The sequence below is a fragment of the Taudactylus pleione genome, unplaced genomic scaffold, assembly GCF_031769625.1.
Source record: "Taudactylus pleione unplaced genomic scaffold, aTauple2 ptg001017l, whole genome shotgun sequence".
Lineage (NCBI taxonomy): Eukaryota > Metazoa > Chordata > Amphibia > Anura > Myobatrachidae > Taudactylus > Taudactylus pleione.
Genome location: NW_028285418.1, coordinates 54,834 through 199,012, shown reverse-complemented (window position 1 = coordinate 199,012; position 144,179 = coordinate 54,834). Strand labels below are relative to the sequence as shown.

Sequence of the window (144,179 nt, the reverse complement as noted above, 5' to 3'; positions counted from 1 at the left end):
AAAAAAGATGCATTTTGGGCCAGGATCCAGCGCCGCACATACGTGGCTCCAGAAGAGCTGGAAGAGGTGTGTAATGTAGTAGATTACGTTCATGGATGAGAATGTGAAGGACCACACTGGGAGTAATGTTACCTACACACTATACAATTATTGGGGCGATTTGTCAATAATCAGGTGATCGGCCTGATTTATGTTATAGTGTGTATGAACGATTATTTTAGCGTTTTACAGATAAAATGGTTAGAAAACATCCAGAAACGCATTTCTTCCATTATCCGATCTGTCGGTCAAGAAGGAAAATCTCAGCCTCAATTTCCCGATATTATCACCATTGATAATTATGTAATGATGACTAAACCCCTATGTCCCTGAAAAGTTGAATTATAATTTATTTTTTTATGTTTTTAACTAGGTGATGAGAGGGGACGATCACTGGGCGTGGAAAAGGGAAAGAAATATCCACCTAGGAGGGGCCATAAGGCACTATCTGCTCCGGAACACCATACCTGCCCGCCAAATGGCAGCTGAGGTCCCCAGGAATACTGTCACAGGACCACCTCCTGTGAGAGCAGAGGGAAGCCCAGCTGCCAGCGTCCGCCTTGCCGAGGTGCCACAGAGGAGGTGGAGTGGAGGCTGCCGCTGCGCATAAAGGACCACACTGGCGAGAAGAGGCGGATTTAGACATCATGGGGCCCTAAGTAAGACACCAATTTGGGGCCCCACTTCCTCCAACAATCCGTCTGACAAAGGATTCGGTGTGGTCTGAAACGCGTTTAAACCTGGTTTATTATTAAACCTCCCATCGTCTGAGGATTGACCCGCGTGTGAATCAGTGACAATAAAACATACTCAATTGAAATAAAGACACAGAGACTTGTATTTGGCAGAATTTGTTAGATATTTTATTTAAATATCAGATAATGAAATTAGTTACTAAAATTAATTAAATTAATTTAAATATGGTGGCAAAGAAAGAACGGCTAACAACAGCCCAAGCCTAACACTATAAACACTCTAACCACAACACAATACGCTCAAAGACAATTGCTGGTACCGCTCGTCATCGTAGGTGGCAGGGACAGAGTCCATAGCTGCACCCACACCACCATTCCCTATTATCAGCTGCGGGACTGTAAGATGGGGACTGACGTGCTCCTGTGTTACCACCATTCCCTATTATCAGCTGCGGGACTGTAAGATGGGGACTGACGTGCTCCTGTGTTACCACCATTCCCTATTATCAGCTGCAGGACTGTAAGGTGGGGACTGACGTGCTCCTGTGTTACCGCCTTTCCCTATTATCAGCTGCGGGACTGTAAGATGGGGACTGACATGCTCCTGTGTTACCGCCATTCCCTATTATCAGCTGCGGGACTGTAAGATGGGGACTTACGTGCTCCTGTGTTACCACTAAGGAGTATTTTATACTGTACAAAACGTCTTTATAGTGTAAGTGCATTGTGTGATAAATGTGATTATTATGTCTCTGCACTGTGGCTTGTTCCTGTCCTTGTGTCCTCCGATCATTGTCACTGGTCACATGTATGGGGGACACATTTCTTGTTACAGAGAAGATACCAGAAGGACACCGTATATCTATGGGATGATCGCCCTATGGGACTCTCTGTTTCTTCCTGATAATAAAAGAAGAAAACTACTATACACAGGAATTAATGGGACTTTGCAAAACTCATTTTGGTGACTGATTTTATTCTTATTTGTTTACTGGGCTCAGTCACCTAAGTGTGTGCAATATTCACTAGGTAGTAATTATACATGTATAAATAGGGAGCGCTGGCTAATGGCATATTTCTCTTCTTTGGTTATTGTGTCACTTGGGGTAGTGGATGAATTCTCCTTTTATGCAATATTTACCTGCATGCTCTATTTTTAATAGTGCTCTATTTATAGCACTTTATTACTATTATTATATGCTATGCAGTAACAGGGAGGAGAGAAGAAATATAATATATATAATCCAGTCCCACAAGTACACACAGCCCCAGGGTGCACCAGATGTAATTGTGCAACTGATCACTGAGATCACCCCAACTTCTCCCATCCTCACCTGATGAGACTTGTACCGCTGCTGCCCTTGCTGGTTACATCTCGCTTCCCCATTGCCGTACGTGTCTGCTCTCGATGACAGCCTTTGTCAAGAAATATATTTGGTCAGACTGGCACTGATGTGACAACGATTCATAGGAGCTTTCAGGGACGGGAGTTGGACAGTACACATGTGCCAACATGGTATGACCACACCCACAATGTGATATAACCAAATTAAGATTCATTACAGGTACTTCCACAGACTCAAACTGCTTTAAATGTGGTCAACCTGATGCGGATCTAATGCATTGTATGTGGCACTGTGCGGAGGTACAGAGGTTCTGGTCTTTAGTACACACATATATATCTACCACACTGGGAATTGCTTTTGAATTAACACCTGAGTGGGCTATGTGGGATATTGTACCATCATCTGGGTCATCCTGTCCCCCTAGAGGTGCGCGTTTACTACTAGCAAAGATTGCAGCAGCTGCAAAAAAAAACATATTATCCCAATGGATTTCCACTGACACTTTAACGCTTAATCTTTTACAACCTAGAATTACGTACCTATTTAATATGGATTGGCTAGAATTATCCCTTAATAAAGACAAGGAGGCAGAGAAATTCTTTAATATCTGGCTTCCATATGTTCATACATTAACACCTCAGGTTAAACACACTCCGTGCCGCAGTCCAACTCACAGCTTGGTATAATGAAGAAGTCTTATCCTCAGGTGGACCATCATTTTAAATCCTGTAAAGATACGTTCCTCGTGGATAGATTGTACCATACATTACCGTTGTATTCCTACTGATGTCTTGTAATTTTTTGACCAACATGCTATGTTGTTGATTGCAGTTTTACAATAAAAATATGTTTAAAAAAAAAAAAATGACAGTTGGGAGCTGATTGGCTGGAGCAAGATTTATCATACACAACAAGTTTTATCTCTCCTTTTGAGTGATAAACCTGGTTGATAAATAAGGCCCTTTATCTTTCCATAATATAGCAGACAATGTAATCACAGAGATCCGGGTCACTACTACTAATACACTTCTTTGGAACATATTATAATTGTGCCTATAGCAGAATTTGTAGATAGTATTCACTTATAACCCCCTTTCATCCCACATACCAATTGGGAAAATCACTGGGAATGCATTTGGACCCATTGCTCTACTCCTTTAGCATTGCCTGGGCCTCTCACCTCTGGGCCCCATATCCATTTGCTGATGTGTCAGGGGCCTAAGACAGGCTAACTGCAAGTTTTCTCATTAGACCTAAACACAGGAAAACTGGTATGCATATGACAAAATCTTCCACCACAATTACTGCCTCATGTCACATATATTAATTGCTGACAGGTTACTGAGATAGATGTGATATGTAATTGTAAATATTACTATTCATTTATGTAATGCAGCATTTTAGCTTCAGTGGCCCATTAAGTCATGTTGTATCCATGACAACAGCACTAAAACATTAATCTTCAAAGGTTGTCATTGTGACATCACTTGTGATTGTTCAACCTGGCTAAGAGCTCTGGAGTCTTATGACATAACAGCCAGACCACTGAAGAGCATCAGACTTTAGCTTCATTTATTTCTTTATTGATTTATTTAGTTATATATTTAGTTTATTATTCATATATTTCATTTATTTTATTATATTTTACTTAGAATTAGGTATAGGCAGTAGGAGAAGTTTTTTTATATTTATATTTTATTATATTTTATATTTATTTATATATATTTCATTTATTATATTATACTTAGAATTAGATATAGGCAGTAGGATAAGTTTTTTTTCTATTTATATTTATTTATATATATATTTCATTTATTATATTGTACTTAGAATTAGGCAGTAGGATAGGATTTATTTATATTTTATTATATTTTCATATTTATATTTAATTTATATTATTATTTTCTACTTAAATTAGTTAGTGTTAGTTAGTATTTTATTATATTTTATATATTTATTTAATTTTTAGGTAGATTTTAGTTTTATTTAGTTTAATTAGGACTCCAGTCCTAATTAGGACTCTTCAGTCTTTGCTGGTTGTGAGTGACAAGCAGAGTTATGGACAGTGGGTAAGTAAGATAAGCGAGTCACTACAATAGTAAGCTATAGGGTGAGTAGTAATGGGGGTCACACTGGTAAGGGGCTAAAAATAGTGTATAGGTGACTGCACATAGTAGAGTCAGATATTATGCAGACATACAATACCACTGATTTCTGCAGGCCATTATAGAGGGTACAGATTTGTAACTAAGGGTCTGTTTACTAAGCCTTGGGTGGAGATTAAGTATATGAAGATAAAGTACTAACCAACTAGCTCCTAACTGTCATTTTTCAAAAACAGTCTGTGACATGGCAGTTAGGAGCTGATTGCTGGTACTTTATCTCCGTCCACTATATCCATCCAAGGCTTAGTAAATACATGCCTAACTTTGTTATAGTTTTAGATCCAATATTCTTTTTGCAAAAATTAAATATAACAAAATGTACTTAGTCAAGGAGCCGATATCACCTTCAAAATGATTCCACATGCAAATCGTCATTTTCTGGGACAAAGTATATAAATAACATTAAAGCACATTTACAGAGGAATGACCTGATCTGTGGGTGGCTGCAGAGTTTCTTTCCACCTGCAAAACTATTTGGATTACTATTGGCACTTAGGAGAGGCCACTAATTGGGGATTGCTGTTATACTCTCAGTAGGATGACATTATAACCTCACATTATAACTGTTATCACTATGAGCATATTAGCCAGAACTACAATCCTGCAGAAGTAGCTGCACCCCCATTTTATGATGGCATTTCCCAAAAGCGTTATGTTACCCTCCTGTGCTGGGCGCACACAAAATACAGCAAACAATGAATTGCAGAGGAGCATTTAAGAATGCTAAATAGTATCCATTATCTTTTATTTGAAAATACTGTAAATGTTCATTATTATGATATATAATAGAGAAAACTTTCTAATCACAGGACGCCAGCCGAGTTACATCCTGCTAAGAGGAGGAGAGTAGACAGCAGCCAAGATTCCCTGTCTACTTTCCTCGGACAGAAGGAGAGAGAGGCTTTCTATGAATTGCTGGGTAAGGCTTATTCTCTTCTTATTTATTATCACTTACACATAATGTCTCAGGGTGCACTTCACTATTGATGCTTAATAATCAGTATTTACTGAGAGACTCTACTTAGAAGAACCAATAGTTTGTAGAATCCACTCTTCCCATTTTCTGGTGATGGATGAATTTTACCAACTATTGGTTCTTCCAAGTGGAGTTTATCAGTGATTACTGGGCCTGATACAGGGAAGGACAGATGTGCAGAGCGGGACACAAGCGGCTGTGCTCATCCCTCCATCTCTGATACATGTGTCAGGCACCTCCGGGCTGCATCTGTGATCCAAGCACAATGGGTGCAAAGCATTCAGCAAACCCCTATAAAGCATGGTGGCAGAGTAAGCTCCTCCCAGCACAATGGGTACAAAGCATTTAGCAAACCCCTATAAAGCATGGTGGCAGAGTAAGCTCCTCCCAGCACAATGGGTACAAAGCATTCAGCAAACCCCTATAAAGCATGGTGGCAGAGTAAGCTCATCCCAGCACAACGGGTACAAAGCATTCAGCAAATCCCTATAAAGCATGGTGGCAGAGTAAGCTCATCCCAGCACAATGGGTACAAAGCATTCAGCAAACCCCTATAAAGCATGGTGGCAGAGTAAGCTCCTCCCAGCACAATGGGTACAAAGCATTCAGCAAACCCCTATAAGCATGGTGGCAGAGTAAGCTCCTCCCAGCACAAGAAGATTTTAACTATAACAAGACAAAATGCACTTGCAAAGTTTTGTTTATATGCTACATTACTTTATGTAATACATGTATAGCATAATGAATACTGTTATATGGGTAGCTATGTAGAAAGGCAGTTACCTATCAACCAATGAAATTCTGTCATTTTCCCCACTATATCCTGCAACATTATTACATTTCATGCTTTTCATTTCAGAATTACCTACAATCCAGCGTTTTCTCAGGAGGGATAAGAAAATGAGGATGTCTGACAAGGTATTTCCTTATTATTATTAGCCAGTACTTCTCTCACTATACAGCACTTTATAGGGGATTCCAACTTCATATGTTTTAGTGTTTGCTGCATCTCTCATTATGGAAGTTCCCCATGTCGCTCCCAGTAATGTACTTCCCAACATATACCAATGACTGTCTCTTCTGACATAAGGATCATTGTGTGTAAGGTTATCACAGAGGCATGATAAGAGATGAGGGGCTCTCATAGTAAGACACCCCCCATACCAGTGCTGGCTGTGGTTGTGCCCATGTAGTGCCCCTCCCCATACTTGCTCCCAGCTGTACGGCCATCTTTCCAGCAATGTATCTGGCACAGTGACCGAGTCTTTGCTATCTGTTGTGGAGTCTCCATCTTTCCCAATATCTTGCCAGAAAGATATGATGACCTGTGCCCATTATAGAACCACCACCGATTTATCTGCATCGTACTCATATACTTACTTACCTACACTTCATTTGAAAGTCGTGAGCGTTAATAAATGCGGAGTTTTATAAAAATGCCCCATATTATGAATTGGTGAGGGCACTATTGTGTGACATATTATGAATTGGTGAGGGCACTATTGTGTGGCATGTTATAAATTGGTGAGGGTACTATTGTGTGACATATTATGAATTGGTGAGGGCACTATTGTGTGGCATATTATGAATTGGTGGGGGCACTATTGTGTGGCATATTATTAATTACTGAATAGAATTATAAAAGGGTATATATAATAAGCAGTGGTTCTATGTACATATTTAAATGCATCTCAATAACTATGTTTCAGATTTAGCAATGCATCATGCCCAAAATGTTGCCCTTCAAAATTATAATGTGCCCTCCTCGGTGGTCAGCACCCTGCCAAACAAATCCAACAGTGGACACTACTAGACCACATTTAGATCCTCCAAAACTACGCTCCCAAATCCCATAACCATGTTACCAATTTTATTCCCAACAGAGGACAATAGTACTGCTGGTGTATGTGTATACACACATTTCTCCATCTAATAATTAGGGGTGTGCACCGGGCACTTTTCGTGTTTTGTGTTTTGGTTTTGGATCTGGATCTTTCTTCGTGTTTTGGATCTGGATTGGTTTTGCCAAAACCACCCTTCCATGTTTTGGGTTCTGGGTTTTGTGTTTTGGATCTGGATTTTTTCTTAAAAAATAAAAAAAACCCGCTAAAATCACATAAATGGGCCTTTTTTTGTTCCTACGCTATTAATAACCCCAATAACATTAATTTCCACTCATTTCCACTCTATTCTGAACACCTCACACCTCACAATATTGTTTTTAGGCCAAAAGGTTGTACCGAGGAAGCTGGATGACTATGCTAAGCGACACAAGGGGGCGGCACAAACACGTGGCCCATCTAGGAGTGGCACTGCAGTGGCAGACAGGAAGCCAATCAGCGTTATGGTGCCCATTTGCATGTAGCACGAACCCGGGAGATCCGTGCTACATGCATCTGTGTGATTGGCACAGAGCAATGACAGGTCCGTGAGACCCGTCTGTGCTGCTGTGGTAAAAAAAAAAAAAAAAACCTGTGTAAAAAAAGAAAAAAATGGCGTGCACCCCCCCAAAAAAGAGCAACCAGCCCCGGGCATTAGTAACCCAGTGCTGGGTGTGCTTAAATACAGGGGACAAACGACGTAGGGGTCCCCTGTACTTAAGCACAACCAGCACCGGGCTAGTCAGAACCAGCGCTGGTTGCCAAAATACGGGGGACAAACGACGTAGGGGTCCCCTGTATTCTGCGCAACCAGCTCTGGGCTCTGATCCGGTCCTGGTTCTGGAAATATAGGGGACAAAAAATGAGTAGGGTTCCCCTGTATGTTCCAGAACCAGCACTGGACTTTTTCTAGCGGGGGGCTGATGCCACAGCCAGGGGAGCCCTTTCACCGGGCCCCCCAGCCGCAGCATCAACCCTGACCGCTAGTCAGCCCAGGCCGGGGATCCCTGGAGAGCTGGGGACCCCCCCAATAAAGGGGTCACCCTCTCCAGGGCACCCCAGGCCCAGGCTGATAGCCCGGGGCTATCCCCGCCACCCCTGGTGGCGGTGGGTGGCGGGTTGATTGTGTGGTGTGGTGTAAATAAAGAATATCAAACATTGTCTTTACAAGTAGAACTGCAAGTCCCAGCTAGCCTGCCCCGCATGCTGGTACTTGGAGAACCACAAGTACCAGCATGCAGGGCATTAAGGGCCCACTAGTACCTGTAGTTCACCTGTAAAAAAAATGTTTAAAAAAACACAGGACACACACACCGTGACAGTATAAGTTTATTAAACATACACACACACACACACACATGTACACATACTCACCTATGTAACCCTGTAGCATCGGTCCACTTGTCCGGTAAAGTATCCCTAGGGGACCTGTGAAAAAAAACATACTCACCATCTCCTATGCGAGGTTCTGTCCTCTTCGTTCCAAAGTAGGCATCCCCGGACTTGGCAAAAAAAAAAAACGAAAACGCGATCCACGAACTTAGTACCGTTCTATAGAACGGTACTTCCCGAATGAGAGCTTAGCGGCGGGGTATCACCATGGAAACCCCGCTGCTAAGCGTTCATTGGCTGAGAGAGGCCATCTCCCGTCTCTCAGCCAATGAACGGCTCCCTCCATTGTAGTCAATGGTGGGAACCGCAGGGTAAACTTTAATAACCTTGCGGCTCCCAGCATTGACTACAATGGAGGGAGCCGTTCATTGGCTGAGAGAGACGGGAGATGACCTCTCTCAGCCAATGAACGCTTAGCAGCGGGGTTTCCATGGTGATACCCCGCCGCTAAGCTCTCATTCGGGAAGTACCGTTCTATAGAACGGTACTAAGTTCGTGGATCGCGTTTTCGTTTTTTTTTTTTTGCCAAGTCCGGGGATGCCTACTTTGGAACGAAGAGGACAGAACCTCGCATAGGAGATGGTGAGTATGTTTTTTTTCACAGGTCCCCTATGGATACTTTACCGGACAAGTGGACCGATGCTACAGGGTTACATAGGTGAGTATGTGTACATGTGTGTGTGTGTGTGTGTATGTATGTTTAATAAACTTATACTGTCACGGTGTGTGTGTCCTGTGTTTTTTTTAAACATTTTTTTACAGGTGAACTACAGGTACTAGTGGGCCCTTAATGCCCTGCATGCTGGTACTTGTGGTTCTCCAAGTACCAGCATGCGGGGCAGGCTTGCTGGGACTTGCAGTTCTACTTGTAAAGACAATGTTTGATATTCTTTATTTACACCACACCACACAATCAACCCGTCACCCACCGCCACCAGGGGTGGCGGGGATAGCCCCGGGCTATCAGCCTGGGCCTGGGGTGCCCTGGAGAGGGTGACCCCTTTATTGGGGGGGTCCCCAGCTCTCCAGGGATCCCCGGCCTGGGCTGACTAGCGGTCAGGGCTGATGCTGCGGCTGGGGGGCCCGGTGAAAGGGCTCCCCTGGCTGTGGCATCAGCCCCCCGCTAGAAAAAGTCCAGTGCTGGTTCTGGAACATACAGGGGAACCCTACTCATTTTTTTCCCCTGTATTTCCAGAACCAGGACCGGATCAGAGCCCAGAGCTGGTTGCGCAGAATACGGGGGACCCCTACGTCGTTTGTCCCCCGTATTTTGGCAACCAGCTCTGGTTCTGACTAGCCCGGTGCTGGTTGTGTTTAAGTACAGGGGACCCCTATGTCGTTTGTCCCCTGTATTTAAGCACACCCAGCACTGGGTCACTAATGCCCGGGGCTGGTTGCTCTTTTTTTGGGGGGGAGGACGCCATTTTTTTCTCTTTTTACACAGGTTTTTTTTTTTTTTTATTTACCACAGCAGCACAGACGGGTCTCACGGACCCGTTAGTGCTCTGTGTCAATGACACAGATGCAAGTAGCACGGATCTCCTGGTCCGTGCGTGCATCTGTGTCATTGAAATACACAGCAGCACAGACGGGTCTCACTGACCCATCTGTGCTCTGTGTCACTGTCAATCACACAGATGCATGTAGCACGGATCTCACGAGTCCGTGCTACATGCAAATGAGCACCATAATGCTGATTGGCTGAGAGCCGTGACAGACGGCTCTGTCAGCCAATCAGCACTTTGCCCATTAAAGGCAAAGGCATTTTTTTTTAAATGGCCGCTCGAGGCAAAACCTCGAGATCCGACAGCAGATCTCGAGGTTTTGCCTCGGGAGAGGGATCCGGGGCAGACAGGGAGATCCGAGCTTGGGCTCGGATCGCCCCGGATCCCCGAAGTTCGGGTGGGTTCGGTTCTCAGGGAACCGAACCCGCTCATCCCTACTAATAATGTATCTGGTATTTCTGTTCTAGTACTTACTGGCGATGGCTCTCATCTATTTCATGAGGGCTGGTCTCACTGAGGATGAGTACACCATCAGCAACTTTTACTGCGCACTGTAAGTATTTTACCTCATTGATTTAATCAGATGAGACCAGAATGCAAAATGTTCCAGAAGAACTAACTAACCAAGTCAGGGATTATTTACTCATCTAAATATAATTTACTGTACTTCCAGACAATAAAGTTTCCTTTGTTCAAACTAAACATCCCAAATTATACCGTAGCTATCAGTGTAACATCAGGACACAGCAATGTACTGGCCAGTCTAGTCTTTTATCACTGATTATTGAGACAATATAAGTGTACGTATCACAGTGTTTCAACAGTGATTTAAAACCATGGAAGGTGAGCACCAATACTTAGCTGCCATGGAGAAAACAATCCAGAGCTGTAAAAGTTAGTTATCACTCTAGAGACCTCCGTTATCCTCTAAGTATGTACATGGCCAGGACATCAGTATACCTGACAGTGTAATATAATAATACAACATTATCCCCCAAAATACTATTTATTTCTGGGGGAGGAACGATATGCCCATTCTTTTAAAAAGATGAAGGTGATTCTTTCTGTTACTGCCATCCTGAGATGGCGCTAACAAAATAGGAATCGTTTTGGATAGTTGATAAATGATACAATAGCTGGAGCGGAAATTATCTATGGAAATCTCATTAGTAAATTGTGTTCAGTAAAGAGAGGCCCTTTACACCATTATGGCCAGAGAAGGGCTGTACCCTTCCATACCACGGTCTATCCATAGCCTTGTACTTGGCATACAAGGAGCTGTGGAAAACATGGCAGGTCCTCTGTAATACTGGTAATTTAGACATGTTTGCAGATGTGATGCTTATTATTACTGTGTTCTTCTGTTTCTATAGCTTTCTGGCCAATCAAATGGAAGAAGATGAACTGTTCTATATAAGAATGTACGATGACATTTCTTGGGTGTATCCATTATGGTTCTTCCGGAAGAAAAAAGATGCATTTTGGGCCAGGATCCAGCGCCGCACATACGTGGCTCCAGAAGAGCTGGAAGAGGTGTGTAATGTAGTAGATTACGTTCATGGATGAGAATGTGAAGGACCACACTGGGAGTAATGTTACCTACACACTATACAATTATTGGGGCGATTTGTCAATAATCAGGTGATCGGCCTGATTTATGTTATAGTGTGTATGAACGATTATTTTAGCGTTTTACATATAAAATGGTTAGAAAACATCCAGAAACGCATTTCTTCCATTATCCGATCTGTCGGTCAAGAAGGAAAATCTCAGCCTCAATTTCCCGATATTATCACCATTGATAATTATGTAATGATGACTAAACCCCTATGTCCCTGAAAAGTTGAATTATAATTTATTTTTTTATGTTTTTAACTAGGTGATGAGAGGGGACGATCACTGGGCGTGGAAAAGGGAAAGAAATATCCACCTAGGAGGGGCCATAAGGCACTATCTGCTCCGGAACACCATACCTGCCCGCCAAATGGCAGCTGAGGTCCCCAGGAATACTGTCACAGGACCACCTCCTGTGAGAGCAGAGGGAAGCCCAGCTGCCAGCGTCCGCCTTGCCGAGGTGCCACAGAGGAGGTGGAGTGGAGGCTGCCGCTGCGCATAAAGGACCACACTGGCGAGAAGAGGCGGATTTAGACATCATGGGGCCCTAAGTAAGACACCGATTTGGGGCCCCACTTCCTCCAACAATCCGTCTGACAAAGGATTCGGTGTGGTCTGAAACGCGTTTAAACCTGGTTTATTATTAAACCTCCCATCGTCTGAGGATTGACCCGCGTGTGAATCAGTGACAATAAAACATACTCAATTGAAATAAAGACACAGAGACTTGTATTTGGCAGAATTTGTTAGATAATTTATTTAAATATCAGATAATGAAATTAGTTACTAAAATTAATTAAATTAATTTAAATATGGTGGCAAAGAAAGAACGGCTAACAACAGCCCAAGCCTAACACTATAAACACTCTAACCACAACACAATACGCTCAAAGACAATTGCTGGTACCGCTCGTCATCGTAGGTGGCAGGGACAGAGTCCATAGCTGCACCCACACCACCATTCCCTATTATCAGCTGCGGGACTGTAAGATGGGGACTGACGTGCTCCTGTGTTACCACCATTCCCTATTATCAGCTGCGGGACTGTAAGATGGGGACTGACGTGCTCCTGTGTTACCACCATTCCCTATTATCAGCTGCAGGACTGTAAGGTGGGGACTGACGTGCTCCTGTGTTACCGCCTTTCCCTATTATCAGCTGCGGGACTGTAAGATGGGGACTGACGTGCTCCTGTGTTACCGCCATTCCCTATTATCAGCTGCGGGACTGTAAGATGGGGACTGACGTGCTCCTGTGTTACCACTAAGGAGTATTTTATACTGTACAAAACGTCTTTATAGTGTAAGTGCATTGTGTGATAAATGTGATTATTATGTCTCTGCACTGTGGCTTGTTCCTGTCCTTGTGTCCTCCGATCATTGTCACTGGTCACATGTATGGGGGACACATTTCTTGTTACAGAGAAGATACCAGAAGGACACCGTATATCTATGGGATGATCGCCCTATGGGACTCTCTGTTTCTTCCTGATAATAAAAGAAGAAAACTACTATACACAGGAATTAATGGGACTTTGCAAAACTCATTTTGGTGACTGATTTTATTCTTATTTGTTTACTGGGCTCAGTCACCTAAGTGTGTGCAATATTCACTAGGTAGTAATTATACATGTATAAATAGGGAGCGCTGGCTAATGGCATATTTCTCTTCTTTGGTTATTGTGTCACTTGGGGTAGTGGATGAATTCTCCTTTTATGCAATATTTACCTGCATGCTCTATTTTTAATAGTGCTCTATTTATAGCACTTTATTACTATTATTATATGCTATGCAGTAACAGGGAGGAGAGAAGAAATATAATATATATAATCCAGTCCCACAAGTACACACAGTCCCAGGGTGCACTGGATGTAATTGTGCAACTGATCACTGAGATCACCCCAACTTCTCCCATCCTCACCTGATGAGACTTGTACCGCTGCTGCCCTTGCTGGTTACATCTCGCTTCCCCATTGCCGTACGTGTCTGCTCTCGATGACAGTCTTTGTCAAGAAATATATTTGGTCAGACTGGCACTGATGTGACAACGATTCATAGGAGCTTTCAGGGACGGGAGTTGGACAGTACACACGTGCCAACATGGTATGACCACACCCACAATGTGATATAACCAAATTAAGATTCATTACAGGTACTTCCACAGACTCAAACTGCTTTAAATGTGGTCAACCTGATGCGGATCTAATGCATTGTATGTGGCACTGTGCGGAGGTACAGAGGTTCTGGTCTTTAGTACACACATATATATCTACCACACTGGGAATTGCTTTTGAATTAACACCTGAGTGGGCTATGTGGGATATTGTACCATCATCTGGGTCATCCTGTCCCCCTAGAGGTGCGCGTTTACTACTAGCAAAGATTGCAGCAGCTGCAAAAAAAAACATATTATCCCAATGGATTTCCACTGACACTTAAACGCTTAATCTTTTACAACCTAGAATTACGTACCTATTTAATATGGATTGGCTAGAATTATCCCTTAATAAAGACAAGGAGGCAGAGAAATTCTTTAATATCTGGCTTCCATATGTTCATACATTAACACCTCAGGTTAAAGACACGATCCGTGCCGCAGTCCAACTCACAGCTTGGTATAATGAAGAAGTCTTATCCTCAGGTGGACCATCATTTTAAATCCTGTAAAGACACGTTCCTCGTGGATAGATTGTACCATACATTACCGTTGTATTCCTACTGATGTCTTGTAATTTTTTGACCAACATGCTATGTTGTTGATTGCAGTTTTACAATAAAAATATGTTTAAAAAAAAAAAAAATGACAGTTGGGAGCTGATTGGCTGGAGCAAGATTTATCATACGCAACAAGTTTTATCTCTCCTTTTGAGTGATAAACCTGGTTGATAAATAAGGCCCTTTATCTTTCCATAATATAGCAGACAATGTAATCACAGAGATCCGGGTCACTACTACTAATACACTTCTTTGGAACATATTATAATTGTGCCTATAGCAGAATTTGTAGATAGTATTCACTTATAACCCCCTTTCTTCCCACATACCAATTGGGAAAATCACTGGGAATGCATTTGGACCCATTGCTCTACTCCTTTAGCATTGCCTGGGCCTCTCACCTCTGGGCCCCATATCCATTTGCTGATGTGTCAGGGGCCTAAGACAGGCTAACTGCAAGTTTTCTCATTAGACCTAAACACAGGAAAACTGGTATGCATATGACAAAATCTTCCACCACAATTACTGCCTCATGTCACATATATTAATTGGTGACAGGTTACTGAGATAGATGTGATATGTAATTGTAAATATTACTATTCATTTATGTAATGCAGCATTTTAGCTTCAGTGGCCCATTAAGTCATGTTGTATCCATGACAACAGCACTAAAACATTAATCATCAAAGGTTGTCATTGTGACATCACTTGTGATTGTTCAACTTGGCTAAGAGCTCTGGAGTCTTATGACATAACAGCCAGACCACTGAAGAGCATCAGACTTTAGCTTCATTTATTTCTTTATTGATTTATTTAGTTATATATTTAGTTTATTATTCATATATTTCATTTATTTTATTATATTTTACTTAGAATTAGGTATAGGCAGTAGGAGAAGTTTTTTTATATTTATATTTTATTATATTTTATATTTATTTATATATATTTCATTTATTATATTATACTTAGAATTAGATATAGGCAGTAGGATAAGTTTTTTTTCTATTTATATTTATTTATATATATATTTCATTTATTATATTGTACTTAGAATTAGGCAGTAGGATAGGATTTATTTATATTTTATTATATTTTCATATTTATATTTAATTTATATTATTATTTTCTACTTAAATTAGTTAGTGTTAGTTAGTATTTTATTATATTTTATATATTTATTTAATTTTTAGGTAGATTTTAGTTTTATTTAGTTTAATTAGGACTCCAGTCCTAATTAGGACTCTTCAGTCTTTGCTGGTTGTGAGTGACAAGCAGAGTTATGGACAGTGGGTAAGTAAGATAAGCGAGTCACTACAATAGTAAGCTATAGGGTGAGTAGTAATGGGGGTCACACTGGTAAGGGGCTAAAAATAGTGTATAGGTGACTGCACATAGTAGAGTCAGATATTATGCAGACATACAATACCACTGATTTCTGCAGGCCAGTATAGAGGGTACAGATTTGTAACTAAGGGTCTGTTTACTAAGCCTTGGGTGGAGATAAAGTATATGAAGATAAAGTACTAACCAACTAGCTCCTAACTGTCATTTTTCAAAAACAGTCTGTGACATGGCAGTTAGGAGCTGATTGCTGGTACTTTATCTCCGTCCACTATATCCATCCAAGGCTTAGTAAATACATGCCTAACTTTGTTATAGTTTTAGATCCAATATTCTTTTTGCAAAAATTAAATATAACAAAATGTACTTAGTCAAGGAGCCGATATCACCTTCAAAATGATTCCACATGCAAATCGTCATTTTCTGGGACAAAGTATATAAATAAGATTACAGCACATTTACAGAGGAATGACCTGATCTGTGGGTGGCTGCAGAGTTTCTTTCCACCTGCAAAACTATTTGGATTACTATTGGCACTTAGGAGAGGCCACTAATTGGGGATTGCTGTTATACTCTCAGTAGGATGACATTATAACCTCACATTATAACTGTTATCACTATGAGCATATTAGCCAGAACTACAATCCTGCAGAAGTAGCTGCATCCCCATTTTATGATGGCATTTCCCAAAAGCGTTATGTTACCCTCCTGTGCTGGGCGCACACAAAATACAGCAAACAATGAATTGCAGAGGGGCATTTAAGAATGCTACATAGTATCCATTATCTTTTATTTGAAAATACTGTAAATGTTCATTATTATCATATATAATAGAGAAAACTTTCTAATCACAGGACGCCAGCCGAGTTACATCCTGCTAAGAGGAGGAGAGTAGACAGCAGCCGAGATTCCCTGTCTACTTTCCTCGGACAGAAGGAGAGAGAGGCTTTCTATGAATTGCTGGGTAAGGCTTATTCTCTTCTTATTTATTATCACTTACACATAATGTCTCAGGGTGCACTTCACTATTGATGCTTAATAATCAGTATTTACTGAGAGACTCTACTTAGAAGAACCAATAGTTTGTGGAATCCACTCTTCCCATTTTCTGGTGATGGATGAATTTTACCAACTATTGGTTCTTCCAAGTGGAGTTTATCAGTGACTACTGGGCCTGATACAGGGAAGGACAGATGTGCAGAGCGGGACACAAGTGGCTGTGCTCATCCCTCCATCTCTGATACATGTGTCAGGCACCTCCGGGCTGCATCTGTGATCCCAGCACAATGGGTGCAAAGCATTCAGCAAACCCCTATAAAGCATGGTGGCAGAGTAAGCTCATCCCAGCACAATGGGTACAAAGCATTCAGCAAACCCCTATAAAGCATGGTGGCAGAGTAAGCTCCTCCCAGCACAATGGGTACAAAGCATTCAGCAAACTCCTATAAAGCATGGTGGCAGAGTAAGCTCATTCCAGCACAATGGGTACAAAGCATTCAGCAAACCCCTATAATGCATGGTGGCAGAGTAAGCTCCTCCCAGCACAAGAAGATTTTAACTATAACAAGACAAAATGCACTTGCAAAGTTTTGTTTATATGCTACATTACTTTATGTAATACATGTATAGCATAATGAATACTGTTATATGGGTAGCTATGTAGAAAGGCAGTTACCTATCAACCAATGAAATTCTGTCATTTTCCCCACTATATCCTGCAACATTATTACATTTCATGCTTTTCATTTCAGAATTACCTACAATCCAGCGTTTTCTCAGGAGGGATAAGAAAATGTGGATGTCTGACAAGGTATTTCCTTTTTATTATTATTAGCCAGTACTTCTCTCACTATACAGCAGTTTATAGGGGATTCCAACTTCATATGTTTTAGTGTTTGCTGCATCTCTCATTATGGAAGTTCCCCATGTCGCTCCCAGTAATGTACTTCCCAAAATATACCAATGACTGTCTCTTCTGACATAAGGATCATTGTGTGTAAGGTTATCACAGAGGCCTGCTAATAGATGAGGGGCTCTCATAGTAAGACACCCCCCATACCAGTGCTGGCTGTGGTTGTGCCCATGTAGTGCCCCTCCCCATACTTGCTCCCGGCTGTACGGCCATCTTTCCAGCAATGTATCTGGCACAGTGACCGAGTCTTTGCTATCTGTTGTGGAGTCTCCATCTTTCCCAATATCTTGCCAGAAAGATATGATGACCTGTGCCCATTATAGAACCACCACCGATTTATCTGCATCGTACTCATACACTTACTTACCTACACTTCATTTGAAAGTCGTGAGCGTTAATAAATGCAGAGTTTTATAAAAATGCCCCATATTATGAATTGGTGAGGGCACTATTGTGTGACATATTATGAATTGGTGAGAGCACTATTGTGTGACATATTATGAATTGGTGAGGGCACTATTGTGTGCCATGTTATGAATTGGTGAGGGTACTATTGTGTGACATATTATGAATTGGTGAGGGCACTATTGTGTGGCATATTATGAATTGGTGGGGGCACTATTGTGTGGCATATTATTAATTACTGAATAGAATTATAAAAGGGTATAAATAATAAGCAGTGGTTCTATGTACATATTTAAATGCATCTCAATAACTATGTTTCAGATTTAGCAATGCATCGTGCCCAAAATGTTGCCCTTCAAAATTATAATGTGCCCTCCTCGGTGGTCAGCACCCTGCCAAACAAATCCAACAGTGGACACTACTAGACCACATTTAGATCCTCCAAAACTACGCTCCCATATCCCATAACCATGTTACCAATTTTATTCCCAACAGAGGACAATAGTACTGCTGGTGTATGTATACACACATTTCTCCATCTAAGAATGTATCTGGTATTTCTATTCTAGTACTTACTGGCGATGGCTCTCATCTATTTCATGAGGGCTGGTCTCACTGAGGATGAGTACACCATCGGCAACTTTTACTGCGCACTGTAAGTATTTTACCTCATTGATTTAATCAGATGAGACCAGAATGCAAAATGTTTCAGAAGAACTAACTAACCAAGTCAGGGATTATTTACTCATCTAAATATAATTTACTGTACTTCCAGACAATAAAGTTTCCTTTGTTCAAACTAAACATCCCAAATTATACCGTAGCTATCAGTGTAATATCAGGACACAGCAGTGTACTGGCCAGTCTAGTCTTTTATCACTGATTATTGAGACAATATAAGTGTATGTATCATAGTGATTCAACAGTGATTTAAAACCATGGAAGGTGAGCACCAATACTTAGCTGCCATGGAGAAAACAATCCAGAGCAATAAAAGTTAGTTATCACTCTAGAGACCTCCGTTATCCTCTAAGTATGTACATGGCCAGGACATCAGTATACCTGACAGTGTAATGTAAAAATACAACACTATCCCCCAAAATACTATTTATTTCTGGGGGAGGAATGATATGCCCATTCTTTTAAAAAGATCAAGGTGATTCTTTCTGTTACTGCCATCCTGAGATGGCGCTAACAAAATAGGAATCGTTTTGGATAGTTGATAAATGATACAATAGCTGGAGCGGAAATTATCTATGGAAATCTCATTAGTAAATTGTGTTCAGTAAAGAGAGGCCCTTTACACCATTATGGCCAGAGAAGGGCTGTACCCTTCCATACCACGGTCTATCCATAGCCTTGTACTTGGCATACAAGGAGCTGTGGAAAACATGGTAGGTCCTCTGTAATACTGGTAATTTAGACATGTTTGCAGATGTGATGCTTATTATTACTGTGTTCTTCTGTTTCTATAGCTTTCTGGCCAATCAAATGGAAGAAGATGAACTGTTCTATATAAGAATGTACGATGACATTTCTTGGGTGTATCCAATATGGTTCTTCCGGAAGAAAAAAGATGCATTTTGGGCCAGGATCCAGCGCCGCACATACGTGGCTCCAGAAGAGCTGGAAGAGGTGTGTAATGTAGTAGATTAAGTTCATGGGTGAGAATGTCAAGGACCACACTGGGAGTAATGTTACCTACACACTATACAATTATTGGGGCGATTTGTCAATAATCGGGTGATCGGCCTGATTTATGTTATAGTGTGTATGAACGATTATTTTAGCGTTTTACAGATAAAATGGTTAGAAAACATCCAGAAACGCATTTCTTCCATTATCCGATCTGTCGGTCAAGAAGGAAAATCTCAGCCTCAATTTCCCGATATTATCACCATTGATAATTATGTAATGATGACTAAACCCCTATGTCCCTGAAAAGTTGAATTATAATTTATTTTTTTATGTTTTTAACTAGGTGATGAGAGGGGACGATCACTGGGCGTGGAAAAGGGAAAGAAATATCCACCTAGGAGGGGCCATAAGGCACTATCTGCTCCGGAACGCCATACCTGCCCGCCAAATGGCAGCTGAGGTCCCCAGGAATACTGTCACAGGACCACCTCCTGTGAGAGCAGAGGGAAGCCCAGCTGCCAGCGTCCGCCTTGCCGAGGTGCCACAGAGGAGGTGGAGTGGAGGCTGCCGCTGCGCATAAAGGACCACACTGGCGAGAAGAGGCGGATTTAGACATCATGGGGCCCTAAGCAAGACACCGATTTGGGGCCCCACTTCCTCCAACAATCCGTCTGACAAAGGATTCGGTGTGGTCTGAAACGCGTTTAAACCTGGTTTATTATTAAACCTCCCATCGTCTGAGGATTGACCCGCGTGTGAATCAGTGACAATAAAACATACTCAATTGAAATAAAGACACAGATTTGTTAGATATTTTATTTAAATATCAGATAATGAAATTAGTTACTAAAATTAATTAAATTAATTTAAATATGGTGGCAAAGAAAGAACGGCTAACAACAGCCCAAGCCTAACACTATAAACACTTTAACCACAACACAATACGCTCAAACACAATTGCTGGTACCGCTCGTCATCGTAGGTGGCAGGGACAGAGTCCATAGCTGCACCCACACCACCATTCCCTATTATCAGCTGCGGGACTGTAAGATGGGGACTGACGTGCTCCTGTGTTACCACCATTCCCTATTATCAGGTGCGGGACTGTAAGATGGGGACTGACGTGCTCCTGTGTTACCACCATTCCCTATTATCAGCTGCAGGACTGTAAGATGGGGACTGACGTGCTCCTGTGTTACCGCCTTTCCCTATTATCAGCTGCGGGACTGTAAGATGGGGACTGACGTGCTCCTGTGTTACCGCCATTCCCTATTATCAGCTGCGGGACTGTAAGATGGGGACTGACGTGCTCCTGTGTTACCACTAAGGAGTATTTTATACTGTACAAAACGTCTTTATAGTGTAAGTGCATTGTGTGATAAATGTGATTATTATGTCTCTGCACTGTGGCTTGTTCCTGTCCTTGTGTCCTCCGATCATTGTCACTGGTCACATGTATGGGGGACACATTTCTTGTTACAGAGAAGATACCAGAAGGACACCGTATATCTATGGGATGATCGCCCTATGGGACTCTCTGTTTCTTCCTGGTAATAAAAGAAGAAAACTACTATACACAGGAATTAATGGGACTTTGCAAAACTCATTTTGGTGACTGATTTTATTCTTATTTGTTTACTGGGCTCAGTCACCTAAGTGTGTGCAATATTCACTAGGTAGTAATTATACATGTATAAATAGGGAGCGCTGGCTAATGGCATATTTCTCTTCTTTGGTTATTGTGTCACTTGGGGTAGTGGATGAATTCTCCTTTTATGCAATATTTACCTGCATGCTCTATTTTTAATAGTGCTCTATTTATAGCACTTTATTACTATTATTATATGCTATGCAGTAACAGGGAGGAGAGAAGAAATATAATATACATAATCCAGTCCCACAAGTACACACAGCCCCAGGGTGCACCAGATGTAATTGTGCAACTGATCACTGAGATCACCCCAACTTCTCCCATCCTCACCTGATGAGACTTGTACCGCTGCTGCCCTTGCTGGTTACATCTCGCTTCCCCATTGCCATACGTGTCTGCTCTCGATGACAGTCTTTGTCAAGAAATATATTTGGTCAGACTGACACTGATGTGACAACGATTCATAGGAGCTTTCAGGGACGGGAGTTGGACAGTACACACGTGCCAACATGGTATGACCACACCCACAATGTGATATGACCACGCCCCCTTTGGGGGGGTGAGTAAGGGTTAGGGTCAGGCACTATAAGAAAAATAAGAATGTTTTCAAAAATAGAAGTGTTAATAGTTTAGTTTTATCAATTAACAAAATGCAAAGTGAATGAATAGAAGGGAAATCTAAATCGAATCAATATTTGATGTGACCACCCTTTGCCTTCTTCTAAGTACACTTGCACCCAGTTTTTGAAGGAACCCGGCAGGGAGGGTGTTCCAAACATCTTGGAGAACTAAGCACAGATCTTCTGTGGATGTAGCTTATACATATCCTTCTGTCGCTTCCTGTAATCTCAGACAGACTCGATGATGCCAGTATAGGGGTGTGAGCTAAATACCCCCCCATACATCTACAGGCAGACTGTACTCAGTGTTATTACCAGGGCCATATTACTGACACACAGAGGCTGCTGCTAGCATAGGGGTGTGAGCTAAATACCCCCCTATACATCTACAGGCAGACTGTATTCAGTATTATTATCAGGGCCATATTACTGACACAAAGTAATTTTCAGAAAAAATACAGCGACTAAGAGCCCGCACATGCGCCGACCCACCATCGCTGCTACCCCCCACCGACGCTAAGCCCCGCCCCCCACGATCGCGGACCCCCCCCTCTCTTCAAAACACTTACCTGCATCCTCCTGGCCTCTGGTGATCTTCTCCGGGCTTCCCGATCAGGTGATCTCCCATACTGCACTGGGACTCGATCACCTGATGACCGGGCAGCAGGGCACTATGTGAGACCAGCTGATCGGAGAGGAGCCATCACCGGAGGCCCGAACACCGGTCCCTGGATTCAGGTATGTAAAAAAAAATGTTTCAATTTTTTTTTTCTTTTTTTTACAGTAATCAGCTTGCGGTCTGTTTAGACCACACAGCTGATTACTGGTACTGGCTCCCGTCTCTGCTCTCCCCGTCAGAGCAGAGTGGGAGCCTGGTAACCGGGGGAGACCCTGGATAACGCCACCTCCAGGTGGCGTTATTATCACAGGGCTTCCCCTGGTATTTTTTTACAATTTATTTTTAGTAACTCTGGTCGGATCACATTTCCCATTACAATTATGGGAAATACGATCTGCTTTACTAAAAATAAGTGATACTTAGGGGTTGGAGTAGAATTTTACTAATTCTACTCCAATTGCCCTGTAATAACTACAAGTGAAACTAAAATAATGTGAAAAGGGTGTGAAAACAGCCCTTTTCACTTTATTTTAGCAAAAATAATGTTAATAAATAGAGCCCTATATATATATATAAGCACTGTGATGATTCAGGCCATACCCTAGTGCAAGGGTTCCCAACCACGGTCCACAAGGCAGACTAACAGACCAGGTTTTAAGTAGGGATGTGCAGGCTCGGTTCTACTCGGTTCCGTTCGGTTCTTTTTACCGGATCTTATTGGGTTTCAGCTGTCATCGGTAAAAAGAACCGAACGGAACCGAGTAGAACCGAGCCTGCACATCCCTAGTTTTAAGGATAGCCTTAATTGAGCACAGATTACTTAATTAGTATCTTAGTTATTTTGATTTAACCATCTGTGCTTAAGCATGGATATCACTAAAACCAGGACTGTTAGTGTGCCTTGAGGACCGAGGGTGGGAATCACTGCCCTAGTGTATACATCATACTTGCCGACAATCAGTTCCCTCCTTCCGGGAGGGAGCTGATTGTCAGCTAACAGCGGGGGGCGTGCCCGGCCATGATGTCACTTTTGGGGGCGGAGCCGGGGTGGAGCAGCGTGATTGCGTCATCGTAGCCCCGCCCCCTCTTCACAATGCCATTATTTTTGCCATTGTGAACCAGGGGGCGGGGCCACAATGACGTGATTCAACACGAATCGCGTCACCGGCCCCCCGCTGCGGGTTTTTTTCGTTTATTCTTGGGGGTGGTCGGGAGGGTTGCCGGCTGCCGGGAGGCTTGCCTGCCTTTCCGGGGGGCCGGGTGCGGCACCCGAAAATCGGGAGGCTCCCGGCCAAATCGGGAGGGTAGGCAAGCCTGGTATACACATAAGCACTGTGACTCTGCAGACTGTACCCCAGTGTATACATATAAGTACTGTGATGCTGCAGGCCGTACCCCAGTGTATACATATAAGTACTGTGATGCTGCAGGCCATACCCCAGTGTATACATATGAGTACTGTGATGCTGCAGGCCGTACCCCAGTGTATACATATGAGTGCTGTGATGCTGCACGCCATACCCCAGTGTATACATATAAGCACTGTGACGCTGCAGGCCGTACCCCAGTGTATACATATAAGTACTATGACGCTGTAGGCTGTACCCCAGTGTATATATATAAGCACTGTGATGCTGCAGGCCATACCCCAGTGTATACATATAAGTACTATGATGCTGCAGGCCATACCCCAGTGTATACATATAAGCACTGTGACACTGCAGGCCGTACCCCAGTGTATACATATAAGTACTATGATGCTGCAGGCCGTACCCCAGTGTATACATATAAGTACTATGACGCTGTAGGCTGTACCCCAGTGTATACATATAAGCACCCTGATTCTGCAGGCCGTATACCCCTGTGTATACATATAAGCACTGTGACGCTGCAGGCCATACCCCAGTGTATACCATACCTCCCAACATGACCCTCTCCAGGAGGGACACAATGCTCTGGTCCTGGACTTCCCTGGTAATTTATGATTGGTGGCGGCTCCAGGGGACTCCCCTATTTGTATTTTGAACTGTGCTGCAGCCCCACCTATTACCAGGGAAGTCCTGGAACAGAGCATTGTGTCCCTCCTGGAGAGGGTCATATTGGGAGGTATGCTTAGATAGCAGTGTCGGAATTGGGCACAGGCCACCTAAGATAGCCATTCTGGGTGCTGTAATGGGGTGCAGACCACCTAAGATAGCCTTTCCGGGTGCAGGTCACCTTAGATAGCCAAAATGGGGTGCAGGCCACCTAAGATAGCCATTCCGGGTTCAGGTCAGCTTAGATAGCAAGAATGGGGTGCAGACCACCTTAGATAACCATTCCAGGTGCCAGAACGGGGAGCAGGCCATCTTAGATTGCTGTTCAGTAGATCAGAATGGGGAGCGGGGTACCGGAACAGGGCACAGAGTCACCACCTAAGATAGCCATTCCGGGTGACAGAACGGGGAGCAGGCCATCTTAAGGTGCCCATACACGGTGCGATTTTTTTTACACGATTTGGCTGTATACGATCGATTGGAACGACCAATCGTGTAAAAAGTGCCGTGTGTGGGTATGATAACCATGCCGTTGCACAACCCTGCCGTCGTACATAGTAGTCGCAGATCAAATGAACCTGCAGGAAGATATTGACCAATCTTCCACGATTTGAATGACATCGTTCCGTGTGTGTGCACGCAGAACAATGTCATGCACAATACAGATGCATGTAGCATGGACCAGGGAGATCCGTGCTAGATGCATCTGTGTCATTGACACAGGTGCACGGACGGGATCAGTGAGATCCGTCTGTGCTGCTGTGGTTAAAAAAAAAAAAAAGACGAATCCGCTTTTACGCCGTTGGCTGGGTCGCCTATTTTGGCACTAAAACTCACTCCGTGCACGGTGTAAAAAATCCACCTGAAAAAGGCGCCACTTCTCTGCCTGCACGTTCCAAACAAGTATGCTCGTAAACGCCCATTTCTCTGTTGGCAGAAGGATCAAGCTTTCCGCACTTCCAATCCCCATCTGTGTGCGCAGTTTGCAGATGTCTGTAGGATCTGTCCGCATTTGGACTTTGTCTCCCACTGCAACAGGGAATCACTTTTCCTACAGTAATGATCCATCGGAATGTGAGCGCTATAAAAAGGTCATACTCTGGCGCTTTGCAAATCTCTGTGTGATTCGGAGTTGGGCGTACACCTCTCAGTCCATGAAATGGGTGGTGATTGGGCGGCTTCTTTGCGCATACAAACAAGAGTACCATACCGTAGGAGTGTCCTGGGCATGTAGCCAGAATTCAGCACGATTTCGGAGCACCACGTATAGCAAAGGGACTCCAGCATCAGATGGATCTCTTGCGCCCAGCCTGGGGTAGGTGTAAGTGCTGATACTAATGATTCTTACGGCTGCAGATGGAAATTCAGCAATATTACAATATTGCTCCTCTTATATCATTTTTAGCCACCGGAGGGCCTCATAACCCTAGAAGTGACACCAGAACCTGTTTGTATCTAAGGGCCTGATTCAGAGCCGCTCGTAAGCGGCCGCTCGTTCGTTCCGAGCGATGTTTGGCCAACTGCGCATGCATACGGATCGTAATACGCATGTGCGAACCAGTCAGTGCGGCCGAAAATCGTTTGTTCGCTAAATAGCGAATGCCTGCTATTTTGAGTGACAGAATGAGGCGTATGTGGGTAGTAACGGGGGAAGGTGCTTGAAAACGGGGAGTGGAGATCCGAACGCAGGCGTGCTTAAAGGTCAAAACGGGTGTTTTATGGGTGTGCCTAATTAATACAGCAGCGTCATTGACCACGTCACTGGGTTATTTTATAGTCAGAACTGCTCGCATGATTGCGGTAGGAAAAACCAACCACAAGAATAGCGAGCAGTTCATACGCTGGTCGATGTACTCTATTAATCTAATAAATAGCGGACATGACGTAGGATGCGAGCGGCCAGGGGGCGTAGTTTGCCAAAAAACGACCGCTTGTTTGGTTCGCTTGTTCAGACCTAGAGGCGTGAACAGACCGCAAAGAGCGAACGGTTCATTTGAATAGCCACCCCTTTTTTCTGAACGAGCGAGCGCAAATAGCGTCCGGCTCTGAATCAGGCCCTGAGGCCCTGATTCAGAGATGTACGCTAATTTTCTTCTTTGCACGCAGCGGCTGCGCAAAATTATGCAAAATCCGCAGGAGGCGTCTTAAGTAAAAAGTCGCAAACTGCCGACGCCCCCGTTTTTTGGAACGCTCACTGTCGCCATCTACAAATGCTGGCAGTGAGTGAGTGTATGTGTAATAAAATCTTAAAACCTTCGGTGTGTGTATCCTGCCATTGTCTTAATATTTATTTTATAGGTGAACTAAAGGTACCAGCGGGTCCTTAGTGCCTCGCATGCTGGTACTTGTGGTTTTCCAAGTACTAGCATGCGGTGGAGGCTTTCTGAGACCTATAGTTCTCCTGTAAAAGACAATATTATTTTATCTATTTTTACACACAATCAACCCAGCACCCACTGCCCAGGGTTGCTGGGGATAGCCCCGGGCTATCAGCCCAGGCCTGGGGGCCCTAGAGAGGGAAAACTTGTTTTTTGGGGGTTCCCAACCTCGCAGGGATCCCCGGCCTGAGCTGACTAATGTGGAGTGATAATGCTTTGGCATGGAACCCTGAAGCAGGTCCCATGGCTGTGGAATTACAGCCCGCTACAAACTGGTGCTGGTTGTGGATAATACGGGGGACACCTACTCATTTTGTCCCCCATATTTCCACAACCAGGACTGGCTCACTGAGGGGCCTATTCATCAACACTAAAATAACGTTTTTAAGGACATTTTCCTTAAATAACGTTATTTTGGTATTCATGAACAGACTTAGCACAGGAGACATCACAGATATCTCCTTGCTAAGTTCCCCTGCGTTAATTTCCACACTCCCCATACATTAGTACATTAGTATGGCGATGTGGAAATTGTGGTATTCATCAAATTCAAATTTGATGCAGTTACTATTCGCCACTGTGAGGTGGCGAATAGCAGAATCGACTTACCTGTATCCGCATGTGCAGGTCCCCCGACGAGTCCCTCCGGCGCTCTGCTCCGTCCTCAGGCTCCGGAGGCTGGTCGGACATGTGTGCTCCCCAGCAGAGCACAAGAAAGTTTTGAAAAAAAAAAAAAGTTTTTTTTTTTTCTAATCTGTCATGTGGTCTGCTGGGAAACCACATGACAGACCAGCAGGATGGAGCCGGAGGCTGCTGCGCGGACAGGTAAGTCGGGGGGGCGGTGAGTGGAGGGGGGAGGGGGGGGGGTACACTACCTTAACGCATCTGTAGGCAGTGCTGCGCATGAGCTGGTTTTACAGATGTAACAGCGCATGCGCAGCACTGTTTCCAGATGCGATAAGGTAGTGTAGGCAGGGAAAAGTATCTATTTCCCGAAAAGCTGTCATCGCAAAAATGACAGCTTTTCGGAATAGATACTTATGGAGAGGTGGAATGATGAATTCCACCTATAATTAGCTAGAACTCCATGCGAGTTCTAAACCTAATTATCTCCATCGAATTTTTAGGTTTAATGAATAGGCCCCTCAGCCTGGTGCTGGTTGATGAAAATACCTTGGGAACCTTACATCCTCCCCCCCTCCCCATATTTTCACAACCAGGATCGGCTCAGAAAAGCCCAGTGCTGGTTGTGTTTTTAGAGGGGGGCATGCACAGTAGTTGTTTTCAATTATTATTTTAATAGCACAGAAGCGTGCACGGATCTCACTGATCTGTGCATGCCTCTGTGTTCCTTGCACCTGCTCAGGCTATACTCGCTAGTCTGAAGCAGGTCTGGGTTTTTTTATGCGCGTTTTAGGTCAGCAATATTGTGCGAATTAATATCGCGCACACTATTACATTGGCCCGAGTTGTATCTTCACAGTGGCAAAACATCTGGATGCGAGTTTTGCCATTGCGAGTTTACATGTCCACGCACCCTATTACAGAGGGTGAGTGCTAAAAATGTGGAAGTATAGCTCTCTACGCGCACATTTTCAAAACTCTGACCCAATGACATTTAGCCCTTGGTCTCTCATATAAATTTATCAAGACTTTTAGTTAAGCATCATGAATCAGATTATGCGTTGCAGACATCTGCGGCAGCTTTTCTGTCCGTCTGCGGCAGGCTGCTTGCTACATTATGCAAATATCTGCCGTTCCATGCCGACCTTCTGCCAATCTTCATGCTGATGGCCGGCCTGCCTATCCGCCCCTCTGTTCTTCCATCTGCGGCCACCGTCATTAGTATTGGGGCTCACCTCCGCCCAGTGCTGGGTACAAAAGAGCTGTCTGAATCGTCTACATCAGCGTCTTTCAACCACTGTGCCGAGTCACACTAGCGTTCCGCGAACGGTCAGCTCAGTGCACTAGTACTGTAGTGGGAGCCAATGTTTATGATTCCTGAATGATCTAACCAAGGAAGGAATAGAAGACCTACAAGTACAACACATAAGAAATCCTTCCAAATCCCGCTGATATGAGGGACTTAATTGGGGATTTGGATAGAGAATATTGGTCTGACAGAATTGGGAATCTTCTATTAGTGTGCATGTACAGAAAACGCATGATTTTTTTATTGCATTCTCTGCCCTATACTTGTGTCCACCCATATCCCCTATAGATTGTAAAATCCTATGACCAGGACCTACAGTATATATCCAAATTTATATAGTTTGTTGTGAATTTATCCCTTTGTACAGAGTTATGGAACCATGTTGGTGCTTTATAAAGAAAAAGATAATAATAGTATTAGTACTACTGTTGGTAGCTAGCCCACACTAGAGTGCATAATGTACTGTATATACCCAAGTATTTCTCATCTATGAAGAGATTGTCATTTCTCTATATTTCTGGTGGTCCTGCCCAGTTATACAGCGATTCTGTTGGAAGCGTAAAAGCCACAGGTGTCCCATTTCGTCCGAAACACATATTACTCCCTCTACCCTTCCCTGAGCTCCTAAACACGTAAACGAATGTGCCAGGTATATACTAAGACCGGAACCTGCCAACCATAGCAGCCCTTACGAAAAAAAATCTGTCAGCTGTGGCTTATGATTAGCCGTCTGGCGGGGGCGCCGAGAGGGGGGGAGCGTATACTAATTACGGTGGCCCGGGTCCGGCATCACTCATTACAGCAGCCCAGCACACGCTGCTGTGTTCTGGGCTGCACTGGGAGACTGATGGAGTAGCCACAGCAGTCTCCTATGCCTGTGGGAGGAGCGATCAAGCTGATCGCGCCCCCGCCACTGGTTATGTGCCGGGCTGAGGGGGCTCACAGCACCCCCCTCACCAGTGCAGTGCCACAAAACTTTTTTCTTTTACCTAAGGGGGCGTGGCCACGATGGCAGTGCTGAGGCCACGCCCCCTTTTACCCTGGCCCGGCGCGGCTCTTGGCGGGCCTGGCCGTCTGTGGACCTTTTCTCTATAAAGCCTGGGCCATCTACATTCCGTTTCATAATTATAACTTGCCTACGGGCGTCTGGGATAAACTTACGCCACTGCCCTGCATCCATAATTTCACTTGCTTCTCCGGAGTCCCGTGTTGGCCAACACTGCGGAATAGCAGAAATCACTTGGAAAACGGTGCGGCGGCCATTTTCCCAGTGTTTTGCACACACGATAGGAAACCATGGCACGGACGCCATGTTCCTAGAGACCTGTACACGTGCGGTAGACTTAAAGTCAGAGTCTACTGCGCTGCCCGTGAGGAAGGGGCCCGCATATATTCAAAACATTCTGATAACTGCGGAGCAGAACGGTAAGACCAATACAAACTATTGATACATACATAAAATCATACACACATTAAAAAATGGCCATTGCATATTAAAGGATCATCAAATCGAAGATAGTATTATGACAGCTGAGCAAATCAACTCATGGTTAATGTTAGTAGGCCCCCTTTCTTTGAATGTGGTTAGATTAGCGCTAATTTATAATTTCCTCTTGATGTCTGCCACTATTTGTGGTGCATCGTGCATAAGTGACTAAGGGGTCTATTTACTAAGCCTTGGATGGAGATAAAGTGAACGAAGATAAAGTTCCAGCCATGAATAATGACAGGAGCTGATTGGCTGGTACTTTATCTATGTCTTTACCTACGTACTTTATCTACGTCTACTATATCTCCATCCAAGGCTTAGTAAATAGACCCCAAAGAGAGGTAAAAAAATCCAGCAATTAACAACAAATTGTCACAGAGTTGAGGGCCTGATAGACGCTTTGTTCGCAACAACTGTGTGAAATTACGTAAAAGCTGCCAGCTTCTGTGATCCGTCAGAAGACGCAGCATTGGATCAACTGCGTGACCATCGGACATCTGAGTAACCCTCAGTTACTCAGGATATCCGGTGAAATCACGCTGCCGTAGCCAGCGAGGATGGCTTCAAGGACGCAGCCGCTGGCTTTGCCACGCCCAGGAAATATGGCTGACATGAGAACGCTGCCCATTGTAAGCGGCAGTACACCCACAGCTTTCTCAAAGGCGTATTTCTGCCTGGGTGTCTCTCACGTTAAACACCTTACCAATAAAGTTCAATCAGCATCACCTCCTTTATCTCTTTTCTAACAATGTTATCAGCCGACAGCTCAGTGTAATGTCGTTATCCTGTAAGCTTTTAGATTATAGTAACAATGTAATCAGCACACAAATCAGTGTAATATTGTTATCCAATAACCTTTTAGGTTATGCACACTGATAGGCTTATAATTAGGCAAGAGGTTCATTTGTTTGATCAACTCACATGATGAGGTGTATAGAGCAATTCAGGTAATCAACCAGCGATCGGTTTTAGTGTTGTGGATATAAGAAATGTTCCGATGTTACAGGAGAGAAGTGTAACCGTCATGTGCTAATGGGGAAAAAAATAATCAATCATCCTTGGCAGCAAAATTATATCCTTCAAGTACAACAGTTATACTCTGGAAATCATCAATTAAGTAAAAAAAAAAAAAAGGTCTTTCTCTTTCTGCAGTATTGTAAAGTTATAACTCTTCCCAAAAATGTCTGGATACAATTCGGTCATAAATGATTTAGCACAGACTCACCAGGGGCATGAATTCTAAAGGTGCCTACACACTTGGCGATTTTTTACACGATTTGCCCGACGACAAATCTTGTAGAATATGCCCAAATCGTGAGTTTCCACTCACGATCACGATGTCGATGCGCGTACCCGCAGGTTGCACATCGCATCTTTAGATCTGCCGTGCTGTAGGGCAGGGATTATGGGCCTGATTCAGAGCCGCTCGTAAGTGGCCGCTCGTTCGCTCCGAGCGATGTTTGCCCAACTGCGCATGCGTACGGATCGTAATACGCATGCGCGAACCAGTCAGTGCGGCCGAAAATCGTTTGTTCGCTAAATATCGAATGCCTGCTATTTTGAGTGACAGAATGAGGCATATGTGGGTGGTAACAGGGGAAGGTGCTTGAAAACGGGGAGTGAAGATCAGAACGCAGGCGTGCTTAAAGGTCAAAACGGGCGTTTTATGGGTGTGCATAATTAATACAGCAGCGTCATTGACCACGTCACTGGGTTATTTTATAGCCAGAACTGCTCGCAAGATTGTGGTAGCAAAAACCAACCACAAGAATAGCGAGCAGTTCATATGCTGGTCGATGTACTCGATTAATCTAATAAATAGCAGACATGACGTAGGATGCGAGCGGCCAGGGGGCGTAGTTTTTAAAAAAACGACCGCAAGTTTTGTTCGCTCGTTCAGACATAGAGGCGTGAACAGACCGCAAAGAGCGAACGGTTCATTTGAATAGCCACCCCTTTTTTCTGGACGAACGACCGCAAATAGCGTCCGGCTCTGAATCAGGCCCTATATCAGGAGGAAACTGAAGCATGAGGCACAAGACAGATCCAGATTGCACGTAATGGGGTACAACTTGACCCTAGGTTGTCAAGGCAGAGATAATGATGAACAGGGACACCAGCTGGTTTAGAAGTGCTGCGGCACTAGGTAAAATAATGGAACCCTGACAATGCAATGGAGGTAGATAGTGGCAGCTGTGACGCAGGAGGCACCAAGATGGCCCAAGGGCTATCGCTTTGTGTGTTCTCTCCTCCCCCCGGGAATACAGACTAGGCCTAGGAATGGTTGGTACTATGGTGGGGTGACCAACAATGAGCGTACCCCTGCCTTAGTGGCATCAGGCTGGTAAACCCTAGTGTTGTGTGTAGCCATTTCGGTGGGACCACGCGCAACACGCTCTTGTCCCGATTCTTCCTCTGCTACTCTCTGGTTACTTTTCTCCGCTGCGCACAGTGGGTCCGTCTTCTCCGCGAGCAGCGTCTCCACACCTATCTGACGAATGTTTGCCCTTGCAGTGCGGCATAACCAATTCTCCTCTCCCCAGCGGTCTCCCCTTATCGCTCTGATCCTTATGCTTTCTATCTCCTCCTCGCTCATTTTCAGATACTGGCTCCATCATCTGAACAGAAGGCACAATGTCATGTACACAGCATAGATCTGATGTCTTCAGAGTCACATGGAGTCTAAGGCTTCTTCTCTTCCTGGACAGCGATGCTGAGTCAGAAGAATCTTGGCCGGATCTCTCCTTGCGTGAAATGGGCGTCACTGGATGGCAACGCTGTGGCCTCATGCAAGAAAACTGTCTTGTGTGTGTCATGGGGCTGTAGCTATGCTGGGTCAAAGGAAGCCTGTTTCTGATGGATCTCTTGCACCCAGCATGGGGCAGGTGCAAGTACCAGTACTAACGATGACGGGTGCAGCCAGAAAAACAGTGGGGGTTGCGGCATCCCACTTGAAGACGTTCGGCTCCTTGCATTTACCCTACAAATACTCGCATAAGCACAAGGTAACAAATCTGGCTTCCCGCAAAAAAAAAAGGGTACGCGACTTAGACCAGGCCCTCTATGCTTTGTGGTCTGTCCATGCCTCTCTCTAGTACTGATTTACTTTCATGTAAAGGACTAGATCAAAGTCTTTCTAATCTATCTGGTGCCTTTTCTATAAGGAAGTCTGTTATCTCCTTGTAAGAGTGATAGATTCCCCCGGATTGTTATACTGTAATAGCTGGGGGTACAATTCTGGCCCAGCAGCTGGAAAAGAGATACGTTTTATATAGGGTTGCTTAGGATGAGCAACCAAGTGATAAAGAGCAGGAACATGCAGTCAGGATAGGCAGGGGAGGCAGAGCCTCCCCTGTCATACTCCTGAGATTTGATATAAAAATTATTAGAATAATACATTTGTTTATAACTTTTAAACATCTTCTTTGTTTATTGTAATAATTTCTATAATTAACACTCTCCAGCTTTGTGGAGCTTCTTGGGACTGCAGGGAGACGAGAGTTGAGGCAGTAACAGCTCAGCCTCACTTCTGCATAGTCAGACACTGCTTGCAGAGCTGGGGGCGGGGCCACTATACGGTCAGTAAGCTGCACAGAGAGCCAATAGAGGCATGCCTCTGAGAATGGGGGACGTGCCTTGAGCACTGATGAACACTTTGAATGTGTCATGTGTCCAGGAAGTGCACTGCAGTGTTTAGAGATCGGAGCTCACTCAGCTCAGTCAGCAGCAGCAACAGAAGGCACAGAGATGCTGGTAGGAGAATCAATGTACACTGAAGCTTATAGTGAGGGGAGACTTACAGTGAGTAGAGGGTGAGACAGGCTCCCAGCACTGAGACCCATCTCCATGTGTGCCTCCCCAGCCATTCACCTCACCGCACATCACTGATAAAGAGCCATCAATGTTGTTACAGTATAGGTGAGGGAAACGTAACTCACTTATCTGTTCTACTGTCCCAAAGCTAAGAATGATCAGAGAAATTGGGCCATCTCCTTGGCTTTCTTAGACAATTACTGAATAATAACAGATTACAATATCTATTAGCAAAAATTACTTAAGTAACTAACAAGCAAAATACAAAAGCAAATGTGTATAGTCCCACTAAGAATGTATCAATTAAAATAAAACTGAAGGTGCATACACACGGAATGATATATCAAAACGATATGAACGATAGTGTTATCGTTCAATGATATATCATTCATATAGTTCTGTGTGTATGCAATGAACGACCAACGATGCGCGCTCCCGCTGGACGATAACGATATCGTCCATCAGGCATGCATGTAGGCCAATCTGGACAATATCTTTCAATTTTCCATAGGGGTTTGCGATCATTGGTCGTTCATCGTTGGTGATATCTTTGGTGTGTGGATGAACAATATCGTTCATCCAGCACACCAGGAATTTCAAGGGAGATCGTTCAGCGATATCGTTCGCTGAACAGATCATCCCATGTGTACCCAGCATGAAGGGGTGATTTATAGTGGTACACAATGGCATGTGTGCATTGTAAGAACAAGCATCACGAGGCATTTCTCACACTGAGCAACTTGCGCTAGTATTTTGAACTACAGGTATCTAAGACAACTTTGTGTATAGTTTTTGAGGTGTAGTTTTGTACCTTTATATTATGTAATATTTTTTATTTGACAGATGAAGCGGGGCCTGGCGCACACCAAAGGGGCTATTTGGCGTAACCTGAGCCGCAGTGTATAAGTGCAGTACTAAGTAATATTGCAGAGCTCATTGAGGTCAAGTCCAACATATGCCAGTAAGTACAGTGGGGGGTCATTCAGACCCACTCGCGAGCGGCAGTACGCTCGCAAGTGGGTCGATGTTCCCCACTGCGCATGCGCAGGACGGAGGGAGCTCCGTCGTGCGCATGCGCGAGACCCGGGGAGCGACGGGCTTCCCATCGCTCTGGGTCTCACACCAAAGGGGGCGTGCTGTCGATGTTGATTGACAGCACGCCCCCTTTGGTGGGCGTGCCAGGGGCGTGCCTGCCAGACGGAGGCGTTCCCATGGGAACGCCTACCGTCTGAAGCCGGCCCCACTGACATCACTAGTAATGTCAGTGGGAGTGATTTTGGCTCTGATAGAGCCAAAATCACTCCTGGGCTTGCGGCAGCGAGACCCTACCGCAGGGTCTCCGTCGCAAGTCCGATGGTCGCGATGGTCAAGACCATCGTGGCCATCTTTTTGGCCGCTCGCATATGCTGTGGGTGGTCACCCACAGCTATATGAGCGGCCAGGAGGCCGCTCCATTTTCATGGAGGAGGCCTCTGATTCAGAGCGAGCGCTCTGGTCAGAGCGTCCGGCTCTGAATCAGGCCCAGTGTTAGCTGCATTTAGTAGTGCTGAACACTCACTGTATAGGAGGAAGCCTAGATTACAGAACATTACTGGCAGAGGTGAACCACCATTACTACAGAACATCATGTACCATGGCGGACGTGGCTCTGCATGTACTGACTATGGCACATCAGATACCCAATCTCCATCTTCTGCAGAAATGTGCTGATATTTTCAGGGGTGTGAGAGTTTCCAGGATCTCGCTGTGTCAATAAAAACTTAAAAGTGTCTGAGCTGGGTTATTCAGCCTAGGACTCAGGGAAAAGTGCTGATTGGCTGCTTTTTGTATAGCTGCATACACACACAACGATTTTGTTACCAACGATTTTAAGAACGATTTTCTGTCAGATTTTTTAAAGTGTAATGAATGATTTTTTTGAACTACCAACGATTTTTGCATATTCCCTTAATGAAAATCGTTCAGTTGACAAATCTGACAGAACTACAAACTACAAATGTGAACGCGCATGAACGATAATCGTTCATAGTTTGACTCAGAAAGTGAACGATTTTTCCAAACGATTATCGTTAAACGATATCATAGGATATCATAGGACTCAGCAGCAGGTAGTAAATAAATTGAAATCACTTAAGAAAAACTACCTAAAAATTCATGACCACAATAAAAATAAAAGTGGGACAGCCAGGCCTGAGTAGGAATTTTTTGACCTTGGTGCTGGTGTTTTTGGGCACACAGCTCTAACCATGCTGTTAAGCCTTTCTTCCAGACTTGCAGCCAGGCGTGTGCCACCCAACCTGCCAGCTCTGCCACCCCACCTGCCAGCTCTGCGACACCACCTGCCAGCCCACCTTTCTGAGCCTAAACGTCCATTTAAAATTACATCCATGGAGTTTTGGAAAAGGGCCAACCCGGGAGTAACCCGGGTTGAAAGTGCAGTGAAAATAGATCAACCCAGGAATAACTCGGGTCGAAAGTGCAGTGTGAAAGGGTTTGACCCTGGTCGGACCCAGGTTCAATATCCCTGGTCGGACCCGGGTTTGAGATGTGAAAGGGGCATAAGAGACTGCAACAGATGTTATTTAATGTTACAGATGCAAATGTACAATATGATTTATATCTATTGCAGTATGATCTGCACATACAGACATGTTTATTCACTTTAGCAAGGGTGACAGTTCTTTCATCAAATGGTTCTTTTAAATGAAGGATGAGTGATCCATTGTATGACTGATACAGAAGCACCCAGCTTAGAATCTGTAAGGTACCTCCGAGAATGCATATAAGAATCAACACTTTTACTGGTTCCAGAGTTTATTCTCTGCAGAGATCTCCTCACAACCCCCTCCAACCCCCAGGGTGCCTGCTAAATTTGTACTTTGATCGTGACATCCTGGTTCTAACCATATTTTGACTATTCTCCTGGCATATACCGTTGGACATACTGTATATATCCTCCATGTACCAGACCCTAGTTTGCTGACTTCCTTCTTGAGCGTGTGGCACCAGTCCACTACACTAGGAACCTGTGCACGGGGTCTGCAACCTGTGTGCCGATCGCGGTGAAGTTCTTTATTTAAAGATACTGTATACAGAAGCATTACAGACACTCAGAGACAGCACCTGTGATTAAGAGATGTACGCTAACCCGATAGTTTGGGGAAAAGGGGGGCGGAACGTGGTGTGGCTGGTCACCATCAGAACAAATCATGCAGTGTGTACGACTACGAACGATAACGATGATGGTTCCACCTGGTCGTTGGTAGCATCCTCAGATCTTCCCGGCATGCAGGAAGATCTGGCAATCTCATTATTCGCCGCAGATCATTCAGTGTGTACGCTCTACCAAACGACCAGGCGATATGGTTACATTATATAGTTAACAATCGTTTGCAGGTCGTTCAGTGTGTAGGGGCCATAAGATAGCAGACTGACATCACTGAAAGCACCAGGAGGGGTCATACTGTTACTGCCAAGATACAGCTCATCTGAATAACTGACCCGTGACTGATATGATTGGCCAGTGAAAGGAGTAGTGACCGGGTGGCACATTAATACATTGACTGACTTTAATAGAGCACTGTCAGCAAATTAAAGAACTCTTTACCTATATGGTTATACCCACCCTTTTACTACAGTATGAGCACGATCATTATAATTTGACACTACAATAAGAGTGGAAAAGCCATTTAATATATTTCAAATTATAAAAACTGAATGATTATTAGTAATTCTGGGTTTTAAAGCTATCCAGATAAGGATTGCTGCCCGCTGTCAGTACATTATATTAACACGAATGACAAATAGCGACTATTATATACTGACCTACCAAGGGAGTGCACTACCAATGAGGTATATTTACAATAACACTGGAGTGCTTGATTTAATAATACCTTTTACACCAGAGCTAAAACCCCGGTTATTGCAGGGTTAACCCGGGTAGCTCCTTGGTGTAAAAGGGGACAGGGTTGGATTGGTGGAGTGACCCGACAATCCAACCCAGGTAACTTGTAGGATTTTACAAAGGATTAACCTGTGAAACCCTGTAGTGTAAACAGCACGATCCGGGTCACAATGACCTGGATCGTGCCGCATGTCTGCCGATTGGCCGGCTTCAGTGGCGCTTGGCGATGACGTCATCTCCAAGCGTCTACTTCAGTGGTTCTCAAACTCGGTCCTCAGGACCCCACACAGGTCATGTTTTGCAGGTCACCCAGCAGGTGCACAGGTGTAATCATTACTCACTGACACATTTTAAAAGGTCCACAGGTGGAGCTAATTATTTAACTTGATTTAGTGTGGAGACATGGAAAACATGCACCGTTTGGGGTCCTGAGGACCGAGTTTGAGGACCTGTGGTCTACTTCAACGCCGGAAAAGCCGGGTCTATGCAGACCCAACTCCGGTGTGAACAGCGGCGACTTGGTAATGTCCTTGGTCGGTGCCGGGTAAATTCCGGGTCTGATCTGGTTTGGAACCCTGTTCCAACCTCCGAGTCAGACCTGGAATTTAGGTATAAAAGCAGTATAATTTGCCACCATTATATAACAAAACCATGACTGATATGATTTGCAATATAAACTTGCAACTAACTTGATACTTAATGTAACCAAGAATTTAAATTCTTTCTACTAAGTATCCGTATACTTACCAGTCACATTATGTGAACATAATTAAGCAGTATCATAAACATTTATTGCAGGTTTCCAATAATGAATTCTAATACAGAAGGGTGACCAAAACCCAATTATATTTATTGTACACATTTCTTTATCAAGTTCATTATACATGACAACTCTATTGTATATCATACCTGAATATTTATAACTGGGATCTGTGTACTACATATTTACCTGGTTCACTAATTTTGTCCTAATTACTACTTGCTCTGATGAGCTAATTTTGGACTAACTATTTCCAGGCAGTACATATACTGTATATATATTTGACCCCAGTCTTAAATACATTTTTACATATTTTTAGGCTATATATCCTATTAATATTGCCACAATGAGACTAAAAGGAGGACTAATATGGTACAAAAAATATTTGACCCAAATTAATTAACAAGGTCTGTGTATTTGAATTAAATGACACTAATATTTGGTACATAGGGAATACTGACCCCATTATTGGGAATAATATAACGTGTACAAAAGTTGGTTGGTTTACCTATGTAATATTAGTAATACTGCTGGACAATTTTCCTTAAAATAAATATAACACCTTTAATAACACACAGCAGGAAACATTAAGTGTTTTTAAATCACTTCTTTATTCCTTGTATTTTTAAGACTTCTATCTCAATTTTCTATTTTTTTATACATCGCTGTTTACAAATTTTAAAAGCAAAAATAAAGGCTAGATTTTAATTTGTGCACCATTTTGAAGACACTTTTTTTTTTATTATTGTCACTTACGTTAGTATGTATGTAAATTAATTATTATTGTGGGTTAAATGATACAATATACTTACACTTGCTCAGAAGTACATCCCCATTTTCCCCCAAATTCTTGTATGGTCAACTGTGTCAAAAACTGCAAGGAGATCAAGAAAAATTAGGACAGAATAGTGACCCTTGGATTTAGAGAGGTCATTAGTGACTAGAGTTAGGGCTGTTTCAGTAGGTGGCGAAAGCTGGCCTGGAGGGGGTCAAGAAAGGAGTTAGCTGGGAGCAAGGTGGTGAGTCAAAGGAAACAAGAGATATAATGGACGGTAGTTAGAGAGGAGGGGTCCAGAGAGGGTTTTATGATGATGGGAGATGAAGGAGGATGGGAAGATGCCAGTGGAGAGGGAAAGAGTGAAGAGGTAAGCGAGCTATAAGCTGACATAAAGGGAGAAAGTGCAGGAGGTGTGAAGGAATGGGATCAAGTAGGCAAGTAGAGGGAAGAGGAATTTCCTACCCAGTGATGGGGAAAAAAAGAGCACTAAAAGGGGGTTAGAGTGAGAGGATGGGGGTGGAATGGACTGGCAGGGAGTGGTGTGGGAGAGAGACATGAGTTGAAGGTGGCAAAGAGCTGCCTTGGGTTGGAAGATTGTGAAGAGATGCGCCCTGTAGAAGGACTATTTGACTAGTGTGAGGGCAGAACTATAAAAAGAATAAATTTGAAGTGAAGAAAGTCAACAAGAGTGTGCAATTTTCTCCACAGGCGTTCGGCAGTGCGGGAGAATTTTTGAAGAAATCTGGTAAATTCGGAGTGCCAGGGTAGGGGTTTGGTTTGCCGGAGGGTGACAGAAGTGGCAAGGGCTGATGAATCAAAGGCAGAAGCAAAAGAAAGGTTGTACAGGGAAATAGCCTGGTTAGGACAGGCCAGGTGAGTGATCGGTGAAGAGGAGAATGAGACGAGGTGAAGTATGTCAAGACTGCGCTTTTTGAAAGAGGTTTTGAAGGCAGTATAGGGAGTCAGAGGTCAGGAGATGGTGAAGGAGAGAAGGTGGTGGCTAGAAAGCAGGAAAAGATAGTTGGAGAAGTCAGAAGGCTATGTGTGTGGGAAGTCGGGTGGGTGACTATTGGGACAGGCCAAAAGGAGGATGTGAGGGAGAAAAATTAGGAGGCAGTAGAGAAAGAGATGTTGTCAATGGGGATGTTGAGGTTGCCAAGGATGAGAGAGGGAAGGTCAGAGGAGAGGAAGAGGGAGTGCTGGGCCGCAAAGAGATCAAAGAAGTTGGTAAAGCCTGATAGACCGAAGAGGACTGCAACACGAAGGTGGAAAGAAAAGGCAAATAATGTAGAATGGTCCTCAAAAGAGAATGAGAGGGAGGGTAAAGAGGTGACAATGGTGTATGTCCCATTGTTGCCTCTTGCATGTTCAATTGTCATTGTATGCATGTGCCATTGTCTCACGGTCATCTTGTGAATATGTCCCATGGTCACCTTGTGAATTGTCACCGACTTCTGCATGTCCCACTGTCAACCCACACAACCCAATATCACCCTGTGCATGACCCACTGGCACCCCTTGTATGTCCCACCGTCACCACATGCATGACCTACTGTCAACCCATGTACGAGAACGGTTTAATAAGTAAGGTAACAAGACCTCTCACATGTGAGGTAGACTACTGCTTCTCCTCACGGCCATTAGAGTGTGCCTCATATCAGTCATACTGTCCTAACATCAGCTGTAAGATGGCGGGGCTGGTGGGAACATGGTCACACATTGAGGTGCGTAGTGTGATCAGATTTCTGCGTCTAAAGGACACATCAGCAGCTGAAATTCAACTTGTCGAGGTGTACGGTGATAACATCATGTCACGGAAACAGGTTTAGTGCAATGCATTTGATAATGGCAGGACAGACGTTCAAGATGAGCAGCGATCCGTCGGCCAAGCACATCCACCACAGATGGCTATTTGTGCCGCATTGAAGGTCTGATTCAGGAGGACAAACGCATTCGAGTTAGTGATATTGCTGATGAACTCTCTCTCTCTTTGGACCATTGAGGTAGCACCTGGGTGGAAGGCGAGTCGAAACAGACGGTGAAGTTCAGCAAGCCGTCATGTCCTGGTTTAAGGTGCTTGATACTGATTTCTTCTATGACAGGAGATACCTTAGTGTACCTTTGGAACAAATGCTTAGACAAGTATGGGGACTACATGGAAAAATAATCTGTTCCAAGGCCATACTGTTAATTATAAGTATATATACGAGTTGAATAAATTTGTGCAATGAGGTTATTACCATATTTTTTGAACCATCCTCATATGTCCCTGTCACCGTGAGCATGACCCACTGTCACACTGTGTATATGTCCTACTGTTACCCTGTACATAACCTCGTCACCCCATGTATATGACCCACAGTCACTCCTTGTATATGTCCCATTGTCACCCTGTGCATGATCCCCTGCCACCTCGTTTACATGTCCCGCTGTCACCCCGTGCAAGAACCTACTGCCACCCCGTGTATAGCTCCCACTGATACAATGTGCGTAGCTCCCACCCACTGTCACCCCATGCATAGCTTCCACCCACTGCACCCTGTGTATGGCTCCCAATGTCACCCCATGTATAGCTCCCACCCAGGCACCCCGTGTCTAGCTCCCAATGTCGCCCCATGTATAGCTGCCACTGGTGCCCTGTGTATAGCTGCTGTGTATTGCTCCCCATGTCACCCCATGTATAGCTCACATCCACTGTCACCCCATGTATAGCTCATATCCACTGTCACCCTGTGTATATCTCCCAATGTTGCCCCGTGTATAGCTTCCAATGTCGCCCCATGTATAGCTTCCACTGTTGCCCCATGTATAGCTCTCCATCTTGCACCGTGTATAGCTCCCAATGTTGTCCCGTGTATAGGTGCCACTGTCGCTCTGTGTATTGCTCCCAGTCACCCCATGTATATCTCACACCCACTTTCATCCCGTGTATAACTCCCACCCACTGTCACCCCGTGTATAGATCCCAATGTCGCCCAGTGTATAGCTCCCATTGTCGTCCTGTGTGTAGCTCTCCATGTCGCCATGTGTATAGCTCTCAATCTCGCTCCGTGTATAGCTCCCACTGACACCCTGTGCAGAGCTCCCACCCACTGTCGTCCCGTGTATTGCTTTCACCCACTGTCACCCCATGTACAGCTCCCACCGTCACCCAGCGTATAGCTCCCTCCCACTGTCACCCAGTGTCTAGCTCCTACTGTTGCCCCATGTATAGCTCCCACCATCACCCTGTGTATAGCTCCCAACTGTCACCCTGTGTATAGTTCCCTCCCACTGTCACCCGTGTATAGCTCCCACCTGTCACCCTGTGTATAGTTCCCTCCCACTGTCACCCATGTATAGCTCCCACCTACTGTCGCCCTGTGTATAGCTCCCCATGTCCCCCTGTGTATAGCTCCCCATGTCCCCCCGGTGTATAGCTCCCCATGTCCCCCCGGTGTATAGCTCCCCATGTCTCCCTGTGTATAGCTTCCCATGTCTCCCTGTGTATAGCTCCCCATGTCCCCGTGTATAGCTCCCCATGTCCCCCCGGTGTATAGCTCCCCATGTCCCCCCGGTGTATAGCTCCCCATGTCCCCCTGTGTTTAGCTCCCCATGTCCCCCGGTGTATAGCTTCCCATGTCTCCCTGTGTATAGCTCCCCATGTGCCCCTGTGTATAGCTCCCCATGTCCCCCCGGTGTATAGCTCCCCATGTCCCCCCGGTGTATAACTCCCCATGTCCCCCTGTGTATAGCTCCCCATGTCCCCCTGTGTTTAGCTCCCCATGTCCCCCGGTGTATAGCTTCCCATGTCTCCCTGTGTATAGCTCCCCATGTGCCCCTGTGTATAGCTTCCCATGTCCCCCTGTGTATAGCTTCCCATGTCTCCCTGTGTATAGCTCCCCATGTCTCCCTGTGTATAGCTCCCCATGTCCCCGTGTAAAGCTTCCCATGTCCCCCTGTGTAAAGCTTCCCATGTCTCCCTGTGTATAGCTCCCCATGTCTCCGTGTATAGCTCCCCATGTCCCCCGGTGTATAGCTCCCCATGTCCCCCGGTGTATAGCTCCCCATGTCCCCCGGTGTATAGCTTCCCATGTCTCCGTGTATAGCTCCCCATGTGCCCCCGGTGTATTGCTCCCCATGTCCCCCCGGTGTATAGCTCCCCATGTTCCCCAGGTGTATAGCTCCCCATGTCTCCCTGTGTATAGCTCCCCATGTCCCCCTGTGTTTAGCTCCCCATGTCCCCCGGTGTATAGCTCCACATGTCCCCCGGTGTATAGCTTCCCATGTCTCCCTGTGTATAGCTCCCCATGTCCCCGTGTATAGCTCCCCATGTCTCCATGTGTATAGCTCCCCATGTCCCCCTGTGTATAGCTCCCCATGTCCCCCCGGTGTATAGCTCCCCATGTCTCCATGTGTATAGCTCCCCATGTCCCCCTGTGTATAGTTCCCCATGTCCCCCATGTGTTTAGCTCCCCATGTCCCCCGGTGTATAGCTTCCCATGTCTCCCTGTGTATAGCTCCCCATGTGCCCCCGGTGTATAGCTCCCCATGTCCCCCCGGTGTATAGCTCCCCATGTCCCCCCGGTGTATAGCTTCCCATGTCTCCCTGTGTATAGCTCCCCATGTCCCCCTGTGTTTAGCTCCCCATGTCCCCCGGTGTATAGCTTCCCATGTCTCCCTGTGTATAGCTCCCCATGTGCCCCTGTGTATAGCTTCCCATGTCCCCCTGTGTATAGCTTCCCATGTCTCCCTGTGTATAGCTTCCCATGTCCCCCTGTGTATAGCTCCCTTTGTCTCCCTGTGTATAGCTCCCCATGTCTCCCTGTGTATAGCTCCCCATGTGCCCCTGTGTATAGCTTCCCATGTCCCCCTGTGTATAGCTTCCCATGTCTCCCTGTGTATAGCTCCCCATGTCCCCCTGTGTATAGCTCCCCATGTCTCCCTGTGTATAGCTCCCCATGTCTCCCTGTGTATAGCTCCCTTTGTCTCCCTGTGTATAGCTCCCCATGTCTCCCTGTGTATAGCTCCCCATGTCTCCCTGTGTATAGCTCCCCATGTCTCCCTGTGTATAGCTCCCCATGTGCCCCTGTGTATAGCTTCCCATGTCCCCCTGTGTATAGCTTCCCATGTCTCCCTGTGTATAGCTCCCCATGTCCCCCTGTGTATAGCTCCCCATGTCTCCCTGTGTATAGCTCCCCATGTCTCCCTGTGTATAGCTCGCACTGTGCTGCACAACAGGTAAATTAGAAGAACGTTCAACTTCCAGCGTCCAGACTGGACCCCACAGCAACTGTCACTCCGTGTAAACTCATCTCCGCTTTCCCGCCAGCACTTTCCACACAGCTCCCGCGTTCTCGCCACTTCAGGGGGAAAAAAATAATATGCCAAAAAATGAGCGGTGATTTCTGTGTGCCTACTGCTGGCCCCCCGCAGCCCGAGACCCCGGCGCTTTCCGTCACTATATATACGTATCTGTGTGGAAAGTGCCGCGGTGGGCGGGATGACCAAGATGGCGGCGTGTGTGCCGGATCCTCCGCTCCGGATGAGCGTGCTGTCTGTGAGTATGTCCCGGGGGGCGGAGGCCGCACCCAGCCCGGGCACCCGGCCGGGGGCACAGGGGGTACCTGAGAGGGGATCTGCACACAGTCGGGGCAGAGGCTTGGGGGAGGGGCGCCCCCTGGTATCCCTGATGTGCCCTGACACATGGGTAAGGCATGGGGCAGAGTAACTGGTCTCCAGACATTGGTCAATGTGCCTCCCCGCATACACCTGTCAGCACAGGACCCTCTGCTACTATATATATATATATATATATATATATATATATATATATATATATTCTCCAACTCAGAAGAAGTGTGCCTCATCTTACCTATATTGTATATGTGGGATAGTGGGGGGGATGCATAATGCATTTCAGACGGGTTGCGCCCCTTGCATGCATGCTGGCGTTGGTAACGCCGGTATGATTGACGAGCACCGCAAAGGACAACGCTCTCGGTTAGAGTTGCCCTTTGTGATGGAGGGACTTCTGAGTGTATTAACCAGAAGCCCCCCTGGCGTCTTTCTGCCCATGCCGCTCATAGGGGTAGATGTATGATAGCGGCACTTAATGTTCTGCTATAATGCTTCCCGCTTTGCCTCTTTACCGAGCCGATGCTGGAAGCACTACCAATGAGATGTATGAATATCTCATCGGCCGGAGAGGGGAACGTTAACTCCCCCCTCCAGCGCTACCCGCTAGAGACCACTTTGCATCAGCCTGGTTCTGACGCGCTGTGTGTTAGTCCCGGCCGGCTCCACTGAGCATGCGCGGGATCTCGCAAGTATCGCGAGATCCCTGTGCGCAGCCTGGAGCCGGCAGCCACCGCAGCAGGGTCAGCGCTGTCCCTGCTGTGGGGATAGGCTAGCGCCAGGCTGTAGCTGTCGATAACGACAGCTACAGCGGGCCGAACGGTCAGGCGATATGATCGTTTGTACATGGCACAGGGCATAGCGCCCTTGTCATTTACTGCTCAGACCCCCGATCATACATCGGGGAGAAGCGGTATCAGCGCACACAACGTGCACTGATAACGCTTCTGGGCTTCATACATCTCCCCACATAGGCTTCTATAGGGTAACGCCATCAGGAAGATGGCGTAATCCACCGCGTCCAAGCCCCGGAGTGCATCACATTCCGGAGCTTAGTGCATCCCGCCCAGGGTCTGACCGCAGAGGCTGGTTGCTGCTTGGGGACCAGGTCCAGTACATTTGGTGACATCTATAAGTACAGTTGCGTGTTGGAACTTACTCTTGGCAATATTTGCAGTTTTACATACTGAGAACAAGCAGATCTGTATCCGATCTATCTCCTCATGACATATAAGTGTTCAAATGAAATAATTGGTTAATGAAAGCGTGGTTCCTGGAAACATTGGCATGGTTGCATGTGATAACTGATGGCTCATGATCTCAGATCAGCTCTTTGTTTTTTTCCTTTGGACTTCGTGTAATACTGTGTGTATGTGTGTGTGTATATGTATATATATATACACACACTCGTAAACCCTAGCGCTTGTGTTTCACAACGATCCTCAGTGAGGGCGAGGTGCACTGTTTCCTCCTGTTCACAGCGGCTGCCCTGATTGTGTCTATAATAAATCTGAGGAAACAAAAACAAAGAGGCTCCTCCTAGTGCATATCATCTTCCAAAAAAACAAAACAATGTTAACCAAATAAAATGTGTCCTAATAAGTGGCCCTGTACCAAAAACTGAAACAAATGTGCATCTATGGCCCGTAATAATTAAGGCTTAGGATGAAAATATTTCCAGATAGCCAATGGATGATGATCTCAAATAAATGAAAATCCTAGAAGAATTTACTGTATTACTAGACAAGATGCAAACGTGCAATAGTTAAAATCAAATGTAATGTAAATGTAATCTGAGCAGATTAGCAGAATACTTCACGTGCCTCTCAATCACTTTACACCGGACCAGGATATCAGCCCAATATGTTTAGGGGCATATTTACCAATTATCTGATCCTTCCATGTTGCATTCAGGGAATTCTTAATATATGTGGCTGTTCCCCGAAACATTTATTTTCGGGAAATATCCCACAGATATTATTTGATAAATAGGCCCCTTAGTGAGATGTTGTCTGAAGGACAGATACAACTCTACTGACATCTCATTGTCATTGTTGAGACAAAACGCGTTGGGTTGGTTACCTGATCCAGTGTTTGGCGATTAAGAGGCACTTGGTGCTACCTGCTAATTTGTTCAAATAAGCTACATTTCATTTTAATAGTGTTCACTCTTGGATTTTTGTGGGCAGGGTACTAAAGACTGAAGAGGGCACATTTTAATGGGCAAAAGATTGCAATGCGTCAATACAGTTGTGTGGGGGATTGTGGGCATTAATGTGTAGCATAGTATTATATATAATTAATTCTTTCCTACTCAACCCTCACTTGCCTTTTCATTGCCCCTCAGACCTCCCGATATGCTATCAGGCAACCCCACCTGCCCCTTCAGTGACCATCAGACCTCTTCAAATGTCCCTTTTAGTGTCCCTCAGACCTCCCAAAATGCACCTTCAATGCCCCTCAGACATCCAGCCGAGGGTGAGAAAAACAGTGGCCACTAATACCCCTTTTACACTTGCACATATAACCCGGGTTATTGCATGTGAACATGCTGCAACTTGGGTTACTGTGCAGTGAGAAATGGCCTGGTTGAAATAAGATTGGTCGGGCGACCCGGCATTTCATCGCTGGTCACAAGAAGGGTTGAACGCGCGTTCAACCCGACTCGTTATTCAATGTGAACGGGTAACCCGGGTTGATGCGACCCGGGTCCTGTTCTCTGCTTATTAAGAGCTGGCGCTTGGGGATGAGATCATCTCCAAGCGCTGGCCCATCACGTGATATGGATGATGTCATCGACCCTTGAATTAGTGCCAGGTCGGGCCACTTGTCTGTAAGGGGTCTCAGCCAGGTCACACCTGGGATTGGCGCTTGGACAAAATCCCGGGTGTGACCCGGCACACAGATGTAAAAGTTGTATAAGTAAATAAATATAAGTAAAATATCCATTCGCAGATAATACAACACTAACCTTCACCTTTCCCCATGCAGTGGTGCGTGTGCCCTGGTATAGTAAGAGCGAGAACTCTGCTCTGACCACTGCTCTAAAGCCACCACAGCTCAGCCAGATTCCAGATCGCACGGTCCCCCTATCAGGCAGGGCATACCCAGGGGGTTAAAGCAGCTGCCGAGGAACGGACTGGGCTGCCAATGGTACTGATTTCATGCTAGAGCACAGCAGCCAACAAAAAAAAAACACACGGTGTAATGGGTTTAAAGGTCCGACTGCCTCCCCAGATTATCAACACCCCCGTTATTAGGATTGTATTCAGCATCTCATTGCACTCTGGAAAAGGGCAAGGCACATTTCTTCATTTACAAAGCAGGCTGGGCGCTGCGCATTGTTAAAACTTGTAGTGGGGACACTAATTTTAACTTTAGTGCGTTTGCATTTTATATATAGTGTGTCTGGAGTATACCCAGGCGCAGTGACACACAGCAGCACCCAGATGATCCGAGGCAACACCCAAATAACCAAACCGTAATAGTGCAAAATAAGATTTGGATCACACAGGTGCGCTTATGTCAGACACAAATAATGGAGCGAGACTTTCCTTGGCAAAAGATAAAAAGGAGAGAGATGAAGTACCAACCAATCAGCTCCTAACTGTCATCTTTCAAACCATTCTGTAATGTGACAGTTAAGAGCTGATTGGTTGGTACCTTATCTCCATCAACTTTATATCTCTCCAAGGCTTATGGGCCCCATCCATCTGCGATGGATTGCCTCGATTCCACAACTCGGCATCGCAGAAATCCAACATGTTGGATTTTCCCGATTTTGACGATCGCGATCAAAAAATGATCGCAATTGTGAAATCGCGGACATTTAACATGTCAAATGTCTGCGATCCGGCGACGCATCGCAGAACATCGATGGTGGGCGATCAGAAGTTTCCGATGAGTTATCGAAAATTTCCGATCGCATCCCTGCATCGCGACGATCCGTCGCAGATGTATGGCCACCTTTAGTACATCTACCCCATGGTGTAGTATGTAACATACTACTGTTTTCACAAAGATCCAATATATAAATACTATATACAAAAACAAACACTTTCAAATGTATGGACAGCAACAAAAGGGTGGGTTTACCAGATGTCCCTTACAAAAGGGCCTGTAGGTGTAATGTTGGAGATCTCCGGATACCTCTCCCGGGACTCTAATGTATTGGTCTATCTGGGCTGCTCAACACAGTATGCAAGCTTCACTTCTGTCATACTCCACCAACGTGTTTCAAAATGGTGTGTCTCTTCCTCAGGGCAGTGTGACAGAAGAGATCAGGCCTTCCTTTATATGCCTTAAAAGTGAACTACTCCCAGGTCAATAGGTGTCATTGGAAAAAAATATATAAAAGATTAAAAATTTAGTTATAGGTCCTCTCATTGTACAGTGTATATATAATATATAGATCAGTGCAATGGAACAATAAAACAAAATCATAAGAGAAAACATTGTGCAAAATCGCCGGACAGAAGTACGTCAGATGTACTACTGTTTTCTGGGTACTGTTGTTTTTCAACTGCCTTCGATTCCGCTCTCAGTGGTGGTATAAATTGGTAAATTGTCCTTATTGTATGGGCATTGTCTTGTAGTTGTGCTCGCTCAGTGCCGTCTTTGTGGTGTAAGCAGGAGGGAATTTGGCGGTTGGCTTCTGGTCCTTGGGCCGCAACTGGAACACATTGACTTCAGTTCCGCAGCCATGTTTTTCTGTATGGAACGCTAACCGGAAGTCGTTGGGAATAGTGACTTCCAGTATTTGGAATGCACCCTGTTGTTTTAGTGCCTGATGTAATATAACGGGGGTTAGGATTTGCTTATGACTTGTTGCAGGGGATATTATATTTCTAAAGATATGCAATTGCCTGATACGTAACAAATGATGATGTAAAAACGGATCATGTCAAGTGGGTCCTATAAGATCAATTCTACAATATAATAAAATGCAGATGTAAAATAAACAAATATACTTTGTACACTATGATTTCCTGCCTTACATTTCTTTGAGATTATCCTTTTGCACATGTGGAAATATCCTATCTCTCTACAAAAGGGTCTAGTTTCAGTTTTGCACCTACAATGTAGCCGATATTTCAATCTGTTGTGGATGAACTTGAGTGCAGTATTTTTTTATACACTTAAATATATGTAAGGAAAAATAGGTGCAAATAATTGAGATTGGTGCAGGGTTGGGAAAAACAGATTACAAAAAAAAAAAAACTTTATTTGGTTTAAACTGGTTTTGTTTTATTTTTGTTTTTTTTAAACCAGTTATTTATTTTTTTCTTTTTTTGCATTAATGTTTTAATGAGAAAAAAATTGAATCCTTATTATTTTAATAGTGTGAAACATTGCCATGTATTAGAAACCTTGAACAACCATGTTTTAATGCTTTCTAACATTAACAATCCAAAGTTATTAGTATTTTTTTTTAATCTCATCAAAAAAGAGCCAGACATACCCCGGTATCCAATTAGCCCCAATATTTTTTAGTGGGCGAAAAACAGGGATTTTTTGCCGATAATCCCCTTTTTTCCAGATTGTACCTATGTGTTTTCGCCATTGCAACAAGTGAAAAGACTGCACTTTTCGCGGATTTTTCTTTTTTTTTCCGGGACACATCGGGTCCCGAAGAAAAACATTGTAGGTGCCAGGGTCAGGCCGCACTTCAGGCTAATTGTATAACCCCACTACGATCCATTAGCAGTGCTGTTTGAGCGCTTACCACTGTAAGTCTATCTTCCTTACGCTCATCTCAGTAGGACTGAAGGTTTTGAATTTAAATAAAAATTAAGGAGATTAAACCATGAGGTGTTTCTCTGTGTATTGCCTGTTTAATGTGTTGGAGTTGTTTACCCTATAAGATTGAGAATGTTAGTTGGAGTTTTCTCCTGTCCTATAAGATTGTTAGGGGAGGATTTTTTTTGTGGAGTATTAGCTGATGCTAGGCAGATTTAGTACCTCTCTGATCTGGTTCACCCTTCTACACTCCCTATTTCTCTGTGGTGTGTGTATGAATTTACTGTATTGGTTCAGCTCACATAAATGAAGACCACAAGCAACAAGAATGTGAAAAAATACCAGGGGGATTCCCCTTATAATAGGCTTTTTTTTAAGTAGTCACCACATATTAAAAAAAATAGTTTTTTTTTTTTTGTTTGTTTTGTTTTTTTTAAACCAGCCAACCCTGGATTAAAATAATGTTTGTATTGAGGAGACCTACAACAAACCATGGTACTTTGAATCACATGAAAGTTAGACATCATAATTGTGCAGTTGTTCTAAAATAAGAAGACATGTACGAATCGGTATGTGCTTCTTGTGGGCTTGCGGTTTTAATGGTTGGACACACCAAGGGTTCTTGTCTTTGGAGTAATGTTGGTCTGGCCAGTGCCAGCCTCTATTAGGATGTAGTGGCAAAGGTTGATGAAATGTTAAAATGTGCACTACCGGTCTCATATTATGTGCTGTCCTGCAGTGATTGTTGTAATGATAAATGTTACTCTTACTGCTGAGTTCTTCTAAAGGGCCCTATCCATTACACGACTTTGTGAACAAGCCGGAGGTTTTGGTCGGATTGCACACAAAATCATGTAATGGATAGCCGGCAAGGACCTGCGATGCGCGTGCACGTTGGGTCCTTGCCGATCCCGACTATCTACTGAACTTGCCCGTCAACCTGACGCTTGTCGGGTTCGGCATGTTCAGAGATAGGAGGTCGGGCTCCTGCACTGAATGCCGCTCAGTGTGAGCACCGCACCTCGGCGACCTGAAGGTCTGAAGGCTAGACGTTCAGTCTTTCAGGTCGCCTAGTGGAAAGGCCCCTTAGGAGTGTTCTGTGCTCCGATCAATCAAACTTAATGTACGATGATGGTCTCCCAGCATGTGGAGCAATTGTAGGGTCAGTCAAGTGGATTGGTGCTGGAATTCCTGTTGTACAGTGATGTAAATAACTCGCTTTAATGGGATTGTCCGGAGATGTTCTAGTCTTTCTTTTTCTTTTCCCATAGTGTCCCAGAGCAGTGTGTCTGCTTAAAGTCAGAAGATGCTCCAAAACTATCCAATTTTTAACTCTCATCTCCTCGCAGTCCTTTAACCCCCTCCTCTCTTTGCTATTGACTTCACCACCCACTTCACATGCAAAATCAAATTAATCTGTCTAGACTTCTCTTCCCATCATGCTCAACCCTTTCCATCCTGCCTGCACATCCTGTCCCCCATTGTCCCTATCGCTAATGAAGAAGTCAGTCCTCATCCTTCCTCAAAAACTTTACTTCAACTCCAATCTCTGCATAACTACCGCATACCTCTCACATCTCTCTGCACTTCATTCTTTACTTTTTTTTTTTTTTTTTCGGGTGCGCCTTCGCTGTACGGAGAAGTGCCCTGTGTCATGATGGGCGCCATGCCCGATTATGAAGCTAGAATTAACACTAGACTATCTACCAGTCTGCACAACTTTTAAAGGTGATCCAAAAAAAGATAACGTTTTCATAATACTTTATAAGCTCTGCTAACCTACTTCCTCCCACCCCGCCTACTATCCCATCCAGAATCACACTAGTTGTAGATCCCTCTCCTGTAAATAGTAATGCTGGCCATACACCCACACGACCAGCATACGATCCGATTCATCATACGATTTCCCTACGACTCCCCGGATCTCCCTGGCAGTCCTGGCAGCATGTTTGTTGTTTTTCTTAGCACACGATCTGTCGTAAGATCGATCCTGTGTCTCACAGGCTCATAAGGGAACCATTAATTGAAATTACTTGAATTTACACACGATGGATCGCATGAACAAAATAAACGTCACGATCTGCACATGTTACGATGGACAAGATGTGCTGCACATCTGATTATAAGATCCGATTATAGGAGCTGCGGGAGCGCGCATCGGATCGTATCTTACTAAAATACACGATTTTCACAAGATCCATCTTACGACTCATCGAAAATCGTGCAATAGGCCCGAAATCGTGTAGGTGTATGGGCACCTTAAGCGTTGGCAAACAGGGCACTCTTCCCTCATGTCTTCTTCCTCTCGCGATCCATGCCACTAACATAGCTATGTTCTGCACCTCCTCCCTATGCTCTAAACCAGGGGTGGGGAACCTTTATTCAGCCGAGGGCCATTTTGATATATATAACCGTATTCACGGGCCCGGTGCAGGCCACGCCCCCTCCGTGTGATCACAGGGACGGACCACAATCGCCAGTGATTACAGTAATGCCTGGAGAATCCTGAGTATGCTTCGGGGAGCTGTAAGGGCAGCGGTGTGACCGTCTGAAGCGTTCCGAAGGACGCTCCAGGGGGTACAGCTGCATAGATTCTGACTGCAGGGTGCCATTAAAGGCACCCTGCTATCCAGATGAGGCTAGCAGAAAAAAGCTCAGAGACCAAATGATTCCGGGGGCCTGAGGTTCCACATCCCTGCTCTAAACCCTCATTGGTCTCCTATCCTCCCTCAGAGGTTCTGGTCCTATTTGCTTTGCCCAAGATCCTCAGTTCAGGCTCATAATGACTTGCTCCCTATCGGGCACGACTGCATTACTTAACGAGCCAAATGCACCGGGTTTAGCCGCATAAAGCCGCTAAACATGTGCAAAGTCCTGGTTAGCGTGCCCCCAAAAACCTGACTTGTGGCGGCAAGCAGAAATCCGGGCGCCTGTGGCAACAGTTGAATTGCTCCGTCGGGCATCCATTACTAATGGCCGCGCAAAAAAACAATTGAATTCCCCCCTTAATATACTGTTTTGCTGCATGTTCTCTCCAGATCAGAGCGCATCACCCCAGGCAGGAAAGAGGAACTGCACGGGTTTTAACAGATGAAGGCTGCTACAATGAACACTAGTCCAAGTGCCCACCTCCAGCAAGTGACACCCCTAGGCACGTGCCTCAGAGTGTTTGTGAAGCACTGTGATTGGCTGGTTAGTAGCAGCCACTCATGTCCTGTTGTAGCTAATCAGCACTGAGTGGGGTAATGTTAAGTGAGATTTCCCTCTATGGGAGAAATTCAGTTAAATGTTGAATAACGCCAGGATTGAGTTGCTGGAGCTATACATTTGGCCGGGCTGTTAACCCGCACATAGAGGATCTGAGTAAACTAGTGCCGCAATGCTGTTTTCAGGCTTAGCGCCCACTAACATCATCGCGGCTGCCACTTAAGATGGAGAATGCAGGTGGCTGCAACTAAACACCTGGCATTAGGCGCCGTTACCTGCATCTCCCAACTTAAGTGTAGGGCGCGATAGGGACAATTGAATACCTCCGGCAATTCATTCCCAACGCTACTCAACAGTGCATTTAATGGAATTTCCGTGTGTGTGTGTATTTTTATGTATGTATGTGTATATACAATACTGTGCAAAGTGGAAGTAGAAGTGTCAATAGTTTTATTTTTATTAATTAACAAAATGCAAAGTGAATGAACAGATGAGAAATCTAAATCAAATCATTATTTGGTGTGACCACTGTTTGCCTTCAAAACAGCATCAATTCTTCTAGGTACACTTGCACACAGTTTCTGAAGGAACTCGGCAGGGAGGGTGTTCCAAACATCTTGGAGAACTAAGCACAGATCTCCTGTGGATGTAGGCTTGCTCAAATCATCCTGTCTCATCATGTAATCCCAGACAGACTCGATGATGTTGAGATCAGGGCTCTGTGGGGGCCATATCATCACTTCCAGGACTCCTTGTTCTTCTTTACACTAAAGATAGTTCTTAATGACATTGGCTTTATTATAAGACTTTCCGGCGCATGGCAACAGAGTTGTAAAACAGAATTCAATATGTATAATTCCTTGTCAGATTGTGCAAGGTTATATTGCTACATAGTATTCTAACTGGCCATTGTAATTAAGGGGCCTATTTATTATTATTTTTACTAAAATAAAGTGAAAAGGGGTGTTTTCGCTAGAGGTGTTCGGTTTTATTCTGTTATTATCGCTAGTTCGGATTTATCTTATTGGCTATCCAAAACACGTGCAAGCTGGATAGCCAATATGATGCTGTTTTTGAGATCCGAACATATCCAAGTAAAACCGAACCACACATCTCTAGTTTTCACACCCTTTTCAAGTTATTTTAGTTTCACATAAATTTCCTAAAGGGTAATTGGAGTAGAATTCGTGAAATTCTACTCCAAGCCCTAATTATCACATATTTTTAGTAAACAGATTGCATTTCCCATAATTGTTATGGGAAATGTGATCTGGCCAAGGTTACTAAAAATATATTGTGAAAAAAAACCCTGGGAAGCCCTGAGATAATAACGCCGTCTGGCGTTATCCAAAGTTTCCCCCAGTTCCCCGACTCCTGCTCTGCTCTAACAGGGGGAGCCGGGCCCCAGTGATCAGCTGTGTGGTCTAAACAGACCACAAGCTGATCACTGCAAAACAAACAAAAACAAACGCCTGCATCCAGGGTGCTCAGTGGTATCCTCCGGGGCTCCGGTCAGCTGGTCTCCCGGCTCCTACACTGTGAACCTGGTCAGCTGCTGCATAGAAAAGCTGACCGGGATCACAGTGCATGATGGGAGACTAGCTGACCGGAGCCTTGGAGGACATAACCGAGCACTGATGACCGGAGGTAAGTGAAAGTGCTGGGGGTTGTATGGTGAGCCGGTCAGCACATGCGCGGCACCTTCTCACTGTATGTTGTCAAAAATACAGCCATAAGGCTACGGACGGGATTAGCAGGGACAGAGCTTTATCGCAAGCTCTGTCCCTGCAGGGTATTTTTGATAAAGCCCTGTGATATTGCCTTAATTCGCAATGCGAAAATATCACACTACAATCTGTAGTTCAAATGCGGATTGTAGTAAATAGGGCCCTTAACTATAGCTGCATATGTATTTGGTTCAAAAGCTGTAACATCATTGCTTTTCAACTTTAGCTTCAAATATCAGTAATATAAATATTCTTCCAAGTACAGTAACATTAACTTTGTCTCCCTTACTGGTGGTTTTCTTTAGATTACATTATGCATTTGCCCATGGAAGTGAACCTAAGAGACAAAACTAGGTGCAAAGTAAAGAGTTTTGTAATAATTCTTTCTTATACAGACTAATAGAATTATGTACTGACCATTGTATCAGAGGAAGGAAATGGATTTGTGATTTAAATATGAATCCTATGAAGTTGCAATATTATCTGTGCCGCCTCCATTAGCAGAATCTTAAATTTGATTTGCGCCAAATGGGTCTTAAATTTTCCTCCTTTGTAATTAATTGTGGTTTATCTTCACTCATCTGCCTTTCCGAAAAGTATGTGTACAGTGGGGATTTATTTTCTGGTATATCCGGTTTCAGCATTACGTTTCCCATTTCCTGCCGGGCAATTTACCTTTCATTATTTTATTGTGTACGATTCTGTAACCACAAGGATAGTGCTCTATGAACACTTAAAGGGATTTAAAACAAAACCATAAATTATGATGGAACCCAGAAACCGTGACCCCATATTTTATAAATGATGGTTCCCTGGGACTTACATTATGCTGAACTCCATAGGTCACCGTTAACTGTCTCTAGAATGTTTCTTTTCCTAGGATTCACAGGTAACAATCACAGAATTTCCTGTTAGGTGGAACTCTTATCCCCCGATATTGTTCCTGGGGGGGGAAGGTTGTAATGAGGCGCGCACACACGTATCTTATCCTGTTTTGCCTTCCTATTAAAATGTATGTTTTTATTTTTTCATTACTCTGATTACCCCATTGGGCATTTTCCATCTGTCAAATTTAACGACCAGAAAGGCAGAGCAGGGATAGGACGGGCTTCTCACCTAGGCAGAGCTCAGTAAGGGCTCGTTCACACAAATATGGCTCAGCCATAATGGAGCGGATTGTCTCAAGGTGCATAGACGCGGTCAGATTTTTCTTCAGATCTGAACGATAACGATTTAAAAAATCTTTCATATCTGAAGGAAAATCTGATATATCTGTCAGATGAACGATTTGAACGATGCGCGTTCCCGATGGTCAGATAACGATATCTGACATCTGATGTATTTGCAGTCAGACTTGGACAATTCCATTCATTTTAATGCAGTAAAAACTCATTCAAATCGTTCATCTGACAAATCTGACCGTGCGTATGCTGCATATGACTGCAGGGACAGCATAAAACTAGGGTTACCATACTATCCCTTTAAACCAGGACATTCCTGAATTACACAGGTTCTGTGGCTGATTAAAATCAGGTGGACTGGAGACTTGAAGTCAGCCACAGAACCTGTGTAATTCATGTGTCCCTGTTTAAAGGGATAGTATGATAAGCCTACATAAAACAGGACTGAATCAAACACTAAGGGGCATATCCAATTAAACCCCGTGGCTAATTTTCACGCTTGTCGGAAGTCAATTAGCGGGGAATGCACGCGGGAGTCCCCGCTGTCGGACTTTACCTCGCACCTCATGTAGGTGCGAGGTAAAATCTGCATGATGCCGGCCTAATCGGCCTCGCGCTGCTGGCACTAACGCACTGTTTCCGCGTTGCTCGCGGAAACTGTGTTCCCGCACGCTACAACAGATTTAACGGCGCGGGGAAAAAGCTATTTTATTGAATAGCTAAACCCCGCGCCGCGGGACTTCCAAGCCTCAATTACTCGCGGGAGAGGTCCCGTGGGTAATTGGATATGCACCTAAAGCTGCGCACACACACAACGATATAGTAAATGAACAATTTTAGTAAAAATTAACGAAAATCGTTTACTAAATGTAATGAATGATTTTTTTGAGCTACAAACTATTTTTGCATATTCCCTTACTGAAAATCGTTGAGTTGGTCATTCTGACTAAACTGCGAACGTGAACGCGCATGAACGATAATCGTTCATTGTTTTAACTCAGAAAGTAAACGATATTTTCAACGATTGAACGATAAATATCATCGATGAAAGATTATCGTTCATGTGCGTTCACATTTGTCGATTGTAGTTCAGTCAGACCGGCCAACTGAACGATTTTCAATAGAAGTTGCAACATTTTTCCTTCAACACACAGAAAATCGTTTATTATGTAAAGTAAAGCCAACTACTTTGTAAAACGATTTTCGTTCACTTTTTCAAGGGAAAAACTGAACGAAAATCGTTCAATGAAAATCGTTCATTACTTACATCGTTGTGTGCGTACGCACCTTTATCTGTAGGCTCTAAGAAACGGCATGTGACAGTAGGACAACCCTAGTACAGGACCTACCAATGCTTGCAGCATCATAAACAGGTCGCCACATTCACTTTCCACGGCTGGTCTATAAGTTTATGCCATAAAAAGAATGAAGGTACTTAATGAAAAGCTATTTGTAATATAAAAAGAAGTAAGTACTTGTACAATTGAGAATAGTCCATGTTAGATGACTCAGAGGGTTAGGAATGAAATTGATGGGCCTCTATATTGTATTAAAGGGGACTGTTTGCATTTAATGTCAAATATTGGACTCTGCACGTATGCTAATGGTTATGCGGTAATGGACAATGTATTGCTTCCCCACTTCAGTGGTCAGCACCATAAGACTCTTTATAGGATGCAGTTTGCAGTGCCAGAAATTTCTAGATGCCTGGCGTATGCTACGCATGGGTCTGGTGGGCAGGAGCTGGCAGAGACAGTTGACCTGCTACAGACTCCCTTACTGTAGGCTAACTGAGGAGAGAGTGAGGAGAGTGGTGAGACGCAGCACACTGTCCAGAGACAGAGAGGTGTTCCTGGTGACCGGAGATCAGCGTGGTGAGAGCGAGGCTGTAATAGTACCCGGATATTGGCAGAGCGGCTCTCAGACAGCGTGTTTGGCAGCAGCGGGTCCCAGGAGAAGCTGGTCTCCGTGACATCTTCCGGCCAAGCAAGGAACTTCTTTGCTCCCAGTGGAGGCCGGCAGGGAGGCGCTCCCTCCTTCAGTACAGCCGCTGGTGAGCAATACATTGCAGGGACACGTCTTCCTACATAATCGGCTGCCAGAGGGAGAAACACCAGATCATTGGGCAGGTCCTGCCAGCTCATGGAGCAAAGCTAACACCCAGATGGAGGTTAGTAAGCCCTAGGTAACTGACTACACATTCCTGCATCACTAAAAAGTGAGAGCCCCAGAGATTGTGCTACAAACATCTAATTGCACGTTTAAAGGACTAGTATACCAGCATACAGGAGCGAGCTATTAGGCAGTCAGTCATCTTACCACCAGCATAGACTGTGACATTAATAAGAGCTAATGACGAGGCGTAGGCACACCACCAGTATAGACTCAGCCACCCTGCTAAACAACTCTCCCCAGTCTCAGCCAGTACGCTTTAGCACCATAAAGTAAAGCATGGCCTCAGCATCTATGGGGGTGTAACAGACTCCAGTAGATTTGCGTGAGGCAGAGCTTTCAGGAGAAAGAAACATTAACTACTCGAATAGAGAAAGTTAGCAAGTTCCTAAACTTTGATGCGCAATTGTATGACTCTGGAATAACCCCCAAGGGGTCTCCGCTTTATAACGTGCACCACCATGGCCAATTCAGCTGAACTGAGTAATATTTCTTTATGGGGCCCCATGGTATAGCCAATACATGTGATTTTCATTATATATTTACAAACTTTGTAATGATAAAACATAAAGTGCTACATGTAGAGATATTAGCAAATGTGATGTTCCATGTCATTGTATGCTATTGTAATTGAAAGTGTTTCATGAGACTTTTAAAATTCCTGCAATATAGAAGTGTTGTGACAATAAAGTAAAGTTTTCATATGTAAAGTCCAATTATGATTGTTTCTGAGTTGAAGTAGCCTCTTACGGTGCATACACACACGATTTTTTTAACGATTATCGATAACAATATCGTTGATAAAATCGTTCACTTTCTTAGTTAAAACGGCGAACGATTATTGTTTATGCGCATTCACGTTTGTAGTTTTTAGTTCAGTCACACTGACCAACTCAACGATTTTCAGTAAGGGAATATGCAAAAATCGTTTGTAGTTCAAAAAAATCGTTTATTACATTTAGTAAATGAACATTTTTAGTAAACTATTTTCTTTCATTTTTTCCCTTGAAAAAATGAACGAAAATCATTTACTAAAATTGTTCATTTACTAAATCGTTTGTGTGTGTGTGTATGCAGCTTTACTATTCATCTGAAATATAGAAGAATTTGTGTCGGAAAGGAAAGACCACAGAGTCCTGGGTATCACACATGCACCTGCAATCCCCAAAACACCTAACCCATCCTTGCAGCACCCCAAGAAGCCTATTTTGCTAGTTTTTATTCTTGTCACCCCCCCACTTTTTACTTTTTTGCCCCCAAAAAATGGCGTCTTTTTTTTGGGGTGTTATTTTTTTTTTTTGCCAGATTTGACCTTTGGGGGGTTCTGAGTCATTTCCCCACATTTGCATCCCAAAATAAATATTTTATACTTCTTTTCACCTGCTATTTCGCCTATTACAATGCATTGAGTTTTCGCTTAGGCGAATTTCGCCTGGAATTGAATTTGGAGATAAGTTCCGAACAGGCAAAAAGCTGCAATAGGCGAAACTTTTCGCCGATGACTGCTTTTCGTGTCTAATTGAATCCGGCCCTGAGTGTGATTAGAGTTTCAGTCATGCTGTGTGTTGTACTAAATCTGTAGCCTTAAAGATGTTAATACAATAAAACTTTACCGGTTGAGAATACTGTAAGAAAGCCTCTTGTTGCCAAACATTTGTACTTCAGTATAATCAGGAAATGTAGTAATCTGCCGGAATTGATGGGAGATGTATCAAACTTTAGAGAGAAGAAGTGTCCCATAGCAGCCAATCTGCTTCTACCGTAGCTGTCCTTTATAGAACAGTCTATAACATGACAGTTAGCAAGTGATTGGTTACTATGGACCACTTCTCCACTTTCTAATGGCGCACATCCACTAGCAGATATTAATGGATGACTGAACGATAACAACATCGTTATCATTCAGTCGTGCATGAATCTGGCAGTAAAATGTCGGAAACGACCAGCAATGCGCGCTCACGCTGGTTGTTTCCGACATCAATCATTGCCCAAACATGCCGGTCAATCTGCCGTTTGACTGTGTTAGGGGATGATGGAGGGTGCCTACACTGAACGACTAATCGTTCAGTGTAGGCACTGCAGGGGATGGGGAATGACAGTACGATTACGATGTTGTAATCGTAAGCTGCATAAACACTGTGCGATCTGTACCACGACTTGATAGATATCTTTCTGTGAAGTCATCCTGCCACATCTCTGAACAGGCAAAGTTAACGATATCGTGCAAGTTGGCCTGCACGTACGGACCATCATAGATATCGTTATAGTTCATGCGGGAACGTGCATTGTTGGTCGTTCACTGCATAAAAATTAACGATATATAGTTGAACGATCTCTTTATCGTTCATTGATATGGTACCGTGTGTACGCACCAGTACTGTTGTTGCCTCATCTGCTAGTGGATGTGCGGCATAAGGTTTGATACTTCTCCCCTTGAGGCATCTAATTTGCCCATTACCTGCCAAATGTTGCAACCAATGAACCTATAGGTGAGATACTAGTTTGAATTCACTCAGGCATAGTAACATCAATTTGGGAGAGATGTATCAAACTTTCTAGAGGGTATTTGTGGCAGTAGCGGAATTTGGGGAAAAAAATGTATGCTAGGTCACACTGCCATGGCATCGGCAAGGAGTCTACCATGACTGCCTGTGGATCCCGGGTTCTTGCCCTGTGTTGGGGTAGTTTTCAGATAGAAATAAAAAAAACTACCCCATCTGAAAGCTACCCCAACACAGGGCAAAGCGGAGATCTACTTCCAGCTGACCCCAGTGATCCACTAATAGCTGAATATCTCCTGATGGAGAAACCATTAATCTCAAGATGTATTATGTGCCGCCTGAGAGAGTCTGCCAGTATTCTACTTTTTTAATGTAAACTTGTGAAGTTGCTGAGACGTACTCTTCTGCCCTTTGGAAAAATCCTGGTTGTTCTTTTTGTCATTGCCTGTGGAGTTTGTGTTCAGCCTTGGTGGCCAACATTGAGGAATTGTCTGATTTGAAATACAAGAACAGCTGGAGAGCCACAGTTGGCCAAGCCTGGTTTATAGGAAGTTTTGATTCTGAGGTGGACTACCAATGTTGTATTTGGAGATGGTGCGGTTCCCCCCCCTACACATCCCCGTAGGCTGGCATCTGTCATTGAGCTGGTCAGTTGGTGACGGATAACGTCCCTGGGAACCGCTAGAGAAGGAACTGGTGTTCTGCCAAAGACAGTTGGATTTTCTGAACATCTAACCGAGTATTTGCTTTCCAACATATTGCTATGAATGTTTTTTTTTGCTCACCGTAAACTTGGGCAGGGTGAAATTAAAAATGTTGCCATCTTAAGCTAAACCTGTCTAAAGAAGTGGTTAGGGCGCTCAAAAAAAACAGACATTAGACCAGTTTCTTCTCGCACCTCAGCAGGCTGCGGGATGAAATATGTCCCCCTGCAGCTTTAGGCGTCGGAACAACAATTGAAATTGCTCCATCAGACGTTTGTTCGTATAAACGCACAGCTTGGGGCGTCTGTAACAATCGTCCCCATAGAGTCTTTCTGGGCTCAGCATCTGCTTCCCAACACTTAAGACAGACGGTGCGTCTGGCTAATATGGCCATAGCTGGAATTTTCTAAAGACTTAATTTGGGTACACACTAGACGACATTTTAAACAAAGTTGCCAATAACGACCATTCGTTACGGCAAATTCTTTAAATCGTTCAGTGTACGCCGCCGGCTATTTATCCCCTCCTGAAAGTCCCGTCCACTCCTCCTGAATTTCCTGCCCAGTATTTAAATTAGGCCGAAATTCAACAATTTGGTAGTGTCGAACGTCTCGCGTATATCGTTTGGTATTTGTAAAATCGCTCAGTGTGTACGCACATTATCGTTTGTCCGGGAGTTCATCTAGTGTGAACCCGGCTTAAGCATTGTATAAGTTACAGCCTCAACTAAGGCAGAGTACCCTTGCAATCTGATCTAGTAAATAGTAATAACTCTGCTCTTGCAACTCCAGATTGTAAACAAACAATCAAACTGTTCTGTCTACCTTAATTGTCCAGGCTGCCGCCAACAATGGTGGAAGACTTAACCCCTTCAGGTTAAAATAAATTAGATTTGACCACATCTTCTATCTGCAACATTCTATGAAACAACTGTGTTGCAAATGGGGGGGGGGTATTGATGGCTTCAGATAGACGTGCTACGGAAGGGTCTATATGTGCTCATTATTATTATTTTTAGAAAAAAGGCTAAGAGGGAAAACATCTGGGAACTTGGAAGCATCTTTCAGGACTTTTCCCAGCCTCATCCAAGTCTGTGAGATATGAAATAGAGGGGAATTGTGCTATGTCTTCTTTTTTAGTAGAAAAACCCCTGACACCTCAGGATCAGCTGTGTCCTGAAAACGAAGGACCTGTCAGATAGCCATTATCATGTCACTCACCCCCATGTTAGCGGAAGAGTCATCCTCCCAACCAGAGATATCCTCATCTTCACAGATCTCTTGCATCTCCTCCACTTTGTCCTCTGACACCTCCAGCCAGTGATGCCTCTGGGTCCCCAGAATGCCACAGATGCCATCTGGTACTGAGCACCCTTGTAACGTTTTGGCCGGACCTATAAAGCAGGTGTAATACATAATGGTTTTGCCTGATTTGGTCCTGGAGGTGCTTCCTATTTTTGTTGCTATAGTGTGCCTTAGAAAATAGATCTAACAGCTGCAGACACAGGGGGAGGTGTACTAAGGCTTGGAGAGAGAGAGATAAAGTGGTTCGTACTTTCTCTCACCAAGGCTTAGTACATTTACCCCACAATCGCAGTGGGAAAGGACTGGCGCTAACGCAGTGCTCCTGGTCGTCATGGCGGACAGGTACTCTTTTGAAACTTTCACGGACTCCATAGACTCCTTCCCCTAGAACCGGAATCCTGTGCTCTCTGGACCTGGCAGTTTGAGGAGTACCGCAACAGACACAAGTCTCAGTTGCTGTGAGAGCGACTGGCTGAACTGTGTTCCAGCATCCTGGCCGATAGTCCTCAGGTCCAGCACCTAAAATTATCCAGGACCGAGAGCCTGTAAATAAACCGAGCGCTAAATAGCGCTCCTAACTGTTACCAGGAAAGACGTTTTCATGGAAAACCTCTGTACATTGGCTGTTAGTAGTAATAATAATCTACACAGACCATAAAAGTTGGGAAAGATTTATGACAATTTGGGTACTGTTGCACCTTTCTTAAAATGAATGTCTGATCCTATTGATATGTTATAGACACAAGCCATTATATATGTAATGGGAAAAGCGGCTACGTGATAAGAAATCTCCACCACACTGTTACATTGTTTATAAGGCATCTGCGCTCGATTATGGTATTGCTGTGTTTATATGAGAATTAATGAGCAAATGCTGCTAATATAAGATTTTAATTTACACGGTACAATAACCTGTTCTAGCGAATCTATTGTGGCTGAATACAATTCAATTTGTTTTAGATACTTTTTTTTTCACTAATTGTTCTGAAACTACTGGCTGTTTCTAAACCTCTACCTATACAATGACCACACCCATATCCACTTCTGATGGGGCACTGAAACGCGTTGAGCCTAGAAACTGCTAAGCCAACCGGCTCTGGATGTCCCTGCAACAGCAATTTAAGGTGCATACACACTAGACGATATGCTCCCTGAGCGATATCGTCTAGTGTGTCCCCGGCAGGCTGTGCTCAATGTCGTTCATGACATTGAGCACAGCCGCTGAACTATATAATTAACGATATCGTTCAGCGCCGGGCTCTCTCCCCCATTCCCTGACATGCAGCAACCTGACGACATCGTCAGGTTGGCCTGCATGTCAGCCCAATGAACGATGATGACGAACGACCCGCGCGTCGTCGTCATCGTTCATCTTTTTGGGCTTAAATATGGACGATAAAGTGGACGACTGAACGATAACGATATCGTTATCGTTCAGTCGTCCACTTTATTGCCCAGTGTGTACGCACCTTAATACTTTGACTGATGCGGTAGTAAAGTGTCCTAGAGTGTCCCACTCCTAGTAAAGTGTCGGCACAGTAATACCGGTTTTGCCTGCAAAATGACAGCCATTTTGGGATTTACCTATGCGAAATAGGTGATTACAGTTCACAAATGAATATATTGATGTAGCATCTGATAAATAACAGTCTCTTGTCTTTATATCCATTGTATAAACATAAGCTTATAATTTAGATAAATCATATTGTGGACATGGGGTTACTTGGGCAGTTGTCAACTTTAAAGTCACAAAAAAAAATAAGTGTTGTAGTCGTTGATGTATCTGTGCGATGGTTAATATGGGTTTTCTACTTTATCAACACTGAAATGTTGTTCTCATTAGGAGGTTACCGCAAGCAGTCGCCACTATGTGGACCGACTTTTTGACCCTGATTCCCAGAAGGTTCTTCAAGGAGTCGTGTAAGTAAATATTAGGAGATTGACCATCTGTCTTTCTTTCCCCATTAAAATGACCTATTATGTGTGCATGATCCTGCATCTCCAGTATTCTGTTTCTGAATTATTTGGTTGTCTCTCCTTATCCCTTGTCTTATCTTTCTTTAGGTGCACGGAAATGTCCCTTATTCGGTTTTAAAGGTTGTCAAACTATAATTTAATTAGCCCTGTTGCTGGCCACGTTCATGCAGCAGGGCTGGTGGTTGTCCCTGACTACGGAACGATTCGGTGTGCGCCTAACGGGTCCACAAGTGATGGATCATGGCGAGATAAAGCACCGCAGTAGTCAGTTGACTTTCATAAGGGCTGGTTATGTCACCGACTGATGAGACTTTCTAGCTGGCCAAGAAAACTCTAATCTCGCTGTGATTGTGTTTTTAGTTATTTTGGCCACACATACAAAGCAACAATTAGTCAATTAAACTGAAAATGTGTCTAATTCTACTTTTCAGGGGCTAAGGTTTACAAAATTGCACATTGTGACATACTCTCTACAGCAGGGTTTGGGAACCTTTTTTTTTTTTTCTGCCGAGGGCCATTTTGATATATATATAAAACATTATTTGCAGGCCTGGGGCAGGCTACGCCCCTTTGTGTGATGTCACAAGGGGATGGGGCCACAATCACCAGTGATTACAGCAATGCCTGGAGTATCCTGAGGGTGCTTCGGGGAGCTGTAGGGGCAGCGTTGTGACCATCTGAAGCTTCCGAAGGACGTTCCAGGCACTGCTGGATAGATTCTGGCTGCAGGGTGCCATTCTAGGCACCCAGCTATCCAGATGAGGCTAGCAGAAGAACGTTCCAAGGGCCAGACCAAATGATTCCGGGGGCCTTATACAGTCCCCGGGCAGGAGGTTTCCCATCTCTGCTCTACAACCATGTACCCTGAGGGTAGTCTGAAACCTAGTTTACTATGCGTAAATTGGCTTTTTTTTAAAGGCAATATTTAGTGAAGGTATAATATGTTCCCCTTTTTTCCATACACAAGCCCTGTAATTTCCCAATTTATACAAGTGGTTTTGGATGTATTTTTTCAATTGTGTTCTGTACTTGATTTATTTATATATATTTTTTTTAACAGAGATATGAAAAATGCTGTGATTGGAAACAACAAGCAAAAAGCCAACCTGATAGTTTTGGGTGCAGTGCCAAGGTACTTGCAGGGATTGTCAGCACCTGCCGTCTGGCATTCACTCAGAATCTGCCAGGGGATACAAGGGTCCTTTTAGGAGTGATATGTGTAAGCCCAGGCTTAAGGCCTCAAGGGAAGGGCTCTTCATGATTGAAATAGCCACACACTGGGCCTGATTCAGACCCGCTCGCAAGCGGGTCGATGGTGCCCAAGTGCGCATGCGCGAGACCCGAATAACGTTATGGGTCTCGCACCAAAGGGGGCGTGCTGTCGATGGTGATTGACAGCACGCTTCCTTTGATGGGCGTGCCGGGGGCGTGGCTGCCCAGACGGAGGGCAGTGGCTGTTGGGACGAACATCCTGCGCCTCCATAGGGTTGGCGCAGTGTTCGGCAGTGCGATCAATGGTGCAACTTTTCACGTAAAGCGTCAGGTTTCTCGTTGCAGGTGGTGGACGAATTCCTGTGGCTTTAGCGTACAGACGCAGTCGCTGCGCCATTGTAGTCCGCCTCTGAATCAGACACTGTGTCATATTTATCTAACCTATTACTGGGGTCAATGGTAGTGTTGTAGTCCATGTGAGCATGTGGCCCCTGGGATATATCTGGTTGCCTATCACTAAAGTCTGTGTGTATGGAAAATAGAAGGTTATCTATAGTGTGTGCTTATTACACAGCGCTTTACACAGAATGATTCCGTCATGGACATCAGCCCCTGCCCCAGTGGAGCTTACAATCTATATTACCTACCACATGGAGACACATATACACATATGGTTAGTTTTCATTTTTGCCAGTAACAAATGAACCTGCCAGTGTGCTTATAGGATACCGGAGCAGTCAGAGGAAACCCACACCATCAGGGAGTACATACAAACTCCACACAGAGCCTTGGTCAGGAATTGAACCTGTGACCTCAGGACTGTGAGGCAGTAATGCTAACCACTACACCAACCATGTTGAGACAATATATACAAATCAGTCAGTGCTTTTAGTACTAGAACATAAGTACTGAACCATTAAATTTTCCTGTATGGCAGAACGTCCGCACCGCAAAGCAACATGGCCCCTTACAATCACTTGTAACAATAGCTTCACTCTATTGACGATATTGTATCTCATCTGCTCATTCCATGACTGTCTACAATCCCACTCTATGCACAGCAAATGGCATACTGCGTTTTAGCAATTGTATCCATGTGTACCCCAATCTCCTTAATTTTTTGTTTTGGGCTCCATCGTCGCCCAAAGAGGACACTTACCATCTAATGCCAGCATCTCCTTTGACAGATTATTATATTTGCTCCAGCAAGAGAGCTCAAGCACAGAACTGAAGACAGAATGTGCTGTGGTTCTGGGCAGCTTGTCCATGGGCACCGAGAACAACGTCAAATCCCTGCTAGACTGCCACATTATCCCAGCCCTGCTGCAAGGTAGTGGTGACCTTACACTACAGAGCTCAGGCCTGACGTGCTGAACCGACCTGCCAGGCTTTTCTCATTCTGACAAGACTCCTTACTGTGCGTTTTCAGGCCTGCTGTCAGCAGACATCCGGTTCATTGAAGCTTGCCTGCGGTGTCTCCGGACCGTCTTCACCAGCCCGGTCACGCCAGTGGAACTCTTGTACACGGTAACAAATTTTACATTTATCGCCAGCATGGCCCGAGGGGACCATGTACATACTATACTAGGCTGTAGAGTAAAACTTTTTCAGTTAAAATAATAGTAATATGATCTTTCTAAATATACTTCTAATTGCTGCAAGATTATTTTATATACTGTATTTATTATTTTCAAAACACTTTTTGTTATTTTCAAGAAATAATGATAGGACAAAGCAGAATACAAAAACATCGAGATGCGTATTACATTGAATCAATAACTCGGATTACAGAGCACACTAATACCCGTGCAAAGTATTGCAAAATGCAGTCGACCTAATGTAAGCAGGGAAGCAAACCAAAAACAATATACACAACCCAACAATATCAAGGAAAGAAGTAATAAAATATTATAGAAATAATAATATTTAAAATAAGTAGATCAAAGAAAAACGTAATGAGACGAGTGCCCTGAAAAGAGGATTCTAAATAGCTAAATAAAGTGTATATACTTTCGCTAATGATATCCAATGGTCTTCAATCCATAATACAGAAGTAACTCTAAACTAAGTCAGATTGCGAATCAGGAACCAAGAGGTTGTTTCAAATATACTGTATTTATTTTAAGTAACACACAGATATTGCTGTTTTATTAAAATATATGTTAAGTTGTTTGTTTTTTGGCATACTGTACTTCATTTATTCCCCCCCCCCCCCCCCCTCCATTGGAGCGCATACATCAAGGGTATTCAACATGGCGGACCTCCAGCTGCTGTGGAACTGCACATCCCAGCATGCCCTGCCACCGGTTTAGCATGCCCGAATAGTAAAACTGTGACCAATCATGCTGGGATATGTAGTTCCATAGTAGTCTGAGGGCTGCATGTTGAATACCCGTGCCACACAGTTGCCCATATGTGCTGCAAATTGTACATGCAATTCCAAATATTTAAAGGTCCTTAACAACATATAGTTTTTGATGCAATTAGCAATTCCAAGTGAAAAGAACATTTCCATACATAAACATATATATATTTATTCTATTTTTCAAGCAAGGGGGAAGGATTTTTCCAATGCACTCACATCTCGTTAGAGCCAGGTCTTTCCTAATTTGCTAATGTGCTGGATAGGATGATTTTTGCACATTAGTCTTGTTTAGCAGTTAATGTTGTGCTAAAACATTCAGTTTGTTCTAATGATAAAAGTAGAGCCAATGTTGAGACTGTTTCATACATACAGGGGTATTCAATATGGAGCGAAAACTCAGTTTCTGCGATGTTTTCGCTCGGATGACGTCATTTTCGCCGCTTTTACACCGTATTCAATTTGAAAACTTTTTTAGCCAGTGCGGAAAGTATATTGCATGCGACCCTGCGAAAAAGTATCGCCAAGGAATGGGTGGCGAAAAAAAGTGCAGAATTGGGGTTTTGGGGTGCAACATTTTGGAAACCACCCTGCAACCTTCAGACAGTCCCCCAAAGGTAAACTGTGTCAAAATTTTTTAAAAAAATACCTCAGAAGACCCCCAAAAAAACACTTTCATTTTGGGGGCCAAAAAAAATTGGGAAGTACAAAGTTAAAAACTAGCGAACTACAATCTAGGGGGGTCCCCAAGTATGCCCCAGGTGTTTTTTTTTTCATTGCAGGTGTTTGAGGCAGGTGGATTTTTCACGTTTTTTTAAAACTTCACTTTAGCAACTTTTAAATATGCTCACCCCCATTTTCAAGTACCCCAAATTTGCTGGGACTACTTATTTTCTTCAAAAAAACCCTTAGAAATACTATTCTTCATCACCTTCCCAAATCCCCAAAATAGCAGCTATCGAGCCCGTTTTTAAAGACCCCAAAAACCTTCAGCAGGGCTAATCGGGGGTATCCAGAGTAATCCCCCATGTCAGAGCATCTTTTTGGGGGTGTTAGGGTGATTTCCCCAAAAATCTGCGAAGTTTTCGCTGATTTCACTTTCGCCGGGTGCCGTTTTTGATGATTTCATATTGAATACGGTTATAATCGGGGGCGGGCGCGATACTTTTTCGCCGGCAAAAGCTCCGATGTGCGGCGAAAACTTCGACACGCATAGACGGCGAAGTTTACGTTTCATATTGAATACCCCTCCAAGTCTTTTATATTCTAGATGTGTGTGCGTATTCATTTTATTTGGCTTGAAAAATAGTACAGTGTGCTTTGCAGAAAAATATATAAATAAGAGAACAACAAAAGATTTACATAAAGTACGTAGCTATAAATAGGGGGTCTTGTAGTAATTGTGTTTATGCGCGTAATAAAGTTCATCGTCCCTTATTACTACATGGTCACATGGGATGCTATTGCGGCCAGCTTGGCTTTCTCTGACACGTCTGCTGCTGCATTTCCTGGCGATATCGGAGGCGAACTGTTCTGAGCATACGCAGAACTGATATCCTCCAGCCCCCAGGCAATGCCGAGGAGATAACGTCGGTTCAATTGTGAGTATCCGCCTGTATACGGACGTTGCCCCGTCCCCTGCTCTGTTCATACGTTTCCCGTATGAATTAATCCTTTGTCTAGGTTTTACTTATTTGGAAATCTATGCCCCCCGTGTTATTGTCCAGTAGTTGTAGGGGCTACTTTACTCTGGAGCGCTCTGCCTCCTGGCTTCATAAGTTTCCAGAATCCCGATTCGCTATTTAATAAAGGAATTATCCGGTGCACGGCCGCCAGATTATTATACAGCTCCACAATGTACGGCTGGGCGATGTTTCTGTTGTTGGTTTTATTCGTGGTGCTTACATAATACAAGTCCTTCCTGTTTCTCTTCCTCTAGGATGCCACTGTGATCCCACACCTCATGCTGTTACTTAGCAGGTCCATATACTCCCAGGAGTACATCTGCCAGATCTTCGCCCACTGCTGCAAAGTAATTTCTCTTTATCCACTGTCCATGTTTGTTTTCAGTTTGTCATTGAAAATGATCATCTTAGCGCTACCGAGGCTTGTATACGGAGTGTGGATCGTGCCCGCGTAATTAACGTTGTCCGTGATGTGGGTTTTTTTTTTTTCTTCTTGGTTTTTTTTCCTCTCAATTTAAACATTGACTGATTAGGAAAATGAAGACTTTTATGTTTTGAAACTCCCCTTTTTGTCTGTTGCAGGCTCCAGACCATCAAAGCATTTTGTTTAACCACGGAGTGGTCCAAAATATCGCTCACCTGCTAACATCTGTGTCTTATAAAGTAAGTGAATTACTTTTTAAATCATTGTTCTTTTAGGGGGTGCAAATAATTGTGTATTACATCTGCGTAATATAATAACTACTAAGAATATCTGCTTCGGGTTACATAAAGGAGGGAACATACCGACAACCTATAAAGTTGTACCATGCAGAATCCCATAGTTCCATGTGCTTCTAATCCTGCTCCCATTATATTGATGTCTGCGAATCTCCTGAGTCTGCCTCTTACATCTGTCACGTGCATTGCTCAGGGACTGTCTCTATAAAAGGTAAGGTACCTCTGTGTGCACTCAGCAAATAGGACAGAGAGCAGTGAGGTGTGGGAAACATAGAGGACCTCCTTCTAATTACACTTCCGCAGTTCTTATTTCCCCTAAACTATCAGTAAGAGATGATGATGATGAGTGGTCTCTAATGTTGAATAGTCATGTGACTGCCACCTCTGAAGTGCGATTTCAACAGATACAACTTTTTTTTATTACACAGGGTGTATCTCACCCCCTTATTATTGAATAGATTTGGTTCTGGAGCTTCAGACAAGTGTCCGAAGTGCTCTGCTCCCCAGTGCTCATTTTGGCATCTCCTCTGGGAGTGCTCTGCTGTCCAGGTGTTTTGGTCCCAAGTCACTGTGTCACCAATACGGAACGTGGTATCCCCATTTTGTCCCCTAAAATGTGTATCTTTGGTTTGGGTCTCTTGGACAGGGCTAATCGTCTAACGGTCCAATATGTGATTAATGGCAAAGGTTTGTATTGCCCGTACTTGGATGGCATCTAGGGACCTTACTTTTGCTGAGTGGTGTGGGTCGATGAATGAAGTGGTGGGGCATGAACGTTTTTTATATACTAAGCGTAACTGTATTCTCAAATATGAGTGTATTTGGGGCCCATGGATCTCATCTTCCCATTATGTTACTGGAGGTGGGGAGATTTCAGGCACTGATGGGTTGGCGATCAGCGAGACAGCACAATAATGTCTTGATATTCTGAGTTTTTGTTTGATTTTTCTGCTAATTTGAGTGGCTGAGATTTATTTTGTGCAGATATTTTTGTTCTGTGTTATTTGTATATTGGATTTGACTGTGTATTTGAATTAATGTGATCATATGTTAATGGATGTTTATTACTATTTTTTTTTCTTTTGGGTCTCTTAGGGGTGGGGGGATTATGTTTCTTATATTGAGTTTTGTTATGGGAAAAAAGTTTTACAAATAAACTCAATTTAAAAAACAAAAACCCAAAAACTATCAGTAAGTGTCAGAGGAGCCAAGAGTGACCTGAATAGACTTTTCTCAGTAATGTGATTTGCTGTGACAGGTTACTGCCACTTAGTAACATCCAAACTTCACTGATTGTATTTGCTCCATAGTGGAGCAAAAGTGGTATCAGACTGAAATGATGTATCCGGTCGTGTCCTGGACTCGTTGAAGCACTTGAACACCTATAGATCTGTCCTTTTTACAGTGTGTCTCTAGTTGCGCCAAGTAACATGTCTTGGAGTGCCAGGTCCGGCGACTCAGCCAAGTGTCTTCACGCAAAATAAGTGTCGTATTCGCATAAATAAAACTACTGGGAATGACAGAACTGCACTGCTGGCGTACACTGGTCTTGGGGGTGTGTGACATTTGTGCATCGGTGTACAAACAAGTCCGAATCTGTGTAATAGAGGGCTTTTCTGCACCCCAAGTTCTGCTGTGCTACATCTTTAACTTTCTACGTGGAAAACCAATTCCTGTGCAGTTAGTCGCAACCCAGCATCACTAGTGCACTGTCAGCGGCTTTTCGCTGCGTCTGTGATGCGGCTACTCGTCTCGGAGTGTCTCAGTAGTGCTGTGTATGAGGAAACCTTATCTGTCCCGCTAGTGGAGAGGTTCGTGACTGTTACTTAGGAAGTGCAGTAGCCTGGGGGCAATATTAAGCCAAATGAGGTTAAAGGATGTTCTAGATCAGTGGTTCTCTAACTTGGTCCTCAGGACCCCACACAGTTTACGTTTTGCAGGTGAACAGGTGTAGTCAGTACTCACTGACTCATTTTAAAAAATCCACAGGTGGAGATAATTATTTCACTTGCGATTTTGTGAGGAGACCTGTTAAACATGCACTGTTTGGGGTCCTGAGGACCGAGTTTGAGAACCACTGTTCTAGATATATTGATGCCTTGTAAGCATAGTAAAATAATTTGGTAGCTATTGTTGGATTTGTGCATAAATTAAAAGGGATTAAGGTAAATATACAAATAAAATGGGGATAATTAAACTCAGCAAATTACATTATACAGAGTAGTTAGAAGTTTCTGGATACAGAAGATGAAGTTTGGTGCTTGTGATCCTCAGTTATTTTGTTGATTTTTTTGTTTCACTGTTTTTATACCCCTTTTCCACCAAAATACCTGGTGGGAACCCAGCTTCAGACCCTGATTCCATTGCACTTCCACCCGGGTTATTCCTGGGTCGGCCCCGTTCACACTGCACCCGTGTGCACTGGAAATCATCTGCCGGTGCTTGGGGATGACCTCATCATCTGGATCTCCCCATGCTATAAATGGGGCTGGAGTTTACACTGCCCTTCAACCCAGTACCTTCCCGTGTCCAACCCTAGTCGCTATCTGGGTTCTATTCCTAGGTCACTGGGTTATTTTTTTGGGATCCCTTTTTAATAAGTCGCAACCTGGGCAGACCAGTCAATAACCAGGGTTATAGCAGTAGTGTAAAGGGCATATAATTGTGATTCATGTTTGCTCTGGAAGTCTGTCCTTTAAAATGGCAGTCATAAATGCTTTTGCCGCAGAATTTAAAACTTTTTTTTTTTTTCTTTTTGTCCTAGGTTCGTATGCAAGCATTAAAGTGTTTCTCAGTTTTAGCATTTGACAATCCACAGGTATCAATGACCCTTGTAAATGGTAAGTTTTTTATTTTATTTTTTTATTTCTAATGCTAAAGTCACAATTTCTACTTCAGGGTCCATAGGGTATCCACAGGATACCTTGGGGTATAGGTGTGACGTCAGTCGCAGGGCACCAAAGAGTTAAGCTTTCAGCCTCCCAGGATGCACTAGGTCCCCCTCCTATACCCCGCCCCCGGGCCAAGGCACCTCAGTTTAGTTTGGTGCCCGGCCGGCGTCGGGTGCACCTGTCGGAGTGGGGGCTAGAAGAGCCCCTGAAGCTTTCTTCAGTGCAGCTGTGGCTGCACATCTGGATGTACAGCATGGACAGTCAGTCCTGACGTCCATGCTGTCTTCCCTACACCCCCGCCGGTACCAGAACGCCGGTACCGATCCGGGGATGCTGGTGAGCATCTGGGGTCACAGCTAGCGGTGACCCCAGATGTTCCGGACCATGGCTGGATCCAAGGGGGACAAAGGTAAGCAGCGGGGTCCCGCGGTGGGTCCCCGCTGGTCACATGGTCCTAAGTCCCCAGGCAGGGGGCTCCCTGGGGACTGGCTGCAGCATGGAGCCAGGTACTGAACCTGCGCTTTCCACTACCCCCTGGGACAGCGGACCGCAGCAGAGCGGTAGCGCTGCGGCGTCCCAGGGGTTAAATGCATGCCAGGGGAGCGTGCCTTCCCTGTCTCACAGCCGGCGCCTCCCCCGCTGCACACAGCCCTCTCTGCACTGTGCTGACTGGTCCTGTGTCAGCGCTCCTCCCCCAGGCCAGCTTCTCTCTGCTCCTCGGCGGCCATCTTCTCTGCAACGCATGGTGAACGCTGCTGGAAGCCTGGAAGGAAGCATCGTGGTCTGGGTCCCCCCGCATACCTCTCCTCCGCTGTTTCTCAGGTCTGTGTATGCAGCGCTGTGTCCTACCAGGCCCTGTGTCTTGTGTAGTTGAGTGATCAGCGCTGTTAGTGCAGGAATTGTTATTTCTCTGCATTGTATGCGACTGTGCTAGCGCTGCTGCCTGTAACTTTATCTTCTCAAAACTGTCAGCTTTATTACTGTCCCTGTTCTTTCTGCTAAGCCCTTGCGGTGCGGTGCTGCAGGGTGGTCTCTCGCCTATTTAATACTTAATTGGTGAGAGAGGTCACATACGTGGTGCCATCATGTCTGAAAGTGATTTTCCCCTCCGGCTACAGTGTACCACGTGCAAAGTACCGTTAGCGGAGGGGGAGGGTAGCGCGGAGGGCCTTTGCCAGCAGTGTTTGTCCATGGCGCGGCCTATTACGGTTACAGCACCGGTACAGGAGCCGCCCTGGGCTTGTTTCGCTCAGGCGTTAACAGCTTTAGTGGGCCAGTTAGCTCCGCAGCCCGCGTTTACTCCGATGGGTTTGTCCCAGCAGTCTGTGGTGTCGTCACCCATGCAGGGGTTCCCACGACAATTGGTGGTACCCCACAGTCTCCCTATTTCCCCGCTCCCGGGTTCTCAGGAGCCAGCGTGGGTTAACTCCCTGACGAGTTATGTACAGCACTTGTCGGATGTGTTGCAAGGGGAGTCTGTGATGCGGCCTCATAAAAGCCCTGTGGCGTCTCTGTACGCTCCTTATGAGGATGACGAAGGGACGTCTGATGATGGGGAGATTCTGGATCCTTACGATCAGGAACTTCTCCATACTAAGGACGCTGATGCTAAGTCCAAAGTATATATTCCTGGACTTATTCGGGCGGTCCGCAAAGCCTTGGTGATTGAGGACGAAGTTCCCCCAGCGGCTAAATCTAAGTATGCCTTTTTCAAAGATGTGAAGGGCGATGCCACAGTCTTTCCTCTTTCGGGTCAGTTGGTGGACCATTTAGAGGAGGCGTGGAAACAACCTGGCAAAAGATACCAGCCGCAGAGACGCCTGGCGGTGGCTTATCCGTTCGCGGATAATTATTTTGCTAAGTGGGAATCCCCTCCACAGGTGGATTCTCACGTGACCCGTCTTGTCCGTAGTGCCACTTTGCCAATGCCATCCATGTCCTCCCTTAAGGATGCTACGGGCCGCAAGGTAGAAATCTGCCTGAAGTCCGCTTATTCCCTTGCAGGGGGGGCAGCACGGCCGGCTATGGCCATTTGCTTGGTTGCCAGAGCGATGGAGCGCTGGGCGGATTCATTAGAGGCTTCTTTTGAATCCGACTGTCCGGCCGAACAGGCGGAGTTGATTGGCAATCTCCGTGATTCGGCCACCTACATCAACGAGGCGGCTCTAGACATTAGTACTCTGGTGTCTAGAATTTCTTCAGCAGCGGTAGCTGCTCGTCGCACCTTGTGGCTGCGATCCTGGAAGGCGGACGCAGATTCCAAGAAAGGTCTGGAAGCGTTGCCGTTTACCGGAGAAGTTCTCTTCGGTCCGGATCTGGATAAGATTGTGGCCACGCTGGCGGCAGCCAAATCTGCTTGTCTCCCGTCGGCCGCTGCTCCTTCTGGTTCTGGACCATCGTCCTTTCAGTCATCTAGGGCCCAGGGCAGGCCCAAACCACAGTCGTTTCCTCGACAGGCTGGCCCTAAAAAATCGGTCAAGCCCCGGAAACAGGCATGGAGTACCAGACGTCCGGCCCCCAAGCCAGATGACAAGCCTGCGGCCTGACGGTCCGGGCCTCCCTTTGGGGGATCCCAGGGTGGGAGGCCGCCTGCTGCAGTTCTCCCGGTGTTGGTCGTTCACTACGACAGACACTTGGGTTCTGGAGGTGGTCTCCCACGGGTACGCCCTCTCCTTCCGGCACAGACCCCCGGCTCGATTCTTCACCACGGGTCTACCATCAGACCGGAACAAGGCTACGGAGCTGCGGAAGGTATTGCACACTATGCTCCAGGCTGGAGTTATAGTGTCTGTTCCATTCTCCCAGAGGGGCCAGGGTTTCTATTCAAATCTATTTTTGGTACAGAAACCCAATGGGTCATATCTTCCTATTCTCAACCTCAAAGCACTCAACAAGTCTTTGCGGGTCCCGAAGTTTCCGATGGAGACCCTACGGTCCATCATTCTGGTGCTGGAACCTGGGGACTACATGGTGTCATTGGACATACAGGACGCTTACCTGCATGTCCCTATTCTTTTGCGCCATCAAGAGTTCCTTCGGTTTGCAATCCGCAGCGACCACTTCCAGTTTCGGGCGTTACCTTTTGGCCTGGCGACAGCACCACGTGTTTTCACCAAGGTGATGGCGGTCATGGCGGCTTCTCTGCGGCTGCAAGGAGTCCGCATGTTGCCGTACTTGGACGACCTGTTATTGGTGGCAGGATCTCCAGAGCTCCTGTTACACCACTTGGACCTGACCATTGCACTGCTGCAACGGCACGGCTGGCTAATCAACTGGCAGAAGTCCACTCTAATCCCGTCTCGGAGGATTCTGCATCTTGGAGCCTTATTGGACTCTGGACAGCAAAGGATCTTCGTGACGGAGGACAAGATCTCTGCTTTACAGTCAAGGGTGCGCAGTTGTCTGCACAGCCGCCGGGTGTCCTTACACTCGGCGATGAGGTTACTGGGCTCCATGGTGTCGGTGTTCGACATGGTGGAATACGCCCAGTTTCACTCCAAACCTCTGCAGCACCTGATCCTGTCCAAGTGGAACGGGCTGCCTCAGTCTCTGAAGTTCCAGACGATTGTGCTCACCCCGGAGGTTCGCCTGTCCTTTGCGTGGTGGTTAAAGACGACCCACCTCAACAAGGGACGTCCGTTCTGGGTTCCAAATTGGGTCCTGTTGACAACGGACGCCAGTCTTCGGGGCTGGGGAGCAGTTTCGGATCCACACTTGTTCAAGGGCAGGTGGACGCCGACAGAAGCGGAGCTTCCAATAAATATCTTGGAACTCTGTGCGGTCTTCAATGCTCTATTAGAGCAGGAAGTCCACTGGGGCTTGTGCCCACGAGACCCTACCGTAAGGGTCTCATCGCAAGCCCGATGGTCTTGACCATCGCGACCATCACCTGGCCGCTCGCATAAGCTGTGGGTGGTCACTCACAGCAATGCGAGCGGCCAGGAGACCGCAATTTAAAAAAAACCAAGCGCCCGCCCTGATTCAGAGCGAGCGCTCGCTCTTTGCGAGCGGCTCTGAATCAGGCCCTGTGTCTGGGATATGCATTTTGCACACTAGATACAAGAAGGCAAATAACTTGTCTGAGAATAGAGTGTATCTATTAACATTTATTGATATAGTGCTAACCTAGTCCGTTCCACTTCACAATTGTAAACGAAAAAATAAAAAAAAATTGACATTGGTAACAGTCAAAAAGGTAAAACGGACCCGCTCGCAAGCTTACAATCTATATTTAAATGACTACTTCTTATCCTTATTTATATAGCGCTAATTTATTGTGCAGCAAGTTCCGAGAATGTTTAATGCTTTACACCAGACGATAAGTGGATCTTGTACTGTTATATTCGAACCCATGGTCCTCGTGCTGTTATGCAGCAATGCTAATCACTGTGCCACCATGCTGCCCAGCCTGACAAAATAAAGAAAAACATTTCAGACATCCTAAATAAATTTGATAATTTGTTTTAGTTTTTATTTTGCACTGTAAGTTGCATTAGATGCACCAGAGTGTGTGAGACACAAGATGGAAGCCAAGGCGGCCTTTAAATGCGCAGTGCCACATGTATTGTGTGATTTGATCCTTTCAGGAAAGAGCAGGGGAGATATGCAGCAATGGGGCAGCATCTAATTAGCGGCTGCATTCCTTTTTTAGTAATGTCGGGCAATTTTTTTTTTTTTTTTTTTTAAACAAAGCCCCCTCCCCTATTTCTCTCCCTCAGATAATATATTATCAGTCGTCCATGTTTTCATAATGGCTATCCTTTAATGTATATGGCCTCCGTTGCCTCAGTTTATCAATGTAAAACATTCCGCTAGGTTAGACTAGTAATTATTGATTCCGCGATACATTATAATTGATGCTGGAAAAATGTTTTCTGTTCATGGCGACTGCTGCACGGACTTGCTGTCTACTTTAATTAAATAATGAGACTACATTTCCTGTGGTCGGCATTTATTAACCTTTTCAAGTTTGTTTTGGAATTGTGCAAAGTCCGTGCATCAAAGTCAAAATGTTTTCTAAGTTGGAAAAGCGGTTCCAACGCCAAAATTGTATGATGGATTCCTGAAATTCGGCTGATCGCACTAGCTTGAGAGAACTGTCGTTCTACGATGCTAATCTTAATACCTGTATTTCCGTGAATAATTCTATTATTATTATTAAATCTTTTTCTTTTGTAGTATTGGTTGACGGGGAACTTCTACCACAAATCTTTGTAAAGATGTTACAACGCGACAAACCTATTGAAATGCAACTTACAGCTGCAAAATGGTGAATACAAACCAAATATAGAATGTGTGTGCAATATAAAATGTCTACTACCATAGGTGTGCGCAGAAGCCGGTCACGAGGTGTGCTGCTTAGGCATGCCGGGTTATGGACTACCCCTCCCTCCGGAACATAGACTAGATCAGGGGTAGGGAACCTTTTTTTTTCTACCGAAGACCATTTTTATATATGTATAACATTATTCGCGGGCCTGGTGCAGGCCACGCCTCCTCCGTGTGATGTCACACAGGGGCGGGACCACAATCGCTGGTGATTGCAGCAATGCCTGGAGCACCCTGAGGCTGTAAGGGCAGCGGTGTGACCTTCTGAAATGTCCTAAGGACGCTCCATGCGGCACTGCTGCATAGATTCGGGCTGTAGGGTATAATTCTAGGCACCCTGCTAGCCAAATGGGGCTAGCAAAAAAAGCTCAGAGGGCCAGACCAAGTGATTCCGGGGGCCTGAGGTTCCCCATACCTGCGCTAGAGTTTGGACACACCGGGAGGGGCGTGTCAAAGCGCAAATTTTAATTGCAGTGTAAGAATCAAGGGGGTATATTTACTAAAGTGGGTTTTTAGAAGTGGAGTTGTTGCCCATAGCAACCAATCAGATTCTACTTAATATTTAACTGGCACTTAGAAGATAATGGGTAGAATATGATTGGTTGCTATGGGCAACGTTTCCACTTCTAAAAACACTCACTTTAGTTAATTTACCCCTTTGATTCCAGCATTTGTGGCTACATGCAAAAGCAGCCAGTATTTACCCTGCATGCAAAATAATAAATGTATCTGCCCCCCTCCCCCCCCCCCTTGCATTGCAGCGTGGTTTATCGAAGTGCAAAATTACTGCTTTCTTTTTGCACCCAACATGGAAACAGCCCCAGGATCACAGTTGCTGCCAGACAAACCCCTAAAAGTGTGGCCAGAGAGAAAAGGAAACCTCAGATATATAAGACGAGGATGGTTTAACCTGTGTTGTCAGGAGAGATGAGATCTAAACTCCAGTTATAACGCTATCCTTGGAATGACAGACTTAGTATGCAGCTTTCACATATTGCTTCTAATGTGCAAGGGTCTAACAATACACTTACTTAGTAATCTACTGAATTGGAATTTAAAAGAAAATGGTTTCAATTCCAAAATACACCATTGGGTCTCAGTGCTCAATTTTAAAGAGTCCACGTTCTAGACAGGGATTTATGTGCTAACAATTTAGATGTTGGGATGATGTAGCAACAAATATCTTAGAAATTAATATTAAAATGTGTCAGTGTGCTTTTGGCCCAGCTGGATGCCGGTGTGCTTTTGGCCCAGCTGGATGCCGGTGTGCTTTTGGCCCAGCTGGATGCCGGTGTGCTTTTGGCCCAGCTGGATGCCGGTGTGCTTTTGGCCCAGCTGGATGCCGGTGTGCTTTTGGCCCAGCTGGATGCCGGTGTGCTTTTGGCCCAGCTGGATGCCGGTGTGCTTTTGGCCCAGCTGGATGCCGGTGTGCTTTTGGCCCAGCTGGATGCCGGTGTGCTTTTGGCCCAGCTGGATGCCGGTGTGCTTTTGGCCCAGCTGGATGCCGGTGTGCTTTTGGCCCAGCTGGATGCCGGTGTGCTTTTGGCCCAGCTGGATGCCGGTGTGCTTTTGGCCCAGCTGGATGCCGGTGTGCTGCTTTGTTCTGTGCAGTTTTAAACCAAACACATGTAAGAAATAACTTCTCTTCTTCCTTCCAGCCTAACCTATATGTGTCGAGCAGGCTCTATTCGGACAGATGACAACTGTATTGTGTTAAGAGTAAGTAAGCGTGTTACTTTGTTTTTCAATTGAAAAAGACCATAGCAGGCTCACATCAAGTAGATTTTTCTACGACGATGCCTCAACCCCGAGCAGATGTGCAATGAAGCTAAATATACTGATGGCTCCATCTTTAAGTGATGTAATAAAGCAAATATTTGCAGAGGGAATGCGTGTGTTTTTGGTTTAGTATCGGAGTGACAGTTTTCTGGCCTTTTTGTTCTAGTTCATTTCCAGTAGAGAGGAGGACGGGTCAACCTGCAGCAACAAAACCGTATTTTGTGCAATTATTGTGACCATAAATGTATAACTTCCGTCAGCCATTGCACGCATAGGACAGCTGCACTCTGTCCTGCTACATCACCTGTAGTCAGGCTGCAGCAGCTCATGTTCCCATCATGCACTTGGCTACAGGGTCACCGGGATGGGAGGTGGTTATGGCTTGGCTTGTTGGAGGGGCCCAGGGCAGCTGGTGAGAAGGACATTGTTGCTGTATTTTTTTTTTTTTTCTGCCAGCTAGGGTGTAGCCAGCCTTCCAAATTTGCCCCTGTACAGTATATTGAGCAGTTAGTGGCCATCAGCAAAGCATTGGAGGCAGTCACATGGTGGTGTCACAAGTTTGGTTTCTGCAACTTTTATTGCTGATTAAAAAATTGATAACCAGCAAGTGTATTTTTTATATGCTTATATACAAGTTTTTAAAACGGTGGGGGAAAAAACCTTGTAACTCCCATCTGCAAGTGAAAAAACATTATCCCATCAATACAACACCTTTACATACCTGTCCCACATAATTTACAGCTCAGTATACCTATCCCACATCATTTACACCTCAATATAGCTGTCCCACACCAATTACACCTCCCCATACCTGTCCCCCATCATTTACACCTCCCCATACCTGTCCCCCATCATTTACACCTCCACATACCTGTCCCCCATCATTTACACCTCCACATACCTGTCCCCCATCATTTACACCTCCACATACCTGTCCCCCATCATTTACACCTCCACATACCTGTCCCCCATCATTTACACCTCACCATACCTGTCCCCCATCATTTACACCTCCACATACCTATCCCACATCATTGCACCTCCCCATACCTGTCCCCACATCATTTACACCGCCACATACCTATCCCCACATCATTTACACCTCCATATACCTGTCCCCACATCATTTACACCTCCCCATACCTGTCCCCCATCATTTACACCTCACCATACCTGTCCCCCATCATTTACACCTCCATATACCTATCCCACATCATTACACCTCCATATACCTATCCCACATCATTACACCTCACCATACCTGTCCCCCCATCATTTACACCTCCCCATACCTGTCCCCCATCATTTACACCTCTACAGACCTGTCCCCCATCATTTACACCTCTACATACCAGTCCCACATCATTTACACCTCTACAGACCTGTCCCCCATCATTTACACCTCTACAGACCTGTCCCCCATCATTTACACCTCTACAGACCTGTCCTTCATAATTTACACCTCTACAGACCTGTCCCCCTCATTTACACCTCTACAGACCTGTCCCCCATCATTTACACCTCTACAGACCTGTCCCCCATCATTTACACCTCTACAGACCTGTCCTTCATCATTTACACCTCTACGGACCTGTCCCCCTCATTTACACCTCTACAGACCTGTCCTTCATAATTTACACCTCTACGGACCTGTCCCCCTCATTTACACCTCTACAGACCTGTCCCCCATCATTTACACCTCTACAGACCTGTCCCCCATCATTTACACCTCTACAGACCTGTCCTTCATCATTTACACCTCTACGGACCTGTCCCCCATCATTAACACCTCTACAGACCTGTCCTTCATAATTTACACCTCTACGGACCTGTCCCCCTCATTTACACCTCTACAGACCTGTGCCCCATCATTTACACCTCTACAGACCTGTCCCCCATCATTTACACCTCTACAGACCTGTCCTTCATGATTTACACCTCTACAGACCTGTCCTTCATCATTTACACCTCTACAGACCTGTCCTTCATAATTTACACCTCTACGGACCTGTCCCCCTCATTTACACCTCTACAGACCTGTGCCCCATCATTTACACCTCTACAGACCTGTCCCCCATCATTTACACCTCTACAGACCTGTCCTTCATGATTTACACCTCTACAGACCTGTCCTTCATCATTTACACCTCTACAGACCTGTCCTTCATAATTTACACCTCTACGGACCTGTCCTTCATCATTTACACCTCTACATAAATCTACGTCCCAATTCCCCGTTCTGCCAACGCAGTAACACAGATTTTCGGACATTGATGATCAGCGACCCGTCGGGACTTGGTGAAATTCCCTACAGATTGTAAGCTTATGAGCAGGGCCCTCTTACCCTTATGTATGTGTCTTACGTATGTTATGTATGTATGTCTTTTACAACCCGGTAAAATGTTAATGTTGATTCAAATTGTAAAGCGCAACGGAATTTGCTGCGCTATATAAGAAACTGTTAATAAATAAAATTCAACATGTTAAAAATCCCAATTTTGCTGCTTCTGACCGTTTTTGGATCAGAATCGGGGAATCGAGATGGTCTCTCATGATGGATTTCTCAGATCTTCCGGCATCGGCAGAACGGGGAATTGTCCTAATACTAGCTAGATGTATGGGCCTCATAACCCAATTTCCTCAAAAACTTCTAGGCTGTAAAACAAGAAAAATTTTCTGGTTTCTTTGAATGTTAACACCGTCCTCTACCTTTCTATTGCAGGCCCTTCCCTGCTTGGTGCGAATGTGTAGCAAAGAGCGCCTCCTGGAGGAAAGAGTGGAAGGGGCGGAAACCCTAGCTTATCTAATAGAGCCAGATGTGGAGCTGCAGAGGATTGCCAGCATTACTGACCATCTAATCTCCATGCTTGCCGATTACTTTAAATATCCCAGCTCAGTCAGTGCCATCACTGACATCAAAAGGGTGTGTATATCCCAGCCCCTGCTTTGTGTACGTGGTATGACGGGGCCTGATTCAGAGAAGGACGTTAGCGCCACTGCAGCTGCCAATTTGTACGCAGAGGCGCTGCGAAAATATGCAAATGCCGCAGCCGGCTGGATTTGCATTGAGACGCCACCGAAAGCTTCGGAAATCCAAGTAAAAGCGTAGCATTGGTCTCGGATCAGTCGATTATCGGTCTTCCCTATGGTGGCGGGAACTGAGATACTGGAGCCATTTTTACTGCATACGGGATTGCAGTAGCAAGCTGAGATACGCCCTGAAATGGTCGCATCACGTCTATGTTTCAGTGTCGTACCCCCCCCCCACGTTGCCTACAAACGGTCCCTGCTTGTCACTCACTTTACGTGGGACAATGAAAATGAAACTTGACTCGTACGCATGCTCAGACCATCGATAATCGCTCGACTGCGTAAACATCAGCATTAGCGTTTATCTCTGAATCGGGCCTACAGACCCCTACTATGCAATGAGCGCATGTGTTGGTTTATTGTTTATGGAATTTGACACTTTAGCAGCAGTCTAAAGCTGGCCACACACTAGACCAACTTATATCCAACCATCCAACTAGTTGATTGGTTGGAATGAAAATCTGGTAAGGTATGACAGCAAATGACAATCAGCAATTTGCTCCCAAACGCCGGAAAATGGACAAAAACTGTTGTTTGAACAAATTGTTTCAATCAAACATTTAACAAACTTGTCTGACGACCATTTTCATCTGTTTTCTGGCATTTAGGAGCAAATTGCTGATCATCAGTTACTCCCATACGTTACCAGATTTTCATTCCAACCAATCAACTAGTTGGATGAAAGTTGGTCTAGTGTGTGGCCAGCTTAAGGATGCTGCCACTTTAGAAGGGGTCAGTATAGCTCTGCAGCTGAACGTGAATAACACAACAAAATATAGGTAACGGCCTTTTAACAGGTTTTCTGCTATCAGCCAGCAACCTGGTATAAGGTTTCCTATATGTAGTATGTGGGCCCGATAAGGGGCATTTTGTATAAACGGATATGAAAGACCCCTTTTTATCATGTATAGTTGGCCTGCAAAATGAATTTACATTTATTATAATTATTACATCACAAGCCAGTGGTATGGTCCATGTTAATTGCACAGAATGACTTCATTATTTTTATTTTTTTATTTTACAGCAGATCTAGTTTTTATATATTATGCGCAATAATGATATGCTCCTATACGGTCAGCAGTCGGACTGACCTGTTCTCCTAACCTGTGTAATTACACCACTGGGCAGGACATACTAGCAGCTGTGGCCAGAAATGGTCAGGGTCTTTATATATGGATTACATGGACCAATGTAGCAAACCTTCTAAAGTGGAGCCATTACCCATAGCAACCAATCAGATTGTAGCTATAATTATTTGTATGTCCTAGATGAATGATAGCTGGAAGCTGATTGGTTGCTATAGTCAAATTCTCCACTTGAGCTCTTTAGAAATCTTCTATATGCAGTATACAAGATAGGAAGCGGATCAGTCACCAGAAGCTAATAGAGACTTTTTTCCTAGTACAAAAGTTCTCCTGAGCCTCTGTTATATAGGGTGCAAAGCTTATCTTTGTATGTATGTGTTGATTTAGACTGCAGTGCATAGAGGTTACTCTTTAGTCCCATGGGTTTCTGCTCCTAGGTCAGCACAAACCTGTCCTCTTTCCCCCTCTTCTCTCCCTGGTGTTTATACACTGCAGCACCAAGAAACGTTGCACCCTAACATCGTGGAGGCAGACACCAGTGGGGCTATAGTTGAATCCCAGTGCACTGCAGCCTCTCTAACCTTTCCACTGTTACAAATGACCCAGCAAACACAACAGGTCTCACCCCCGGCTTCAGAAGAAGAGGTGAGTATGGTTTTTTGTTTTGTTTTGTTTTATTTTGTTGCACAGCTTTGTTAGGTAGGTGCTTGCGTGTGCGTGTTGCTTGAGCACAGATTAAATTTTGTGCGTTGCAATGTAAACTGCCCCACAAAATGAAAAAAAAAAACAAGTAACAATGGGCAGATATTTTACATTGGGTTAGAATGTGGACAGCATTCTCTGGGATTATCATTTATTTTACATTCGGTTAGAATGTGGACAACATTCTCTGGGATTAGCATTTATTTTACATTGGGTTAGAAGGTGCACAGCATTCTCTGGGATTATCATTTATTTTACATTGGGTTAGAATGTGGACTGCGTTCCCTGGGATTAGTATTTATTGTACATTGGGTTAGAATGTGAACTGCGTTCTCTGGGATTAGTATTTATTGTACATTGGGTTAGAATGTGGACAGCATTCTCTGGGATTATCATTTATTTTACATTCGGTTAGAATGTGGACAGCGTTCTCTGGGATTAGTATTTATTGTACATTGGGTTAGAATGTGGACAGCGTTCTCTGGGATTATCATTTATTTTACATTCGGTTAGAATGTGGACAACATTCTCTGGGATTAGCATTTATTTTACATTGGGTTAGAATGTGCACAGCATTCTCTGGGATTATCATTTATTTTACATTGGGTTAGAATGTGCACAGCGTTCTCTGGGATTATCATTTATTTTAAATTGGTTAGAATGTGCACAACATTCTCTGGGATTAGCATTTATTTTACATTGGGTTAGAATGTGGACAGCATTCTCTGAGATTAGCATTTATTTTACATTGGGTTAGAATGTGGACAGCATTCTCTGGGATTAGTATTTATTGTACATTCGGTTAGAATGTGGACAGCGTTCTCTGGGATTAGTATTTATTTTACATTGGGTTAGAATGTGGACAGTGGCCCTGATTCAGAGCCGGACTCGCTCTGAATCAGGGCCGTCCTTCATTTTTAGAGCGGCCTCCTGGCCGCTCGTATAGCTGTGGGTGACCACCCATAGCTACAGTGAGCGGCCAGGAAGATGGTCGCGACCATCGGGCTTGCGACGAGACCCTTGTGGTAGGGTCTCGTTGCCGCAAGCCCTGGAGTGCTTTCGGCTCTAACAGAGCCGAAGGCACTCCCACTGACATCACTTGTGATGTCAGTGGGGCCGGCCCCAGATGGTAGGCGTTCCCATGGGAACGCCCCCAGCACGCCCACCAAAGGGGGCGTGCTGTCACTCACCATAAATAGCACGCCCCTTTTGTAGCAAGACCCTTTTGTAGCAAGATGGCTTGCCTGTCGCTATCCGGGTCTCGCGCATGCGCACGACGGAGCCGGGTCCGTCGTGCGCATGCGCACTGGGCCAACATCGACCCGCTTGAGAGCGCTCAGCGCTCGCGAGCGGGTCTGAATTAGGCCCAGTGTTCTCTGGGATTAGTATTTATTTTACATTTGGGTTAGAATGTGGACAGCGTTCCCTGGGATTAGTATTTATTTTACATTTGGGTTAGAATGTGGACAGCGTTCCCTGGGATTAGTATTTATTTTACATTGGGTTAGAATGTGGACAGCGTTCTCTGGGATTAGTATTTATTTTACATTGGGTTAGAATGTGGACAGTGGCCCTGGGATTAGTATTTTGCACCAGCTTTAGAATTGGGTTGGGTATGGGATTCCGGCGGTCAGAATACTGACAGTGGCATCCTGACAGGCAGAATCCCGATGCCTGAAGGTAAGTAGCCTAACCCTCCCCCTAACTCACCTTTCCGCAGCCTAACCCTCCCCCTCCACAGGGTAGCCCCCTCCCGCTAGTGCCTAACCCTTACCCTAATACTTACCGTCAGGATGCCAACCATCACACCACAACCGCCGGGATAGTGACTACATCCCTCAGAATCACTTTAGGCCAAGTCCTAGCCAAACTCTTAAACATCCTGTAATGTAATGGAAGTAAAATGTATGGAATTCTGAAATGATTATCTGCTATACAGGTATGTTAATGTATGTTAATAGAAAGGGACTATTTCTAGTGATCATGCCTCACATGATTAGATGTGAGCGGATGATTGGATGCTCTCATCAATTTATGCAGCAACCCCTTTTGCCAGGTTAGTCTCGGTGATAGCCGGTTAAGGTAACTGTGATTTTGGCCGGGCCAATACTTTCCTTTCAGTAATATGCTGCAAAGAACATTGCAGACAATCCGATATTCACATTTTAGGGTTAGACCTGCTGAAGATAAGGCCTCATGTTTAGGCGCTCTCTTACCATGTTCTCACTCAGAGGAGTCCGCCACTCGCCACCCGTGGAACGATATGGTCTGAATTCAATTAGTCTTGAAGTTGGAATTAGCCATGATGCAGGCTAACGCTGGTTTCTGTTCACCTCCTCCCGAGGCTAGAATAGAAATGCAACTTAAGTTGGGCTTTCTGTCCTTATCACAGCCTCTGAGAAGGCATTAACCACCTCCAGGTACTTATCCCAGAATCTATGGTTTAACACGTGTTAGCTCAGATTTACCGCACAAAGAAAAAAATATGTCACTGAATAACTCTGGGCGTAAAAGTCCGAGGCTGCAACCCCTTTCCTAATATATGGAGACTTTTTGAATCCAGCCCTATGCCTGCTCCAGCTGCACTGTCCGCTCTAAGCTTTCAGCACTATGCAGTCCTGTATGTACTGTATGTATTGTAAGTGACAGCTGACTGGACACAAATCACATCCACGTCATGTTAGCAGCTGTTTTTACAGCGGCCACCCATATCCTGTATACTTCAGTCCTCCATGTCTGAGTATTCTATCCTGTCGATTGGAGACAGTTGCAGGTAATTACCATGCGGAGGTGCTGGATCAATAGCAGGTCAGCGTCATACTGTTGAACTAAATATACTTAAATATGTACAGTCAGTTCGTCATACCAGGGAGAATATAGAGTTGTTGTTTTTTACCCCTTCTCTTACCCCATTTGGAAAAAAACCCACAATCTCCGATATCTCATTCTTTGGAAGTACCGGAGACATTGCCTGAATATTATATGATGCTTTCCGCAGAACTACCCTTATGTTTGGTCTGACTTTGATTTTTGTTTGTGCTTTGCTGTTGTTGTCTGCTTACACAACTATCTGTCATTGTGATCGTTGTTTGATTGACAAATCCTTTTAAGGTTTTCGTTGAAAAATGACCTCTAAATTGGGTGGGCCTGATTCTGATTCTATACAGCTTTCGGACATAGTATAATTTTTTTTATTTTTACTGTCCATGCATCTGCGCACCGCTCGCAGTAACTATTTCAGATGCAGGCGCTGAAGTGTATTTTAAATGTATTGAGCGTCCTTGTATGGTGACTGGGGGGTGACTATTCAGGTGCACGGAGATGGTTCGATTTATAGGTTTTGGCGTCAAAGTGGTTTGTTTACACAGACGTCCTAATATATCTCATTAGCGACCATACTGCGACGGAGATTCTGCACGTAGCGCGACTTAGTCCTTGCACATTCATACGCAAGGATGTACGCCAGGGAAGGGCTTGTAGCACTATTAGCATAAAGGCGCAGACAGGCGGTAAGACACGCACACGGGCGCCACTGTGTCTAGCTCAGAATCAGGTCCCAGGGACTCTTTATTTTGCTGTGTTGAAGTTAAAATTTAAAGGGGCATTAAGACTAGAACCTCATTGCCAAACTGCTACAAGCTATTCGTGAAGTGTGTTTGTGTGTGTGTGTAAGTCCTAGCTGGCACATTATACTGGTAGTACCCTTTTTGTTCCTCATAGGCCACAGGTTGCCAAAGCCTGGTTTAGAACAGGTGTTTGAGTTGAAGTGATTCGGTTGAGTTATGACAGCAAATTGCATGTATTCATTGTGACAAAGCGCTTGGAGATCTGCGAAGTCGTCAGTCTGTCTTATGTCATTCTTTTCTTTTTATTTCTGACCTTAGCTCGATCACGATTTAAAACACGCCCACGAGTTACGCCAAGCGGCTTTCAAGCTCTACGCCTCGCTGGGAGCCAATGACGAAGACATCCGGAAGAAGGTGAGTCTGGGAGAGGGGCGCCCCCCGGTCCTTTCCGCCAGCAGACAGGGTGTGACACCCACCTGAAAAAGTCGCCAGGAAAAAGAATTAACAGTGACTGTCATGTTTTTAAAGCCAAAAGCAGAGACTGTGAGGGTTTACGGAAGAATGAATGAATGGGGGCCGTGCCTTTTTTTTGGCTTTATTTTGTTGCCGTTAGAAACCTAGCATAGCCTGATGGTAAGAGGAGACCAATAACTTGCGTTCTATTCCTATGTTCAGCTTTAACCCTGCACATTCCGTATGCATGAGTTCCAATTCAGCATTTCCTGTAGAGGCAAAGTTATCCAGTGCCCAGAATAACCATAACGCTGCAATGTCGTGACTGTCCAAAGCTGCTTCTGCCAGAGCTGGGCATGTGTACCCATGTGTCGTATTATATTTTGATAGTGTAGGAGTGAAAGTAGAACACAGATGAAGCAGCTGATCCATGGCATACCACTGTGCCGCCTAGCGGTTTTCTGAGACCTAGTGGGTATCATTAGGACCTGATGATCCACTCTTTGTCTAATTTCTCAGTGATGTCATCAATGCATGGTGTCTAATACCTAAGTGATGTCAGCCTCACACATGGGCTACCTGCACTGTTTGTAGGCAGCAGGCAAACTTTACTAAACCGCCATTTATTTTGCACGCAGAGTTGCTCCAAATCACAGGCGCAAACTGTGTTCACCGAAAAATCTGTAATGGAGTTCATATGCAAAGCAGCAACTACATTAAGATACATGGCGTTTGGCAAACGTAACGTATGTGCCACAACTGCATTCACTATTATGCATCGGATAAACTTTAAAAAAAAAAAAAACTATTTATTTTGCTTCAATATTTACACAAACCTAATATATATGCCCGAGCGGCGAAGAAATTAGGCACAGCGTAGTATTCGCAAATCGCCAACCACATAGGTTTGCTAGTGTTGGCGACTGTCCTCATCCTCAATTTGCACCTGCTCCTCGCCACATGCAAATAACACGGCCTTTTCCAAGCGCAAATGCGTCTCTTTCCCGGGCTGCACATGTCCGCAAATGCACAGTTACTGTACTCTCCTAGCCAAGCGGAAACGCAAAAATCTGCATGGGCGCATATGTATGTGCCGACTGCCCTCAGTATGCGCAGAGTAAATGTACGTATAATACTCTGTGCCAGCTGGTGTCGCACTTGCTTTGCATCAGGCCCTATAACCGTAGCAGAAATATCACTTTGTCTCCCAGTCCTGAAGAACACTTGACCATGCTAGTCCACTAACAGACCCCTGTTTTGTCCTGGTAGCCCTTGTTTGGCCTCTTGCTACTTTCCGAATCATTCGTGGCGTGTCCAGCCACATAGTGCCTACCGTCTTCCTACGCCAACTGACCAAAGTAAACTTTTTTTTTTTTTTATCGCAGGTATTTCAATGTGACAATAACATTTCTAAATCTCAATTAAGGGGTCAAAATCTATGAGGGACTTGTAAAGAATTCGTACACACATGCTATCGCATTTCAATCCCTTTCTTAATTATTACAGCTTTTTCCTTTTTATTGTATAGTCACTGATTATTGGAGCTTCATTTTGAAAGTAAGGGAACAAAAATGGCTGCCTTTTTTTATTTCACAACGTTGCAACATGTGTACCTTGGTTTGTGGGTGCGTATTTCCTTCAGCACGATGACCCTAAACAGCTCCAACCAAAGTATTTCCTATATAGCCTGTCAGTGTTCCCTGTGATGTGTGAACTTCTGCCAAATTAGGAATGCCGCCAGTCTTCCCATTGAAGTCTATGAAAATGAATTTGGCAAAACATAATCTTTTTTTTTTTTTTTTGTTAGAATTCCGGGCGCCAACGCAAAAATTCTGTGTATTACTGTGGCTATCCAGGGTTGTGCGTGTAATGTATAAAGAAAAAAGTCAAACTGTCCCCCTCATGCAACCTCTTGCGTGTATCTTTACAAAGGTGGAAGAAATGGCTCCTGCACCTCCAGCATTGTATCCAGTTGATAAATGACCTCGTTTGTGTTCAGAGCAGGAAAGTTTCTCGCCTCTCTCTCTCTCTTGGGTCTTTTTTTATCTTCCGCGTTTCAGTGCTTCCTTTTTATCCTCCACTAATCAGCAGCTGATATCCGTCTACTTCCAGTAATGCTCTAAAGCTACTCGCAACCTGTAACCTCGAGCTGTTCATGAGCTACAATTGCTGACTGGTGTCAGCTGTAGTTGAAGAATAGCTGGAGAGCTGCAGTTTGGGTTCTGTAGCTTTAGACAGAGGTCAGTGCACAAGATAAGCTTCTACTTTTTGCCTGTCATTTACTTCCATTTACTGCGTCTAGCAGACTGGAGAATATAAACCTATATTTTTTTTATAGTATCCTTTATGCGCCATAAATAAGACAAATCGATACATACAATAAATAAGCCATCTACAAATAGACTCCCACTTCACATGCCTTGCTGCGCAGCTTTGAGTGAGGATATAACGTGTGCAAATTGTATATTGTCAGCACTAAAATGGTAAAGGGAAGATGCCTACATGTGCAGCATGACTCTGCTTCTCAATTAAGCCTACTGCCAATATACTGTACATTAGTCCACCTATCTAATAAACTTTCTGCAGTTTGTGCGGTGCACATGGGCCCCTGGGTCCAGCAGAGCCCAAACAGCACACCCTGCACCCATAAATGATGCTTTCCACAGCCACCATTCTCCCAAAGATTTGCGCATGTGCAGTAGTGAAATCACCGGAAACATGGCGTGTTTGCCATATTCCTGGAGATTTGGGCATGCACAGTAGACCCTGGTACAGTGTTGGAGTCTTTGTAATTGAATGCTTCCATTAACAAATGGAAATTTTAATCTGTTAGTGTAAATATAGAAATATCTAATGATCAAGTATTGGGTAATTTTTTGGAATTTTTAGTGACAACCGTAACTCATATATTTTTTTTTTCACCAGAAATACAGTATTTAAATATGTTTTCACAGCTTCTTTTAAAAAGTGTCTTCGGTTTAGCGTGATCTAGCTCACTGTAACTGGTAATATCCACCCAATCAACGTACAGATGTGTCCTATGTTCTAATTTTTGCGCCGTATGGCGTAGCTCTTTGGGGCAATATAGATGTGTGTATTCTTTACATTTTTCATAAGCAGCCTTGGACAGTTGGGACAATAGCACTCAGAACGAGTAAGCCCCTTCTTGTTCATTTGCCGGAACATAAAGTATGGCTTCAGTATTCAGTACTGGGCGAGTCCGTAGTGTCATATGAACAAACTCCCTCTGGCACTGCCCACTGTTGGACCAGTACTGCAAAAGAGACCTTACTTCTGATATTGCTTTTTGTTGTGTTATGTGCTATGACAAAACCGACATTTCATTGTAAACTGCACACAATGGTTTGCTTCCAGTCTGGCCTGGATTATTTCTGTTGTGCATTTAATTTTTATTTTAATATTTTATGTGTGAATAAAGCTTTTTGTTAATGATGTAATGATGGAAAGTGGTTATATGGCTTTTTAGCATCACTTAAATGTGCATGATAATTTTAGGGTTTTTTTTTTAATTTAATTATTGATTTTTGTCTATTGAAAGTTAAGAGTTAATGGTGCCACTTTTATTTTCAATTCTCATGTATCCTACTGAGTAATGAGCTGTGGTCTACCCTGATCAGAATGCAGGGATTGAGAGGCTCAGGCTAGCCCAGTCACATACCTTTAGTACTGCCTTGCTTTTACAGCTGATGGCGCACAGTCACTTTTGGGATAAATCTGTAACTTCGCTCCTTGATGTAAAATACGCAATGTACTGTTTAAAGTGCTTGTGTGCCATTAGCTGGAAAGATCACTGCACCAAATATACATTTTTATGCTAGAAAAACAAATCTGCTTAAAAAGTTAAAATGTCACATATATTACCTAAAGCTATATGAGTTATGAATGTGACCATTGGAAAGCCTATGGACATCAGGGACCATCTTTATTAAGTATTGATTTTGCTAGCTGGATAAACTGCAATACTATTGAATGCAAAACTATTGCAATTAATGTTATTGCTGGTTTCAATCCCGCTGGCATAAATGGGCGCAAATCAGCATTTATTCAAAACCGCTATTTAGGAAATATCGCCTCAGGTGTAAGCGTGCTTATAAAAAGGTCAAGCATGGCACCTCTTGGCCCTCTTCTGTAATAATGTGAACTTTTACATACAAATTTGCTCAACTCGCAAAAAAGCTTTTGCCATGTTTCATCAATTTTAGTATTTTATATTTAGCGATCATATTTTATATAGAAAATCCTAATGGTGCGGCTCTCAGGAATAAACAAACAGTAGTTATATATATTTGTACCCTGAGGAAGAATGTGTTAATGGCATTGAAACATTGGTAGAAGGTGGCCGTCTGTGCAGTTCTTTTTGGCCCTGAGTGCCCCTCTGGATTTATTAAATGGATATCCTTGACGTCGGTGCATTAAATTTAGTACTGAAATATTCAAAACTGATTTGCCTGTGACTACTGCTTATTGAATCATGAGTGCCACACCATTTAAAAATAAATAAAAATAGATATTTATTTTTTGTGCGTATAATTTTAGTGTTGGGAAACATGCAGCATTATTGATCATTACTGATAGTGAAACTGTGCTTCAAAACATAAAAATGGTCCAATTATATATTTAGGTTATTACTAAAGCAGTAGAAGTTGCAGTAAATTAAACAAGCCAGTTAAAACATTATTTGGGGCTTTGGAATGTTTTCCCACTACAGAATTAACATTTCCATCCAAAATCTTTATAACAACCGTGGATGGTCTATAGCGTCTCAGTCATGAGCAGTGTGAGTCGGACGCACCTTAAAATTGCCCCATCTCCCCCATAATGGCATCTAGAAACTCTGGGACACTTTAGTTTGAAAAGAGGGGTCCCCTTTTTTCAAAAGTATGCCCCAATAGTTTTTTTCTGGTTATCCGTGTGATCACTAGACAATAATTCAGTAAACACAAGCGCACCCTCATTTAAAAAGGGCAGGACCCTCCTCTTTCATATTGAGCGGTTATTGTCTTGTGACCACCAGGCTGCACCCCGCACAGCAGAAATACTAGTAGCTTCAGAGGAGGTGCTCAGTCTCCCCAATATTGGCACCCTTTTACTAACAATCTGCCCCCAAACAACAATACTCTACACTACTGAAAGGATTGAGAAGTCTAGAGATGGTGGCTGTAATGCCCAGATGTCCTCCATCCTGGCTTCAATAGACTCATTTGATGCATTAGGTTGTCTACTTTTCAAAATGGTGTTCCTTGTTGTGCAAACCGTAATATTCCAAAACATTTTATGTGTTTTGTTAAAACTGATTAAAAAAAAATATTATTATTTCCAAGATCATGTGTTATTATGAAAGCTTACATGTAGAATCCTGCTCTTTGTTTTTTCAAGAATTGTTTGTTGAAATTTACAAAAAATGATTGCCCACACTTTTGTTTTTAGTTCACTTTCAATAGCAAATTCTATATATATATATATATATATATATATATATATATATATATATATATATATATATATATATATATATATATATATATATATATATATATATATATATTTTTATTATTTATTTTTTTAGTAAGTGGAACCAGGTTGCATTTATGTGTGTTTTTTCTTTTGTTTTTTTTTTTTAATCCAAAACTGTGAAAAAAAATCTGTGCAAATGCAGGTCCTATTGCATTAAATATCCAGGTGCACATCTATTTAAAAAATACTAGTATCTCCCATTAAATGTTTTTCAGGTACTTTTTGGAGAAAAAAAAACATACTAATTAAATGCAGACTTACACCAGTTTCGTTTAACACGCTTGCTGCGTAACATGAGTTTGGTTAATTATCCGCATATACCTTGTCCCCTACAGTTTAAGTCCTACTTGTCAGCTGCAGCAAAGTGTGCAAAGCAAAACTGCCTTCTCCTCACCCGAACTAATCACTGGTGGGGAGTTCCGGGTAACAGTGGGGCTCTCCTGGAACCGTGACATCACACGCTGCAATTTTAGATTTATCAGAGAGATTGAAAGAGAGGAATCCATATATGTGCCCCATGGAGATTATTGCCTGGTGTTCAGTGTTCTCACCAGACAAAATCCCCTACACTACAGAGAAATCAAGGAGTCCAGGGATGGGGGGAGATCTAAAGCCCATATCTCCCCTATCTGGTCAAATACAGTGCATCCGGAAAGTATTCACAGCGCTTCACTTTTTCCACATTTTGTTATTTTACAGCCATATCCCAACACAATACCCCATAATGACAATGTGTAAAGGTTTTTTTTTTTTGAGATTTTTGCAAATTTAATAAAAAAAAAAAACAAAACTAAGAAATCACATGTACATAAGTATTCACAGCCTTTGCTCAATACTTTGATGCACCTTTGGCAGCAATTACAACCTCAAGTCTTTTTGAATATGATGCCACAAGCTTGGCACACCTATCTTTGGGTAGTTTCGACCATTCCTCTTTGCAGCACCTCTCAAGCTCCATCAGGTTGGATGGGAAGCGTCGGGGCACAGCCATTTTCAGATCTCTCCAGAGATGTTCAATCGGCTTCAAGTCTGGGCTCTGGCTGGGCTGCTCAAGGACATTCACAGAGTTGTCCTGAAGCCACTCCATTGATATTTTGGCTGTGTGCTTATGGTCGTTGTCCTGCTGAAAGATGAACCGTTGCCCCAGTCTGAGGTCAAGAGCGTCCGGGAGGGGGGGGGGGGTTTCATCCATAATGTCTCTGTGCATTGCTGCATTCATCTTTCCCTCTATCCTGACTAGTCTCCCAGTTCCTGCCGCTGATAAACATCCCCACAGCATGATGCTACCACCACCATGCTTCACTGTAGGGATGGTATTGGCCTGGTGATGAGCAGTGCCTGCTTTCCTCCTCTTTGGCATTCACACCAAAGAGTTCAATCTTTGTCTTATGAGACCAGAGAATTTGTTTCTCATGGTCTGAGAGTCCTTCAAGTGCATTTTGGCAAACTCCAGGCGGGGTGCCATGTGCTTTTTACTAAGGAGTGGCTTCCGTCTGGCCACTCTACCATACAGGACTGATTGGTGGATTGCTGCTGAGATGGTGGTCCTCCTGGAAGGTTCTCCTCTCTCCACAGAGGAATGCTGTAGCTCTGACAGTGACCATCGGGTTCTTGCTCACCTCCCTGACTAGGTCCCATCTCCCACAATCGCTCAGTTTAGACGGACGCCAACTCTAGGAAGAGTCCTGGTGGTTCCGAACATCTTCCATTTACGGATTATGGAGGCAACTGTGCTCATTGGGACCTTCAAAGCAGGATATAATTTTCTGTATCCTTTCCCAGATTTGTGTCTCGAGACAATCCTGTCTCAGAGGTCTACAGACAATTCCTTGGACTTCATGCTTGGTTTGTGCTCTGACATGCACTGTCAAGTGTGGGACCTTATATAGATAGGTGTATGCATTTCAAAATCATGTCCAAACAACTGAATTTACCACAGGTAGACTCCAATTAAGCTGTAGGAACATCTCAAGGATGATCAGTGGAAACAGGAAGAACCTGAGCTCAATTTTGAGCTTCATGGTAAAGGCTGTGAATACTTATGTACATGTGATTTCTTAGTGGGTTTTTTTATGTTTTTTTAATTCAATTTGCAAAAGTCTCAGAAAAAACTTTTTACACGTTGTCATTATGGGGTATTGTGTGCAGAATGTTGAGGACCAAAATGAATTTCTGCCATTTTGGAATAAGGCTGTAACATAACAAAATGTGAAAAAAGTGAAGCGCTGTGAATACTTTCCGGATGCACTGTAATGTTCTAAAAATTGATACCTCATTTAATGAGGCAGGTAGTCTAGTTTTATAAAATTGTCAGCGTTGTTTAATATTTATATTATTTCTTCTACGCATATTAAGTGTTTAAATCGAGACTGCAAAAAAATGAAAAAATAAATAATTTCAAGTGCATATTTTTCTTTTGTGAAAACCTACACGTAGAAAATCTTGCTTTTCACTATTTTGGTAAGGTGGATTATTGACAAAACAAGAACTGCAAACTATATATTTGTGATATCTATAAGATGAAAAATATAATCCTTTTGGTTCTCTTTCTTGAGATTTCAGTAGACACTTACTTTTTTTTATTTTTTTTATTTTAGCCATTTGGGTTAAAAAAAAATATTTTTACATATTCGAATAAAGAATGTTAAAAAAAATAAAAACAAAGATATAAATTGTGTGGTCACCACATTAAAAAAAATTGATGTTGGAATATGAATAGTGCTAACATTAAAAAATGGCTTTTATGATAATAATGCAAAAACCATCAGCTGCAAACAGGGGGATATTTAATTTTTATTTTTTTTGAAAAATGCTGGTGCTATCATTTTGGATACACCAGAGATATGCATCTACATTTGCACTCACCCAATCCAATTCTGTCTTTTTCTTGGGAAAGTGCTGAAAATACAATTACATCCCTATACCTATATCACAACAAAAGTGTTTTTAGTTTTGATATCTATCTATCCCGGCACTTGGGGTCCTCTACTCTGGTGCAGTTGCTTGCACTTGATATTTGTGCTTTTCATTATTGATTAACTGCAAAATTTGATATGCTTGCTTTAACACAATAGGTCACCAAATAAAGAACACATATATATTTTTTTGAGTATATTAAACCGTTTTCAGCCGTGACATAGGAGCTATGTTGTGCTTGCTTTCCTGCTTTGAAAAGACCGGGGGCATTTACTACTGCTCCAAGCTATGATATGATTAACTCAAACCTGCTGCAAACGGCCAAAAAACAATTGGTAAGGAAAAGCGTGCAACACTTTCCCAACATGTTCCTCAACAACAGTTATTAAGGAACAGAACAGTATCTGTTGCTCATACAAGTAATATGTTCTCAGTTGTGATGTTAGAAAGACACATTGGGCCAATTGTAGTAACCCGCGATTAGCGGGAGCCGTTGCAATTCCAGCTAAATAGTCACTACATATAAAGCAACAATCGATTGATCAATTAATTATCTTTTTTAAATGTAGTGACTGTGACGCCGGACTTGCCCATTGTTATATAGCATGGGTAGGCAACCTGACGTGCTCCAGGTGCTGTGGTACTACACATCCTAGCATGGTCTGCCACAGTTTTGCTCTTAGGACATTATTAAACTGTTTCAGGGCATTCCGCAATGTGTAGTTCCACAGCAGCTGGAGTGCTGCATGCTGCCTACCCTTGTTCTGTAGACTACTTACTCCTTGTAGCTAATTTTCCAGTGCCAGGAGACACTGACCACTTGGGTACTGTGCCAGCTATTTAGCATCTCTGCCAGGTAAGACCCAGGCATCTGACACCAGGATAAACAGTCATTGGAATACACCAAATAGTAAATCATTAGTGACCAACTGTTTTTTTTTTTTTTTGTCTGGAATAAAATGTCATACCTGCGGTTGCTCAGGGTTAAAGCAGTGTGCTATTGTAATTAATTTTTCTGCACATGTGGTGTTCATATGCTATAGGACAGATGGGCAAAAGAATAAAGCAAGTACAAATCGCACACTAAAGAGGATTAATATTCACAGATCAAACAAATAAGAGTTTTTCGGAAAAATATATTCAATAAGATATGACAATCTGACGGCTTTATTTGGGGAAACGAGACAAATCTGTTCTCGTTCCTCACATATGTCATAAATCCTATGAGTCCCTTTTAAAACACTTGCATTGAAGCTAGTTAAACTTCAGACCGTTCACTTAAGGTCTCAATTACAGCTGTTGGCCCGGTGGAAAACTTTAATATTATTCTCATTCAATATGTAATCTCCAGAAACTGGAAAAAGAAGAACATAGCTTTGATAAAACCAAATTGGAGGGTTTCATAGCTCCACATTAAAGAAATTGCCCATTTTTCAGAGCAATCTGTTTTTCTATGGATTGTCACCCACCTGAGCCCGTGGAGTGAAACTTATGAGGGTGGTGCAAGCCAATGTCTGGACCTTCATCGTCTAATCCCACCAAGCTCGTTTCTGATTAACACTATCTATATTCTGTTATACAATGGCACTATTCCTTCTTTGAAATTGCATGGTATTGCCTGCTGCCTTCATGGGCAGGTCTGATTCCTTGATCATTTTTGACACTGCTTACAAAGTCGTTAAACTGGATGTACCAATATACCGTAGTGAACGGTTTCAATGGAAAGGTGTTGATCGCAAAATAACTAACTAAATGCATGTGAAAAAAAATAGTAGCTGTATTTGTTACTATATTACTGATTAATGAGAAGGACAACAGCTGTTTAAAATTTAGAACCTTCTTAATTTTGAGACCATTTAGATTCCTCAAGCAATATATAGGTATAATTCCTTTTTTTTCTTTTTTTCCAATATCACACTATAGTTAATGTGTTTATCACACTGAGCATCTGGTCACTTAAATAAGAGGCGTCAGACTACGGCTTTCAGCATAAAAATTTAATCTTAATTTTTTTTTTTCACGTTCAACCGTAGAAGGAATGTTTTCCTCCGCAGACCTTGTAAAATTCAAAATAACTGTTTGTAAATTATTAATCTTGTTTCCTACAATGCTGTCAATAAGTATTTCTTAGTCAGGTACATATTTTATTTTTTTTTTTTCTATGCTAACCTCTTACTTTGTAATATACTAGATATTCACTTACATTGTGTTACATTTTTTTTCCTTTGGGTTTATATTTTATTTGCTATTTGTAACTGAAGACCGGGAAAAACTGAATGTAAACACATCAATGGAGACTGTAATAATTATTATATTGTGCATTCTACCTAATAAATTCTAAAACTTGTAAAGGAACATGAAGGACAAACTATTAAATATTTCAATAAGCGCACTTAGAAGTCCTCACTGACCTTCTGTTACATGAAAAATATTAATATGTGGTGTTGGTTGTCCTAAGGTCGTGTCCCACGTAATCTTAGGCACAATACTTGTAAAAAAAAATGTTGTGCCTTAGTTTAATGAACGTTGGCCATTTAAGTGGTCCCTTTAAAAGAAATATTTTTCAACATATTTGATTTGCAGAATAGTTTAATTCCGTGAAGCAAATTTGTCACGAGTCTGGCAATGTGGATTTACTTTGACAAGAATATGTTTTGTATATAATGTCTGTCAAGTTAAAAAAAATTAGTAAGAAACTTGCAAAAGACATATACAGCATGAACTATTGCAAAGCAGTCTGATTATTGCATAAAGGCCCATACCCACTGGCATTTACTATATATATTTACTAGCATTTTTAGTACTAGTGAAACGCACATAAACAGGTCTGATCCTAGAAACCATAGTTTCTAGTATAACTATACCTGTTGCTGTTATTAGTGTAAAACAAATGATTTTGTATGTTTTCTATTGGTAAATTTATTGGGGGAAGCCTACATTGAGATTCCAAATTGTAGTGATGAAAATGGAAAATGCATTCACATTTTACCAGAATTTTTACTAGCATTGGAAAAGGAAACACCAGTGGGTATGTGGCCTGAAGTATTACACTGACTGGGAATGTTCATATTTTGCTTGATAATTCAATTCACTTCATTCAATTAATTTGTCTTACAGGCATTGACCAGAAATCCACACTTATTAATGAGTTACACTGTTTTGTTATGTGCATTGTTATTTCCTTTTAAGGATTTTATTATTTTTATGAGCTGTAAAATAACTAGATTTTGTTTATTGGGTATTGTCTCCATTGTATATCTGAGGAAAACTTTCCAAATAAAGAGTGATCACGACTGGAAAACTCACTTGGATGTTTTGTGTTTTTCTGATTTTTTTGTTTTTTTGTTTTTTTTCCCCCTCCCCAGACATTTAAGTTCTGGCGATAGTAGTATTATGTAGAAAAAAAAATGTCAGTAAACTGATTAATTCCTTCTGGGTATTTATTGGATGCACTAACTTCATGGTATCAGATTAACTTAAATGGATTTGCTAAAGACCATTCTAAACTTGCATATTAAAATGTTGTAGGTCTCCTCAATTATGAAATTGTATCTGCCATTTTGGTTTGCAGAAGCCATAACACTCTCTGGAGAGAAGCAGGTTCATATTCCGTTGGCTAAATATTACAAATTTGGCTAAATCCTAAAAAAAAAAAAAAAAAAAAAAAAAATATATATATATATATATATAACACACACAGGTTGAGTCTCCCATATCCAAAATGCTTGGGACCAGGGGTATTTTGGATTAGGGGTGTGCACCGGCCACTTTTCGTGTTTTGGATCTGGATCTTTCTTCGTGTTTTGGATCTGGATTGGTTTTGCCAAAACCACCCTTCCGTGTTTTGGGTTCTGGGTTTTGTGTTTTGGATCTGTATTTTTTTTTTAAAAAGCATAAAAACAGCTAAAATCACAGAATTTGTTGGTTTCTCTGCTCCTATGCTATTATTAACCTCAATAACCTTAATTTCCACTCATTTCCAGTCTATTCTGAACACCTCACACCTCACACCTCACAATAGTGTTTTCATGTCCAAAAGGTTGCACCGAGGTAGCTGGATGACTATGCTAAGCGACACGAGTGGGCGGCACAAACACGTGACCCATCTAGGAGTGACACTGCAGTGGCAGACAGGATGGCAGTTAGAAAAACTAGGCCCCAAACTGTACATAATGCAAAGAAAAAAAAGAAGTGCAAGATGGAATTGTCCTTGGGCCCTCCCACCCACCCTTATGTTGTATAAACAGGACATGCACACTTTAACAAATCAATCATTTCAGCGCCAGGGTCTGCCACACAACTGTGGCTGAAATGATTGGTTCGTTTGGGCCCCCACAAAACAAGCTGGCAATTAATGTGTCCCTGCACAAACTGGCTCTACGGAGGCAAGATGTCATCCTCATCCTCCTCATCCACCGATTCCTCACCCTCTTCAGTGTGTACATCCTCATCCTCACAAAGTATTAACTCGTCCCCACTTGAATCCACCACCACAGGTCCCTCTGTACCTTCTGGAGGCTGGTCTGCCTGGAAGAGCTGATAATTCATTTTGATGAACATCATCTTCTCCACATTCTGTGGAAGCAACCTCCTACGCCTTTCGCTGACAAGGTTCCCGGCTGCACTAAACACTCTTTCGGAGTACACACTGGAGGGGGGGCAACTCAGGTAAAATAGAGCCAGCTTGTACAGGGGCCTCCAAATTGCCTCTTTTTCCTGCCAGTACAGGTATGGACTGTCTGACATGCCTACTTGGATGCTGTCACCGATGTAATCCTCCACCATTCTGTCAATGGTGACAGTATCATATGCAGTGACAGTAGACATGTCAGAAATTGTTGCCAGGTCCTTCAGTCCGGACCAGATGTCCAAACTTGGTCCTGCCTGCCCTGCATCACCGCCAGCGGGTTGCTTAGGATACCTAAGTTTTTTCCTGGCAGCCCCAGTTGCGGGAGAAAATGAAGAAGGAGCCGTTGACGTGTCACGTTCCGCTTCAGCTGACAGTGTGTTCACCAGCAGGTCTTTGCACCTCTGCAGGCTTGTGTCGGCCGGAAAGAGAGACACCACATAGGCTTTAAACCTAGGATCAAGCACGGTGGCCAAAATGTAGTGGTCTGATTTCAACAGATTGACCACCCTGGAATCCTGGCAAAGCGAATGAAGGGCTTCATCCACAAGTCCCACATGCCGAGCGGAATCGCTCCGTCTTAGCTCCTCCTTCACTTTCTCCAGCTGCTTCTGCAAAAGCCTGATGAGGGGAATGACCTGACTCAAGCTGGCTGTGTCTGAACTGACTTCACGTGTGGCAAGTTCGAAGGGCTGGAGAACCTTGCACAACACGGAAATCATTCTCCACTGCACTTGAGTCAGGTGCATACCCCCTCCTTTGCCTATGTCATAGGTGGATGTATAGGCTTGTATGGCCTTTTGCTGCTCCTCCATCCTCTGAAGCATATAGAGGGTTGAGTTCCACCGCGTCACAACCTCTTGCTTCAGGTGATGGCGGGGCAGGTTCAAGAGTGTTTGCTGGCGCTCCAGTCTTCGGCACGCAGTCGCTGAATGGCGAAAGTGGCCAGAAATTTTTCGGGCCACCCAAAGCGTCTCCTGCACGCCCCTGTCGCTTTTCAGAAAATTCTGCACCACCAAGTTTATTGTGTGAGCAAAACATGGGACGTGCTGGAATTTGCCCAGATGTAATGCCCGCACAATATTGGTGGCGTTGTCAGATATCACAAATCCCCAGGAGAGTCTAAGTGGGGTAAGCCACTGGGCGATGATTTCCCTCAGTTTCTCTAAGAGGTTGTCGGCGGTGTGCCTCTTACTGAAACCGGTGATACACAGCGTAGCCTGCCTTGTAACGAGCTGGCGTTTCTGAGATGCTGCTACTGGTGACGCTGCTGCTGTTGCTGCGTAAGGTGATACATCTACCCAGTGGGCTGTCACAGTCATATAGTCCTTAGTCTGCCCTGTTCCACTTGTCCACATGTCCGTGGTTAAGTGGACATTGTGTACAACGGCATTTTTCAGGACACTGAGGACACTTTTTCTGACGTTTCTGTACAGTCTCGGTATCGCCTGCCTAGTGAAGTGGAATCTAGACGGGATTTGGAACCGGGGACACACTACCTCCATCAATTGTCTAAATCCCACTGCACTAATGGCGGATACCGGACGCACGTCTAACACCAACATAGCAGTCAAGGCCTCAGTTATACGTTTTGCTTCAGGATGACTGCTGTCGTACTTCATCCTCCTCGCTAAGGACTGTTGGAGGGTCAATTGTTTAGTAAAAGTAGTGGTGTTCCTACTTCCTCTCTGGGATGATGAACGACTCCCAGCAGCAGCAGTAGGCGTAGCAATGCAGGATCCTCCAGAGGAATCCCGGATAGGAGAGTCAGTCATGCCAGTGACATGGCCTGCAGGACTACTTCCGATCCTGACTAAGGAGGAAATTGACGAGGAGGGAGTTGACGGTGTGGTTTGCAGGCGCTTGGATACAACAGGACAACGGGATTTAGGTGTCCCTGGACTGCTTACGGTCTTAGCCAAAGTTTCTGAACTTGACAGTAACTTTTTATGAACGCGCTGCAGGTGCCGTATAAGGGAGGATGTTCCTAGGTGGTTGACGTCCCTACCCCTACTTATTTCACCTTTACATATGGTACATATGGCAAGACAGTTGTTGTCCGGATTTGGATAGAAATATTGCCAGACCAAAGAGGTGGAATGTTTGGTCTTCTGCCCAGGCATGACCGTGATGGGCTTTTTCATCCCACGGACAACAACTGTCTCCCCCGGAGCCTGATTTAAACAAACCACATCACCATCAGAATCCTCCTCGCCAACTTCCTCCTCAGCGCCAGCTACACCAGTATCCTCATCCTGTTGTACTTCAACAGTGACATCTTCAATTTGCATATCAGCAAGTGGACTGTGGGTGCTCCTTTCAGCACTTGCAGGGGGCGTGCAAATGGTGGAAAGAGCCACCTCTTCCCGTCCAGTGCTGGGAAGGTCAGGCATCGCAACCACCACCACACTTGGACTCTCCTTGGGGATTTGTGATATCTTCTTAGAAAGCACAGTTCTTCGCTGTGCTTTTGCCAGCTTAACTCTTTTGATTTTTTTAGTGGGAGGAGGGCTTCCATCGTCATGTGAAGCTGAACCACTAGTCATGAACATACTAGGGATCGACCTTAGCCGTTCCTTGCCACTCCGTGTCGTAAATGGCATATTGGCAAGTTTACGTTTCTCTTCAGCTGATTTAAATGTTTTTTTCAAGGTCATTTTCCTGAACTTTGCCATTTGGGATTGTATGTGCCCTCTACTATGACATTGGGCATCGGCCTTGGCAGACGACGTTGATGGCATGTTATCGTCTATGTCATGACTAGTGGCAGCAGCTTCAGCACTAGGAGGAAGTGGTTCTTGATCTTTCTCTATTTTATTTTTATCGGAGAAAGTTTGGTCCTCCATTTATGTTATATCGATTTGATATATACGTGCGGCTAAACACAGAAAATATTTTTTTTTTTGGTTTGGACTGGAGTGTACTTTGTGGGTTACAGCACCCTTTAACGGTCAAGCCAGCCGGCCCTTTACTTATGACACAGGCGCACTCTTGGCACTACTTTGTTGATGCACGTGCGGCTACTGCGCACACAATTCACAAACACAGAAAATAATTTTTTTTTGGTTTGGACTGGAGTGTACTTTCGGGGGTTACAGCACCCTTTAACGGTCAAGCCATCCGGCCCTTTACTTATGACACAGGCGCACGCTTGGCTCTACTTTGTTGATGCACGTGCGGCTACTGCGCACACAATTCACAAACACAGAAAATATTTTTTTTTTTGGTTTGGACTGGAGTGTACTTTCGGGGGTTACAGCACCCTTAACGGTCAAGCCAGCCGGCCCTTTACTTATGACACAGGTGCACGCTTGGCACTACTTTGTTGATGCACGTGCGGCTACTGCGCACACAATTCACAAACACAGAAAATAATTTTTTTTTTGGTTTGGACTGGAGTGTACTTTCGGGGGTTACAGCACCCTTAACGGTCAAGCCAGCCGGCCCTTTACTTATGACACAGGCGCACGCTTGGCACTACTTTGTTGATGCACGTGCGGCTACTGCGCACACAATTCACAAACACAGAAAATAATTTTTTTTTTGGTTTGGACTGGAGTGTACTTTCGGGGGTTACAGCACCCTTAACGGTCAAGCCAGCCGGCCCTTTACTTATGACACAGGCGCACGCTTGGCACTACTTTGTTGATGCACGTGCGGCTACTGCGCACACAATTCACAAACACAGAAAATAATTTTTTTTTTGGTTTGGACTGGAGTGTACTTTCGGGGGTTACAGCACCCTTAACGGTCAAGCCAGCCGGCCCTTTACTTATGACACAGGCGCACGCTTGGCACTACTTTGTTGATGCACGTGCGGCTACTGCGCACACAATTCACAAACACAGAAAATAATTTTTTTTTTTGTTTGGACTGGAGTGTACTTTCGGGGGTTACAGCACCCTTTAACGGTCAAGCCAGCCGGCCCTTTACTTATGACACAGGCGCACGCTTGGCACTACTTTGTTGATGCACGTGCGGCTACTGCGCACACAATTCACAAACACAGAAAATATATTATTTTTTTAGCACTTGGGGGGAGCGCCCCTGATGGACAGAGCACCCCCTGGACAACACTACAGCTCTCCTTTAGGACTGGGACACTGCACAGGACTTTGGAGTGGACACAGCCCCTATGGAGAACTGACTGCACAACACAGTCCAGCCAGCCCCTATGGACTTTGAAGTAGTGGACACAGCCCCTATTAACAACAGCAGCACAGCACAACACAGCCAGCCCCTATGGACTTTGAAGTAGTGGACAACAGCAGCACTACACTACACTACACTACACAGCCCTAACTCCCACCCTCCCTCTTCACTGTCCACAGCCGAGTGAGAAAATGGCGCCGACGCGGGTACCTTATATAGGATCCAAAACCCGCGAGACTCGGAAGGCGGGATGATGACTTTTTGCCTCGATTTCAGATCCGAGTCAGGCGGGAAAAGTCGAGCCTGACTCGGATCGGACTCGGATCGGGGAGGTTCGGATTTTAGAAATCCGAACCCGCTCACCCCTATTTTGGATATCTGAATATTCCGTATTTTGGAATATTTGCATATCATAGTGAGATATCTTGGGAATGGGACCCAAATCTAACCATAGAATGCTTTTATATTTTATATACACAGCCTACAGGTAATTTTATACAATATTTTTAATAATTTTGTGCATCAAAAAAATGTATATACATGAAATTCATTTATTTTTCATATACACCTTATACACACAGCCTGAAAGTTATTTCATACTATATTTTTAATCAGAAAGCAAAGGTCCCACTATCTCAGTCATGCTAAAAATATTCCGTATTTCGGAATATTTGGATATCGGATTGTATAATGTATAATAAAAAAATAAATATATATATAATTTATTACACACACACTCCACCAACTCCCGGCACTCAATTAGAGGGGCAGGATGCTCTGGTGCCTGTCTTAAATCAGCATAAACAAACAAAAGTCATACTGACCATAACTCTTATCATTTAGCACTTTCTTGACAAATACCAAAATAAAATTATGTGCATCCTTGATACATTCATGTAGTAGATTTTGGTACACCTTTCAAAATAAAATATCCATGCTGATATTTTTTTAATTATTGGTTTTTCAGACTGTTCTAAACCTGTTACATTATGATGTATTGGATTTGTCAAAATTCGATTTTGTACAATTTCCTTCCAAGCTTTGTACTTAACTTGCTTGAGATGAGTATTGTAGGAGACCGGTCAGCAGAGGTTACCCAAAGGCCATCAACCCATAATCCTCTGTTTTGTAGTAGCCGGAAGATTCGGGAAAAAATTCACAATTATTTATTTCATTAGCACACCGGATGTAATGTGTTTGTCACTGGAAGGTTAATTAGTTCAAACAAAAGGTTTTTAAGTAACAAATTATTGAAAGTTGCAACCATTTCACTTGACAGTTATACCACTTTCAGACAGAAAATGGCGAAAAACACGGATTTTTCCCCTACTTTTGCGTACTGGGTTGTTTTGCCATTCTCTGTCTGTAACCCCCTTCAGACAGAAGAGCAAATTACTGGGTCAAAAATTTCAACCCGGTAATTAGCTGATTTACACTGGTATTTCTTCAGTCTGAAAGGGTCAACCCGGGTCTAAATTCCCGTGTCTCCGACTCTGGTAAATTCCTGGGTCGAAGTCCCGGGAATTTAGACCCGGGTTGACCCTTGCAGACAGAAAAAGGACCTGTGTAAATCACCAAATTACCGAGTTGAAATGTTTAACCCGGTAATTTTGGATTTCTGTCTGAAAGTGGTATTAGTGACGTTAAAAATGGTTGTTACCAGATTTTAACTGTACACATCAACTTATCAGACTATTTATTACACCCCAATCTCTCACCTCTTTCTTTACAAAGATGCCCCCCTCTCTGAGTGCAACATATTATTCTCTATAGGAGAAGTTTCCCATAGCAACCAATGCGCTTATTGCTACCATTTAGAGAATGTCATGTATAAATGATGGCTAGCGTCTGGTTGCTAAGAGCAACATCTCCTCCACTTGTCTTCTTTAGAAGGCTTGAAATATCTTTCCCCATATACCAAATTAAATTTGGTGTATTGTCAATTCTGTTGTCTAACTGTTCCTAAATTCTAGGAATGATCACAGGTAATAAAGATTTGACCCTAGAAATGTCCCTTTTATACTATGGAGTATTCCAGCACTATGTAAATACATTTTAATAAATATAAATAATATTTTAAAAGTACACTACAGTATTTTCACTCTGATTTTCTGTATTTAATACTCCATCGTCAGCTTTGAATATTACACCGGTGTCTCCCATGTCTCTATGAATGTTTTACGCTCTTCACACAAACTCCTTATCCCATCATTACAATTACTTTCTGAGCTGCCTTACAATTGTAGATGTGTTCTGAACAAGCCCCAGGCTTACAAAGTGACCATCCTTAAAGTAACAGTTTTATATAATTTCCCAACTTTGTATGTACTACTAAAACTTTGGAATCTGATGTAATCTATTTCAGGCCAAAAGAGCTATAACTTTTATACTGTATGCAATACACCTCTTGTCCTAAATGTATTTGTCATTATTTTTGTTTTTTTTGTATGCATATATTAGGGCTAAATATATTTTGTAAATTTATTTTTTTTAATTCATGAGACTTGCCACTAACCCCAAACACTATACAGATAGCACTTTGTATGCGGTGAACACATCGGCCTATAAATTATACCGCTTTTCCACCAGATTCCCTAGTCTGGCCCAGGACACTGAACACTAGTTTCAAGCTGCGTCACAGCAGCTTGAACCCCGTTTACACCACAGCCTCTTGGACCCTGGTTATTGCCGGGGCTTACCTTTGCCGGTGCTTGGAAATTACACGATCTTCAAGCACCGGGAATTGTTCTCCCTATGCTGTGAAAAGGACCCCAGTTGGATGACCCGGGTCACCCGATTCCACCGAGTCTTACCCCTCTTAAAACCCTGCTTGAGACCTGGGATTTTCTTCTAGGAGCCATTTCCACTAAACCGCAACCCAGGTTGACACGGCAATAATCCAGGTTTTAGCGGCAGTGGGAAAGGGGTATTACATTGAATTAAGACTTGCTCTACTGCACGAGTCATATACTGTACTATTGTGTCACTACTAACACATTTATATGACACTAGACAATGCCTTATCTGACCATTTTGACTTTTTAGCTTTCATTTACTGCAGTTACACATTTAGACTTATTCACAGTTGCTGTCATTTTTCTTGGATTTGATTTGCACATCAACTACACCTAATACTGTACATGAACTCTGTAGACGCAACTGAAAATATTCTCGAAGGTGTGAATGGTGTCCTAGAAATCAATGTTGGATTTTTCGTGCACTTTTTGAACAGATTTTTTTTTCCCAAAATGCATGAAAAACGCTTGCAGTGGACAATAGTCTGAATTCGGCATTATTGTTACAGTTGTAAACGGGAATCGGGCAGACAGGCGTGGATTCCGTGATGTTATTTATGCTGCATTAACATCTCTCTCCAGATCATTGAGGCTGAGCATATGATGGACCGGATTGTGAATGGCTTGTCTGAGACTAGTGTCAAGGTGCGGTTAGCAGCAGTCAGGTATGGGTTTCTAGTCCATTGTTCTTATACCACCTACCCCTCCCCCCCCCCCCCCCCCCTTCCCAGTTGTTAACTTAAACAGCACCCGTAGCCTAGGAGCAGTGGACGTAGACATATTCACAAGAATTCAGCCTATCCGTTCACTGGGAGCCAGTGACATCACTGAGGCACAAATCAGCAGCTCGTTCTCTCTTGAGAGGAATTCAGGGTTCTATAACAAACAAACAAAGTTGATCTCAAATGATTTTTAATTTTTTTTTTTATTTCTTTTAAAACAAAGTTTTTTTTAATCTAAATTTTTTTTTTTGCCCCTTCTTTTGAACGTGTTTTAGATGTACCATTTATAAGCTGGTGGGTTTATTATATTTTGTGTCCTGTTCATTGATGCATTTAGTCATAGTGTGTAGCTTTCCATAGATGGCATAATTCAGATGAATCGACACTACAATTTTTAAAAAACATTTTGGTTTTTCTCCTTGTGAATAAATGTTCAATTACTTTACTGTATTTGTAAATATTTTTAAAAAATCTATATTGACACCACATTGGCGTCAGTCCGGGTTTCATTACTTTTGAATGATCCAGCTCCCAGTAATAAATATGCTTTTGGTGTAATTGGGGATGACCCTCTAGGCCAGTGGTTCTCACCCAGGTGACATTTAGGGGTACTTGAAGAAAAATTTCAGTAATGGCGGGGCAGGAATTCCAGGTGATAATTGGCCACATAGAGAAAGCAGTGTCCTAGGGATAGGAAGCCTATATACACTGTAGCTTTTATTGTCTATTTTGAACCTCTAAATTTTAATATGTGAGAAATGTATATATGTGCACTTTTTATTCTTTTTTTTATTTTTTTTATTTACATTATTTAATTCTCATTACAGCACATTAATTGCTTTTCTATATCGGCGCTTAAGATTTTATCTAATATCAAATATATTAATTTCAAATGTATTTCTTTGCAAATGTTGAGGGTACAAGTAACGTAAATGGGCTGCCAGGGGCTACCAAGCAAGACGGTTAATGGTTGAAAACCACTGGTCTAAAACTGATAGCTGTGTAATCCATTTATTAATGGTTAATAGGTTCAACATAAAAAACCCCAAAAAACTAATCCTTGTTTAGCCAATCAAAAGCTACTATTATATAAACGGGATGTAGTCAGGAAGCCGGCAGTCGAAATCCCGAGCGCCGGCTTCCCAACCTTGAAAACCCGGCATGGGACTAATGATAGCCGTCTAAATACCGACGCCCATCATTAGCCCCATGCCGAAATCCCGACGCCTGGCATACTGAACGGAGATAAACCAGGTATCGACAGGTGATAGCCGCGGGGGTGTTAGGTTTAGGGACTCCCGGGGGGGTCTTAGAGTCAGGCACCTCCCCGGGAGGGTTAGGGGCAGGCTAGGGGAAGGGGGTTAACGTCAGACACCCCCGGGGGAAGGTTAGGTGTAGAGGAGGATTTAGATTTAGGCAGCCCTGGGGGGAGGTTATGGTTAGGGGTCTTACCTCTGTCGGGATCTTCATGTGCCGGCCTTCCAGTGTCGGTATTTCATGTTGGGCACAGGATCGCTCTGTGTGTGTGGGGACCGGCCAATATGTCGTGGATCGCATCACTGGCTACACAGCGTGCCGCGTGTACCCAGCTTTAGACATGTTCTGAATGCTCTACCATAATAGGCTACAGTCCTCCACGGGTCCAAATGTTTTTGCTCCGCTCAGAGCAAGCTGTGCTTGACAGCGCTCACCTCCTATCTAGGTACTCTCTGAGCTGATAGAATGGGCTTTGACACAAAGTAGGTGATGCTCTGACTTCTCAGACCAGTGTTTATTGCCGTCACTCAATTTCATCTTTCTTTCCAGATGTTTACACAGTTTGTCCAGATCCGTGCAACAGCTTCGGACCAGTTTTCAAGACCATGCTGTATGGAAGCCTTTAATGAAGGTAATTCAGCTGCTACACTTAGGCCCGTAATAAAGTGCTACAGTACTGGGGAAATAGGGTTGTTTAATGCTGTGCGCAAAAGCTATATACCCTCTGTATTTGTTTTGTACCCAGGTGTTGCAGAATGCCCCCGATGACATCCTGGTGGTGGCCTCATCAACGTTGTGTAACCTTCTCCTGGAGTTCTCGCCTAGTAAAGAGGTTTGTAGGACTGCTCACGGCAGATACACAATTTTTTTTTGCTTGCAGAGATTTAGGAAAACTCACTTTATACAGGGAGGCTGGTTTGCTGTGTACACAATGCTTGTACGTGTTTGGAAAGGTTGGCTGTTAATGAGTTGATCTTCAGGTATAAGTGTGTTTGCTCGACCATGCTTTCTTTCCCCGAGGTATCCACAATAAGTAGATCTTATTAATGTTGACATGTTAACAAGATCAACCTAAATGCATGTTTACATATTGATTTGAGGACCTAATGACTGCGTCAACATTCTGACTGATGACTTCTGAATGTCGACAAGTCGAGTGGATACTCTGGTAACCTTGTAGGCCAGTCTGACCAAAAAAAATTGGTCATTTTTGGTTTTTGCACAATTATCTGGAAAACCATTTACTTTTTGCAGTAATATGGACATAGTCTATTCTTAACTTTATAATTTTAATATAGATTGGTAATGAACAAACTAGCAATTTATTTAAAAAATAAAATAAGAGAGTGTTCTAAAGATTAGAATGGTGTGAATAAAACAGGCAGAGAGTGGTGCACGGCACGTGAAAGCCGACACTCGCATTTTGCCGCTGACCCCTTTGTAAAGGCAGATTTAAAAACCACCTCAACCCTTCTATATGGGCACATAACTTATACCAACTTCCAAAGCATCACTTTATACATCCAGTCAATAGAACTACATTGATTTGGCGGTGGTCAAAACTTTGTTTTAGTCTTCAGAAAAGGGTTTGGTTATCTTTTTGATTTCATATTCCCAACGTTGTGACTCCTTGGTATAGAGCGACCTTCTGAAGCCTAAGATGAAGCTTCTGGATGTGGTTCAATAGATTGACACTAAAACGGTCAACATGGATGTAGGTTGACAAGGACAAAATGTTAGCATGTGAATGGTCGACACAGAAATGGACAACGTGTGGGGGGTGTTTTCTAACCCTAAATGTAACTCTACACTTGTGTCTAAGCCTAAACGTCCCTCCTAGTGCCTAACCCTAATCCTTCGGTAAGTGCTTAATTCTAACCCTAAAAAAAAAACTCCAAAGAAAACCAATGTTGACCATTTTTGTGTTGACCAGTGCCATGCGGTCCATGTTGTGTTTCAACCTTTTTTACCTGTCGACCTTTTTGTCCCTGTTGACCTATTGACCTCGACAATTTGGCGTCAACCTATTTAGTGTCGACCTTTAACCCAAACCCGAAGTTCCTTTAGATACTGCCATTTGGATTGCATATATTAATATTGTGCCATTGTGGTTCCAGAAAGAGCTGACCTCAAGTGCTTCTTTAGTGTGTTAGTTACTTTCTTCTATTCCTGAGTATCTATTTATATGGACTTAGGTTATTGTGATAGGTAACCCTCATCTATCCTTTTTAAGTTTCTATGGTTTTGGTTAGTTATCACCCGCACAGTATTTCTCAGAGCTTTGTATTTTCTTGGTCAAACCGCTTGCATTAATGTCTGTCTGTTAGTCTAAGGGGGGTTGCCTTTGTTACGTCTTATATTCCTGCTACAGTGCTTTGCAGCCTGTTTACTCCTTGTGGGTTTAATTCGTATGCTTTGTTCATAAAGTTTTCAAGCCGCTCTGATTCACGACCTTGTGCCTGTTGTAAAACTGCTGCTTTAGCCCTAGAGCTGCCGCCTGGGTTATTCCCGGTGTACATAGAAAACATTTTATGTTCTGTGATTTAGTTTTCAGTTAAGGTTGTTGTTTAGTGTTTCCCTAGTGGTATCACTATGCCGGTGTAAGCAAAGGACATTTCATAGCCGGAAAGTAGAACATTTCATGTAAGTCCAGTGTAATGTGCTGAAGTGTAGGTTTGTAATTGATTTTAGTGGGTTACATTGTTCTGCCCCCTAAATGCTGATAGACAATTGGCACAATTCCTACACAATTAAATTATTGCCTCTACTTTCCTATTTCAGGGTAAATTCATTTGCACTTGTTTGAAATGTGAAATCAAATTAGCAATCACTTAAGTGAGGTTATTTATCTGTTTTCGTCTGTAGTGAAGAACACATACTTGCATTGCATGTACAGTGCTTGGCGTGGCGCTTCCTGATATTTATGGTGGTCTTTGCTGTGTTATTGTGCAATGATGGGGTGCAGCCTCGGTCTGTCCCATGTACACCTCATCATTACAGTGTCACCCCACTGATTAATAATGGAGCAAATGCAAATCTGTTTTCATTATAGAAATATTTCAAGTCTAAAATTAGTTTCAGCATGTTATACTGTGATATTACATTTGTTTATTGTGTAAGGTTATTTTACATTTATTCATTTTTAACGTTAAGCTAATAATTATGATGGTAAAGCTATAGACTTACACAAGTCCAGACTGAACAGATCACATGTACTTTATGTTTATATCTGTACTTTTATTTGGCAAGGCAGGGGCTTAGAGAATGTACTCACTAATGTGGAACGATATGTAATTAGGGACTTATAGCAAAATCGAGATGTAGTCACCATTCCAGCGCAGACATTCCCGACAGCTGCGATCCTGTCAGTGAGGGTTAGGCACTAGGGGGAGGGCTAGGGGATTAGGGTTAGGCATTAGGGGGAGGGTTAGGGTTAGTGTAAGGCTTTCTGGGGGGGGTGACTGTTAGGGTTAGGCTGCGGGAGAGTTGGGGTTAGGGGAAGGGGTAAAATACTTACCTGCATGCATTTGGATTACTGCCGTCGGGATTATGCAGCGGAGATTTTGGCCACCAGCATTATCAGCACCGGGATTGCGTACCCAACACTGCAAAATCATGTCACATAACTGTAGAGTAGATAAATGATCAACTGCATTATATTACCTCTATTCATTCTACATTTTGCACAACTTTGTTCATATAGTGGGCATTTCCGTTAGCGTTGATAGCCTGAGCAATTCTCCAGCACCTCGTGGCATTCAACGCCACACTTTTTAACCTCACACACCATAGAGTTGCGCAGGAAAAAAGAATCGCAGTGCGCATGGCCAGTAATTTCACTTTGCCCCATAATGTTCATATTCCATGTGTCCAGGTCCACTGACAAAGCAACCCCATCCTTGCCGACCTGGTATCTAATCTCCCATGGACTACCTCCTTATATGTGTTATTCAGTGTCTTGGACATTTATCTGCACAGGAACTGATCTATGTACAGCATACACGCGCTACACACACCATCTTCATGTTGTTTTATAAATGTGCTTTACACAGCAATAGGGAAGATAGGGATGTGACTTAAGCTTTCCCAATTCTAAGGTGGTGTGATATAGTCGGGGTAGGTGGTCCCTCTTCTGGGGTAGATGAACACCTCCTTACACACAGCAGCCAGGAAACAGCACACCAGTCCAGGGTTTTCGTGCAAGCTGGTCGGAACCAGTTTTATTGTGCGATATAAACAACAAAATAAACAAAAAATAAAAATAAATCCTAGCCCGTCTGGGCACTAACTAGACAGGTTATTCCCTCTCTACAAATGGCTGGGCCTACTTCCTTGCCACAAACACAGCACTTCCAAATAACACAGCGTCTCTGAACAAACCTCAGTGTCTGTTCTCCCCAGGGTATGTGAGACACTGAACCAAAACCTAACACCGCTTATCTGAGCCACTTCCAGGTGCAACTACTAATCAGTCTGCTCTCAGACTGAAAGGCCCAACACCTGGAATGGCCTGTGGATGGAGCCCTCCCTTCTCTTCTCACATCCACACCCCTAGGACCCATTATCCAGCTTTTACCAAAAGCCGACACTTCTGGCCTGTTTGGCATAACAGACTTTTCCTGGGGTTTTAAAACACATATGATAGGTTTCTGGGACACACATATATGCCATCCAAGACTTCTCCAGTGCTTCTACCACAGTGGGGTTTTAGGTTCAGATGGCTTTTGTATTATTTGCAGGGCAGTGTTATTATTAAATGTATAGGTGCTATATCTATCTAATCGGTTAGCCAGTGGGGTATATTTTTGCTCAGAATACTTACGGAGCGAGTCTGAGTTGCATTCATATCAGCTGCATCGCGTACTTGAAAATAAGGGGATGGGCTCACACCAGGCATGTCAAACTCAAAATATCAACGGGGCCGAATATTCAAAGTCTAAGAGTGCGTGGGCCGCAACAACAAAAAAGTCTTAAATGCAATTTTGAAAGGTTTATTATTAATAAAAACCAATGCAGTGCCCCCTGTAGTAGTGCCCCTTATGCAATTCCTCCTGTATTAGAGCCCCTTATACAGTGCCTCCAGTAGTGCCCCTTATGTTGTGCCCCCAGTAATGCCCCTTATGTTGTGCCCCCAGTAATGCCCCTTATGTTGTGCCCCCAGTAATGCCCCTTATGTTGTGCCCCCAGTAATGCCCCTAGTTGTGCCCCTTATGCTGTGTCCCCTCCCAGTATAGAACAGGCCCCACTCCCCTGTGCAGTACTTTCCTTTCTTCACGATGGGCGATGGGCACCGCTCCAGTCCACGCCGCCATCACTCCCACCGTCCCACGTAGATGCTGCCGCTGACTGGATCTGTTTGGCGTGACTGCAGCAATAGTGTATGCGGACACATCTGTTAGTACGTCTTGTGGGTATGCAGAGTGTGAAAAGTTACAGGTGCGGCCACTAAGGCCCTTAGGAGAGAGTTCAGTTGTTTTTCTTGTGGCTTTAAATAATGTGCACCCAACCGAGCAATTCAACTGTTGCTCCGAGCGAGTGCGGTTGCGAGTGCCCGGGCGCACACATTTCTGCTCGCAGTCTCCTAAACCAGCACTTTAGACTGGTTTAACCACTTTACAGGGCTAAACCCGCGCTTTTGAGCACATCAAGCGCGATAATTAATGGGCACCCAAAACAATTGAATTGCTCCGTTTAGCGCCAATTAACGCCGCCCAAAAAAACAATTGCGTTCCCCCCTTGGTGTGCAGGTTGCGCTTCCTTTTCCGCATGGTTTCCTGACCTCTGATATGTAAAGCTCTTGTACAAAACAAGATTTTTTTTTTTATAGTTTTACATAAAATATTGAGCTCATTTTGGGAGGGTTATAAATGCATTAGGAAGAAAACCGATTTTACGTTATAAATAATTCAAGACCAGAGAGGTACCCGCACGTCCCTGTGCTTTTTGGGAAAGAGCAGCTGGAATGACGTGTGTGAGGACCTAATTACTCCCCAAACAGCACTAAGGCTACGTCACCCGCCTTGTTTTCCATTATTGTAACATCCAGTTTGATACATTTATTGTTCATTTATTATTTCTGTTTATTATTATTCACATAGTCTAGAATAAGACAGCTGACATGTGTTTGGAAGGAAGTAAATGTAAAAATAATTTATGTTTAATGTGTTCACCAGCCAGACCCAACACTGATCTTTATTATAGTGCAATCTCTGTACATAATGGGGCATATCCAATTGGGTGCAAGGTAAAAAAAAAACAACTTGCGCCCAATAGTGGAATTACGCAGGTATGAGCGGTCCCGATACCTGCGGTATTCAATTAATGAAAAATGCTGAAAACCCTGCAGTGCGAGGGAAAAAAAAACAAACTACTTACTGGTCTGTTGGTCTCCACGGCTCCCGGTCATCTCTTCTCCATGTTTGCACTGGGAAGGGCCCAGCTGGGAGAGCAGGTGGTTGCTGGGAGATGTAGTTCTCCCTTCTGCTGCCTTCGGAGGGTTCTAAGACAAACACAGGACACACACACACACACACACACACACACACACACACACACACACACACACACACACACACACACACACACACACACACACACACACTCACACAACAATCTTGCACACACCGCTGGTTCAGGGGACCGGGTCCGGACAGTGGAGGGAGAAGACGCTGCTTCAGAAGGTGAGTAATTACTGACTAAGCTAACTGGAAACTTCCAATTGCTTAATTAGTCATTAGGAGGGGTGCCGCTGGGGTCCGAGACCCTTGCCCGATCATTTCTCCTAAAAATATGGATTTTAGGAACAATTGGTCGTGCTCTGGAGGTGCGCAAAAAAACAACAACCTCCCACCGCTTAAAAAAATGATAAAACCCAGCACCTAATTGAATAGGGAAAAAACCCCCGCAGGTGCAGGAAAAACCCCACAGGTGCAGTTTGGTCGTGCTCTGGAGGTGCGCAAAAAAACAACAACCTCCCACTGCTTAAAAAAATGATAAAACCCAGCACCTAATTGAATAGGGAAAAACCCCCCGCAGGTGCAGGAAAAACCCCACAGGTGCAGTTTTTTTTGCTATTCTCGCACCTAATTGAATATGCCCCTATAGGTCTGGTTTTGAGTTGGAGTAAAGCTAAAAACAAATAATACCCCTTTTACACTGGCCAAATAACCCAGGATATTGCCCTGTAACCCCCGGGTCGCGGCTCAGTGTAAAAAGGACAAGGGGTAGATTCCCAGGTCGAGTGACCCAGCAATGCGACCCGGGTAGCGAGCAGGGTTAACCACGGGAATGACCCATGTAATTCTACAGTGTGACCGAGTGACCCGTGTCCCATTCACAGCATAGGAAGACACAGATCCCTGGCTCTCTGAGATTATGTAATCTCCTAGTGCCGTTAGGCGAGGACCACTGGACCCATGTGCAGTGTAAACAGCGCCGACCCAAGAATTACCCGGGTCGGAGCCGCGGTCTGAAAGGGGTCTGACCCGTGTTGGAACCGTGTTCTAAATCACGGGTTAGACCCGTGATTTTAGTGTAAAAGGGGTATAAAAAAATTATTTATAATTACCTGGTCACACCATGTTGCAATGCAAGGAGTGCATTTTTGTTTTCTTTTTGCATGCAGGTTAAATACCGCCGGTTTTTTGCATGTAGCCCAAAAATGCTGGGCAGCTTTATTCTTACACCACAGTTAGATATGAGTTTGGACACATCTCCCACATCTAAAGCTGGGTACACATTTAACGATGTGTTCCCAGCTGACCTGTCGTGCGACGGGACCCGGTAGGGGTCCCGGCATTGGCAAGTGTTTACACACTTGCTGCAGCGGGGGCCATGTTCAATTCGGCAGCATGGCCTTCGCGGGAGCGTTCATCGGCAGTGACATTGTATGTACACACTAGACGATGTTGCCGACATGTCGTCCGGCCGGATCGGACCACATATCGTCTATTGTGTACCGGCCATAACTCTCTCTGCGTGTTTTACATCTGCCCCACCAATGTGCAAAGTTGCTACTTTTGATTCTAATAATATTTTAGGGTACAATTCAATTAGTATCACTTGTGTATGTTGTGGATATTTTTATGATGAATTTGATACAAATGGAAGGTTTTTGAGTGGGAGGGGGGTTCCAATTTCTTATTACACAAGTCTAAGGTGTTTTAGTAACATACAGTATTGATGTTTTTGTGGAACGTATCTTGAAAGACACGAGTTACACAGCGCACTTGTCTAATCTCAGAATAACACTAGTCTTGATTCATTTCCTAATCCCTTTAATTGCTTTAAGCCTAAAGATTTTGATTGTAGCTGGGAGTCCCATAACTGCCTGTATGTTCTGCATGTGGACCGTGGGAAACTAATTTGGTAGAAGGGAAATGAGAACAGAAATCTGAGTTGCTGAACACTGTTTGGGAACACGTAACCAACTTGTGAATTCTTCCTTCTAAATCGGGTTCTAATTTGGTGTCTCGGCTTTCAGCCTATTCTGGAATCTGGCGCTGTGGAACTGCTCTGCAGCCTGACCCTAAGTGAGAATCCGTCCCTGCGGGTGAATGGTATCTGGGCCCTGATGGTAAGCATTCCTCTGCAGACGTCACCCTTTGGCCCAGATTTATCAGCGAGTGATGTTCTAGTTCTCACCCGTTACTAATCTTAAATGGCGCTCCAACCAATCAGCTCCTAACTGTCATTTTTCAAACACATGACATTTAAGAGCTGATTGGTTGGAGCACCATTTAAGATTAGTAACGGGTGATAACAAGAATAGAATTCGTTGATAAATTTGGGCCTCTGACCATTCAGGGCACTTTCATAACCACTTTCCTGTTCCGCAGAACATGGCGTTTCAAGCCGACCAGAAAATAAAATCTGACATTTTAAGAGGTTTGAACACCGAGCAGTTGTTCCGCCTGCTTTCCGATTCGGACGTCAATGTTTTGATGAAAACTTTGGGACTTCTCAGAAACCTCTTGTCAACACGCCCAGTAAGTCTTCCACTAGTAGCATGACATTAGGCCATTACAACGTGGCCGTACAAAATGGCCAATGCTATGCAGTATTACAGAAGGCTCCTCATAGACATATCCTGTTTTCGACATATGGCGCGAGACATCAAATGCGACTTAAACGCTCTGCCGCGGGTATAGATGCCCGTACTTTGCTCTTTCATGATTTTTACGCCTTATTTGCATAATAGCTGCGCACACATTCCATCACAGTATCCTAGTTACTTAGTATAAGTGTTTATGTCACAAAGGAATTGGTGTACGTCGCAGATTAAGCATAACTATGCAAGGCCTGGCGCAGACCATTCATACCGGACGTCCGTCTGTTGTCTTTTTACCCGGATTAGTGACTGAGTCACTTTAGTAATGCAATTCAGACCCATTCATACTGAAAAAGTATCCGCGGGATCCATGGTGAGGCAAATTCTGCGACACGCCAAATAGGGCGCAATGTAAGGATAGGTGTATGTGTCCTGATACTACGTGGCATGCCTAGCGAGCCTGTTCTACACGGCTGTCAATTCCTGTGCAGAAGACTGATTTGAATCTTAAACGTCAAGGCAATTCTTATCAATATTACAGGACTTATTAAATGCCACAATTGTTAACTCACAATTACCTCAAGTCATCATTTCTATATGTCCGTGTTTCTCAAGCTCTGTTTTCATGGAGCCCTAACAGAGCGTGCTTGTAAGTTTTCCTCAGGAATAATTTGTACCACGTGTAAATCTATTGTGTTAGTCAATTAACACACCTGTGCCCCAGCTAGATGATCTGGAAAACATGCACTGTAACATGTGAATTAACATAATCTCAGAATCTGAATCTGACTGCATTAAGATATGTGACCCTCATGGCCAAAGGGTTATTATTCTAGTGAATACTGTCCTTTACCCATGCACGGTGTACATCCTATTTATTATAAAATTGATTCTTTGTTTCAGGAGATAATTATTATTCACTTGCGCTTAGATTGATGTAACCCTTGCCTCCCTGCTACAGGCTGTAGTGATGACATTATTCCTCTGTCCTTTGTCTCCTATCTGCACTTCAAGCATATAGACCAGATAATGAGCACACATGGGAAGCAGATCATGCAAGCCGTGACCTTCATCCTTGAAGGGGAGCATAATATAGAGGTCAAAGAACAAGTAAGTTATCAGTGGTTCCCTGCCTGGTGTGCCTACACTGCACTAGTGTGACCTTTATATAAGCATGACACTAATTACACTCCAAGGAATGATTGACAGTATTCAATATCACTAGTCTAGAGGTTCCCAAACTCCGCCATTGCAGTACAGATTTTAAGGCTAATCATGCTGGAGTCCAAAAGGTTAAATAAAATTGACTGAGGTGCTAATTAGGGCCCTGATTCAGAGCCGGACGCTCTGACCAGAGCGCTCGCTCTGAATCAGGGCCCACCTCCATAATTATGGAGCGTCCTCCTGGACGCTCGTATAGCTGTGGGTCACCACCCACAGCATATACGAGCGTGCAGGTTGATGGTCGCGATGGTCTTGACCATCGCGACCATCGCCACTACGAGCCGAAGCCTGCGGTAGGGTCTCGCTGCCGCAAGCCCTGGGGTGATTTTGGCTCTATCAGAGCCAAAATCACTCCCACTGACATCACTAGTGATGTCAGTGGGGCCGGCTTCTGACGGTAGGCGTTCCCTTGGGAACGCTCCCGTCTGGGAGGCACGCCCCCGGCACGCCCACCAAAGGGGGCGTGCTGTCAATCAACATCGACAGCACACCCCCTTTGATCAGACACAACGAGCGAAGGAAAGTCCTTCGCTCGTCGCGTCTCGCGCATGCGCACGACGGAGCTCCCTCCGTCGTGCGCATGCGCAGTGCACACCATCGACCCACTTGCGAGCGGACAGCCGCTCGCGAGTGGGTCTGAATCAGGCCCTAAGTCACCAGTGCTCAAACATGGATATCCTTAAAATGTGGACTGTAATGGTGGAGTTTGGGAACCTCAGATCTAGGGGATCAATTCAGGACTGACGCGAAATCTCTTACTCTGGCGCGATGTACAGAGCGTGCGCAGTGCACGCAAAAAACATTTTGGAGCCTTAATTCTTGCATTTTAATATGCATCTCTATGGGACTGTAAACTGTAGGCAATTTAAGGGTGATGCAGGGCACCATTGCCGCAAATGGTGGGTCCGAGAAGAAATGTGATTTTTCTCTGCGTTATCTGCTTTCATACATACTAAGGTTCAATGTAAGTGTCAGCGCTGGTTATAGAGCATTTGGCACTTGCCACCTCTTCTTACATCTCCCCCATATGTAGAGTACATTGACCTAGAATGGAACATATTGTACAAGTAATGGTTCCTCATGCTTATAGAGTTATGAACTTTTCATGAGTGTTTGACAAACATCCACGTTTTGGTACATAATCTCCGCAGTTTATGCAGGCAAGAGCGTTCTAGAAGTTCAGACCTTGGGTTGGCCATTGTGACTTGCGCTAGACTCGTGGCGTAATTAGAAAGTATTTAGTACCTTTCGTTCACACTGTAATGTTTTGTGGTACTATATTGCTTCTCCTGGCGGATGTGTACACACGGAGCACTGTTCTAGGTGTGTGATGGGACAGTTGGATGAAACAGGGGTTCATTGGCTTCTGTCCTATATTAAAGTCTCCCGAGAGATTTATTTCGTGTTCAGACGCTACAGTTGCCTAGTGGTATTGTTGCCTTGTTACTACAGTGCAGTTTGCAGGCAGCTATAGAATTTCATAGACACATTCTGATTAGTAGCAGTGAATTGACCTGGACTTCCTCTGTTACTATTTAATATAGCTTGATGATTATTATTATTATTATATTCTGCTTGTTACTTTTTGTGCTATTCTGTGACGAAGGCACGTTCGCTGTAATGGTCCCCAGCAAATCTACTTAATTAGTCCCTTCCTTTGTTGATGTCTGTCATAATGTAGCAAGTATTCTGTGAATGACATTGATAACCCTTCCAGTAGTGAGCAATAAAACTGACAGCAGTGTATCCACAGGGGAAGCAGTCAATAAACCAGCGGTCGAAATGCCGACCGCCGGCTTCCCGACTCCCAAATCTCGGCAGGGGACTAATGGGGGTGGGGGGGAGGAGGGTTAGGTTAGGGGCTCCGGGGGGGGGGGACTTAGGGCTAGGACCCCCCCCCCCCCCTGGGAGACTCAGGTTTAGGCTTCGGCATTGGGGGGGTTAGGTTTAGGCACTTGGGGGGAGGGGGGTGTTAGGGTTAGGCACTAGGGGGGGGGGGAGGTTAAGGGGGGAAAGAGTCAGCGATTGCAAAAAGAACTTACCTTGTCGGGATCTTCATCTTCTAACTTCCGGCATCGGTATTAGGTCCGCTGAGCTCATATCCGGCGGTATTTGATACTGATTCCATGCACATAGCCCCAGGCGATAGTCAGAACTCGAGGAAATGAATGGACTCTGCAGCCGGCCTGTCTTTAGCTAGTTTTTTGCTGAAAACTGCTGATAACAGAATGCACTAGCTTATTATCTGCACGCAATTTGTTCTGGATCTGCAGAACAGAAGTAATCTAGTGCTTGTAATGGGGCTGCCGTGGCTCACTAGTTCTGGGTGTCCAATCCGATTACTCCCATGTTCCAGATACCAGACGCTTTGCAAGACTGAGGGCATGTCCGTGCTACTGACACTGTGATTTCCACAGATATTCAGTTATTTTATTTAAGATGGATTTAACTGGAGGGGGGTGCTGCAACCCTTAGGTTAAAATCCGACACTGGATATCCGGTATTCAGACTAACCCGGGAATGCAGACACATGGTTTGGAAAGGCTGGAATCGGTATGAAATACCGCCGGCCGGCAGTTCGATTCCCGGCAGCGTCTGGCCAACAACAGAAGAGTTAACGGCAGCGGAAGCCTGACAGTGCTGGAATTCCCGATCGTGCATAGGTAAGTACTATCTACTAACCTAACCCTCCTTAGGGGTGCCTAACCCTAACCTCCCCCCCAAGTGCCTAATCCTAATCCCCCCCCTTCCCCGCTGCCTAAACCTAAGTCCCCCGGGTGGGTGCCTAATCCTAACCCTCCCTCCCCCTAGCCTAATCCTCCCGGGGGGGTGCCTAACCCTCCCCCCCCGCCGCTGTCCGCTCGCAGCGCCTGGCATCCCTTCGATTGGGATTCCAGGCGCCTGTCTCCCGGCATCGGGGAAATGTCAGGCGTCTACATCTAGACGCCTGACATTTCATCCCTCGCCAGGATATGACAGTCGGGAAGCCGGCTGCCGGTATTAAGGCAGCCGGCTTCCCGATTGTATACCGGAAAGGCTATAGGAAGTGTTTGTAATAGGCATTTGCGTAATAGAAATATTGGATGGACGTTGAAATAAATGGGAGCCAGACTACACGACCTGCATAAATGGTCTTTGAATGATGATATTGATTTATTTCGGAAAACCGACAGGCTGAGTATTGGCAAAAGAAGGTGTCATTCATTTATGGGAATGAGGGAAGGACAAAGGGCAGGAATATGACCTGTATTTCTTATATTCCAGACACTGTGCATTCTCGCCAACATAGCAGACGGGACCACGGCTAAAGATCTTATTATGACAAATGATGACATTTTGCAGAAAATTAAGTATTATGTGGTAAGTGGCAGACTTATGCCCTAACACCATATGGGCAGTCACTGGTTAAAAGGGTTTCTTGCAACATGATTTAAATCCTCATCATGTTTATCAGCCAGACAATGTAGCTATTTCTAAGTTAGCACCCACTTCATCTGATCATTATTGCAGCTAACTGTTTCTCTTACGTCCTCTATGGGGGACACTACTAACCTTGGGCTACAGAGGGTGCAATGCAGGATTTAGCTCTCAGACTGCTACAACTCGTTGATATTGTATCTCCTTTCTGTATATAGCCCCCCTCATTGCAATAGCTCCTTAGGTTATTCTGAGTGCCTTAGTGTTCTTCTTAGCTCTTTGTGATTTGAGCCATTGGTCAGACTCTGTCTTTCTGTTGTCGATATTCTTCCAGTCCCTTAGTAGGGTCACAGATTAGGCTGCCACAGTCTTGTCAGGTATCGCTTGGGGGCTCCGAGTTGTGTTCTGACAGGGTCAAATCTGGTTTGTTAATATTCAGGACCCCTGATCAGACTTTCCAGGTTGGTGACCTTGGACATGGTGGTATAGAGCCCAAGCTGGGCGGGTTCCCCTGTGCACACTAAGATGTTACAGTGCATGGTTAGGGACCACCCTAAGGTCAGTAGTGTCTCCCAAAGAGGAGCTAGGAGAAAATAGTATTTTGTACTTACTGTTACATCCTTTCCTCTAAATCCAAGTAGGGGACATTGTGGCCCCACCCTTAATGGCTCGGTAAATGTTACGGTGGTCCGATGCTTTTATTTTAGTCCTATCCTGAAGGCTCTGTTAGAAATGCATTAACTATTGCATGGCGGCTATAGATAGGGGAGGAATTACATTACATATGATTTGTAGCAATATGAGTGACACATCCTGCAAATCCGATACCCCAAGGTTAGTAGTGTCCCCAAAGGATTTAATGTAAGTGTAGAAATCCTATTTCTTCTGATGTTGCAAGATCAGTCTCTGTAATTAGTGACCGTTTTATCTAGGATCCAGATAAAACCTAGGACCTCATTCAGAGTCTCTCGCTAGGGCATGCTCGCTGGGAGCGATAATCGCACATCTGCACATGCGTATAATTCGCAGTGCACGTGCGCAAATCATTCATCGCGATCTGATTTTGCTAGCTCGCAAGCCACTTTCAAGTCATTTCACGGCTAATTGTCTGCTCGGACTGGTTCTGCATCCCCGTGCATGAACCCCTAGAGGGCGCACTATTAAAATGCAGCCTCTGGGACTTAGCGCTGAGGGAAAGCCATAGATTCCAGCATATCACGTGGAATCTGTGAGTTACCCGAGGGTTTACTGCGCTGGGAGAATGCAGAATTATTGAAGTTAACAGACGATAAAACCGGGAGTTTTTCCCCTATGCGGTAAACCCCGGCCCTAATTAGATATGCCCCTAGGTCCATGCCCGCAATCACCTTGCCACTGTCTAGTTCACGCCCCTAAACTCCCTATTTCACGGTAATACTGATCCGCCCAAGTTGAATATGATACAAAGTAGGGCGGGCATACTCAAAAATGCGTAAAGCCGCTTCTGCGCATGCGCTGTGTGCAAAGCCTCGCTGTTTGCGTCCAAGAAGAGAGACCGGTGCAACTCTGAATAACCCCCCATGTGAGATGGTGACAACATCTATAAATCTGCGACACCTTTAGTCTGGTATCATTGTAAAGAAGGGTTTTCCAGGAATACATGCAGCATGTCAGCAATGACCATGTCGGCAGCACTATGCCGACACCACCATGTCAGGTGCTTATGTAGCATTTTAACCTTGTTGACATTGTGGTGCCAGCGTAGTTCTGTCACTATTGACATGATTGCATCCCGCTTTGCAAGTACACTAAACTGATAGCGTCCCTACTCATTGTACGCACAGCTTACACTACACCAGCTTGGGAATGGTTTAGACGAGGGCCATTCCCTTTCCCCCTAATGAAGAAATCAAGTCTCTGTTACGCTGAATTTATGTCTCTGAACAAGTAACGGTCCCGATGTTGTGATCTCTGTTTCCCCATAACAGGGTCATTCCAACCTGAAGCTCCAGCTGGCCGCCATGTTCTGCATCGCAAACCTCACCTGGAATGAGGAGGAAGGTAAGCCAGACCTCTGCCCAATGTCTTATACCCGCCTTTATAGGGAGATACAAGTGTCGCATATCAAATTAATCCGCACAGTCTGCTGGCGCGTCCTATTCGCATCGCATTGCGACTTAGAAGCATTTTCGGCCAAAAAATTATATGCCCGGTGCGAACAGTCCCTGGCGCGGGCTTATTATCGCGATTGCAGCAAAGATGTGTAAGGACACCTCTGTAAGTCCATGTGCATGTTTCAGAGAAGATATAGAATACATCATTTTATTTTTTCATATTACATGGGAGCGTAATAACCCACAACTTCTCTCTTTTTCTATTATTTAAACACTTGTCATGACTGAGAATGAAACATTTTGGAGTAGATCAGTGGTTTTCAAACCTGTTCCTCATGGAACCCTAACAGTGCATGTTTTCCAGATCATGTAGCTGGGGCAGAGTTGTGTTAATTGACTGCAGGTGGCACAAATTATTCTTGGGGATACCTTGAAAAACACACTGTTAAGGCCCCTATACACGGTGCGATATAGCAGCCGGCTCCAACGGATTGGAACGATATCGCTGCTATTTTGCGCCGTGTGTGCGGCATGATATCGGCCAGTGCACGCTCCCGTGGGGTCATACATCGCACCTCCGGATCTTACTGCTTGTTCAATTGATCTGTCGGATGCGATGTGCGATACCATGCAGCGCTATGCGGCTGGGGGAGGGGCGTGCCGGCACATCGGGCGGTCGGCCACCCAATCCCTCCATGTGTGGGGATCGCCCGATATGTCGGCTGTCGGATCGCAATTCGCATAGCACCGTGTTTGGGGGCCTTTTAGTCTTGCATGAGGACAGAGGGCCCGATTCAGATTTGGGAATAGAGTAACACACGTTCAGCCCTTCTCGTGACCTGGTTTCTCTACCCGCCTTATTTCAACCCGGCCTTTTCCCACTGCACAGTAACCCGGGTTGCAGCGCATGCACGTGCAATAGCCCAGGTTATTGGAGCTAGTGTAAAAGGGGTATTTGTTCCATTGGTAGGTAATACGTCTTGCTTTATAATTCCAAGTTTATTCGGAACTTATTTGCCAAGTCTAGCAGCTCCCAGACCATACTGTACTGTAAGGTCTTATCCTCCGACCTTTTGTATAATCTGTATTTGTTACTTATTTAGCGAATTATATAGCACCAGCATTATCCTATTGCACTTCGTTATATGAGTAGAGTTACCATACTATCCCTCTATACCGGGAAACTCCTAGATTACACAGGTTCCGTGGCTGATTAAAATCAGGGGAAATGCATACTTGAAGTCAGCCGCAGAGCCTGTGTAATTCATGCGTGTCCTGTGATATGTATGATCAGTATATATGGATGGACACCCTATCACTGATGCACCACTTTGGTGAGGATTCTTTGGACCGCACCGTAACATTATCCAGACGCAGGTACAGCAGCAGCTGGAGGGAAGGGTAGGCCTTTCCATTATTAAGACACGTGTTATATTATATTATAATGCCTATTGTTCTGTGACATTGTAGACTCTTCAGTGCATGGATAACCGATGAGCATGGGCCGCTATACCGTTTTGATGCATATACTGATGTAGCTTTGTCATGGCGTGCTAGAAGTATAAACTTATGTGCTGGCTTTTGTTTAAATGGAAGTAGCTATTAACACAAGTGGTGCCAAGTTTTAGTTATTGAGAAGTGAATCTGTGAGTCTAATGCAGAAATGGCGCTTGCCTGGTCTTGCAGCCCCGTAGCCCTGGTCTTGCAGCCCCGGAGCCCTGGTCTTGCAGCCCCGGAGCCCTGGTCTTGCAGCCCCGGAGCCCTGGTCTTGCAGCCCCGGAGCCCTGGTCTTGCAGCCCCGGAGCCCTGGTCTTGCAGCCCCGGAGCCCTGGTCTTGCAGCCCCGGAGCCCTGGTCTTGCAGCCCTATAAGCTTATTGCTGTAGGCCTGCAGTTGGTCATAGTTGGATACCATCTATTGCATCATATCAGGGCTGCTTTGTACAATAAAAAATGTCGTGATTTATTTGAATTATTATTGACGCTAAAAAAAAATAATAATTTTATGGTATCGCTGCTGCCACATCTCAGTATTAAAGGTTCTCAGTTGTGTCTCGATTCCAAAGGTTCACAAGAACGTCAGGATAAGCTACGGGAAATCGGGATCGTCGACATCCTCCACAAGCTGAGTCAGTCCACGGATCCGAACCTTTGTGACAAGTGAGTGTGGATCTGAATATAGGAGAAGTGGTTGTATGCTTGTTAGAGAGTGGAGACGTTGCACATACTGTATAGTGTTGCCTCCCCCCGCGGTGCACGTGAGGCTTACACTCTTAGAGTAATTGCAGTTACGCCTTTATCACCCCTGGTGCAGGAGTCTCAATGAATTTAAGAAGAAGCCTGTCGCTCCCTGAGAGGTCCCAGAGGTGGTTTGTTGATTTGCAAATGAGTTTCATCATGCAGATCAAAGAACCAGCTGTCCTCCACATCTGAGCGTCTGTTGAGAAGGGCCTATGGCAACTCTAAACGAGTTGTAGTCTTCAGTGGCAGAGATGTTAAAAAGAAATCCGTGGTTAATGGCAAGTCGCATGCCAACTCACCAGGAGTTTGCCTAATAGCACCAGGGAGACCCGCATGCCTAAGTGGAGAAAAATTTGGTGACCAGATGAGACCAAGATTTAGATTTTCGCACTTTGCGCACCCTACAAACATACACCTACATAAAACACATGACGCTTTTATCTTGACGGATTTTGCTCTGACATTTTCAAAACTTTTATTAATTCAATAATTGTTGTTAATCACTTTGCTGTCTGTGCTCTATATTTACAACCATTTTACAACTCTTCAAAACGCCCTATTCAGCTGCAAAACTCCGTCCTGTCAAACTTCGGCGGTCCCTTCGCTCGCAACTCGACCCAAAGATACTTTTGTCATATTACTTGCACTTTTTTTTTATACATTTTGGTAGGGAAACAACTGTGTGTTATAAAGATCGGTCCAGTGGTAATCCCAAAGTAGCATACATGGCGCGTTTCATTGTGAAATAACCCACAACTTCGCCTGATATATAGAATGCGTCAGATACGTCTCTTGGGAGCTACCACTGGAGCGATCTTTACAACATCTACACTTGGTTATCACAACTTTTATATTTATAAACCCCTTACAAGTAATGGGTAACTTGTCTGAATAAAATGACTGTCCTCCTGTACTGCTGTCAGGGATGGTATGTAGTCGGGAAGCCGGCGGACGTAATCCCGACGGCCGGCTTCCCGACTGCTTTATCCCGGCGAGGGTTAAATGACAGGCGTCTAAATCATTTTACTGACGCCGGGAGACCGGCGCCCGGCATCCCGATCAAAGTGATGCCGGGTGCTGCTGCAGACAGCCGCGTGGGGGGGGGGGGGACTTAGGGTTAGGCACCCCCCCGGGAGGTTAGGGTTAGAGGGGGGAGGTTAGGTTAGTAAATACTTACCTGGGGACATTCGGGATTTTCACCCATGTCGGGCAGCCGCTGTTGGGATTTGAACTTGCTTCCGGCGGTAATTCATACCGATTCAGTCAGGGATAGTAGGAAGAGAAGCTAAAGGTTGTAGTCAGATCTAGAACAATGTTATGTGAAAAGTAATCTTTGTGTCTTCCTCTCCCTCTAGGGCAAAAACAGCTCTTCAGCAATACTTTGCATGATCCTGGGAGATAAACCCCCATGCCCCTGGCTGTCACGTACATCACCTTTCTTCCACTGCACCCACAGATGAGAAACAAATAAGTGCACACAGTCACCTTGGACATTTTCGTGCTCCATGCAGCCTCACAATGGACTAATTCATATATAATCCACCTCCTCCTCTCCCAACTTCCAATGGGTCATCGCTATCCATTTTCTTTTTTCCACATGTGGGATATTTTTGAGCTACTTTGGATTTAATGCGGTTTTGCAAGCTCCTCTGTGTGTAGCTTAATACCTCAACCTCTCTCACCCCGCCCACTCCCCCCTTCTACTCACAGACCTCTTGAGACTTCACAAACAAGAATGTGGAACGATTCTCTCCCCCCCCCATTTTTTTTTCTCTTCTCCCCACGGCAGTTTTCCGTGGCAAAAACTTTGTTGTACAAAAAGTTGTAAGTTCTATACAGTTTGTAAAATGTTATTTAATAATAAAACAAAATTCTATAAATATATATAAATATATATACTGTACATGCACAAAAGTGCAGGACAATAAGTGCCCCTAAAGTTTATGTTAAATTTTTGAGAGTACAAATATTTGTAAGTAAAATATATGCATTTCTGAAGTGAGTCTTTGTATATATTTTTGGTTTTCTACAGATAAATGGGTTACTGCCTGTTCAATGAAAGCTAAAATCATTAAAGGAAAATGCTTTAATGTCTTTTTTTTTATTTTTTAATGTGTTTTTTTATGTAATGTCCTTGCAGCATGAGAGTACTTTTTGGTATGTAAGAGAACCCAAACATCCTAGTCTGTCTGCCCAAAGCCTTCTGCAAATCCTTGGGGGCAGGGGACGGTGATAACACTATTGGCTGCATGTTAGCACAGCATTTGGTGAGTGAGAGAGATCAGCCAATAGGGGAGAGAGCACATTAAGCAAGGAGAATTTTTTTTTATTTCAAATATATTTAACAGTGGGTCATAGAGGTCTAAATGTTGTACTGTAGATTGGGAAGAACCCAAGTATTTAGGCTGTCGAATAACGTTGTTCACTGAAAGGCGGCTAGTCTAGGGCTGGGCCCTGGTGAAAGGTCCAAACCCTGGGCATCTTGGCACCTGAACTCCAGTCTAATAGACACTGACAGCTGCCCCTACTCTCCTGTGTGCCCAAGTGAAGGAAAGTACCCTATCTGGGGTGGAATTGGATTGCATTGGGGTCTTTGTACAGTGTGTCTGCAGTTTACCCTCTTGTCTCTGCCCTTATTTCTGCATGGGAGTCCTGGGCAAGGTGGTCCCCACATTCGAGGCAGTACATGCTTCCAGGGCTAAGGGGCTTGTTATGATAGCTGTTCAATAATTATGTGCAGTTCTCAGTCCTCTGCTTCCAGGTCATCATCTGTCACAGGGACATTCCATTCACATCCAGCCAGAAAACTCCCCAGCAGTGACATACAGCTACCATCAGGGAGCCACAGACTAAAGACCATGCTGCCTTGGGAGCCACAGAATAAATATCATGCTACCTTGGGAGCCACAGAATAAAGATAAGGCTCCCTTGGGAGCCACAGAATAAAGATCATGCTGCCTTGGGAGCCACAGAATAAATATCATGCTGCCTTGGGAGCCACAGAATAAAGATCATGCTGCCTTGGGAGCCACAGAATAAAGATCATGCTGCCTTGGGAGCCACAGAATAAAGATCATGCTGCCTTGGGAGCCACAGAATAAAGATCAGGCTGCCTTGGGAGCCACAGAATAAAGATCAGGCTGCCTTGGGAGCCACAGAATAAAGATCAGGCTGCCTTGGGAGCCACAGAATAAAGATCATGTTGCCTTGGGGAGCCACAGAATAAAGACCATGTTGCCTTGGGGAGCCACAGAATAAAGACCATGCTGCCTTGGGGAGCCACAGAATAAAGACCATGCTGCCTTGGGGAGCCACAGAATAAATATCATGCTGCCTTGGGAGCCACAGAATAAAGGTCATGCTGCCTTGGGAGCCACAGAATAAAGGTCATGCTGCCTTGGGAGCCACAGAATAAAGACCCATGCTGCCTTGGGAGCCACTGAATAAAGATCATGTTGCCTTGGGGAGCCACAGAATAAAGATCACGCTGCCTTGGGGAGCCACAGAATAAAGACCATGCTGCCTTGGGAGCCACAGAATAAAGACCATGCTGCCTTGGGAGCCACAGAATAAAGATCACGTTGCCTTGGGAGCCACAGAATAAAGATCACGCTGCCTTGGGAGCCACAGAATAAAGACCACGCTGCCTTGGGAGCCACAGAATAAAGACCACGCTGCCTTGGGAGCCACAGAATAAAGATCACGTTGCCTTGGGAGCCACAGAATAAAGATCACGCTGCCTTGGGAGCCACAGAATAAAGATCACGCTGCCTTGGGAGCCACAGAATAAAGATCACGCTGCCTTGGGAGCCACAGAATAAAGATCACGCTGTCTTGGGAACCATAGAATAAAGATCACGCTGCCTTGGGAGCCACAGAATAAAGATCATGCAGCCTTGGGAGCCACAGAATAAAGACCATGCTGCCTTGGGAGCCACAGAATAAAGACCATGCTGCCTTGGGAGCCACAGAATAAAGACCATGCTGCCTTGGGAGCCACAGAATAAAGACCACGCTGCCTTGGGAGCCACAGAATAAAGATCACGCTGCCTTGGGAGCCACAGAATAAAGATCACGCTACCTTGGGAGCCACAGAATAAAGACCACGCTGCCTTGGGAGCCACAAAATAAAGACCACGCTGCCTTGGGAGCCACAGAATAAAGATCACGCTGTCTTGGGAACCATAGAATAAAGATCACGCTGCCTTGGGAGCCACAGAATAAAGATCATGCAGCCTTGGGAGCCACAGAATAAAGATCACGCTGCCTTGGGAGCCACAGAATGAAGATCACGCTGCCTTGGGAGCCACAGAATGAAGATCACGCTGCCTTGGGAGCCACAGAATGAAGATCACGCTGCCTTGGGAGCCACAGAATAAAGATCATGCTGCCTTGCGATGAAGGAATCCAGCAGGATCGTGTGCTGGACGGAACACAATGTGCCAAAGATGTCTGCTCTTGATATAAACCACAGCTGCCAACTGTCGGGCCAATTTCCTGAGCAGCCACAGCGCCCACTTAATCCAACCCTACATCTAATAGGTCGTGGGCAGATGGGCTCAGCCAGATATCGTTATGAAAGCATCCAGGCTGAGCAACAAAGTGTAGTGTTTATCCACAGGACTCTTGTGGACTTCCTAACTGTTGTGTGTCCTCCATACAGTCATAAAGAAAACAGGACTGTCATACTTGCGTTACATCCTCCATTATATGGGATATATCAGTGCTTCTCAAATTCAGTCCTCAGGGCATATGAACAGTCCAGATTTTAAGGGGTATTCATGCTTGAACACAAGTGACTTAATTAGTTTCTTCAGTCATCTGTGCTCAAGCTTGGATATCCTTAAAACCTGGGCTGTTCGTGTGCCTTGAGGAGGAAGAATGAGAAGCACTGGCACATATGATTTCTATTTCTGCTGGCTGACATTTTGCTATCACTGTACACCCGAACCCACATTTATTGTATACTCAGGGACATGCAGTATTATATTACACCTGCAGGTGGAGCTGCTGAATCAATACATAATCCAAGTGTACAATGGATTCAGTGAGTAACTGAATTGCTTTGGCTTCTTGGAGTAATATTAGAGCAGAGGCAGACGCTCTGCTTCTCTGTCTGTGACATGTGGTTCAACAACTAGGATCAAATTGCCAGGAACCTAAAATACAAACTGACTCAGGAAGATTTGCACTGTGTAAAGGTGCCCACACACATACCGATGTCCTCGCAATACGATTTTATGGCCAATTTCCCCATGAACTTTCACGGGAGCTCCCTTCCCGTCGTGATCACGATTTGGAGTTAAAAATGTCCAATCTGACTAAAGATCTATCTTGCAGCCAATGCATTGTATCCCAGATTGGCTAATCTGCCCTGCAGCACGGCAGATCAGAAGATGCGATGTACGACCAGCGGGGATGCGCATCGGCATCGTGCTCGTGAGTATAAACTCACGATTTGTACTTTTTTTTTTTACCTGATTCGTCGTCACGTTTCGTCGAAATCGGCCAGATCGTGTAAAATGTCGCTATGTGTGTGGGCACCTTAACACTCCCATGCAATCTCTTGGATTCTGGTTCAGTGTCCTACACTCGTGTTGGGAGCTGCTGGGCACACGAGTTGTCCAGACTTGTGAATAGTTGATATTAGATAATTGGGTTTTGTGTCCAGCGCTTACGTATATGTGGTCTCTGTGTCACACTTGATGATTGTAACAAGAGTCATAAGTGTTTAAAACATCTAATTTATTATGTTATACTAATTGGAGTCACAGCGCTCCAGCTTAGCAACTTATGTCTCATCAAGCAATAGTTCTGAATCGCACCTAGGGGTGATTACAAGGTGAGGTGCGATGGCTCCTTTCCGGTGCCTCTTTCCATATATAGCACTTTGTGCCTACGTCTCCCTAAAAACCAGTTTCAACCCCACTGTGTATCAAAAGTCACTATCCTTCCTACACCATGTAATATAAGTAGACTCCTTTGGGGTGTCTCTTTACCCGTATAGCACCCTGTGCCTACGTTTCCCTTTTAACACTTAGGGGAGTATTCAATTAGGCTGCAAAAAGTCGAAATCGGCGATAAATTATCACCGATGACGTCATTTTCGCACGTTTCAATTATCCCCGTATTCAATTTCAAAGACTTTTCGCAGGTTCCAAAAGTCTTTGAAAAAAAACAAAAAAAAAAACGGGGATAACTTTTCACCATGTTTTACATGGCGAAAAAAAGTGCAGAATTGGGGTTTAGGGGTGCAGGCTTAAAAAAAAAAATAGATTGCACCCCTGGGAGTGTCATTTAAAAATAAACCGTGTCAAAAAAAAAATAGGGACACCCCAAAAAAATGAATTAAAATTTGGGGTGATAAAAAAAAAAAAAAGTGGAAACAGTGTTTAAAAATAGGGAAATAGGTTCGGGGGTGTTCTGCAAATATGCGGCAGGTGTTTTCTAGAATAGGCTATTACCGGCAGATGTATTTTTTGCAGAATTTAAAAAAAAATTACTTTAGGGACTTAAATATACTGGTACCCATTTTCATGTACCCCAAATTTGATGGGACCACTTAAAAAAGAAAGAAAAAAAAAAAACTTAAGTGATCTTCTGCATCACTTCTTCAATGTCGGGAAAATACACCTGCCGTGGCTATTTAAAACCCCGACTTTCTTTTGCAGGTAAAAACAGGGGTACCCATAGTTATCCCCCATGTCTGGACGTCTTAGGGGGGGTCCTACAATTCCCGGTTTTCATTCGTAGCTCCCAATTCGCCAGGTCCCATGTTCGCTGATTTTAAATTGATTACGGGGATAAAGCGGGCACGTGCCCGATACTTTATCCCGGGAAAATCTCCGATTGTGGAGCGAAAAGTCCAGCACTGACTTTTCGCTCCCATATTGTATACGGCTCTGTATAGTGACAACCTACTGGTGTATCATGGTATATTGTTGTTGCAAGACTTCCCACTGATGTTCAATAAAAATGAGCTGCCAGGAAACTAGGTGACCCTCTATGCTGTCACCTTACACTGTGGTCTTGTGTTATTCTCATAGGGGCATGCTCCAGTATGTCAGGTTCTGGGTGAGGTGTCAGTCTGTTCTTGCTAAGGGGTGACCTACCGTATGCTTAGCTATAGCATATGTACCCCCTCACTGCAAAAGTATAATCAGTGGTGTCAGTGGGTATTGAAAATGTCCGTTGTTAGGGGCTGCGTCCCGCACTCCTGACCTTACCGTTCAATGTCTTCCAACCCTCCGTATCACAAGCTGTCTCTGCTTCCGAGCCCAGTTATCTATTTTACTGCAAGATCCATCGTCCTCTGATTTGTGGCAGTCATTGGGCCTGACTCCATAAGCTACCCATACACGGTGCCATATGCACCTTGGCACGCGACATCCGATGGCCGACATATCGGGCGGTCCCCACACGCAGAGTGATCCGCTGCCCGACCGCCCGATATGCCGACACCCCCCCCTCCCCCACCCGCATAGCGTTGCGTGTACATCGCATCCCCAGATCAAGTGAAACTGCAGTAAGATCTGGAGTTGCGATGAACGACCCCACATTGGCACCCACTGGCCGATATCATGCCCACACAGGTTACGATATAGCAGCGATATCGTACCAATCCGTCGGGTCGGCTGCTATATCGCACCGTGTACGGGCACCTATAGTTGTAGGCTATGCCAATATTTCCGCAGTTGAGCGATTATCAGCAAACTGCGAATGCATCAAGGTACGTTACTGTAGTTGCTCGGCCCGTTAGAAGCTGATTGGTTGGTACTTTATCTCCAAAGTTTGATACATCTCCCCCACAGGAACTTCTCCTGCGATTCTCTGTGCTGCGTCCCGTCTCCATGATGGCCTATCCCTCTGCTGCTATTACAGCGTGTAATACAGGTACACCGACCTCACTGCTAATCCTACTATATTGTATCTGTAGAGGAGAAGTGATGCCATGTTATGGGCACTGAAGTGTATATTCCTCAGACACGGTTACCTTCCTATAGTCATTTGCAATCTTTGCCGCCATGTTAGGTGTAGTCTCTGTATTTCTGCTCCGTTGTGTGTTTTTGGCAGCTGACGGGTTCATTGATCTGTATGGAGAGACCCCACGCAGTGCACACGCAAAGCACACGCAGGGCTTGTGATCGAGCTGGGGGAAAGTGGGACATGTTCTCATTTCCACCATCTCTGCTCCATCACCCGCTCTTGTTTTATGGTAATTTGGTCACTGGAAGTTTAATTCATCTTGGTAAAGCGTAGAATGGCCGCTCATGTTGTTATTTATAAATACGCAGGTGACGAGGACAGCGCAGAATGGCCTATTCCGCTGTATTATGGAACATTTGTAGTAACATAAAGTAACAGCAAAAATTCAACATTCAATTACTTTTTTCTTTTTTTTGCTAGTACTGTCTAAACCGCATATTTGTATAGCGCTGGCGAATGGCGTTACCAGTGCCGCAGCAGGGCAATTCTGCGCACTGCGTTGTGCCCCGCACATGTGATGATATGATGTCACAGCAGAGGAGGCGGGAAGCTGGTCGTTGGCCTTGTGTCCTTGGCGCTGTCACCAGACGCACCCCCCTAGTTTTGGCCTTGATCGATATGATGTACTTACCTTTCAGAAGCCTTTTATAAAGCAAAGATACGCTCTTCCATGCAGATAACGTCCAGCGCATGACACGTGTCCATTTCCTCAGCAAAGAAGTAAAAATTAAAGAATCCTTTTTTTTTTCTGGGATGAAATCTCTTTCTCTAATAAGTCATGTTGTTTTCATCATGGTTAGTGCATAGTGGAAGTTTTATACCATCATAAGCAAATACAATGGATTTTGTGCTTTAAAAATACATTTTTCGGATGTCCAAGATTCCAATATTGACATATATAGAAATTACAGGACATCAAGCTCTGGAGGACGGGTTACATACACTCCTCGCATGGCGGGTGTCACCGACTGCGAGTTGTTAGTGACCAACCGGCGACATGGCAGGGACTTTACAGCAGTGGTTCTCAACTACAACCCCTCAGGTACAGTGCCCCCAACAGGTCATGTTTACAGGATATCTGCCTGTGGAAGCAGGTGGGATATTTACTGACCCAGCAACATAGAGTAACTCACGTATGCATGATTAAAGAGATCCATAAAACATGACCTGTTGGGGGTATTTGAGGACTGCAGTCGAGAACCACAGGCTTACACAATAGGTGACCATACTCAATTCAACACAAGCCATATTCCATAGATCAGGGTTTCCCAAACTTGGTCCTCAAGACACCCTAACAGTCCCGGTCCAGCACCAGGCCTCCACATACAAATAGGCCCATAATCATGACCAGCTGCCTACATGGCCACACAGTCGTCCTGTTTTTAGTTTTCTCACAAAAGTATGCAATCTCTCTATTTTTATGTATTTAGGGAAAAAGTAGGGGTAGTGTAGGGATTGTACACACCCTCATGGCACTGGCCACACCCACACAGCACTGGTCACTCACATGGCACTGGCCATACCCATGTAGCACTGGCCACACCCACACAGCACTGGTCACTCACATGGCACTGGCCACACCCACACAGCACTGGTCACAGCTCCTCCCTTTCTCAATATAGACCCTTGAATATTTTCCGCTCCTGTACCATATGGCCCTTAATCTGACCCCGAGTGTAAAAGCACTCCGCAGTAGCAGCCTCATTGTGTACCTACAAAGAGCGGTCATTGGGCATTGTGTATAAAGACATGTCCTGATTAAGGACCACGGGTCTGGGGCTGTAAATGATCAGGGGTCTTTTATTTGACACGGAGGGGATGGGACAATACAATTTAATATTCATGGTTTATGGCCGACAGTGAGGCCAGCTGGTCATCGTTATGGTGTCGTGATGATGGGCCTATTTTATTGTGGAGGCCGGGAGTGTAGTCCCATCCATCCCACCCACCCCACTGTCTGGTCCTGCATAAATACACACTAGGGCCTGATTCAGATGTGCACGCTAACGGCACGCTATGCTGGTATCTACGCAGTTAGCCGATGTGAAAATACTGCGCAGGGAGGTGCAGAGCGAATTTGGATGCAAGCGCCGTGGATTTCTGTTGGCGTTCTCTGAGGTAACGGGGCTGGCTAGCCAGACGTGGGCATGTCGCTGACAGCGCAGTAACGCAGACACAACGCCATGTTCAGATGGTGAAACTGCGCCTGCCATAGGACTGGTGCACGCTTCAATGGTGCGATCGATGATGCATCTGAAGACGCGGCAAAACGGACTGGCGCCGCTGCAAGTTGGCTCCTCAGTGTGATCAGAATCCGCTGCGGCATTAGCATAAAGATGCCAATGTGGCTGTGGCAAAAGGATGCAGTCGCCACTACTTTCACCTCTGAATGAGGCCCTAAATCATTAATTGTGCTCACAACATACGCACTGTCTGCATCATATGTACAGTACCTTGATAAATAGATATTCTTATAAGCAGTTAAAGGGTTTGCTTCACACGCACTATCAGGGCTGCTATCGGGGGGCTTGGGCTGCTGGGTTTGGTGTCCCATGCCCGAACAGGGAGGGGGTCCCTGGCCAGGCCCCCCCCCTATCAGCGATGCAGCAGGGGCCTCTTGGAAGTATTGATTCCGCCAAGATCCAAGTGCATACTGACTCATCACTGAGGATCCACAGCTATACTTCCTGGGGGCTGGCAGATCCTCAGTGATGATCAGCCCATCTCCGCATATGCCTCAGCTGTGAGTAGCACACTCCTTTCTCCCCAGTGCGCTCCGTTACTCGTACTCCTCCTTGCAACAGGTGGCAGTAAGGGCTCCACAGCGCACTGAGAGACAGGTAAATGGGGGGGGGGGGCACAGAACGATAGAAGGGTATGTAGGGTGATCAATGACAGACGGGAATGTGGAGGGGATCGCTGAAAGGGGATTGTGGGGGGATCTCTGGGGAATGTGAGAGGGATTGTTGAGAGACAGAAGGGAATGTATGGGGGTGTCACTGAGAGGAAGGGATGTGGGGGGTCGCTGAGATAAAAATGTGGGGGGGGGGGATTGCGGCTGCCAGGTAATTTTTTTTATTTATTGAGACAAGGCGCACCACTGACAGAGGATCCGGCTGCAGTGCAAAGAGGAGCAGCCAGGAGAAGGTAAGTGTCTGTGGGGTGAAAGGGGCTGGCTAGAGAGACAGAAGGGGTGCTGACTGGGAAGACAGTAACACAGGGAGGGGACAGGGACTGCCAATTTTGTCAGTCCTGGGACCTACGATTTCTGATGGCAGCCCTGACCACTGTACACACACACATACATAGTATACATACGCACTATACACTCACTATATACACACACACTATACACTCACACAAATATACATACTATACACCCACATACACACTATACACCCACACATGGTGTAATTAGAGTCTGAATTAGTGGCTCTTGCTTGACAACTCATTGCAGACCTGTCTGACACCTTCAAAGTGGATCTTTGTTAATCAGGGCTAATCTCTCCCCATCACAGTGTATCCTGTCACTCTTCAGGCTCTCTAGGAGATCCGTATTAAAAATAAATAGCAGAACGAGAGGCAGCCAAGCATTTGGCCCTGGGGGGATTTACTAAAATCTTCCTAAATCAGTGCCTTGTAATGACAGCAGTTACTGTAGTGTAGCTCCCTGTAATGAGCATTAGGGCAGGTCTGCAGCACATTCTCACTCGGATGTTTTACATTCATTCTTCTGCTTGTGAAGATCCTGTTCTATCCAACATTGCCAAAGTAACAAAGTACCGTCTAGGGCAGTGGTGTCAAACTCGGGCCCTTCAGCTAAAGTGGAACTATACATCCCAGCATGCACTGCCAACGTCTTCATATTAGAGCATGCTAAAACTGTGGCAGGGCATGCTGGGATATGTAGTCCCACAGCAGCTGGAGGGCTAGAGTTTGACACCACTGGTCTAGGGTTAATGTATCTTCCACTTAGGTCCACGTGTCGGCTGCCGCTGCAGCAACTTGGTTATGTAGGTCCAATTGCATTTTTACAAAGCAACGTAAAATTTATGACATTGTTAAAAAAAATAAAAAATCTGTTTTGGGGGAGAAATTTCATGATACCATAAATATATAACATTTTGAATGCTTTGTGCTAACATTAATCAACTTTTTGATGCTATAATGAGTCTAAGGGGTGTATTTACTAGTGAGAGTTTTTAGACTTGGAGATGTTGCCCATAGCAACCAATCAGATTTGACTTAACATTTAATTAGCACCTTCTAGAAAATAATAGTTAGAATCTGATTGGTTGCTATGGGCAACATCTCCAAGTCTAAAAACTCTCACTTTATTAAATTTACCCCTAAATCTAAACTATGAGATGATGGGCAGAATTTAGTTTATTGATGTGTATTTCTGAGATATAGAAAACTTTTGCCTTATCATGTACTTTATGGAGCAGATTTAGGGGTCTAGTTACTAAGCAGTGTTAGGAGACAGAGTGAAAAGTGATAAGGTGCCAGCCAATCAGCTCCCAACTGTCATTTTCTGTGAGATTTTCTGTTGGGAGCTGATTGACTGGCACTTATCACAGACTTATCACTTTTCACTCTGGCCCTGATTCAGAGCCGAACACTCTGACTCAGCGCTCGCTCTGAATCAGGGCCGTCCCTCCTCCTTTTTGGAGCGGCCTCCTGTCACCCACAGCTATAGCGAGCGGCCAAAGTGATGGTCGCGATGGTTGATGTCAGTGGGGCCGGCAACAGACGGTAGGCGTTCCCATGGGAACGCCTCCCTCTGGGCAGCCACGCCCCTGGCACGCCCACCAAAGGGGGTGTGCTGTCAATCACCATCGACAGCACGCCCCCTTTGCTACGAGACCCATAACGATGGCTTGGCCGTCGTTATTCGGGTCTCACGCATGCGCACGACGGCAACATCGACCCGCTTGCGAGCACTCAGCGCTCGCGAGCGGGTCTGAATTAGGCCCTCTGTCTCCTAACACAGCTTAGTAACTAGACCCCTCAATTAGCTGCGTCCTCTACCGCACAGCTTTAGCTCCTGGGTTAAGTGCCTGGAGATATTCAATTACTGCCTGTAGTTAGCCCCGCAAATAGCTTTAGACCCCAGGTTAAATGGCGAACGTATTCAATTACTGCCCACAGTAAGCCCGCGACTAGCTCCGTCCCTGAGGGTACACTTAACACAGATTTTTCCTTACAGCCTATGGAGCTGTTGGGAAAACTCTGCGGTAAGTGCACCCTCAGGGCTAGTTGCGGGCTTATTGCTGGCATTAGTTGAATAGCTCCAGGCACTTAAGGGTTCTGTGTACTAAGTCTTGGAGACAGATAAAATGGATGGAGATAAAGTACCAACCAATCAGCTCCTGTCATTTTTTACACAGTCTGTAAAATGACAGTTAGGAGCTGATTGTTTGGTACTTTATATCCGTCCACTTTATCTCTCTCCAAGGCTTAGTACATAGACCTCTTAGCCTGGGAGCTAAACTGTATCTGCCCCTATAACTGGAGGGAAAACAAGGGACGTGGGAGTTAGACAGAAAGAGAGAGGATGGT

General features: G+C 44.3%; 2 protein-coding genes across 3 annotated transcripts in view; both read left to right on the top strand.

Moving 5' to 3' along the window:
• LOC148454272 (putative speedy protein-like protein 3) overlaps positions 1 to 99 on the top strand; it is a 3,535-nt gene extending 3,436 nt beyond the window's left edge. Inside the window, exon 4 of the mRNA XM_088461102.1 lies at positions 1 to 99. This exon is cut by the window's left edge and continues 94 nt beyond it. Within this exon, the coding sequence (XP_088317228.1) occupies positions 1 to 99 (99 nt within the window).
• Positions 100 to 45,037: 44,938 nt separating this feature from the next.
• On the top strand, positions 45,038 to 132,702 carry ARMC8 (armadillo repeat containing 8). Of its 2 annotated transcripts, XM_088461108.1 has the most exons (23): positions 45,038 to 45,143; positions 65,599 to 65,675; positions 66,793 to 66,864; positions 68,132 to 68,274; positions 68,374 to 68,471; positions 71,246 to 71,338; positions 71,574 to 71,654; positions 74,476 to 74,551; positions 79,781 to 79,871; positions 81,589 to 81,649; positions 84,432 to 84,632; positions 86,380 to 86,529; positions 90,471 to 90,566; positions 111,213 to 111,295; positions 113,159 to 113,240; positions 113,355 to 113,441; positions 121,092 to 121,184; positions 121,447 to 121,596; positions 122,673 to 122,768; positions 126,147 to 126,242; positions 128,267 to 128,339; positions 130,457 to 130,550; positions 131,987 to 132,702. In XM_088461108.1, the coding sequence occupies exons 1-23, from the start codon at positions 45,087 to 45,089 to the stop codon at positions 132,018 to 132,020; spliced, it is 2,184 nt and encodes a 727-aa protein (XP_088317234.1). In that variant the 5' UTR covers positions 45,038 to 45,086; the 3' UTR covers positions 132,021 to 132,702. The 2 variants fall into 2 exon arrangements, with proteins under 2 accessions (XP_088317234.1, XP_088317233.1); XM_088461107.1 differs by lacking the exon at positions 86,380 to 86,529.
• Positions 132,703 to 144,179: the final 11,477 nt, after the last annotated feature.

Coding starts and splice junctions, on each gene's coding strand:
- ARMC8 (XM_088461108.1), top strand. CDS start 45,087: ATGACCAAGATGGCGGCGTGTGTGCCGGATCCTCCGCTCCGGATGAGC. Junction 74,552..79,780: donor ATCAATGACCCTTGTAAATG/GTAAGTTTTTTA, acceptor TTTCTTTTGTAG/TATTGGTTGACGGGGAACTT. Junction 130,551..131,986: donor GATCCGAACCTTTGTGACAA/GTGAGTGTGGAT, acceptor CTCTCCCTCTAG/GGCAAAAACAGCTCTTCAGC.